Source organism: Strongylocentrotus purpuratus, unplaced genomic scaffold (assembly GCF_000002235.5).
Source record: "Strongylocentrotus purpuratus isolate Spur 01 unplaced genomic scaffold, Spur_5.0 spur5_scaffold_16, whole genome shotgun sequence".
Taxonomy (NCBI): domain Eukaryota; kingdom Metazoa; phylum Echinodermata; class Echinoidea; order Camarodonta; family Strongylocentrotidae; genus Strongylocentrotus; species Strongylocentrotus purpuratus.
In genome coordinates, this window is record NW_022145601.1 from 18,463,918 (window position 1) to 18,608,096 (window position 144,179).

The 144,179-nt window shown below is 37.6% G+C and overlaps 2 protein-coding genes across 2 annotated transcripts in view; both read left to right on the forward strand.

Moving 5' to 3' along the window:
- The first annotated feature begins 8,895 nt into the window (after window positions 1–8,895).
- LOC115918705 (calsyntenin-1-like) lies at window positions 8,896–72,225 on the forward strand. Its single transcript, XM_030987441.1, has 3 exons — window positions 8,896–9,073; window positions 69,537–69,858; window positions 71,396–72,225. The coding sequence occupies exons 1-3, from the start codon at window positions 8,896–8,898 to the stop codon at window positions 71,679–71,681; spliced, it is 786 nt and encodes a 261-aa protein (XP_030843301.1). The 3' UTR covers window positions 71,682–72,225.
- Window positions 72,226–125,172: 52,947 nt separating this feature from the next.
- Window positions 125,173–144,179, forward strand: part of LOC756959 (calsyntenin-1) — a 25,398-nt gene continuing 6,391 nt past the window's right edge. The window contains exons 1-9 of the mRNA XM_030987442.1: window positions 125,173–125,224; window positions 126,570–126,911; window positions 127,420–127,677; window positions 136,144–136,310; window positions 136,979–137,090; window positions 137,422–137,612; window positions 139,034–139,143; window positions 141,538–141,737; window positions 142,956–143,135. Coding sequence (XP_030843302.1) covers window positions 125,173–125,224; window positions 126,570–126,911; window positions 127,420–127,677; window positions 136,144–136,310; window positions 136,979–137,090; window positions 137,422–137,612; window positions 139,034–139,143; window positions 141,538–141,737; window positions 142,956–143,135 — 1,612 coding nt within the window. The remainder of the gene's footprint in view (window positions 125,225–126,569; window positions 126,912–127,419; window positions 127,678–136,143; window positions 136,311–136,978; window positions 137,091–137,421; window positions 137,613–139,033; window positions 139,144–141,537; window positions 141,738–142,955; window positions 143,136–144,179) is intronic.

Sequence of the window (144,179 nt, forward strand, 5' to 3'; positions counted from 1 at the left end):
GAATCATTTAAAGCTTATCTGCCGTAGTTTACAGGAGGGATTAGACTGCCCTGCAAGGTCACTTGACGGGTAGTTATCTCATCAACTCAGCTCTCAGTTAACATAAGAAAAAGAGGATCATGGGGGACCAATGGTCACCGATTAGGCATTGTTTGTTATATAGAGGGCGCAAGTAGCTACAAGTAGTGCAGTGGGCCTTTAAGAACAAAAGAAGAGTACATCTTTGGAGGTGAGTGGACCTTACGAAACAGTGCATAGATATCGAGTTTATATACTTTTGGAGAAAAGGAGAATGACACTTTGGTAAGGGAATTCAGAGACGTTGATTCACAAAGAAAGTAACAGATACCTCGAGAGTGAAATTTAAACGTGACAAAAGGAATTTATGAGAATAAGAAATTCAAATTAAGAGGTGAAAATCCTGATGCCTAAGGGAAGATAAGTACACAAAAACAGTATCGTATCTTTACTTTTATCAAGAGAGATTGGGTTAATGATGGCATTGGTGTCCTTTTGGCAACACATTAATCTACATTTTCCACACTCAACCCAGGTGAGGTAAATGGGTACCTGGTAGGATTATTCCTTGAAATGCACTGTGCGTGATAGCGGCTGCCGGAGCTAAAGGTATAGGATAATAATTTGCAAAGCTCTTTGAAAGCGCATAGAGACGTTATTCCGTAATTTATTATGCGCTATATAATTATACAAGAACTGAATATTAATATTATTGTTAGATGATGCGATAGACAAGAGATAACGAATGTCAAAAAGAATAATGAAAGGGAAAATGTATAGAAAAAGCTGGGAAGATAAGATGGGACAGAGAGATGGTAAGAGGCCTAGCAAGAGGGAAAGAAAAAGAAGAGAGAACGACACAGAGAGAGGGTGATAATATAGTAACCAGGGGCCAGTTTCTCGAAACCGTCATCCTATTGGAAACGTGCTTATCTCAATACACGCGATTCATAGGAATGTCGGTTGACTTGTACTTCTGACGATTTCGTGAAACATCCCCCCCCCCCCCCCCCCCCGGTGGCTGAGAGAAATGTAGAAAGAAATGAAGAGGGGTTGCGAGAATGCACATGTAGCAGAGAGAAAGAGAGACGGAGGGGTAGAGAAGGAGAGAGAGAGAAAGAAAGAGAGAGCGGAGAGAGAACGGGGAAGAGTGGGAAAGAAAGAGAGAGAGAGAGAGAGAGTTTGAGGGTCAGACTGAGAGAGAGAGAGGGAAAGAGAGAGAGAGAAAGAGAAAAAAGAGAGAAAATGAAGTAAGATATGAATAGAGTGAAGAGGGGAAAAGGAAGTGTTAGAGGGAGAGAGAAAGAAGAAGCATGGGATTTGAGAATTAGATGGGAGGAGTACGTGAATTGATATGACATCCGACTTAAAGCATTGAAGTCGGAATAATCTCTCGGATTGGGAGCCAGACAATATAAGTATTCGAAATGAATCTCCCTCGTGGATAAGGTATTGTGAAACAGTCATATGATATTACATTCATGAGATTTAAAGAGAGAGAAATAAATCTACCGTGACTAATTTTGCTGCGGGCACAAAAATGATAAGAGTTTGAACAGAAGTAAAACCATATCAAAGAGTATTCCAAAAATCCTCGCGGATTGTCAAAATAAATATAGCAGCAATAAGCATTTGAGTATTTAAGGGGAGGTATGAACTATACGAATGCGAGGTTTTAATGAAACAGAGACCAACGTCAGTTGGAAGAGGGGGAAAGGACATCAGTTAGAAGAGGGGAAAAGGAGAATGATTAAAAAAAGTAGGGAATTCTCCCACTTGATATCAATGTCAAGTTTTAGTCAATAGGGGCTTTAGACATGTTATAGATTCTATAGAACGCCCAGCCGACCGCGCTGATTTTTTTCGACCGCGAACTGTCAGGGCGATATTGATTTTGGGGGCTATGTTCTGAATCGGAACCGCTGAAGCATACATCACCCCTCTTCTTTTTCTCGCGGCTACCTATCCAACCCTCTCTCTCTCCCTCTCCGTCCTCAAACCCTCTTCCCCCTCTCTTCCTCGCTCTCCATAAATAGCTAAGTCTTATCTTCTCTCTCTCTCTCTCTCTTTCACTTTCCCATTATCTATGCATCTATCTACCTTTGAGCCCCCCTCTCTCTCTCTATCTCTCTTTTCTTCTCCTTAATATCCAACTCATCATCTCCCTATCAATCTCTCAATTATATTTTTTCATTATCACCCATTATTGCGGCCAGCCATTCATGAATTCTCTCTAGCAATGCTCATTGTCTCACGATAATGCTCTCTCGTCCTCCATTTGACGTTTCCCCCTCTCTCACTCTCCCTCTCTCTCTTTTCTTCTCTTTCTCTGTCTCTCTCTTTCCAACCCTTTCTGTTTTTATCTTTAAGTTTGTGATACTGCTCTTTTAAAATGCGAATTAGTTTTCAAAATTACAGCTTCAATCCTCGGGACAAACTATTCCTCTGATGCATTCAACTATGTCTAGAAGAAAATCAATTACGAATTGTTCGTAAAAGCCTTTTTCTCCGTCTTGCAACCCATCTTATTCTCTTGGTTAATCATTAACTAAGTGCTCTTATCTTAAGGCTCAAACGTGAGTTATTCGGAGATGTAAGTTGACAGTGTTACTATGGAAACCTTTCATACGACATGCATTGTGGTGAATCAAGGATTTTAAATGGGGGGCTTCTTTTTCCTTTTTTCTTCTTATTTTTCCCTTCTTCTTCTTTTTTTTTTTATTTTTCTTCTTCTTTTTAATCCTTTTATATCAATTTGATTTTGATTTGATTTGATTTTCTTCTGCATTCATGTAAGTACACGGTTTTTCGATAACAATAATGATGTAAAGTACAATAAGTATTTTTCTGACAATGAATCATAAATAAACAAATACATATATAGCCTATATAAATTGTTATTTTCAAAAACGAAATGATAAACTGTCATAAATAATAAATTTCCTCAAACATTATAACAATGATTTGCGGAAGAAGGACTGTCATTGTAAGCAGATTGCTTGATAATACGACAGCCACAATTTCACTACTCAATGTCTCAATTTTGTGTTTGCCTTTTTTACATCTTACTATTTGCATTTTTATTTGTAAATTCAAGATTTATCAGCTTTGAGCTGGGACTTTGAATTTGTTTATAAATAAACTAAATCATTCATATACTCATACCAAGTTATATATAACTTGGTATAAGGGTATGAATAATTTAGTTGTTAACTGTAGGTGTCTAACACAACTCAAATATAAATCGGAAATATTTTCTTCAGAATAGTGATTCATCATTAAAGCTTGAAGAAGCCATACAGTAATTATAAATGAATCAGTACCTCATTAAGATGATGGCATATACAAAATTTTAAAAAGAAAGATAGCCTGTATATATTTGTTTAGATTAACCAAAGCCCTCACGAGGTTGTATCGGACAGCGCTGACGATTCCGAAAATAGCCATCAAATTAGTTTCATCTAGATTTTTACTTGATTTTTTTTATTTGGTATTATTCCGCCAAATGATATAAGAAGTATTTGTAAATGGGGCGCCATTTTGAAACATTTATGTTGTAAGGGCTGTAGGGTGGTTGCGTTCGGTAAAATGTATCGTAATTTCACTGAGTAATTCAATAAATTCCCAGTGTTTCAATTATTATGATTAGTGACGCCATTGTATTTGGAAGTTGTGTTCATTAAGTTCTATCTCCAAAACTTCCCCCTGGCAATTATTACTTTTCCCCCTTGAATCAATTCTCAGTGTTTCAATTATTATGATTAGTGACGCCATTGTATTTGGAATTTGTGCTCATTTAGTTATATCTCCTTAACTTCCTCCTGGCAATTATTACTTCTCCTCCTTGTCTTTCCCTTTCTCCCTCATCCTCTCCCTTCCTCCACCCGTCTTTCTTTCTTTTTCTCTCCATCTGTTTATCTCTCTCTCTCTCTCTCTGTCTCTCGATTGTTTTCTTTCTTTATTCCCCCCCCCCATATCCGATCTTCCTTTCTCCTTGCTCTCTCCCCAACTGTATCGTCCCCTTGCTCTCGTTCTCTCTCTCTCTCTCTCTCTCTCTCTCTCACTCACTCTGTCACTCACTCTAGCTCTATTATGTTATATATAGAAATATATTACTATTTTATCGAATGACCCCCTCCCTCTCATTCTATCTCCCTCTCTCTCTCTCTCTCTCTCTCTCTCTCTCTTCCTCCCTCCCTCCCTCCCTCCCTCTCTGCTTCCCTCTCATTCTTCTTATAACCAAGTTTTAACAAAAACTCGATTCAAAAGAACCAAATTACACACTTTGCCAATCAAGAAATTGATTACTTATAAGATTCCATCGCATCGCATGACCTACTTATGACAGCATTTGACAGCGCTCTTATACAAGAAGAAAGAGAAAGGGTGAGCTGCGTTCCGTGACCAAAGCGGACAAAAATAACAGTCTCGATGTTTTCCTACCCTAGATACGCCATGTTCACTTTAATGAAAAATTAATTCATTTTTAGATGAGTCTGCTATACCCCCTATTGAATTTTCGTGAGTAGGGACTTTATTATTGCTCGTCATTAATCCATAATCTTATGATTAGTACGCATGCGCAGTACTCCCACAATAGGGATGTATACACTGTGACGGTGTTAGAATTAAGGAGGGGGTAGCATTGCATTTCAAGGTTGACACATAGTGTTAGGTTTAGCCTTGGGTTTGGGCTAGGGTAAGGTATGGTGTTAGGGTTAGGTCCTTACATACACGATCAAAACTTTCTCTAAAACCGGCTGCTTTATTTCCCTCTAGCTCCGTGTTAGAGAGAAATTGAGAAAGAACGGGAGAGGGGGCTTGAGAGAGGGGAGGTTTTAGAGAGAGATACAAGGAGAACTAAAGAGAAAAGAAAAGGAAGGAGGAAGAAAGAGAGAAGGGGAAAGAGCGAAGGAAAGGGGGAGAGGGGGAGGGGGAATGCAGAAGGATATGGAAAAGATAGGGAGGGGAGAGGGAGAGAGAAAGAGAGAGAGAGGAGGGAAAGGGATGAGAAAGAGGGGGAGGGAGAGAGAGAGAGAGAGAGAGAGAGAGAGAGAGAGAGAGAGAGAGAGACGGAGAGAGTGAGAAAGATATGTCTCTGATTGATACGATCTATGTTGCGTAGTGCAAAAATCACCACCAAAAAAAAGGATTTTAAAAGTAGGGGCGTTCCAAAATATGAACATGATCAATGGATTTAGGGATATGCAAGCCTTGCAAGGAGTCGGAAAGTTTGATTTGATTTGGTTTGATTTGATTTATTTATTTCTGTTTGATTTTCTTTTTATTTTGCATTTTTACAAATATGTAACAAACAAATATTGCAAATTTACACATGACAAAAGAATATATGTAGAATAAAGTAAGGCTGGGTATAACTAATCTAGAACATCAAACAGGAGGGTTGACAAAATAAGCAAAGCTTGATAGTATGACTACCCTCAAAGGATACATAATGATACAAATATGGAGGAACAAAATATTGGTAAAAGCGGGAAAAGACAGAAAAAAGAAGAGAAAAGAAAGAGGGGATGCACATCAATATTCACAGACTTATGTGGTAGTTGGATTTCAAATTGATATATAAAGTTTCAACAGCTTTTTCAGTTCCTCCTCTTTGACCCCTTTATCTGCACTTCTCCAGCCATCATCATTTTCATTCACGTATTCCATTCTTTTATTGTTTTCTTGTGGGTTTTTGAAGAGGAAGAATAAAGAGTCCACGTCACTGATCACGCTAATCATCATGGATCGTGACGCCTACAGAGACGGCGGGAAATAAGCCATATTATTCCATGGGATTCGTCACCGACGCAGTGGCATATCCAGACCTTCTTTCCACCAGGAGGGGCGCAACTGTGGTCCAATATCTTTCATTAGGAGAGTCACTTTTTAAGGGCCCTGGGGGTGTTAACAAAGATCTTAAGTTGAACTTAACTCTAAGTTGCACTTAACAATAATATTGTGGACAGTGTCTAGAAAATATTTTAGAAAAGTTATTAAAAAGGCATAAAATGTTGATTCAAATCATTCATATTTTCTATCATCAAGGAGATTTCATATTCTTAATAATAAAAGTCTTAAATACTTGAATTTTCGCTTTTAAGGCTACTAATGGCTCTCCGTAATGTTTAAGTCTAACTTAGAGTTAAGTTCGACTTAGGATCTTTGTGAAACACCCCCCAGGTTTGTGATGCAGATGGGAGTATCTTGAGAAGAAAGTAGAACCTCAAGACTACATTTTGTGCGTTCCATTAGGCTTATTGATTGCCAGTGATTCTCTAACCTTCTAATTTCTAATTAAAACGTGGCTGCATTTCCTTTTCCTTGGTCGGAAGTCTGTCAGAAGGGGCAACAAAATTTCCCTCTTGCCCCTCCTTCAGATGTACCCCGGAGTTGTCTTCGCCATCGCGTCATTACCAAAACCTCAAATTTCCAAGGAGCCGATTCTTTCCCGTCAAATGATCCGATTTAACCTAATGTTTATCTAGACTGAATGTAAGCATTCGTGTCTCATCTTCAAGCATTCGTTTGTGGCTCGATGAACTAGTTGCTGTAATTGAAGAGACAAAATAAACTCAGAAGAATTATTTCCAAGGCACATCAGAGTATTGATAGCTCTCCATATGCACTGAGCACATGCAATGCTGTTGGGCAAGAACCAAATTGTATTCAACAAACAAAAAATGTTCTTGAGATTTTATAATAATTTGGCGACAAAAAAAAAATGATTAAAAAGGGGAGGTTCTAAAACAATTTCAATTTTTGTGTGTCTTTTTTTGATTTTTTTTTTCCCCATTTTTTTTTTTTTTTAATAATTTTTTTTCTCCATAAAAATAAATAAATCATTGGGATGTCAAGCATTTAGACAAACAAAGTCTATTGAACACTTTAATATGGTAAAAGACTAGTTTACTGTACATCCGTAGTTAAAGCCCCTCTAAACTGTTGGGAGCCCCACAAATTTGATAGGAAAAAATTCACTTAAGTTGTAACATAATATAAAATAGGATGTCATTTAAAATACAAAATTCATGATTACTACGAGAACCTAAATGTTGTATTCTTTTATTAATATTCGACTTTAAACACATTATTTGGGGGGAAATCTTTCCAGAAGTGTATCTTAAATGACGTCCTCTTTCACATTATGATACAATTTAAATGAAATTTTGCTGTCAAATTCGTTGGCGAATTTGGGGCAAAGCAACGAGATATAATTATATTAAAAACCAAAATTATCAATCTAGAATCACTGATTGTAGACTATATTGGGTTTCGCAATAACGAGATCCTAGTGTAACAGAATTATGTGAGAGAGTGAAGCGACTGAGTTTTAGCAAAAGATTTTATTGTAAACCCACACAACATCTAACGTATTGGGAGCGCATAATTATAATTCCTATTATCTTAATAATCTTGTCTTTCCTTTCTCCCCTTTCCTTTCGTTTTTTTTTCTTCGTGTTTTGCACCTGTAGTTTTTTGCGGATTTTGTTCATCTCCTCTAAGGGCCGCCCGGGGCACGTACCACCTCTGCCCCCTGCAGTCACTGCCGCCACTGTCTTTCATGCTTTTGGCAGTTTATGATGGACAAAACCTACACAATCATAATGTGAGGTCATCGCGTGCATTCACTTCAACCTATAGGAAAAGCCCTCTCACACATTTACGCGCATTGACCTACGTAATAATGTATACTCATCACCAATGCGTTCGAGAAGAAACTTTTGACCAATCAGGAACGCGTTACTAAAATCCTACTCCAAAAATCATACGTAACAATGGAATGCGCAAGTTTTGTGTTTACATTAGTAACGCATTACCTACAAGAGATTCATTCTTTATGAATTCCCCTTGCATTAAAGACGTTTGCTCTGCTCCTGTCTTTATATCTCAAAGAAAAATGGCTCGCCGATCTTCTCGTAAGCGACGATTTTTCGCCCGACTTCGAAAGAGAATGGGAAAGAGTATGAGGAGACTGTGTTGTCTCTTGTCAGGTAGGAATATTTTCCTAAAGCTCCCCCAATGGTCATATACCTTATTAAACACATAAACACATTATTCACATTTTAACAGTGTCTTAATGTAAATCAGATTTATTGTTTCTGTAGTTACCAAACTCCAAAGCTTCGTCGAGCACGACCCAAAAATAGGGTGGTACTCTTTTGACCACCATTCACTGTTCAGCTTTGTTCTATCATTATTTTCTATAGCAACTTTGAAAATTACGATTTTATTTTTTGGGTGGTATTTATTTAATTACAGCCACCGAGGATGACAGTACAGCCAACCGAAGTAATGTTTTGACAGCAGAAGCCCTCAAAATGGTAAGAATTCTATTAAAACCCAATTCTTCAATATTCGTAAAAGTTTTATTCAACCAAGACAATCATAGTTGGAATTAAATCATTCTTTTGCTCTCACGCGCCTTTCGTTCTCCTGCTTTAATTAGATTTTCATTTTAATCTTCTCTCTCCGAATATACAATATTCTCTCTCCGTATTGGTTTGTCCGCCTCTCTGTATGCAATTTTAAAGCTATTACACAATATTCAGCTCTCATCTCGTATAATTCTTTTTCTTCGTTCAAACACAGTTCCACTCTACTACATGTAATATCAACGATACATTCAGTGACTCGACATCATTGTGGAGTTCGGAAGAGGGCTTCCCAAGCATCACGTATTACCCAATCATCGCTTCAAAGCAAAACGACAGCGATAACAACGACGTCGACGATGATAACGATGACGAAACAAGTATCGCATCTGACTGCTGTCAGCTCCATAATGAAGTCTTGATCGAGATTCATCATGAAGATGATAACGATTCATTGTTTTCTGACACTACTTCTAGTTTGATCAGATTCATGGACGAAATGGACAATGACAGTTTCACAGACGTGTCCAGCATTACAACCGACAATGAAGACGATAACGACACGTTTACGACAGTCACCGATTTGACATACTACACCCATGATCTTTTCAATGACGACAGCAGTGACGTCATACTTGATATCTCCCTCACCAAAGATGAATACGAACTTATCAATGGTAGAGACCAAACAATCGAAAGTGATTTTATCATTGCAACAACTTTTCTAGATGAAATCATTTCTGAGGTCGCCTTCAAACTGGATTCTAACAATTGAACCTCCGATATATTTTGTTTAAAAAATTACAAATACTCAATTATATCCTTGTAAATAAATTTGGATATGCTATACTCAAATTTAAACTACCTTTGTGTTGATGTTGTGTGTGTGTATGAGTGAAAACTTGTGAAATAATAAGAGTAGAAAACCATTCAAACTCAACTAAAGTATACCGTGTGAGTCAAAAAAAGTTTACACCTAGAAAATTGCTTAGTATTTTTGAAATCATCTATGAACAGTAAATTATTATACATCTTATGAAAGAGAGTTTTATCCCAAATCATTTGGTATCATTTTTGTGTGGTATGTGTTCACGCTTGGAGGAACAGGAGGCATTGTTTGCGAGAGTGCAAAAATCGACTTGCGCCAAAGTGATGCCTACATATGGGATTAGCGGAGTGAGAGAATGAATTGAATGTATCAAATGAAATGCATTGCATATGCTTTTTGCAGAAGCAAAGTCACACACACACACGCGCGCACACAATGTTCGTTGATATTCGATATTTGATATGTGTGGCATGATCAATTTTGTTAGGGATGCTATTTGGATCTGCAAAGACCGAATTAATACCAAAATCCCAATTGTTTTATTCAAACATCACATAAGCAACTTTGGCGCAAGTCGATTTTTGCACTCTCACAAACAATGCCGCCTGTTCATCCAAGCGTGAACACATACCACACAATATGATGCCAAATGATTTGGGATAAAACACTCTTTCAAAAGAGGTATAATAATTTACCGTTCATAGATGATTTTAAAAATAATTAGCAATTTTCTAGGTGTAAACTTTTGTTTGATTCACACTGTAGTATTTAACCTTAGAAGTTCAAACATTTCCTTTTTCTTTCTTCTTTATTTCTTTTCCACATGTCCCACCTGCCCCAAATAGGGGATCTTAAGGGGAGGGTTATAGACACTTAATATTCTGTCGCCACATTTTTCGACACAGCTCGCATGTTCTACCCCCCCCCCCCCCCTCCACTTCCATAATTTAAGAACCCTAGCTACGCCAATTGGGAAAGTCTCTAGGCTCCAAGATTCAATCGCATGCGTCGCTCTATAATGACGTTAAGATTGCAGCACTCGATCGCCGTTTCTTTTCTCCTCATTCATTGCGGTCTTCATCAGGTTGTTATTACTCCGGTACCTTCGTAAATTGGACTAACTGGCCGCGTTTAGAGGCGACCGAGGTTGGAAAAACAGCAAATAATGAAGGGAACAACTTCTATGACAATAGACCGTCTTCTTTTTTTTAAACGTCAACTGCAAAGTGATTTGCGAAGGAAAACAAATCACTGGGTATTATTCTAATGACGTTGTCATATATTATGTGTGGGTGTGTTTCATTTATGAAGTTCAAGTTCAAATTATGAAGTTCAAGTTCATATCAAAATAATATCAAAACAGGTGACTTATTTTGGTCATAAACACTAATTGTGTGAATAAAAACACGTATACATTCCTTCTCCCTTCCTCATCACCTCTCTCTCTCTCTCTCTCTCTCTATCTTTCTCTCTCCCTCTCTCCCTCTTTCTCTCTACTCTCTCTATCTCTCTCTCTCTCCCTCTTTCTCTCTACTCTCTCTATCTCTCTCTCTCTTCCTTCATTTCCCATATTCTCTCTCTCTCTCTCTCTCTCCCCTCTCTCTCTCTCTCTCCTTCTCTCTCCTCCCCACCATTCCCTCTTCCGTCTAAACTTGTATACTATCCCAGTCTTTCATTTTAAATGAAGCAATCCGATTCCTTTATAATTATTATGTTCGTACATTTTAAACCAGGAACAAAAAGTCAAAGCTAAAAGAGCTTTCTAATATTCCGACAGATGAGAGGCAACGCAAAGAGGTCTTCAGACGTTTCTAGTTATAAATCGGTGCAGAATATACATTCAAAGCTCGTTTTAGTTGCAGTCCTTTCGTGATAACAGTAGTAAATATTTGATTGAGCATATCCCGAGACAACAATTCCTTTCCAGACACATTAAAAATCAATCACAGTTTACATGCATATAGTTTACTTTATTCATATCCCTTGTTGATGGTTGTCTCATATTTTTGTGTTAACATGCGATGTTTTCACCTCTCTATCTGCACAAAGAATTCTCATTTATTTCTTCTCCCATCTCTTTCTTTTCCCTTTGTGCCCCCCCCCCCTCCACTGCCCTCCATCTTCCCTTTACCCTTCTCTTCTTACTACCCGCGCCCCCTCCCCTTCCCCTCCCCCTCCCAAATCGGGCGTAAATTTTCGTGAGGTGAGGTAGACTGATGTTGCTTTCCCGAAAATCCACCCTCGCGTTTCATGCAAGAGAAGCGAAGAAAAAGACACATTCATGGTTAAAGGGGAAGTCCACCCTGAAATTAAGTTAGTTTTAATAGGAGTAGAAAAATGAGAGAAACAAGTCAGTGAAAGTTTGAGCAAATTCCGATTAAAAATAAGGAAGTTAGGATTTTTGAAGTTGTGATCAATCAAACACAAATTGGCAACTCTATGACGTATCATGCGAGCTCAACTTCCATTTGCTCAGTACTAAAAAAATCTAAAATTTTCATTTTCCCTCAAGAAAAATTTCAACCATACATGCACCCTAAATATAATAATTGCAAATATGTTTCTATACTCCCCCTGCAAGGAACAAGTATATATTCCGTCATCAATAACGAAGAAAACATGATTTTATGGAATATTATGCACAAAGCAAATGAAGGAGAGCTCGTATAATAAGTCACAGAATTGCCAATTTGTATTTGATTGATCACAACTTCAATAATTCATAACTTTCTTATTTTCATTCAGAATTTGCTCAAACTTTAACTCACCTGATTTTCTTATTATTCTGCCTCTATCGAAACAAACTTATTTTGGGGGTGGACTTTCCCTTTAAATATTATACACATAATATTTCGCCTTTTAACTACTCTAGCGTAGATAATGTGATTTAAGTTTCAGGCATCTCGCTGCTCGAACGTAACGATATTTGAGTATTCCATTGCACGTCATCATAAAGATTCAAATTTTACAAGCGAGCGAATATTGACAATGTTCGGGCGCCTCATCAATTTCGCTACCCGAAATATGAAGTTGTGGTTGTCCGGATATCGGAACTTTAGGGTACTCGGGAGCGGCAGCTCTCACCCCCCCCCCCCCCCCCCCCCCCCCCCTCCCTGCCTAATAATAATGATATTATATTCAGCTTTTATTATAGCGCTTAATACATCTCGGACGTATCTAAGCCCTATTTCTCCCCTCCCCCTCCCTATATTTTAAGAATTTCTTTGTATTAAAAAACACTTCCCAATCTTACCCAAGTCGGAATTCATTAAACTTTCATTTGAAAAATCCTGAATTATTGATCCTGCATAAATCAAGAAGACATCGTGCATGGTCTAGATATATGGAATGCTCTCCTAGACACAATAAAATCATGTGAAACCCTAAATTCAATGCGTAGGAAGCATTTCTGTCAGAGTACATAGTTTGATCTTTCCCCAGTGCTGAAATTTATATTCAATAGTATTTCCGAATTTCTATAAACATTCATCCCCATATTTCATAACTCCCGTATATTTATATAAGTTTTCTGTGCCAGACATATTTACATCATCATAATTATTTTCATTTTCATTATCATCCTTATCACCAACATTATTACCATCATCATCATCATCATCATCACCAGTTTGTGTGGGGGTATCACCCCCTCCCCCACCCCACCCTGGGCTATCACGCTATCAAGCAAGCGTTTATAGTGATAGCCCTTCTTCTGCTACATTTATTTAAAGCCCCTCTGCACTAGTTTGGCCAGGAGGGATTAGACCCCCCCCCCCCTGCATGGTCACTGCCAGGTGGCCTATCTCATCAAATCAGCTCTCAATAAACATAAGAAAAAGGGGACCATGGGGGACCAATGGTCACCGATTATGCATTATCTGCTATATAGAGGGTGCAAGTAGCTATAAGTAGTGCAGTGGGGCAGTAATAAGTAGTGCAGTGAATGATTATTGGCAGTGTGTTTAATTAATCATGCAGTTATATTTTGTGTTAATATCAACATTTCTATTATTACTATATCGTATACACGTTAAAACATTGGGTATATTTTGTATATGTTGTATCGCTAAAGAGAAAGTTGGTTTGCATGTTGCAGAAGAAATTAAAATCAATTCAATTCAATAAACCGCCTTCCAATCATTATACGCAAACAGAGGGCAACCCGCGGGCCAGCGCGAGTGCTTGAGATGTGACATGAGTGAGACTTATCGATTTGGCGCGAAGGCTTAAATTTATTCTACACTGTGTACATTTCATTTTCCATGTGCTCAGGCCCATGTTGTCATGGATACGGAAATCATGTTCTGAGGGGATGCATTAGTGTAACTGAATACCTGGGCATGTGACGCACGTATAGGAGAATGTTTCCCCGGGAATGTCTGATGATTATACATGCACTGATATTTATTTATTCACATTCAGAACTGAAGCCCAATACAGAAATGCCATGGATGATTATTTTCCCTTTCTTTCGTTTAAAGCCCCTCTGCACTACTTTTGTCAGGAGGGATTAGACCTCCCTGCATGGTCAATGAGAGGTGGTTATCTCATCAAATCAGCTCTCAATTAACATAAGAAAAAGGGGATCATGGGGGACCAATGGTCACCAATTAGGTATTGTTTGCTATATACAGGCCCAAGTAGCTATAAGTAGTTCAGAGGGGCTTTAAATAGGCTCTCATATAAGGCCTTTATTCTTTTTTATTATGTTAATTCTTGATTGTATCTTGTCATTTCGAATTCTTCTGATGTATTTGAAATGAAATGAAATGAAATGAAATGAAATGAAATGAAATGAAAATAAATAATGTATGAATAAATTAAATGATTTCCTATTTACCCAGGGTACCTACATCATTATTAATTTTTCTCTTCCTGCGGGCTCTGTAATTATCTCAGCATTGCTGGTTAACCATTTGCATCCAGGTGGATGGTGGCAAATGTGGATTACTGTTATGCCAAAGGATGTTAGTGCCGGGCTGTGATTCGAACCCTCAACCCTTGCATGGAAAGTCAAGTGAATGAACCCCTATACCACTACACCTCCATACCTCCGTTTCTTGTTTAAAATTAGCACGTTAATAATTCAAAGTTGTCACGAGTTCTCATGATAACGGAAAATAGATTCTCATTCATGATTATTATAAGAAACTTATACTGAAGATAAAGCTGCATATTTTGGTGATGAGAATTTTAATCTGGAAAAACTGACAAATTAATAAGCACCAAAAATACGGAGCACACAGTTTCATCGTGAGATAAACTTAAAACGAATCTCATTTCCATCAAAACATTGTCACTTTTATTTTATTTCTATTTTTTGTTTTTGTTTGGGGGTAGAAGCAACCCATCCAGTGAGTGACACATCAAGTGATTAATGTAAGCTGTTTCTCTCGACTTACGTTTGCCCTTAAAGCAGAGCTCAAGATTAGCTCTCTAGGACGAAACTAAGATGTGCAGCTGAGTAGAGGGATACTGAACACATCGTGGCCGACATTGAATTTGGCAGTCGTGGCAAATCTGGGGGTGTTTCACAAAGATCCTAAGTTGAATTTATAGCTTTAAGTTGGACTTAACAATTATGGAAAGCCGTTAGCATCTTCGAGAATATTTTGTAAACGTTATTTTAAAAGCCCAAAAGGCATAAAATGTTGATTCAAATCATTCATAATTTCTATTATCAAGGATATTTCATGTTCTTGATGTGGAATTTATAAAAAGTCTTAAATACTTTCACTTTTTAATATATTATATTTTAAGGCTACAAAATTAATGGCTCTCCATAATGTTTAAGTCCAACTTAGAATTAAGTTTGACTTCGGATCTTTGTGAAACACCCCTGGAGAACAAACATTCTGTTCAAAATTTAGACATGTCTGATATTCAGTTCGAATTGCGGAGTTGGTATTGTTGTAGTTGTTGTTTTTGTTGTTGTTGTTTTGCAAACTGTGTCTTTGATTGGCAGTGTTATTGTCAGATCCTTCACCCACCCAAGAGGGCGTCCAGAAACCGATACTTTGGGGGTGAAGCCCTACCTGACAAACCATTGAGCACTATAGCATCAAAATAGGGGCACCCGTCTGTAGTCGATGGAGAAACGCGATTTAACAAGAGTACTGATTTGGGATGGAAGGGGCCCTATTATCTTTATTTCATGTTCCTCTCTCTCTCTCTCTCTCTCTCTCTCTCTCTTCTTCTTCTTCTTCTTCTTCTTCCTTCTCCCTTTCTCTTTCTCTCTCTCCCCCTCTCCCTCTCTCCTTTTCTCTCTCTCTCTCTCTCTCTCTCTCTCTCCCCGCCCCCTCTCTCTCTTCTCTTCCTTCTCCCTCTCTCTTTCTCTCCCTCTCCCCCTCTCCTCTCTCTCTCCTTTCTTTCCCCCTCTCCTCTCTCTCCTCTCTCTCTCTCTCTCTCTCTCTCTCCCCCTCTCTCCTCCTTCTCTCTATTTCACATTGCCATCAACCAACAAAAGGGCACAGGGGCATGTGCCTCTATAATCTGAAATGTTCATCCATCCACAGGCCACCACATATCCACAAAAGGCGGATATAATGTTACAAGGCGATATATCAATTTCATCAAGTTTGTCGGCCCTATTGATTAACCAAACTCTGAAGGATGTTGATCAATGAAAGAGGTTTGAAAATAACTGTATCGTTCGAATGTTTAAACAAATACAAAAGACATATAAAGGAGGGTGTACATGGTGCAATAGTGTATGCAAAGGGCGTAGCTTGAATCCAGTATTTGGGAGGGACAATGGTGTTTGTATTTGGATGAAATTGATCCGGGATGCATAAGGGGTTTTCCCTTTTTCTTTATACGTTCTTAATTTTATCCCTACCCCCCCCCCCCCCTTCTCTCTCTCTCTCTCTCTCTCTCTCTCTCTCTATCTTTCTCTCTTTTTTTCTTTCTTTCTCTCTCTCTCTCTCTATCTATCTCTCTCTCTATCTCTCTCCCTCTCTCCCTCTCTCTCCCCCTCTCTTCGTCTCCCCCGAGTTCCTCTGCATCCCCCTTTCTCTCCCTCTTCATCTCACTGATGTTTGTAAGTGCCCCTTCCAGAGCCCTCCCCTACTCCGGGGCTACGCCATTGGGGTACACCCTACCAGGTAACCTAAACGGCCACATGATCAATACAATGTCCCTCTCCCGATGTTGGTGGTTTCTTTAATGAGAATGCCTCCCTTTTCTTCGGACTCAATTACCCCGTATTCGAGACATGAGCGGCCGGATGTAGCGCCAACGCATAAAAACCACGAATAATTAGCAAGGCAGACGCGTGTCAGATGATACAACCTAACCAGACAGGTGGTAATGTATCTATCACCTCTATAAACAGGCACACACACCCACACGCACACACACGTGAGGGTCCGGTAAAACCCTCACTCACCAATAAAATAAATAGTTACAGCCGCTCTATATGTTACACTTCACAGATATTGCGGACTTTCATGATTCTCTACAATTATTTTGCATCCCGCTCTCATGTACGGCCCCTTCTTTCTTTAAAAAAAACAAGGGTAGTAGAGTTGCAACAGAAATTTTATTCTGGAAATGTCATGCTCGTTGGGCAAATTTGAGCTTATCAATGCTGTTATATATCGGGGCACCCCGTTTACTCATACCCTCAATTAACGACTGGATTGGTATATTTGCACCGTATGTTATCCATTCGGTGTCTCATGTCGGCAAGTGAGAAATTTAGATTTTAAATTCCAGAAACTGATGAGCTCGCTCGGTTCCCATCTTCTTTAGATCACTGGACGTATTCTGGGTGCGACCGTATTGTTGAGCACGATTGAAGCTTATCTCTCCCTCATCTGGGTTTAATTTGTGCCTGGTGACTTGAGTTAGATCGAAATCTGACAATGTAGTCTCATTTCAGGCCCCCTTCTTCTTCTTCTTCTTTGGGTTAAGTCTATACCTCCTTCACAGTTGAAGATTCTTGCAGATTGATGAGTGTGTGCGTGCTTAATAATATGAGAGACAGGTGCATGGTGCAATGCTATTAACATGGTGAAAGTAAAAAGTTCCCTTTCCTATTTTCAATGCGACTTTTACACGCTATTAAATCATTCATTTTTTTTTATCGATTTTCATCCATTTATATTATATACAAGGTAAAAAGTACAAATGGAAACAAGAGTGGTCTAATTTAGAGTCGTGTCAATCATTTGCAAATTCATTCATAGATATAGCAAGTCTGATAACAAGCATGTAAGATAAAAACGGTACATCAATTTACGTATTTAAATTGAAAAGAAATTAAATAGTAATAGCATAATTATACAATTGCATTTAATATACAAATCTATTGCAGTGCTCTCTGTAGATAAGGGAATAGACAGGACTATGTATATTCTTATATCGAAAAGGTTAAAACAATTATTTGTTTAATGAATAAAACAAATCAAATCAAATCAAACCAAACTAAACCAAACCAAATCAAATCATGCCATTTTTCGTACTTATATTTCTCAATCTTTTCTGTAAGGCGCTTTGATCAGTTTTAAATTAAATATAGTGCTATAGAAAAATTATTATTATTATTATTATTATTATTATTATTACTCCCCCTTTGCTCAAGTCTATAACTATCACCTTGCCAATCAGCTAATTAAAAAGTATGTTGTGCTGGAGTAGAGACTACGGCTATTTTCTCCCATAAGTCAACTCGTTTGATATCATGTGCGCTGCGAAGGAGATGTGAATCTGAACCTGATATTTAAAGGTAGAAGATAGAACTGATTTGCGACATCAAAATATAAAGCTTCCAAAGGCTTGCTATATCGCTCAACATCAAACCATGTCAATTGACATTTGAATGTCATTTTTATTCGTTAATTGATCCGACAGCTTGTACACGTCATCAAGATGTTTTTTTTCCTAGAAATGATGTACCACTCATTAACATATCATCACGTGATTGATTTCGGATTGCTTGATAGATGAATATTCACTTTGAAAAAATTAGAATACCGCCCACATGTTCCAAAGGCTTGCTATATCGCTTAGCATCACACCAAGCCAAGAACGATAGAATGTCATTCATTCATATTCGTTAATTGATTGTACACGTCATCAAGATGGTCTTTTCCAGGAAGGTGTGCTGCGCATGAGCAAAGGATGTGATGGTTGCCAACCAAATGGCATGTCATCAAATATCGATAGCATCTTGATATGTTTTTAATGGTTTAAAGGAGCATGTTCCCTGTATTCCAGAGGGCGTGCAATAGCTGCCTATTGACACCAACAGAATACGGCTCTTACGCAGATGGCATGTTCCGATAAATACACTGGCGGGAATGTGCCCCTTTAAAGACGAGACTGAGTTCGGATGAAGATGAAAAATAATATGTGAGCTTTCTGATTCTCTTTATGTTAGTTTGGAAGAATATCATAAATAAAAATGTAATGTTTCCTAAGAGGGATAGCTCTTAGAAATCCCTCATATTCGAAATATCATGAATATGGAGAGAAATACCCGAACAGTTTGGACAAATTTATGTGCAGTCCCATATACTCACTTCTCTGTGCAGTGCGTCACTATCAGTAAGATGATGGAGTCAATATCTGTTAATTTCAAACATTCCCAAACCTTACAATATACATTGATTCCTGTGTATACTCAATAATCAATCTTTCCCGAAGGCTTCCAAACATGCAGTTTCTGATACACAATTATTTAGCTCGACCAGAACCCAACTTATCTTCTCTTACACTCTATTTTTAATAATGCTCTCACATGGCGTGTTTCATTCATGTTTGTTGTGTGCTTGTATAGACCTACAGCATATATTTGACCAATCAATTTCATTTTGTTCAATCAGTCTATCACTGTCATCTCGTAGTCATTGGGGACTTTTAGATTGTGGATTGCTACGCCGACGTCCTTTTAATGCACTGCCTTGTATGGACGTCACACGTATCAGTCCATGTAAATCTAAAAGTCCCTATTATGTCCGATACACGAACATGCTGCTTGCACGTAATCATTTTAAATAAATATAGAACGACAGCTAATAGCCAGGGTTGGCGCCCTTTTCCCCCTTTTTTAAAATCTTCTTATTCTACTTCTTCTTCTTCTTTTTCTTCTTTTTCTTCTTGTTCTTTTCTTCTTCTTCTTCTTCTTCTTCTTCTTCTTCTTCTTCTTCTTCTTCTTTTTCTTCTTCTTCTTCTTCTTCTTCTTATCCTTCTTCTTCTTCTTCTTCTTCTTCTTCTTCTTCTTCTTCTTCTTCTTCTTCTTCTTCTTCTCTTCTTCTTGTTCTTCTTCTCCTTCTACTTCTTCTTCTGCTTCTTCTTCTTCTTCTTCTTCTCCCTCTCCTTCTTTTTTTCCTTTTCTTCTTCTTCTTTGGAATTTGGAATTTTGCAACTCCCCCATTTCCATTTTTATCTTCAAACATCTCTCAGTAAAACATGAATATTAATAAACCATGATATATATAGTGAAATATGCCTTGACTTCAATGCAGAAAATTATTCATTAATCCTCAACCTTGTGATATAGAGATAAGATATGAATTGTCTTATGGTGACATTGATTCCAATCACAAAATGCGTTTCAGAGGTGACTACTGAACCTTGCACCAATAAAAGTTACCTTGTACATTTACGTGTTTTACAGTTCGATATCCATCTAATTTACTATCAGGTTCAACCATGCATAATTTGCCAGATTTATTTAGTGCTAAAAGTTCGTAAATTGTCAACAAAATTGATATGATATGAATTACAATTAACCGTCTTCTGAACATTTAAATATCATTCGAAAACAATGCACATTTGCATACTTTTCGATGACTGATATTGTTTCAATGTATTCCTCACGTTATTATTGTCGCATTCGTTATTACAATTACGTTTTATAAAACAAAATATTTCTTTATCATGTGAATAAAGTTTCCTCATGAATACAAGATACAAAGGAAAGGAATGACTTCGTAAGGGTTGAACGACACTATACACAAAGCTAACGACTTGAGTCAGTTATGCATTATACGTGCTGGAATTCATCGGGGAAATCGTGTATGCAGGGGCAGACGGCTTTGTGATTAGAATTGAGCGAGGGGCGTTTTTACTTTCCCGCGCCGAGCGATTCGTAATCGGTTTTTCGTCGACGCGGGACGATAATGCACCTCAGTTAGTTATAGTCTTTTTTTGCGATGCGATTCTGGAGATATTCATTTCAGTGGTTTAAAGGTACCAATAGATGTTTAGATGTGTTGTTAAAAAAGAGAAGATAACAACAAACGTTCTTGTGGGGCTGAAATAAACATTCTCTAAGCGCTTAACCTCCCATTTTTTGAAAGTCGTTCCAACGATGTGCGCTTGCTGGATATACATCCATTGCTCTATTCTCACCTTCTCTCTCTCTCTCTCTCTCTCTCTCTCTGTCCCTCTCTTTCTCTCTCTTTCTATCTCTCTCTTTATCTATCTTTCTCTCTCTTTATCTCTCTCAGCTCTTCCTCTTGCTCTCCTTATCTCACTCACATCTTCCCTCTCTCTCTCTCTCTCTCTCTCTCTCTCTGTCGTTTTCTTTGTTTTTTCTTCTCTTCCTTTCGTTCTCCCTCCCCCTTCCACTCTCTCTCTCTCTCTCTCTCTCTCTCTCTCTCTCTCTCTCTCTCTCTCTCTCTCTCTCACGCACACAGCCAACATACTTCTTCTTTTCCCCCCTTTCTCACCCTCTCTCTCTTTCGCAATCTACTCTTCATGTTTTTTCAGTTAAACAAACAAAACATGAATGATATAGTCCAGGATCTTCAACGCCGCTTCAAACTGAAGAAAAATGTGATAATGCTCTTCCTTCTTCACGAACATAAGAATGCAGAATCACAATCCCGAGACAACGCCCTCTGTCCCTCTTCAAGGAAAAAAAATGAGGCTTTTTTCACCTGTAATTGAGGCTCTTTCACCTGTAATTGGAAACCGCAAATATGCATCCACTTCTAAAGGCAAGTCACCAGCGGGTTTCGATGAATATTTTCATGTGGTTCAAATTCGGAGAAGAGGAAATAAAACCTCTTTTTTTGTATTCCTCGGGCACCCGTTCAGACTACCATAATAATTCATTGTGTCGCTATATCGTCGTTCATACTACTAATAATATGTTGGGTTTATATGGCGCTTAAAGGTATAGACTAGTTCTGGTCATGCGATTGCATTGTGAAAAAAACGTTGTCGAATCGATCAGAAAAGGTTGATCATCTAGCATATAAGTATTGGTGTGTATATACTGCAAGGTTCTGGAATCATCAAAATGATGAGAAATTTTGCCCAGTCTTGGTAAAGTTACAAGCACTGTACACAGAAAGATGTATATGGGACTACGCGATATCTATCCAGTCCGGATAGATATGATAGTTTACCAAATATATCGATTTGTTGGCGGTTTCCTGGCAAAATTTGTATCATAACGTATTAGTCAAAATATAATTCTTTCACATGATTGGTAATAAGCGCTTCCATTTATTTTTTGAGAGGGGGCGTTTCCAAAACTGGTCTATACCTTTAATGCATCGTCGATGTCTCTAAGCGCTTGACAGATATTAATATATTATTACCCCGGTCATCGGATTCAGGCTTACCGGCACACAATGTATGCACATTCTCCACTCCCTGGGAAGCATTCAGGCCATGCCCCAATTTACAGATGCTCACAATGCTGAGCATAATACAATGAATTTCGTATCTCACCTGGTCCCCGTTTGACACCTGGGTGGAGAGTGGCAAATGTGTATCAATGTCTTATACCAAAGGACGTTAGAGCCGGACTGGGATTCGAACCCTCAACCCTTGGATTGAGAGTCAAGTGAATGAACCACTATACCACGTCACCTCCGTAACCATGTTTGTAAGTTAATACAATTTTTCTAGTCAAGACGTCGTATACAGAAACATCGTATACGAAACGTCGTATAGCGACACTCATGTATGAGCATCGTTTACAACGAAAATCGATGGAGAACCAGGGTCCCGCTTTTGTATGAAAGTCGTATCGTATAACTGGGAGGGATGTATGATTGGCAAGCTGTCATAGCAACTGACATAACTAATTTCTTTACACGACGTTTCTTTCTAAGAGTTTCGTATAAATTCATTCTAGTCTGAACGGCCTGTGAGTGGTTTTGATCAGGTTGATTAGGTTCTGGGGTGCAAATTCGAGGTATAGATGGGAAAACGGAAACGTTGCTCGGTCACTAATATAACTCACTGCACATGGCTCCATAAAGGTCAAAGTTATGCTATATATCTGTCTTTCAAATGCGGTTTTCTTATCATGTCCTTCTTCTTTGCTCGGTTCGTTTTTTACTTAGTCGTTACTTCTTGCTTTGAGTCTTCTTTCTTATTCTTCTTCTTCTGCTTCTTCTATTTCTTCTTTTTTGGTTTCTTTCTTTCTTTCATTCAGTTTCTCCCTATTTTCTATATTTCTTTCATTTTATTATTCTTCTTCGTTTCCCTCTTCTCCTTCTTCTTCTTCTTCTTCTTCTTCTTCTCCTTCTTCTTCTTCTTCTTCTTCTTGTCCTTCTCCTCTTTTTGTTTTTTGTTTTGTTTCTTTCATTCAGTCTTTCTTTTTTTTTCTTCTTTACTTCTTTCTTTTTCTCCTTCTCCTTTATTTTTCTTCGTATTTTTCTTCTTCTTCCTTTTGTTTTTCTTCTACTTCGCGTAATTATTCCTTATTTTCTTCTTCTCCTCCTCCTCCTCCTCCTTTTTTCTCCTTCTTCTCAATAGCATATTCAAAATAACACGAAATAACGTTTTCTCCATTACTCTCTTTGAAATCCATAACAATGTCAACGAGATGCAATAATAAATGACACTTGACTGTACTCAGAATGTACAACGGCTTTAATCCTTTCCTTCTAGACAGAGAGGGGGAGGGGGGTTGGAGGCAATCATATTAGCAAACACTCCATGGATTAGCAGTTGCCTCTGTCTACCACTTCCCGAATGTTTGTTATAACGCATCGATCTTCGGGAGATGTAGACTTACTCATTCTTCTATTGGAGGCGCTATAGCCTAGTGTGACACGATCGCAAAAAAACACACTAAAAACTCATCTTGAAATATGCGAACAGTATACACTGACCTTTTAAATGATCTGAACATGAATAATAATAAGGTACTGAAATTGCCCTTTGGGCCCTACTTGCTTTCTCGATCTTGTTTTGTATTCCTCATTTTCGTCAGCTATTTCAAGGTAATTTATTTCTTTTGTTTGGTGGCTAAGCATGGTGACTGGATTGCGAATATTATGAATTTCATCTCACCGTGTATTTTTTACTGAATGTACATATTGCTATTGTTTAGGGGATGGATTAAAGACGAAATTGAGTTTAGGATTACCTTTTTTTGTTAAACTGACTGGAAGCAAAGAGGAAAAGGTTGTCACATAAAAATGTGTGTATGCTGTGAGGTTTTGGAATCATTAAAATGATGAGAAATTGAATTAAATTTTGCTGAAAGTCTCAGGCACTGCTGTCGATTTCTTTGATATTTATTATGGAATCGATGTGCATGTGCTGCTCCAGTTTTAAATCAAACTGACATTTTTAACGGCATGAGAAAGCTCAAAATTTATCTTTGACTTTCACCAGAACATTAACTTTTCTTTTTACAGACAATATGTCCCAAAGTGGTAAAAAAAAAAATTGCAAATCTAGAAATTCATGCCTTCCAACTTGTACTGATTCATTTACTTTTGCCACCCTCCACCCAGGTGAGGAAAACGGGTACAGGATAGGATGAAGATTCCTTAAATGCTTTAGCGCCTTATAGCTCAGCTGGGGTATTAATGTGATACTTTGTACTAAGCGCAGTCAAGTATATACATATAGTAACTGTGCTATGTAAATGGACCTTTTATTATCATTCTTATAATTGAACTTTATTTTGAACAGTTACATTGGGCAATAGCAACTTTGACCAATTTATGGGTTTCACCTTTTCAGAGAAAAGAGGGCGCTATGCTTGATTCCTGACCAGAGCCATCTATACACATCTATCCTAATCAATGGCATTGTTCCTGACTAGTGTCCCTTTATTCTATTCCTGACTAGTGTACAGGGACACTATTCCTGACAAGCTTGCAAATCTACAATGATTTTTTTCGATACGTCAGTCGACTGAGAAAACATTTAAGCATGTTAGCATTTTTGTAGTAAATGAAAAATCACTATGATTCTTATTATAAGTGATAAGACTATGATACCGCATTCCCTAAACCACGAAATCACATTTATGATTTCGTTCAAACACTTCATCATAGTCGTTGTCGAGACATTCTTGGTGAAACGGAACATGTGTGACACTGAGAATTACATTGGCGTTTATACATTTGCACTAGAACTCAACATGACGGCTTTTTAAATATCTGTCTAGCGCCATCTTTTGTTCAACCAACAGCGATGATCCTGAAAAGAAATATGTGTTAAGCGAGTTTTCTGTGAGTTCCCGACCCTATGTAAAACAATATGGAGCTGATAAACCAATATCATGTTTAAACCAATATCATGTTTAATCCAATATCATGTTTAAACCAATATCATGTTTAAACCAATATCATGTTTAAACCAATATCATGTTTAAGCCTTTAAAATAAAAAGTAATGTATATAGAGTGAACATGGAGAAAAGAGTTTCCCTATCTCAAATGTGCTAAATTTCATGTTGTAACGCTCGAATATGATTGTAGTGGTCAAAAATGATATAGTAAATCGTCAAAAGCTGGCGCTATATACATTGCTACTCCTCTTCTCCTTTTTATTCCTTGTTTGTTTGTTTATTTTATTTTAGCACGGTGGCATACTTCAGCCAATGGCTGTTCTTCAGCATGGCCGTGCATATAAAAAGCAATCACAATTTTACAAAGAAACATACATATAGATTAACATGGTTTACATACTAAGCTTTAAAAAAAACACACACACATATATATATATATACACACAAATAGGTTAGAAGGCGAGCAATCCAAACAAGCCTCTTCTTCTTCTTCCTCCTGACATAATTTTTTTTAAAACTTCCTTTTTCGAACGGATAGCATCTTTTTGCCTTCGATAGAATAGTGTCTTTTTTCTTTCAATTAGCAAGTCATATTCTGTTCTCTCCTTATTCGAGCCACGGGACAGCGACCTGTAGAGGCTGACTTGAATCTTCCAGTATAAACTTAACTGTCTACTTATTTGCATAGGGAATAATTTCATGATAACGATTTCTGTTACACCTCTTTGATTCGGTCAATCAAATGTAGCAGGAATGTTTGTATGTATTAATCGATTTTGAATTACAGGTTACAAGTTACTGAATTCTAATCCAACTGATTTCTCTAAAAAATACTACTACTACAAAATGATTTCTTCCCTTGTCTTAACTAAAACAGTCTTGATTATCTTTTGTGATTTGATCTTACATTATAATAGTCTTTTCTGCGTAATTGTGTGCCCTTTTGCTGATATTTAAACATTACATTAAAGGTGATTTGAAATGAAATTATATACGAAAAACGACACCATATATTATGGACATTCATTTCCTTAAAACCTTTAGAAAAAATCATTTCGTACCAAAATGTTCAAATTGGATAAATTTCCAGATTGAATAAAACAATTTTGCTCAAAATGTTTTTTTGAAATCACCGCGAGCTTTATATTTTCTACGTCCGATTAAGCATACCATTATATTACATGCTTATCAACTTGGGAAATTCTGATCCCCCCCTTTTTTTTTTCCTTTTAACTTCAAGTCTAAAGAATAGTGGCGTGTGCACATTTCTAAAAATAAATGAAGAATAACAAAATAATGTTTGTCATCGTAGTTAGCATTAATGCAACAACATTCCCTTTGTATTCTTTATTGATCCGGTGAACATAATTGAATTTTACTTTTACCGCATATTGTTCTGTTAAAAATTTTCATTACGGAATAGCCCAGTTCATGTTTATAATAAACGACTTATGAAAATAAATTTAGTCATGCAAAATAAAATCGTTATGCGACATCTTTTTTATGAAATGAAAAAAAGGGAAAAGAAAATTCAATAGGCTATTTCCATGTTGCGTTCAATAAATATAATCGGGTATGATTGTTGGGAATTCAAATTAAAATGAGAACAGATGTGAAATTTCATTCAAAATCGTTTGAGCGTATTCCAGAATTGTTCGCTTTCATAATTCCTCGAACGGCGTTAATTGCATTGGGCAATATACCAGAAATCGATAACTAGTCCGAAAGCTGCTGATATATCCTAAACCTCGTCAGTTGCAGGGAATTCCCGTAAACGCTGAGCTCAAATCGCAGAATAGTCCCGGAATTGCATAAGCTGGTAGAACGTTATGAACACAGCGACGGGAAATAAATTCATGCGTTTCATTTTGCTGTGTAATCTTCATTAATGCTAATTAGTCCTTAGCAACATACTCTCGAAGATAGTGACTAACGTAATTGCGATTGCTCTCTGTCTCTCCCCTGCATCATCACAGGATCTACGTAAGGAGCAAAAAGGGATCACTTAGGAGGAAGACTCGTTCATTATTTTAAGGGGTAAAATTCACCCGATGGTGGACATTTATTTTATCAAATTCTTATGAAAATTATATATTGTTATTTTGGAGGATAAGAATATAATTTTTGTATAGTATTTTTTTAATTATAACGGTGGATTGTTAACAATAGTTTAAATTAGATGCCATCGGAAGATCAGCGATGATTCTGTGACCCCTATTAGAAAGTGGACGCGCCCCTTAGTGTCCTCAGCATCTATTCTTGGATAGCGGATCGGAGTGCGAAATCAGCTTGTCAAGTTAGCTATTCAGCAATCTCGCATAGTAATACATACATGGACTATATCGGCCATATTGGCCTTACAACGTGAAATTCTCTTGGATAATTGTGGAAAACAACACCGAAATCATCAGAAAGGGATCTATTCAAGACTGTCAAGATGTTGCTTAGGATAGGAAGTTCGTGGGCAGGAGTTTTACTGGTTTATATCGTCTGTTTAGGGAGTATTTATTGTCAAGGTAAGTCGTAGTGAGCAGAAATCACGGACACTGACTGTTGTGTGCCCTTATTGTGTGTGTTTTGAATCGGCGATCGATTTGTTAATGTGTGCATGTGTTGAGATGGGGCTTGGCTTTCTCTCCGTGATTTTATGTCAGAAAGCCGTCTAAATCACAACGTTTGACTTTAGAAACAGAGACAGGTTACTGTTATTACTATATAGAGTTGGTTTAGGAAGATAAATTGGCCTGTGAGATGACCATTTGCATTTCCATCTCCCCTCCCAAATACACACTTGCACCTGTGTACTTGCAATGCAGTTGCAACTGCATACATGTATTACAAAAACAAGTCAGTGCATCAAATAGAGTGTCGTCTACATACATGTACACGCATGTCATAATCGTTCAGTGCATTTGGACATAATAATTCATTATGTTTCCCCATAAATAATCATCCATGGATGACGTAAATGTATCTTTGATCGGGTATGAATGCTCAATGTTCATGTACGTTGTGTATGGATGATCAACAGAGCAGTTCATCTCGTCTGCTAATGCAAGGCCATGATGGAAGGTCGTATGGTGAACATTAATCACTTTTGGTTATTTACGTCTGGGACAGTCATTTTGCATAGTCTGATACATATTCATAATATAGTTGGTGGTGCTCTGTAGAATGAAATGTATTGAGTTGACAAGCCTTTTCAGTTTGCTACAGCATTTGTGTCATGGGTTCATTTCTTATCATTCTTAACTACCAGTGCAGTAATGACTTCGAATGGGGATTATTCAGACTGACAATTTGAAACTTATGTTTTTTCCTCCAATAATAATATCGCTTTGATATCATGTACACCTACGGAGTTCCTGTTTCCCATGCGAGACAGACAAAGCACATGCTGTTCCCGGACGTGAGGGGAAATGACTTCACAAGTTGTCAATATCCATGGCAATTAAAGGTGTCATTTCACAACTCTTAACCCTTCAAGTTCAAAGACTGTTTCTCTTGGGGGCCTTGCAAAGAATAAAACAATACATTTAGAATGTGTAATTCCGCAAATCCACAGTACTCTGTGTTTGGTTGTACATGTTTAAAGAATGAAGAAAAGTGAACAGAAAAAAAAGAATGTTGCAGGTGTCATTTGGTCTGCTGAACAGGGAAAAAATGCTTTAATTTTTTTTTTTTTTTTTTTTTGGGGGGGGGGGGGGGGCTACTTTTCAAGCTTGCTTGCTTGAAAATAACACTCTTTATTTTGTTTTGCATTGAACTCTATGCAATTTTGGGGGGCTCTTTTATGACTTTTTATGACTAATTCGCCCCGAGCCCCCGTGTATTTTTTTGCCTGCTGCTGAAAGTGGGACTACACCTTGATCAACTCAATGAAATTATTGGATACATACTATTACTAAAGACTGTAAAAAAATATTTGAGAGAAAGTACCTTGGGTTTCCCCACTTAATTTACATGTAGGCTAAACCTACTGTACCAGTACCGGTATGTAAAGAAATTTCCCTATTTTATTGTATTTTACAAAGAAGGTGTCCAGTTATGTTTGTCATAGCTACATTTTGATGGATTTCTGATTAAATCATGTTGTCATGATCCGGTCTTTGTTTTAATGACCACATGACGCTCTGAACTTGAAGAGAGGAAACGGTGTATCATTATCCTGCGAGTTGTGTTACTGGTTAGAAAGAGAGAGAGAGAGAAGGTCTGTATCTAAAATGAGGGGGTATGAGGTTTCTATGACACTGCGTTGTGGTTGGGGGATTAGAAGGGGCTTAGTGTTAAGTCAATGAAAATAGATTCATACTTGGGGAAAGGAAATTATCCATTGAAATTTAATATAATAATAGAAACGTGGTCTAATAAATTACGTTCCTGACAAATTTTGTGTGAAAAGCTGTAGGCCCTACTATACTTAAGGTGATTAAAAACAGAGGGATGCCTTTTTCTTATCTTTAAAAAAGCACTTGATAATTAGTCTATCTATATTTTTACACTTTTATGTTTCGCCTGTTTTTATGAGTGAAGTAAAATTGAAATTGATATTGAAATGAATAATAAACTGCATTTATATCAGTTCAAATAATTGTCCCCTATAATTTAAATTGTGCTCATTTTCATGAATGTGGGACCGTCAACTTATCTTAATTACAAAAAGTATGTACAGTACAGTGTACATGTTGTATCATCATTTACTGAGCCAGTTAGCCAGGTGTGGAACTCAGAAGTAAAATGTCGCATTTCATTAGATTGTTTAAATCAAGTCTCTCCACCCCCCCCCCCCTCCGTTTTATTTTAACACCAAAACAATGATTCTACATATCTTTCCACAACTTGAGACGAAATGATGAGTATTCCTGTTTTTCTCTGTGTCTGTGAAGGTCACGACAGAAAAGGTGATTCCTCCTTATCAATATTTTGATTACTGCTTGTGTGTGATCTTGAGTGCTATTCAGTGGTCTTTCATTGTGCCCAATGAGAACTCCAAGAGAATCCAAATATTGACTTGATCACTTTGAATACAATGCTGACCTGATGTGAACTGGTGTGTGTGTGTTTTCTTTCGGGTCACCTTGTCCTGTTTTGTTGACGGTCTTCCTTTTGTTTTCAAAGAATTATTTATCATTCTAGTGTCCTTATAGGGACAAGGATCATGTGATGGAATTGGTCTACAAATAGGGAATCCTTATAAATGCAGTATACCACCCATATACTTTTTTTTAGTATTGTCTGGGCTTGTCTTGATTTTTTTTGTTTTCAAAGAATTATCATTCTTGTGTCCTTATAGGGACAAAGATCATGTGATAGGATTGGTCTAAATACATGTAGGGAATCCTTATGAACAAAATACCATCCATTTTGTAGACAAACATATGAAATAATATTAAGTAGGGAAGCCTTATAGTTTTATGAGAAGTGCAGTTTAAAATCTCTTTTTTATAGTATTGTCTGGGCTTATCTTTATTCTTTTGTTTTCATGAAATGGTAATTATGGTGTTGTCATACATGAAGGGACAAAGATTATAAAGATGTTACACATTGTATGAAATTGTTTGAATGCCGAATCCTTATCAGAGAATTAGAGTTTAAACCCCTTTTTAATATTAAATTGAAATAGCATTGTCTGGACTGTGCTTACTTTTGATTATATAAAGTGGTGATTCTGGTTTCCTTTTAGATATACATTGTAAAGTGCCGATGATGAAATAATGTAGAGAGAATCCTTAATAAAGAAGTACCGTAAAATTTCAGTTTCATTCATCGCTTTATCTTATTAATACAGTACCATTGTACCACTTCTACAGTGACATTGTTGTAGACTATAGGGAATCATAATTACAGTTCAAAATTAAAGGTAACATTTTGTGATGTACAATGTCTGGGCTCGTTTTCATAATCTCATATAAAAGGAAAACAACTTTTCTGAAATAACTTTTTACCAATAAAAAACAACACCATTGAACTCGTAAAACATCGCCATTGTACTCGTAAAACATTTTTTAAATCATAAGATTGTGTAATCATGACCGATATTATTCCAAGTTGATGCACTTTGGTCTGAGCTTCTGAAGAGACGAGCGTCATCATTACACAAGTAAACATGAGACATTACAAAGTCACTTTGTGATCTGTCTTGAAGGAAGACTACCTTACTTAGATTGGAGGACCTGATTCTGCTTGGGGTATGGCATGACTCATAATGTTAATACCTTGCTACGCAATGTACATGGGGAAGAAAAATCAGGAAATTATGATCCACATGCAGCTCGAAATAGAGAAGAAAAAAAATAATGGTCAGAATTGGGAAGAAATTGATTGCTTTGTGCAGTTGTTGTGACAGGCACTTTTATGCCTTTTGTGTTCGCAGAGCCCTGCCTTATGAGTTAAATGCCCAGATTGTAGTAAAGTTGAATGAAATGGCTCAACCATTAAAGTAGATCGCTGTGATTCATACTATTGATTGGATAATAATGAATTTTTATTTTAGCGACGTTATCAATGAATTTCTAAAAGTCATGTTCTTGAGATTATTTGTATTTTTGTATTTATTGGGAACATCATTTAATTGGAAGGCCAACATGTACATGAATGTCTTATTTTGCAATACAATTAATTAAGAACAAATCATGTGAGAATTACGTCAGAACAGAAAATGCGTAGAAAGTCACTTTGTAGAAGAAGGCTTGTTGTTCCTATATTTGCACCTGTACAACATATTTATTTGAGAAGCACTGATCAATGTCTATTACTCTATTGCATATAATACATGAAGATTTCAGGATGGCATGTCAACAAACCATTGTTTCTGTATGAGTTTAGGCTATGTCATAATACCAAGGAGCACGACCTTTATGTTGTTTACATTTGATTGGCACTTTTTTGGCAGTCCATATAAATGTACAGAAAGTCACTTTGTACATTTATAGGAGAAGACTTGATTTTTTATTTGTTTTTCCTCTTCATGTATTTGCACCTGTACAAAAGAAATTTCTTTATGATGTAGCCTATAAATAGAACCAACAATGATCAATCATTCTCACTATGAGCATGACGGACAAAGAAAGAGGACAAAATATACAGTTCCTCATTCTACCCTCAACAATTGCTGTGGTAGACAAAGGAACATCCCTTCACTGATATTATGTAAAAATGTGTAGAACAGGAATATTCACCTGTTCTACACTTGTTTACATAATATCAGTGATGGTATGTGTACATTATCAGAAATGTTGTAATATTTTTTTTTATCAAGACAAATTGACGATATGTACATATTAATGGATTCTAGTTGATTGCGCAATGTGCATACATCGGATGTGTTATGTACCGGTATTGCGTTTCTATTTATAGTTGCTTACATCATTCCAATTAGATCGATAAGAATGGCAAAGTGTATTCACCACTTGATTGATAACTATTTTCAGAGCTCGTTTTTATCTCAGAATTCTATGCGACACCATGCATTTTTCATTTATCAATTTACAAAAGTGGAACATCAAAATGATTGAATGGGCAAAATGGACATTACTTTTTATTACCAGCTATAAATTTGTAATGGAATATGGCACCTTTTGGTCCATGAATAAACCCACAACCATTATCCAGCCATTTTGTTTCGCTTATTGCTTTCGCCCGATGAGATGCGTCACAGCAGGCCTGTCCTCACTATCTCGAGATTGCCAAATATCCAGCTATTTGAACTATCCCGATTGCAAACTATTTAGCTAATTTGCGTCTTCATCAGACCGAAGTAGCAATTAGAAGGATATTTGGTCAGGATTGTCATCCCGAGATATCTTGGGATAGTTTGCAAAATATCCCTCTATTTGGCAAAATGTCCAGCTATTTGTCCCGTGCGTCTTCGCGAGACCGAAGATTCGCAATACGCACTAACGCTGAGCAAAATATCTCGAGCTAATTTGTCGAGGTCGAGTTTCAAGTTTCGAGGTCGAATCTCGAGATAGTGAAGACGCGATTTGTTACTTCGGGATTATTTCCCAAATCAAAAATAGCAGGCTATTTGGCAATCTTGAGATGATGAAGACGCGCCTAGAAGGCCTGTCTCATCAGACCGAAGTTTCAAAATAAACTGCTATTTTCAGACTCTGGATATTTTCCCGAAGCTCGAAATTGCGCCTTTACAAGACCGATACGCTCATCACAAACTAGATCGGGTGGGTGCAAAATAGCCCGCTATTTCCTAAACAGCAGGCTATTTTAGAAACAACAAGACCAAGATTTATCAGGATATTTTCTAGACCAAATAGCCTGCTAATTGCAACTTCGGTCTGATGAGGACAGGCCTTTTATATTTTCCTTCATCTGAACATTGGTTGTTGGCACAAAATTGAAAGTAAATTGGACTGCAGCTCAGCTCCGTCTGACTGATTAATATTCATAGAGCAATGATAATTCATAATGACTTTCTTGGGCTGATGAATGATAGCAGTGGCTGAATTTGCATCACAATAATTGTTCTCTAGAGTTGCAATTACGTAGATGTTGCGAGAGATACAGCAAAGTATGTTTCAAAGTGGATAATCAATGGTACCGTTTACATGTAGTTTATGAGTTGTTAACTGGAACAATCATCAGGTTTTGCAAATGAAAATGCATATTTATGGATAATGTAGTCCAGATCTGAGATATGGTTGAAATACATGCCTGGTTTTTGATGAAATTTTTGAAACTTTGCTTAAAAGTTAACCCTGAGAAATCAGCTTGTATTTTCACAGGCAACCAACCTAGTGGTATTGGTTACAACCCTCAAACATGCCGAACACACTTCCACCTCCTTAACCACCAAAAACAAGAAATTAATTAGTCATTCCATGCAGCGAATGGGCACCATATGGCTGCGAGGCCGGGTCCCCCGATTTGATTAGTCCCATGATGAAACCGGCTTCCAACCGACTGACTCGAGCATCGCCCCAAGGTCAAATGCACGGCGTGAACCAACAAAAAACAGATTTTTATTTTTGTCTTCGCCCTTGCGATGGAGTGCTCGTTGGTCACATCGCAACATGTGGGAGTCATATGGGTAAACGAGGGGAATGGAGAAACAATTAAGAGGCGCGGAACGGTCAGTTTCCTTAAGAGGAAATAGCAACTTTCGACCTTCAACTTCAGTCTTTATCGGATTGTGGAAATAGAGATGTTACATGGCCGAGCCTCCTGCATGCTGTTAATCAATTACACTTGATTTTGTGAGGGAATGTGCTCTATATTCAGGTTGCTTAATCCTTATAAGTCAAATGTGGTGTGGTTGATAAGGAATTTAAGTTTCTAATGGGACTTTGATTGAGGACTTTTGATTCATCAACAGTTTCTAAAATGTTGAATCATGAATAAATTTATGCATGATATCAAGGATTGACGTTAACACTACAGGAGTGTATGCATGTATGGTGCCACATGGTCCCCCCCCCCCCCCCTCCCCCCCCCCCCCCCCCCCCAAAAAAAAATAAATTATTTGTTTAACTCTAGAGACCCCAAAGTTAATATTATCAATAAGCCCATGTATACACATCTTAAACATTATTTCAGCCCCCCCCCCCCCCTGTGGAAGAAAAAAAAGTGAAACTGGAGCCTTGAAGTCCTGAATCTACTTGTGAAAAAAGTAAAGTTGTTACAAACATTTGAGCAAAGTTTCCAAGCTTAGAATTAAAACAGCACCATGATCTTTGTATTAATCTTTATTTTTTGGAGTAGGGTGTCTGGCTGTCTGAGCTGCAAATTCATTCTTTTATATATTTACTTATTTTTGCAAGGGTGCAAAACACCTGCTTTTCTTGTCCAGACATCTACCGTTGATTGATGATAATCCCCAATGTCTTTAGTAGAATTCTGGCTGGCTTTAGACAGGAAATCAGGTAAAAATCCCTGAACTTCCAATTGGCTCAACGTCCCGTCAAGTTTGATAAGTCTTCGTCCCTGGACATGTCTGAAGCGTGTCATTGTCCGCTGATTTTTATTTAATTATTTAAGAAAATCCTTATTTTGTAATTTGTTAAGTTATTGAGTACTGCCAAATGTCATGCCATGATAGACAGACAGAAAAGTTTGTAACTTGTGAAGTTATTGAGTACTGCCAAATGCCATGCCATGACAGACAGAAAAGTTTATCAACCTTCCATTTTTCTGTAATTACTTTGTGAAGCTCTTCAGTAAGTTCTGCCAAATGCTGTGTCGGGTCAGTATGAAAAATGAAAAAAAAATGGACTTCTTATTTTTGTTGTGACATGTGAAATTGTTTAGTACTGCCAAATGTGTCAGGTCAGTGTAAAATAGTAAATGATGTAGAAGGAAAAATAACACTTCTAATTTTTGGAACTTGTGAAGTTACATACATGTACATGTATTGATTGCTGCCAAATCCCATTCAGGTCAGTGTAAATTATGAAGGAGAAGAAGAAAAAACTAGAAATGCAATCGTGTCAGAACGATGTGCGTGCAATGACGCCGTGTGTCTACGTGTCAAACGAAAGAGCTTCTCTCGGACTATCCAGAGCAATTTGCATGAAGTCTGTAGCTTCTGTGATATTGGAGATAGGTAGGGCGAAAGAAAGGCATCAACAGTGACCTTGATGGGATGGTACTATGCCTACGAAGTTTGAAAGAAATTGGGATAGGGGAAAGAACCTAGAAAGGGCTCGCAAGCACTGCGTGCACAAACCAATGGGATTTGGTGCATGTTTGACATTGCGATCAAGTTCGTTGTGGGGGCCAAAAGCGTGAACCCGATATGCCCCATAGACAATGCGTGTAATGAATGGGCGGAAAACGTGCAGGATCTGTATTATGGCCGGAGTTAAATTGTTTTTTCTCTCTCTCTTTACGTCTCTTTATGGGCCGTATTTGGTATCATTAGAAAGAGAATTTCATGGTTGTTATTGTAAACCACTCTTTTTTTTTCTATGATAATCCTATCGAAACACGTGATGTAAAATAGATGTATAGGACAAAATGGCGTCTTGAATGGCCCCCTTGACCAATTTCAAAAATCCGGCCAAGAGGTGCCCTGCGTATTGGAACTCGGCATGTCACTGCAAATTTTCAAGGAAAAAAAAGGACGTTTAGGGGGCGAAAAGCAGTCTGAAAAAATGACGTCATAGCCGAAACGTGTTAGGTTCGGGCGGAAACTCGGCGGAATTCGTGTAGTGATCTTTGTTCAAATGCGATTTACTCACAATTTTCTGTGTGAACATATATAATACTTGGTATCATCCGAAAGGGCTCTTCATTGCGGTCAGTTTGACACCATTGTTAACTGCGCGCAATGTATTGCGCGCATTGAACGCGCTATTACGTAATCCATAGTAAATACATCATTTTTGGCGATAACTTTGCGCTGACATATTTGAATTTTACCAAACTTGATAAACACCTGTTACGTATATGGATACATATATCTGCCAAGTTTCATTGATGTAGGTATAAAGATCGCCATTTTAAAGCAAGTTGAAGTTATTTTGGAATTTTTCTCGAAAATGGCAAATTTGGAGGGCATTTTTCTCAAATTTGGTCAGTGTAAGGGTATATAATTTTGTATAAGGCTGGAAAGGGCATATCTTCAAGTATCTAAATCCAAAAAAGGGTACGGGTTTGCCAAGCCATTATGGAGATACGGCCACAGAAAGAAAGCCAATTCCCAGAACTTTAGAGGGCGCTATTTATGTTTTGCATAGTCATTGGAGCATGAAATTTGGCATGGCTATGTGCAATTATAAGATAAGGATAATGTGAGATTTAAACACAAAACAGAATTTATATGAGAAAGTTATGGCAGTTTTAGATTTTTAGGGGTCCATTTTTCAAGAATTTGAGAGATTTTTGACGGAGTCAGTTTCAGATTTGAATTTTGAGTACGAAGATGGCATTTTGAAGGTCAGGTCATACGTCGCAGATGAAAGAACATCTATTAGACTATCTAGAGGAATTTGTTAGAAGTTTGTAGAATCTAGGATAGTGGAGATAGGAAGGAAGACAGAAAGGCCTTAAAATGGACCAAAAACGGACAAAATGGCGCCTGGACGGTTATGCATGAGTGATTTCGAAAATCAAAGAATGTAGTGACCTTGATGAGATGTTAGAGACCATGCCTATGAAATTTGAAAGGAAAAGGACATGATGAAAGCACCGAACCAGGAATAACAAACACTACGTGCAAAACGAATGCGATTTCCTGACGATAAGGATAAGGAACAGGAAAAGGAGGAAAAGGAGAATATTAATGGGGCAGAATGTGAACGAAAACAAGGCAATGACGAAGGTTCGTCATTGCAACTAGAAATGCAATCGTGTCACAACGATGTGCGTGCAATGACGCCATGTTTCTACGTGTCAAACGAAAGAGCTTCTCTCGGACTATCCAGAGCGATTTGTACGAAGTCTGTAGCTTCTGTGATGTTAGAGATAGGTAGGGCGAGAGAAAGGCCTCAACAGTGATCTTGATGGGATGGTAGTGACTATATGCCTACGAAGTTTGAAAGAAATTGGGATAGGGGAAAGGACGTAGAAAGGGCTCGCAAGCACTGCGTGCAAAAACCAAGGGGATTTGGTGCATGTTCGTCATTGCAATACAGATCATTCTGGGGGTCAAAAGCGTGAACCCGATATGCCCCATAGACAATGCGTGTAATGCATGAGCGGAAAACGTACAGGATCTGTATTATGACCGGAGTTAAATTGTTTTTTCTCTCTCTCTTTATGTCTTCTTATGGGCCGTATTTGGTATCATTAGAAAGAGAATTTCATGATTGTTATTGTAAACCACTCACTTTTTTTCTATGATAATCCTATCGAAACACGTGATGTAAAATAGATTTATAAGACAAAATGGCGTCTTAAATGGCCCCATTGACCAATTTTAAAAATCCGGCCAAGAGGTGCCCTGCGTATTGGAACTCGGCATGTCACTGCAAATTTTCAAGGAAAAAAAAGGACGTTTAAGGGGCGAAAAGCAGTCCGAAAAAATGACGTCATAGCCGATACGTGTTAGATTCGGGCGGAAACTCGGCGGAATTCGTGTAGTCACCTTTGTTCAAATGCGATTTATTCACAATTTTCTGTGTGAACATATACTATACTTGGTATCATTCAAAAGGGCACTTCATTGCGGTCAGTTTGACATCATTGTTATCTTCGCGCAATGTATTGCACGGATTAAACGCGCTATTACGTAATGCATAGCAAATTCATCATTTTTGGCGATAACTTTGCGCTGACATTTTAGAATTTTACAAAACTTGGTGGACAGTTGTCACGTATATGGATACATATGTCTGCCAAGTTTCATTGATGTAGGTATAAAGATCGCTAATTTAGAGCAAGTTGAAGTTATTTCTCAATTTTCTTGAAAATGGCGAATTTGGAGGGCAATTTTCTCAAATTTGGTCAGTGATAGGGTATATAATTTTGTATATGGCTGGAATGGGCATATCTTCAAGTATCTAAATCCAAAAAAGGGTACGGGTTTGCCAAGCCATAATGGAGATACGGCCACAGAAAGAAAGCCAATTCCCAGAACTTTAGAGGGCACTATTTATGTTTTGCATAGCCATTTGAGCGTAAAATTTGGCATGGCTATGTGCAATTATGAGATAAAGATACTGCGAGAAGATGAGACCTAACGGAATTGGTAAAAGAAAGTTATTGCAATTTTTAGATTTTTAGGGGTCCATTTTTCAAGAATTTGAGAGATTGTTGACGGAGTCAGTTTCAGATTTGAATTTTGAGTACGAAGATGGCATTTTGAAGGTCAGGTTATATGTCGCAGATGAAAGAACATCTCTTAGACTATCTAGAGGAATTTGTTAGAAGTTTGTAGGATCTAGGATATTGGAGATAGGAAGGAATAAAATAAGGCCTTAAAATGGACCAGAAACGGACATAATGGCGCCTGGACGGTTATGCATGAGTGATTTCGAAAATCGAAGAATGTAGTGACCTTGTTGAGATGTTAGAGACAATGCCTACAAAATTTGAAAGGAAAAGGACATGAGGAAAGCACCTTACTAGGAATCACAAGCACTACGTGCAAAACGAATGCGATTTCCGGACGATAAGGATAAGGAAAAGGAGAATATTAATTGGGCAGAATGTGAACGAAAACAAGGCAATGACGAAGGTTCGTCATTGCAAAAAGTCAAATTTTATGGTGAATTAGTTGAGTAGGGGCCTACTGCCAAATGCCATGCTGGGTCAGTTTGAGTGATGGTTGAAATTATGAATGGATGGAAATGAAATTGTTATGAAATCAACATCGCTCGCCTTGGATGCAGGATGTTTCTGACAGGAGTTTCTGGACAATAGATGAGTTGGCCTCTAGTGTCCCGCCAAGTTAGTGATATGACTGTTTGACATTGTGACATAGATTTTTACAGGAAAATTCTGATTAGGTATCATGTAATTTGGTACATTTAAATGTACATGTACCGGTATGTAACCAGGCTATGTATGTGTACATGTACATGCAGTAACGTAGTACACAAATAAATTTATGAGTTTAATCTAGAACAGTATTCTTGTAAAGGTCAACATGAATGAAAAAAGGTCATTATTAGCTTTCTGTCACTATGTTGCAAAATTTATACTTTTCAGACTAAACTGTACGTGGATAAAGAATGGTTTTAAATCTGGTTTGCTCCGTAATCATGGGGTTTTTAATTATGTTTTCAGAGTAAATAATTACATTAAAGTCCAGCCATGTTTCACAAAAGTGGGATTGAGGTATCGTTAAAGCCCTGAATGACACATGTATATATATATTCAAAATACCTTTCTAGAACATGTTGACATTGGATTGTATGAAAAAAAAACATGAAACATGTTTGATAAAGGGCCATATATTCAGGGAAAAGTACAGATAACATAAACACCTCTTTAGCCTTAAATCCTGTTTTGCAGTGTTTTTTGAGTCGTTGCCAAATCAGTGAAAATGGTCACTTAACACATTACCCTAGTTAATGTGCATGGAACCCGGCTGGCAATGCTGTACAGTATACCTGTACATGTATACCTGCCATTTCATCCTGTAGCCAATGCAGAAACCAACATATCAAGTTGTCAAATGCCGTGGACATTGTGTCAATCATTTCTCGGAAACGCATAATCTGTTGGCCATATGTTTCTATGACGATGTGGTCACCTTGTCACCTTGTTTCCAGCTACATGTAGTACATGTAGCTGTCGCTCGACCTGCCTACCTCCCACGTGCACTTTTATGTCGTTCTCTAGCCTTCCTCGAATTGTTTTTCTTCTATCCATGGGATATCATATGAAAGATATAATTTTTATAAGCATAAACCTTTTGTTTTATAATCTCGCTTTTTCAACTTACATGTAAGTGTTTCTCAGACCATTTATGATGCATGTTCTTGCATCTCGACCAATGAGAATAAGACTCCATTGCACCTTTTTTTTGCCACTGTTTATATTAGACTTCTAGCAATGAATAATTGGCCTTATTTGGAGACAAATATTCCAAAGATATGGTTTTATTGAGTCTTTAACTAAATCATTGCAACATTACGCGGCTAAATGTATGGAAATTGACCGTAATGCAGGGGCAGTAGCGGACTAATTTGCTCGCTAGCCTGCGAGTAATTTCCCCTTATTTTCCTTCATTTCCACTTTGCTAGCCACCGACTTATTTCGTGTCTATTCTTCAAGGTTCATACAGCAACCATGTCACTTCCTATTCTGTTTGAGTCTGTCAAAAGTTTGGCAGACTGTATTTTCTTCTTTTGCTTTCTGTTGATGGGTTATACTGCCAGCCATCATATTTTGTATATTTTCTTGTCTGTCTACGTGTCTGTAATTACTACATGATGAATTCCTGGCTTAATTCCTGTCTCGTCTTCCTGTTGCTTTCAGTATTTGATTGTTTTTTATTCATTTTCCTTTTTTCGCTTGTCATACTGTATAAACGGGTACATATTCATTCTCTCTCTCTCTCTCTCTCTCTCTCTCTCTCTTTCTTCCCCTCTTTATCACTATCCCTACCCCATCTTTTCTTTCACTTTTTACATTTACTTTCAAACTTTGTCTTTTACTAATGGAAGTTTCTCTCTTTTTCTAAACCTTGTTTCTGTCAGCACTACTTGCTAATATATCTCTCTTCCCCTTTCTTTTTTCATAAGTTTTGTCTTCTATCTCTCCTGCTGCTACAATGTAGATTGTAATTTCCAAGTCTGCAATTTTTCGGCTTTCTTTGTCTTCTCTTTATTCATTCTTTAATTCTCAGATGTTTCTACTATTTCTTTTATGTTTGAAATGTGCAGATGATCATACTACCTGTACAAAAAAATACATGTAGATTACAATAGAACGGGAACAACAGCAAAATATGTGTGAGTCACATATACAGGGCCCAGGGGGTCTCTTGTATGTTAACAAAATAAAGAAATAGATAATTAAAGCACTACAGGACATTGGCCCTTTACATTCAAAGAGTGTCTGACTCTATTCCAAGTACCATGATGTTATTCTATTATCAGTGTTTCGTACAAAGCAAGTACTGTTACCCCATCAGCATCAAACCAGATTAGCACCCTTAATCCACCCCTCTTTTGATCCCCTCCAACCTCAAGTGGCAACAGTTATACCCTCTCTCTAATCCCCCTTTTCTTGTCTGCTTACTTATCCCGTCTGGAATTGGACACAAAAGTCTATACATGGGATTACATTTGGATATTAATGTGACCAAAGTCCAGGAGACCTGTAAAGTACAGCTATACAGGTTCTTGCATACCTAGACGTAGAATGTAATTACATAGATACCTGCACATATGTACATTGTAGGCCTATAAATTATGTTCAAGGAATGTCTTTGTTGAAATATTCTTTGTGCAGGGAAGAATCCATGTCAACATTTCGCCCCTGAAGGGTTTTTCTTGGAGAATATGAAAGCACAAGGTATTATTATATTTCAGAATTACATGTAGCTCTTCCCTCGTATGTACATGTATTTTAGGCATATAGCCTCTAGACCTGTGCTCTGTAGGAAAACTCATTTATGGCTTTCTACAATAAAATGAGCTCTATGAGAAGACAGGTTTTTTAAGTGAACGCACCAACATTAACTCCTGTATGGAAGCAAATATTAAATACAATGGCTTAACATTTACATAACCATGCACATGCCTTCGGGAAGAGGCTCTTCAATTGATTGAATTATTTTTCTGGATGAATATCCGATCTAGAAATCTTCCTAAGAAAGGCTTACTAAGAAATGTATCAAAATAGCTCAGATACAAACGTAAATCCATTAACATCTTCGCATACCATCAACATCCCTCAGTGATATTATTTTGATAAACGAAAGCAAATAATACAAGCATGGGAATCTCCAGAATAATTAGGGGAATCCGCATTTCTAAGGATCGCACCCAAACTGATTTCTTCCATTGTCCTGGAACTTCCGAACCCTGAAGCTGCGGTGGCAAGCTTTGTTGGTCCTGTGCCTCAGAGATTCTCCTTGATTCTTTTGAATCGGTAACAGCATGGAAGGCTTTTGTTCCCTTTCTTCACCTGCTGTTTACCAGGCCCATTACGATGTATCAGAGCGTACCTCAAACATTGTAATCATTGTAAATTGTGATCTAAAACCTCAGTCACCTACTATACCCTAAACTAAATTGAATTTGGGATCGGTTGGAAGAAGCAGAGAAGTTCAAGTCTATAGGCCTGTCTTCATCAGCTCGAGATTGCCTAGCCCGCTATTTCTGATTTGGGCAATAATCCCGAAGTTACAAATGCAGTCCTCATCAGCTCGAGACTTGACCTCGAAACTTGAAACTCGAGCTCAGTGAAGACGCACCGGACAAATAGCGGGATATTTTGCAAACTAGTCCAAGATATCTTGGGATGATTATCTCGACCAAATACACTAATTGCATTAACTGGATAATTTGCGATCAGGATAGTTGAAATAGCGAGATATTTGGCAATCTCGAGCTGATGAGGACAGGCCTTATAAGTGTAGAGAACACAACGGGGTGTCTAGGGAAATCTAGACAGTGGTTCTTGCAATCTGTCTGATTTCTGTGGGATAGGAGACAGATACTTGGAAGTACGAGTGTAAATAGAATTTATTTTTCCTGAGGTTTATCTTGAGGTTTCCACATCTGGGTGTGGTTTTTTAGACAATGTAGTAGATTTGTTTTGGTTTTTAAATAGGAACTTCAAGCATAAGTTTAACGGGATGTTCTTTGTGCCTGTAGTTTACATGTATGTCATTCACTCTGAGTGCTGTCACAGGATAAGATTTTAGATTTTATATAGACCTACAAATACATGTACGGTACCGAGTTGAGATGAATAAAATATTTTTGGTAGAGCGTAGTGTACTTGTATTTTACAGTTTCTTGCTGAATCAAATGAAGAAGCAATAAAGAAGTAGATAGTTTCATTACAAAATTGCATTTCATAAGTTTATACATTTGTATAGGAAAGGAAAAGGCTATTGGGATTGCCTTAAGTTGATTTTTCAAAAGTACACATCCTTGCTATCCTACTCTACGATGTTCCACTTCTGTATTGCCTTTTGATCAAGGGCTACATGTACCGGTATTGAAATCTATTAGAAAGATTACTTTCAAACCAAGATGACAGACAAATTTGAGTGTTGTAGTTTCCGAGTGGTGAGTCAACACACTGATTACTGAGCTGGGAGACATTGCGAGGCATAGCGCCATAAATCAAAACTAAAAAACTATTAAATTTTTTTTTTTAAAAACCTGTGTATAAGGCGCACCCCCGACTTTCAAATTTTTTCGGCGGCAAAAAAGTGCGCCTTATACACAGAGATTTACAGTACCTGAAAGACCTTTTTCTCCCAGTGATACTTGGATACTGATACTCTAGCTGTTTAGACTCCCTTCCTCTCCAGAGCCCCCTTTCATTGAACATGTTATCAATCACAAGTCACAATTACTGTTATAAGCTACTGAAATCGTGGCATTTGATTGGCTGATCACAAATTTGTCATAGAAATTCAGCCTTTGTAATTGATAGCAAGTTTTATCAGACAAGGGCCCAGGTGGCTGTGTTACATTTTAAGGGAATGAAGTTCTAGAAATATTTCTTTCAAAGTATTCCTTTTAAAGAAATTTTTGACTGAATTAATCATGCTTAATTCACGAGCTGAAGGTTGCCCTTCAGCCGAGATGAGTGTGCACGCTCTGAGCGGCTTATCGACTGTATGGGATACGAGAGAAAGGTGTCATAGCATCAGAATCAGTCTTACTACAAATGTCAGAGGTGACAAACATGCTCTAGTAGTCTCGGGTGTACAGACCTAACTGAATATTCGCATATGGACTGTACATGTTTGTGTGTAGATTTTCATTGAGTCACATTCAATGTATGGCTGTTAATTGATAGTCTGTAGGCACAGGCTCTAATTTGACACTTTACCACGATTCCCCAAGCCTTGAGCAGAGACTGCACGTACAATACATGTATATTGTAGTTCTGTCAGTCGTTGGCTGCATGTGTCGCTAAAGTACAGAGCCTTTATGCAGTGTCCTGTCGGCATAGTCTCACAACTCAGGCACAGTTACGCACAACGACGTACTGACACATTTAATCAGAAGATATTTAATTTTGATTTCATTTCATTGGATATTATCTTTTCACCATACTATTCACTACATACACTGAAGTAAAACAATATTTCAACAAAAATCTTAACAGAGAGATGCAAATTGATATTGATTGTTTTTAAAAGTACCCCGTTTACCAGCATCATCACAAAAATAACAGCCTTGAGAAGTAAACAAATCCTGTTCATTTCATGAAACAATATCAATATTTCCAGAGTAACAAATACCCCTACTTCCGATCCCAGATCACTTCACGGCATGCAGCGTATCTTATGAGATTATTGACTGCGGAATAATTTCTTTTGCCCCGAAGGCGATTTCATTTTTTGTCTCACGACACAGGCTCCAAGATGGAGTTCGTGTTTGGCATGAGCATCAACGACGCTCGTTTTAATTGTCGTTGTAGCCACATCAGCGCCGCGCTCGTCATAACCGTTCTGAAAATGGAATTGGTTATTGCAATTTAGATAGCAATGTTTATGGTATTGTAATTTAGATAGGACTATGTGGTATTGCATTGGATGAATAATGGAAAACTGATCACAAACCACACCTATTTGCATTCAGATGATATCCATCGGACGTTGGTGATCAATGGTGTTTCAATTTCACGGTTAGCTGTTTTCGCTTCTCACCATGTCAAGACTATCATGTTAATAACAGTAGCATGGTTGTATTGTATCCATGTATGGAATATTTATTCATTGCTTTGGCACAATCCCAAATAACTCTTTGGTGTGATAGGCAAATACGACTAAAAATGATGATGAACATTAATCTGCATTTCAATAAGGAAAGCTTTAAAAGCAGATACATTTTAAAAGTTTACTCAGTAGTTAGTGACGTTCGAAGTTCAATACATAGTCTTCTTTTTGGATTATAAATGTAAATTCTTGTTAACATTCTGTCCAAACTATCAGTTATTCATAGTGTGTTTTTAGAATCAATTCGAGTCTGAGGGGGACGTGTACAGGTTGTTTTATGTTCTTTTTCCCTTTTTCTTCAATCAATGTACCGGTACTTGTACTGTAGCAACATAAAATAGGAAGACGGTCTACAAATTCTATAGCTATATGGGGTACCCTCAGGCATGTAAACTTCTTCAACTTTGATACTGAACTCTACCCTACTTCCCAACTCTTCAGCTTGTTCTTCTCCTTCTCGATCTGTAACTCCTGCCCGTATATCAAATGTTTTTATCAATCTAAGCGGGCTGCAAGAATTATGTTCAAGCACAGAAATTCATTAGCGTTCACGAGTAGGAAATATCCAATGACAACGCCGGGAGTCGATTCCGAGACAAGTCGAGTTGAAACCCCACCCTCCCAAGACACAAGCAACACTCCTTGCATTCCAAAACATAAATAGGACAGAAGTCCCATTTCTAATTTTCAAAATTGGTAATCCGAGAGGCCCTCTCTGGCAAGGTTACGCGCAGGAATCATGAAATCTGCAATCGAGACGGGGCAGGGCTGGTATTTGTTACGTGAAATCAAAGTCTCTGAAGGGGTATTGGGAGGGAAAATGACACAGAGGACATGTAGAAGTAAAGGTTAAGACCAAGTAGTCATATTAAACAGAAGAAAAAAATAAGAATGCAGTGAAGATAATGTTACTGGAATAAGTGTTTTCCATATTTTCTTAAACCACAGGCTCTATAATGGCACTAAACATGCCCCGCCGGCCTAAAGAGAAAACACAAGAAACTGCACGGACGCATGTTGAAATAATCCATACAACTGAAATATGACTTCATAGATATTTTAGGTTAAGCATGGATGTTCCATGGGTGAAAAAACAAGAAAAAAAGATTGGCTTGATAATTGATATTGTTCAAAGACAAATAAATCTATAGATTGATATTGTACCTTGGGTCTTATGCAAATGTCAAATTTGAATGAAAATAAAAGTTGCACAAATAACACCAGAACGTCTAAATATTGTTCACAGATTTTAGTAGAAGTACCGGTAGTGTAAACATTTGTTTCCAAGTTGACAGAAGTTCATGTACTCAGAACATTTCCCCTGTTTTCTCACTATTGTTCAGCAATCAATTCTTATGGTCATTCAATTTCCAAATTACAAGTCTAATTTTCTCGTCCTGCAAATTGAAATTATTTGTCGTGAAACGATGACATGCCAATGTACTATAACCTGATTACCAGACCGAGTAATGAAAGTGCATTTTTATTGTCCGGCAAACGGCAAATCACTTGCGGTTCTACCCCTTGAATAGTAAACAACTCATTGGCGGGTAATAGTAAGCGACTCTGTCATTAATCTCGTAATGATTGCTTTTCCGTCGTGGATATGGCATACTTGAAGGGACCATTCCCCTTTCTCCTATTAACTTTTCAATGAGCGCAGACCTGAATATAGTATAAAGGAGCTTGATTTACAGGACATTCAGACGAAAGGAGATTTATACAAAACTTTAGTTAAATTTTTGTGTGTGAATTGGTCATTGTTCAGTGAAAGAAGCATACATATCGTCCTTGTTTTCACGAAGTGACGGTAGTGAGGAAAATCGTAACGCAAAGTGAATGCAATTTTTTTTCACTACCGTCACTTCGTGAAAACAGCGACGATATGTGGATATGGCATACTTGAAGGGGCCATTCCCCGTTCTCCTATTAACTTTTCAATGAGCGCTGCGTAGACCTGGCTATACAAGATGGTGATGTACTGATGTACAGGACATTCACACGAGAGGAGATTTATACGAGACTTTGTGAAATAGTCATTGTTCAGTGATAGAAGTATACATGTACACTCAGGATAAGAATATCAATTATGTCATGTAAAAGAATGTCTTAAATTTTTCAGGAGGTGAGCTTATACCAAGCCCCCCCCCCCCCAGCCCCCCCCCCCCCCCTCCACTCAGAGTTATTTAGGGTATGCATACATGTACATGTATGCGAGTTCCCTCCTTTTGAAAACACCCTCTAAGTCCGGTGCGTAAAGTCAATTTTGTGTATGTACGAGCCGGACTTTTTGGTAACATGCATGCGGTTATTCCGACCCCGGATTGGGGGGGGGGGGGGGGGCCAGGTACCAAGCCTGCTTCACCTGATGATTTTTCAGCCTGCAAAAAGATCACTTATCTAACAGTTGTATTGTTCCTACACTTATACAATAAATTTTGTAAGTCTAAATGGGGGGTCAGATTGCCATTTTAAGGCTCTCATATATCTTTTCATGACATGAATCCATTGAAATTGTTGATGTGAAAGTCATGTGATCTACAGTTTGGTACCAGCGACGGCGAACGTATCAAATATTTACAAACATGGATGCTCTCCAGCTGGTGATATTGAACCAAACGAAAAGTCATCAATCATTTTATAAAATGGTTTCTTGACTTCTCGCGAACAAGCGGAAATTTCAAGTGCACAATGCTCTGTAGTAAATTGCAGTTTTGCACACGAGTTCAGAGGCATTGTTTTACGTTGATAGAAATGCATCATCTTTTTGTGGTTTCGGCAAGTTGCGTTTTGGGTAGCTAGAGGAAGAAAGGGGCTTATATACTGCATGCCCCACCCTAAATACTATCATCCCTCAAAAAATTGAAATAATTGGTGGGATCGAGACTGGAGAGGCAAAAAAAGGTTTGTTTCACAGGTGCCCCACTACTCTCCCAATAGACCAGTCTACTCAAATGTTATGCATACTTTGTAAACAAAGGTTGTTCTTGACAGTCTGAGCCTGAGGTTTGCCCGAAATAGCAACAAACAATGTATGCAGAATGGATTCCATGTATTGTGGTTCATTCATTAATAAAAGTTTAATGGAATAGCCTGTCACTGGGCCCCAGGAAAGAAACATCCATAAATTTGAGTGTGTTAGTGAACCGGTCTCTTCCAATCTTTGCCGAATTAGTTATGGGTTTGCTATCTTTGTGAATGCATGGAGGCCCCTAGCTCGGAACATTAATATATTCTGTCTCGCTAGCTCATGCTCAAGTAGGCAGTGCATTTTAAAACTCCTTGTGAATGCGATGATAAATCAAACTGTACATTTCGTGACATTTCTCTCCGTTATGATTGATGGCTATGTTAGGCGCATATATGTTTGTCTTTCTCTCTGTATATCTCTTTCTCTTGCCCTTGCTTTCTCTCTCTCTCTCTCTCTCTATTTCTCTCCCTCCCCCTCCTTTCCCCACTCTTCTCTCTCTCCCCACCCTCCTCTCTCTCCCCATCCCTCCTCTCTCTGCCCCACCCTCCTCTCTCTCCCCAACCCTCCTCTCTCTATGTAATTTCATTTTCTTTTGTTCCTCCTGCTTTCTCTGTTTCTCTCTCTCTCTCTCTCTCCTCTCTCCCTCCTTTCTTTCTCTCTCTCCTTTCTTTCTCTCTCTCTCTCTCTCTCTCTATCTCTCTCTCTCTCTTTCTCTCTCATTCTGTTGCTTTGTTCTCCTCCCTGTCTGTCTCTTCCCCCTTCTCCCCCATTTCTCTCTCTCTCTCTCTCTCTCTCTCTCTCTCTCTTTCTTTCTCTCTCTCCTCCCTTTCACTTTCACTTTCACTGATTCTGTCTCTCGGTGGTCTCTCTTTCTCTCTTGCTCCTGTTCTTTCTCTTTCTCTCTTGCTCCTGTTCTTTCTGGCTCCACTGTCTTCCTCTCCATCCATCTGTCTCCCTCTCCTTCCATCTGTCTCTCTCACCCTCCATATTTTTCTCTCTATCACCAATACATCACAAAAACAGGTTTCTAGCCAAAGTAGCTATTTTAAAGAAAGTGCTAAGAAAACATAAGCTTTGTTTCGAAAACAAGTCCATACATCATTTATCCTGCCATTTACAGGGTGGCAAAACTTTAGGAACAGTGCCTCTAATATTTCACTTCATCTTAGTCAGTTTGTCAGCAGATTTATCTCTTGATGAAATGACGTCAAGCTCATTCTTCCTGAATCACTAAAATCTTGTTTTCCTTGAGAAAGCGATGTTAAAATCTGTTGTTGGCATGGGAAACCTAAATTCCTCCTTGCAGACTCCCACTGTATTCCCCGAAGTAACCTGGTTTTTCGTTAGGAGGGGAAAGGAGATAAAATCCCGGAGTTGGGGAGCCTACGTATTGCATGCACGTAAGCGTTGTTTATCTTGTGTCTTGATTGGATATTGGCTCTCCAATAAAACGTTGATGGCATTAATAATGCAGATAATGCATCCTGCTTGAGTCTTTAGCTCAGCATCCCAATCTCTCTCTCTCCTTCTCCTTCTCCTTCTCCTTCTCTTTCTTTCCCTTTCTATTTCTCTTTCTCTCTTTCTCTCTCTTTCTTTCTCTTTCTTTCTCCTCTCCTTCTCTCTCTCTCTGTTTTACTCTCTCTCTGTCTCCCTCTGTCTCCCTCTGTCTCCCTCTGTCTCTCTCTGCTATCTCTGCTCTTCTCTCCTCTCTATATCTATCTGCCCCCTTCCTTCCCCGCCCCCTCCTATCTCTCTCTGTCATTGCTCTCCTCCCCCTCTCTCTTTCACTCTCTCCCTCTCTCCATTTCGTTCCTTACCTTGCCCCTTTGCTGTTTCCAAACAGCCCCAATACAGAGTTCATTGGCACATATGCCATGTAAATCTATCGAGACTGATGCATGCACTAGCCATTGTGAAGTGGGTCTTGACAAGATGTGTCCCCTTACCCCCCCCCCCCAAAAAAAGGGACTATCAGCATTGACATCCCTTCTTATTTCACAGTAGTATTTATAAAATAAAGAATATATGATTTATATGATTTAACACATAGGTAATGCTTTAATATTCCGCCCCCTCCCCTCGTTTCTTTGTCTGTTTTTTTTTCTTTCTGAGAGCCAAATGGTGGTGAATCTGTGTGAAATGATTGAAGTCAATACCTTGCTAAGTTCTAGTTCCCTGCAGTCTAATTTATTTCATTAAAATGGATGAGAAGCTGAATATGTTATTGCATTTTACATTGAAATGTACCTTCTCTCACAATATGATCTTGGATTAAAAAGTATTATACAGGTACAGAGAAGGCACTTGATGTTCAAACCTGCACCAATTTAAGTGCCCTTAGATTGTACCTCAAGTATCAATAAATCCATGCTAAAGTGAGGGTAGCACTTAGCTGTCACCACAGACTTTGGGTCTCAATAACAAAAAATTCAAATGCATTAATACTTGAATGCATTTACTTGACTGCCTTTTATCAAATTTCCATCATAAAACTAGATAGGTTATATCTTTGAGCTTGGTTGTGCTGTAGACAGGAATGTAGTTTATGTGATTTTAAATTTTCTAAAATATAAAAGGCCTAAAGGCTTTTTAAGAACCATGTTTGCTTTGAAATTATGCACATAACTTCTCCTTTCATGATCGCTTGCATTGTAGTACTAGTCATACTTGTACAGTATACAAAAGAAACGTGTAAATGTATTTTCCCTGCATGCACTGTGAGACTACATCCCTTACTGGATTTTTTCGAGAGAATTGAAGGGAAAATATTCTTTTCTGTTTTCTTGTTTCAAATAAACACTTTGCATTTAACCCATCGCTGATGATATGAACATTGAATTCTTAGATTCAACTTATTGGAAATTTGTGTTAAATGAAAAACTCAAACAGTAAAGAAAACAAGGCATGTTCCACCTCAATCTCCTCATGCCCCAAACACAAAAGTACAGACCAAGCCATCTAGATATTACACAAACACCAACCAATCCAAGCAAGCCCTATATCTTCACACAGCTAACGAAGTGAGTGCATTCAAGCATCACTTATGAATCTTCTTTCATGCAAAGATATCTATCTGGTGTATGCACTAAACACAGCAGGAGCGGCAGTAGGGGCCGGATGGCGGGAATGTTTGGGGGAATATTATCTATGACAGTTTCATTTTGTCATACTACAGGAACTGCAAACAAGAATATAGCTGGCATGCTAATGACTTGATAGTTATTCATACAATACAACTTATGTATCCATCTGTTGGTGAGAAATTAGGGATTCAGAATTTCACATTCTGTTTAGGCGACTTGAATTTCAAAACATATGACTTATCACATATTTGTATGGCATAACAAAATATCATCTTGCATTCCTATAAGCATTGGAACTTAAAGAGTTGTATTGTAACAAATCTGAATCTAATACGAAACATGCACCATTACATCATAAAAACATTGCTTGAACAGAGGATTCATATTTTGTAAAAGTGTTCTAATGAACTCCACATTATTGTTTGGTCTTTAATGTATATGAACATGCCTGTGGCTTACGTAGTAAATAATCAACATATGTAGGCCTTCATATATACATACACATCACATGGTATGCCGGCATTTAAGAGGCGATCAGGAGCATGTGTTTTAACAGTACATCAACTCGGATGGTGGTGGGACGATGGAGACTGCAAGAGATCTTCTGGCGTTGTCATCGCTAGGATGACATCATCACCCTCCGTCTACTGATCGATAGGTCAGATGAATAAAATGCAGTAGAGATCCGCTACATCCAAGCTTGGGTTTCTATTACATTCGCTGGGTACATATAATTAAGTGCATCTTTGCATACTACAGTACAGGGTGTACAAGAATAAATTTCTACATTTCTACAATTTCTAAATTGACTTTATCTACCTATGTACATGTATTATGATTAAGAGTTAAAACTGAAGATGATTTTTAAGAGATGCAATATAGATCCGCTACATCCAAGCTTGGGTTTCTATTACATTTGCTGGGTACATATAATTAAGTGCATCTATGCATACTACAGTACAGGGTGTACGAGAACAAAAATCTGCATTTAGGGATACCCGCTACTTTGTTTTTGGTACCACTGCACTGAAAGCAATTTTGTGTGATTTTTATAATATTTACTTCCTGATTTGTTCCTTCTTGTTCATGGCTTGAAGGGTGAATATTGAAAAAGAAAGGTGGTTTTAAATCCTGTGTGCACTAGTTTGGTGAGGGGGGAATTAGACCTCCCTGCAAGGTCACTGACAGATGGTTATCTTATCAAATCAGCTCTCAATTAACCTAAGAAAAAAGGGGATCATGGGGGACCAACGGGCACCAATTAGGTATTGTTTGCTATGTAGAGTGCGCAAGTAGCTATAAGTCGTGCAGTGGGGCTTTAACTTTTACATACATGTAGATATATTTACATATGGACAGTTAACAACTAAATTATCATACCCTCACCAAGTTTTGACATTTTAAAGTTTGGGAAAAACTGACATGTCTTGATTTATGCATCTTGAGAGTGAGACATATCAAAACGGAAAAAACAAAGATAAAGTCAGGAAGAGGTTGTGTATTTGTAGAAAAAGAAGACCTTTGGACATCGTTTGAGGCTTTGACATTATCACCTTAAACTTCCTGTACGGAATAGGTCACATGACAGTACATAGATGAAAGAGGTCATGTAACATGCACATAGACAATGATATACTGAGGCCATGAGAAGGACAGCTCAGTCGCTTGCTGTCTATTTAGGAAAACGTCATGTCAAATTTTGATTTATGAATTGGAGTTGATATTTGTTTATAAATTGACTTGATGTACATGTACAGTATTTAGATTAATAGTTAAAACTGAAGAAGAATATGAAAGTTGTGTACATCTTCATTTATAGGGAGATTATTTTTTTACTTCTCCTACACAATTAAGGCTTATAATGCCTGTCACATTTCAAATATAATCTTGAGCATTGGACAAGTAATCTTTTGTTCCAAATTCTCAATCAAGTAATGAACATTTTTGAAAAATATTGATCAATGGCATTAATAGATAGTGCCTTTTGATAGGCATTCACCTTTCCCTGTTACATTTCATGTCATGTATTGTACATGTATGTATGTACATTGTTTGTAGCTCATGAACACATGAATGCCAACACTGCAGACATAATGGATACTGAATGGGGTACCTATAAAGGTGTATATTTACATGTACTTGTATACATGTGTAGTTGCCATTACTCAACAAAGGCTTAAATATAAGCCGATTAAACCGAACATTAGTATATTTTGTTTCTCCAACGGTTGTTTCATTATTTCTTGAACACTTGTCTTTTTTCGTCAACAGCTGCAGAGCTTTATTTATTCTCACTTCTATAAGTACATGTAGGTCTATATTTTGACTAACCAAATTATAATGCATCTTGTAACATTTTAATTGACTTACATGTAAATGTGCATGTAGTTAACATGTTCACATCATATAACATGGACGATATAAAGGGTGTTTTGGCTTCTTGAATTATTTTCCTTTGCGTATTTGGCAAAATGACAAAGGATGTTTTATTTTTAGTGTATTTGCTGACTTTCTTGCACTTGCAGCATGTTTTTTCATTAAGAAACTTATTTTTTGTTTAAAATTATAGACAACCTTCATTCAGTGTTTTTATATCTGTTAAGTATTTTTAGACTTACAGGTAGTGCTATGAATCATGAATATTTTTTGATTAATCAATATCTCACATAATTTTAGTCACTTTGGGAGAGGAGTATGCTTGGTTAATTAATTTTGTGTCTTGAGATTAGGTTTAATTAGTGAAAAAGTAATATTACTCTGCCATGTTTTTTTTAATCATTACATAATCACTTCTCCAGATTTTCAGGCTTAGTGCAATGCATGTAACACAGATCCCCTTATGTACATGATACTGATTATTGAACCATATCTCTTTTTAACATGGCACAAAAATAGATTTACTTGGGGTGCCTTAAATAAGATCCGACTGCTTCAACAGTAGCATAAGAAGGCCATGCCATAGTAACTGCTAATTAACACTTTCCTCTAATAAGCTCTCTGACGATGAACTGTATGCAATCACTTCCTAAGGAGCCTCATTGGGTATGTCTTCATCAGCTCGAGATTGCTAAATAGCCCGCTATTTCTGATTTGGGAAATAAGCCTGAAGTTACAAATAGCGTCTTCATCAGCTCGAGACTCGACCTTGAAACTCAAAACTCGAGCTCAACATATTTCGCTCAGCGTTCGCGCATAGTGCGAGTCTTCAGGCTGCACTGGACAAATAGCGGGATATTTTGCAAACTAGCCCGAGATATCTTGGGATGATTATCTCGACCTAATATCCCGCTCATTGCAACTGCGGGCTGATGAAGACGCAAATTAGCTGGACAATTTGCGATTGGGATAGTTATAATAGCGGGTTATTTGCGACCGGGATAGTCAAAATAGCGGGTTATTTGGCAATCTAGAGCTGATGAAGACAGGCCTTTTGTCTTCCTCATTTATCTCACCCATCATTGTGCATTAATCTCTTCTTTCACATCCCTTTGTCGTCACGGCAATCATTAGCGCCTCACAGGAAGCGGGGTAAACAAAATTTTAATTTTGACGACGCAGTGAGGGAATGATTAACGGTCTTGCAATGCCGTGCTGCGCCGCAGTTCGAAACGGGGAAAAAATTAATATTTATTTTTCGGGGGCTACTTTTCAAGCTTGCCTGCATAAAAATAACACTCTAAAGTTTGTTTTGCATTGAACTCTATGCAAATTTACGGGGGCTCTTTTTGATTTTCGGGGGCAAATTTACCCTGAGCCCCCATGTATTTTTTTCACTGGTTCAAAAGGGAAATCAACACAAATGTATATGAACATGCAGGAATGGTGATAAGGCATTTTGTTAATGCCAACTTAATTTTAATAGGGTGGGACTGTTCAAAGTATTTGCATTTGTCAACACTGCTTGGCAAATTGACAATATTCCTATTGCATTAATTTTGGAGATTAAAATTGGATTTAGGGGCTGGAATATGTCAATACCACAACATTTGGACCTTCAATTAATCATTTACATTATTGGCCTATTTTCTATTTTGAAAATCTGGAAATTTTACTGGCATTTGATTGAAACTTTTTTGCACCACCCACTTTTCATATGCTCAATGTACATGTAACTTAGCCCCATCAATCACTTTTTTCACTAATATCATGCCAGAAAAATAAAATAATAAAATGGCTGAAGCATAATATACCCCTTTGACTCTTAGAAAAATCTCCTTAAATGAACTTAGAAACTGAAATGTCCCCTTGAAAAAAATTGAATATACTGGGGGCTCTTTTCAACAATTTTAAATAAGATCCTTTGTGCTATAGAGTGAAAATTATGTCTTAAAGACTACATGAACATACAGTTGTGTACATGTAGGTTTTTTTTTCTTCTTTAGTATCTCTTTGGGCAAATCCACCCTTAGTGAGGTCTTGTGTGCAGTGTATTTTGAATTCTGCTGGCAGCTTGCTACCTCTAATGAAACCCCATTTCCCAAAGCTACTTTTGGGCCAACATGTACCTCTTGGGCGTAACCATTCTCCATGACTTTTCCTTCCATGACGGTTGGTCAGTTGGGCGGGGGACACACGACCTGTCACTTCAGAGTGGGTGGGGTCATTCTAAGCGCCAGGGAAGTATTAGATGCTGAGGTCAGTCCATGATTTAATTCTAGAGATTACCCCGGCTAATGAAGATGAATTTGACTTTTGTTGTGAGTTGATTGTTCGTCACTTAAATGTGATTATCGCATAGCATTTATGGTTCAACCTATATATACAAATGTAGTTGTTTTTAGGATTCTATCAACTCTAATTATTGTTACCTCAGATATGAACCTACATGCTTAATAATTTCCCTTATTCTTCTTTCCCAGGGTTCTTGCAGGGTTGTGAAGGTGTGAGGGTGATTTCCAAAAGTGAAATTATTCTAAGGTTTAGGTTTAGTTTAGAATATAATATCTCTTGATTATGTGGTTATGAATTCTGATGCTTCATGTTGTACAATTAAATATGAAGTGTCATTTGTAAGTCCTCAGCATATTTTGTGGTATCATATTTGAAGGAAAAAACACTTTTATTTTAATGATAATTTTTTACTCACAAAGAAAAAAAATAGGTACAAATTAACCAGAGATGGTGCACTAGCATTATTACCAATATGAAAGAGAGTCTAAAATACTTAATGAACCTTGAAATATTGATGAATCCACCCCCAAATCGGAAGGGGATTTAACAATGCCACCATCAATTGCGGAGTATGCCATCATACTAAGGGCTCTCTATGAAACGATGAAGCACCAATTGGAATATTCATGTGCCTTTCAGCAGCTAGGGATGTACAGTACTTGAGTAATGCTTTCATTATTGTTGCCATAGTTACGACTTAGAGCGCATTTCGAATGAATAGTAATCAATTCATTCATTTTGAAGGGCCAAATTACAGGTACATGTATCTAAAGCTGAGCGTGATGTGTTTGATAAATTTTCCTATGGGTAGTGCCATCGATGCGAAAGCATTAAAAAATATTAAGCTTTGCTCATATCCAAAGGAAACATTTAGAAGTAAGATGAGTCTTTTTAATTATATGATTTACATGTACATACTTGTACCTGTGTATTGTTTAACATTGTTCCTAGAAGAATTTTGCACTGATTTCTGTTGATCACGTATTGAATCTTAATTTAAATGTTCCTAACCCTATAAAGTGACCGTCCTTCTTTGTCTCTGATTTTGATTGACATTTTAGAAAGTGACAGTTTCAAGAAAACTGTCCATTCAGAGGGGTTTTGTTTACATACTCTGCAGTGCGCACTTGATATTAATTGACATCATTTTGAAATCTTATAAAAATCAGTAAGATGCAGAGAAAAATAGAAACTCTGTGAACCCTTAGAAAATCCTCTTTAAATGAGGGGGAAAAAAGAGATTCAGCTACATGTAATAATGCATACATTTTTGAACGAAATACCTGTACATCATATAGTTTGACTAGAAGGTAATTTTTTTACCTTGGTAAGATGATTTATTCCTTTAAGATGGTTTGCATTGAGACCTGAAGGGATGGGACATCAAAAGTGAGTCACCTCATCGTCTGCTAGAAACGCCACTGGATTGCAAATCCTTCGTTTTTCATTTTGAAAATAAAACTTGATTAAAAGCATTCTGTCAATGTGATATTTTGACTCCAGAGAATTTTAAGGCTTACCCCTTTAAGCTGGTATGCATTGGGACCTGTAAGGATGGGAAATCAAACAAAAGTGATTCCCCACATCGTCGGTGGCATCTTGGGTATTCCATCTTGATGACTAAACCTCTCCTTCTCCTCTCCTCCATCTCTTACTCACCGAGTTCCTCATCATCATCATCGTTTGAGGGAGAGGTCCTCCATGCAAATGTCCATCTATATCTTACACTTGGGTGTGCTACACACGCAAGCTACGTATATTTCAATATATGGTTACACACGTTTCGCTTTCCACATACGTACTATAATACTAAAATACTTAGGGATGGGGCACAATGCAAGTTCCCTTGAAGAAAAACAGAACAGAAATATTATGTATGGATCTCCAAATTGCCCCAGAGTATCCCTCTTATAGTAATTGTCTTTATATAATTGAAAAGTTTTTTACAAATGCATAGAAACTTTTGATAATTGAATTATGTTGTCTTAGTCGGTGTTGAGGGGTACAGAGTGTCAGACATGCTGTAGGCCTATGATGGTGATTCGATATTTGAAAATGATGTGATGGGGATTCTGCGATGAGATCACCTATACTCTTGGTCACTGCTGTTTGATCGGCACCTGTTTTTTTCTCTCTCTCGAAATCGTGCAATAAGGATACTGACAAAAACAGAAGCTATACTTGTAACGATATGCTTGGTACCAGTTTGCGACTACATGAACATGCTTGTGATTCACAACTCTTTGTACGCGATATAATCAAAGTGTACATGGAAGTTTCGCTCTGGAGGTGCGATGGCTCAGTGGTAGAGCAGTTGTCTTGTGACTGGGAGGTCCTGGGTTCAAAACCAATTTGATGCGGTAATGCCCTTTGGTAAGGCATTAATCCTCATTACCAAGTCCCTTGGAGAGGACTTGAGGCCGCCGGTCCTCTGGTTGGTTTCTTACAAGCATACCCATGCTTTCTTAGCAGTCAGGTTAAACAAACAAACCAACAGTAGCAGTTTTGAGCAAGAAACAAAATATTTTTAAAAAATGGGGGGCTACTTTTCGAGCTTGCTTGCATGAAAATATCAATCTTGATTTGTTTTGCATTGAACTCTATGCATTTTTTTTTTTTTTTTTTTTTTTTTTTTTTTGGGGGGGGGGGGGGGGGGGCTATTTTATGACTTTCGGGGGCTCTTTTTGGCATTTCTGAGGCTAATTTGCCCAAGCCCCTGTGTATTTTTCCCCTCGTTTCGAGTTGGAGATGTAATGAGAAGTGGGTCTGAGAGTGGGAGACTAATGCTTTGGGGGCAAGTTAATGAGTGTTGGACTGTGATTTGGATCTGGCCCCCTAAACTTGACAGTGCTAAGTGAATGATGAGTTTGACAGTGATGGCTGAAACATGGATGGTAATTATCATAAGTAAGGTGGGAGAAATTCCAGGATTTTCTGGGTAACATGACACTTTTGGCAATTAATGACCCTCCTTTGTCAATCTCTGCACATGCAGTGAGTAATGAGAGTGACGGTGATGATGATGATAACATGGGTCGTGTTTAGGATAATTAAAAGAGATGGGAATCCTGGATTTTGTGGCCCCATAATATGTCCCTTTTCACAGATATTCCTCCTACTCTCATCATGTGTGTATTATCAATCACACAGAGCTACATTTAAAGCCCCACTGCACTAATTCTAGCTACTTGCGCCCTCTATATAGCAAAAAATGCCTAATTGGTGCCTGTTGGTCCCCAATTATCCCTTTTTCTTATGTTAATTGAGAGCTGATTTGATGAGATAATCATGTGTCTGTGACCTTGCAGGGAGGTCTAATCCCCCGGCCAAACTAGTGCAGACTGGCTTTAAGTTTGTTTTGGGGACATTTATGATCAAGGGGTTATCTTATTCTGATATGAAAGCACTGAGCGTTCAATTCTTTTTTTGAATTGATTGACAATTGACCAAACTGGGAATCGTAGAAGCAATGGAGATGTGAACAACTGTACATTATTTATGGTTTACACTCTAATGCTGGAGTTTGCCATCTGAAGTAAACTTTTAAATGAGTTTGTACAGCTCATGTTTGGTATCGACAACCCACTTGCTGGCCTACAAGTGTACATGTACAATGTACTTTGTAAACTGCATGCCTTTAAACTCAAAGGATCACTGAGAATTTACTCCATTGTATGACTTTCACACTTAAGGATCCGATAAAATGAAATACTATTAAGGGCTTATTAACACCATACAACTACTAATTACCCTCAGCTACATGCTACTTTACACCTTCAGAATATGTGTCATTCTCAAGTTTAGTCACACTGAGACAGCAGATAATAGCTTTGCTAATCTCATCAAATCTCATCTAATCCTCTTATTGTGTCTTCATTCATAAGAGTTTTATTGTGCCATCCAGCATAATTTACTTACAATAGAAAGTGGTCAATAACACACTTCATTTAAGTGGTCCATGCACTCAGTAAAGAGATTTTAAGTGGTGCATTTTTGTCGTGCTATTGTTTCTAAATGCAGGTACAGGCAACAAAAGAGAAATTATCTGGGCCATTAACCAACAACAGAAAGAAGTACAATTCATAAGGTAGTTAAGTTTTTGAGGGTTGGCTGTACAAGTAGTGGGATTTGCTAGTATCTGTGCAATGTATGAAGTAGGTGGAGCTATTCCAAGAAAAGCTGTTATTTTATGACAATATTTTGCCACAATTATTTATGGGTAGGGTTGTAAAAGGAGCTGCAGGTAAAGATAGTGGAAATAAATATACTTTCTGCAGGGTACCTTCATGAAAAATCTGGAGTCCAATATGCAAGTATACAGTAAGCACCCAATTCTTATTGCATTATTTCAGTTCAAGACAATGGCTTAGGATATTGGAATATCAATTTATGGGCACTCTTGAAATATTTTCTGTATTCCTTGCACTCTCATGGGGCTCAAAAGGATTTGAACGAAATGATATTTATATGAAATATGGGCGAATGTGACTCCCTGAAACAATTTCCAAATTCTCATTTTAGTTTGGGAGCTTAGGCAAGAAATATCTAGATGAGATGAGGATAGTAGGGGTGGGCTAATTTGGCTAACAATCTTTATTTTGTGAGGATGCAAATCTTCACTCTTGAGCCACATGCTTGGAAATAGGGCCATCATCAGCTCATTGTCTGCCAGATGATTAAAAGGAATTTCCGCCATGGATTTCACTGCGAATGATGATCATAATTCAATTTACTGTCTGTGAAGAGAGGAAGAGAGAGGCGAGATGGATAAGGCTGAGAAGGGAAAGAGAGAGAGGGAGAGAGAAATTATTAATATTATAGCGCCATCTATCTAGAAATTCTATTCTGAGGCGCACTAATTGTTACCCCGGCTGTAGCCTATAGCTGTTTTTACAGCGCTCTAGCATTTCAAGGAATTAATTCCTACCAGGTACCCATTTACCTCACCTGGGTCGAGTGTGGCAAATGAAGATTAATGCCTTGTCGAAGGACATTAGTGCCGTATCAAGAATTGAACCAAGACCTTTGAATTTCAAGTCGAGTGCCTAACCCACTCAACTAAGATACTTCAGAAAGAGAGAGAGAGAGAGGAAAGCGAGGGAGAGAGAGAAAGAGGAGGTAGTAGCCCCCCCTGACTTGTAGTACGCAGTTCAGTAATGAGTTCTAGGCACCTCATTTGAATTTGCTGAGGGTTTTTTTTTAACAGTTTGCTGGCCTCATTCTAGGAAAACCTTTGATTAAACTGAGAAAATGCTTTATCTTAAATCTTCAGAGGTTGTGCCATGTACACACATGATAAAAATACATGCCAAATGCCTTTGAATTTGATTATGATCTCTGTTTTGGGAAAAGACAGGAAATAAACAAAAATCTGCATTAATTTGGAGACCTGCACCATATTTTTGAACCACATGTAATTAACTGTACTTGCGCCTGCAACTGAAAGATTTGAGATCTTAATTATTTTATCCTTTGAACAACCCACAAAGATTCAATTGAACACCTTGCCAAGTTTTATTAGTTTTGGGGGGCAAGATAACACCTGGTTTGTTTTAACCCACTGCCTTCTTAAACAAGACCTGCGTGAGGGAACTTGATGTTGGGTCTTGTGTTGAAGTAAGGCGCTTGGTTAGTGTAAGAAATCAACCACGGAGCACTTGTCATCTCAGCATTTAATAATAATGATAATAATAAATTGCCGTTCTTGTATAGCGCATATATCTCATTATGGTGTAACATTTCTAAGCGCCTCCAAAGATGATAATTCCCTGGCTTTAGCTTTGGCAAATGTATCACTCGGTGCATTCAAGGAATGAATCCTACCAGGTACCAACTCCCTATACCTGGGTCGAATTTGGCAAATGTAGATTAATGTCAAAGGACATTAGTGCCTCGGCAGGATTTGAAGCTCATACCTTGTGGTTCACAGTCCTGAGTCTTATCCACTAGACCACAGCACCTCTACATTTATTTATGTCGTAGAACCTCCATGTACATGTACTTAGTAATTTTGGGGAGTATAGAAGGTAAGGGTTAAAGGCGGCAAACTCTTGGCATGTGGCTGTATGTTTCTGCTGATCCTAGTGGGACGCCTGCATAATTAAACTTTGGAGGGGTTATAGCGTGACAGATTCAAGGTGTTCTGTCGTGTAGAGAGCAAACAAGAGTATAATTTGCTCATGTCCAATTATTCAAAAGGAAGTCAGCCCCCACCAAGTGGGTTAATAAAGGCTTCACACCTGGTCAGGTATAAATGGGGTTTTTTAGCAAAATTTCCCCTCCCTCTGTTTGTATGTAGGGGGTCACCAGATGTTCCATTTGCCAAATTTGTCATTGGCATTTATTAGATGACAGTCAAACTTGGTTTTTGTGACCACCTGTACAGAAAGACCACTGGTCGCTGAGAATCACATTTTCTTGTTTCTTTTCAAGCAATGCACCTAATTGAAGCATGAATCCCGTATTGAAACAAACCTGCCCATAAAAACCACATGTACAGGAATAGTTGATCTTCATTTCAGAGTCACTGAATCCTGTATATAAAGACCGTTCAAGGAAAACAAGAAATGTGGTCTTTATAGACAGGTGGTCTCAACGTGCAGGTTCCTTTAGCATGTGTGTATCAATTTGAAACCAGTTTCAAGGGAAACAAAAAAGATTGGTCTTTATTGACATGCAGTGTTTCTATACTGGTGGTAACTAAATTCACTGTTTTCTTTTTACTTCTCCTTTCCTTTTTCTTCTGCATTTTAGCCAGCTTAAGTTAAACCTTATGAATAGGATGACTGAAATGTCAGATTTCGACATCAAATTTGCATGTTGGCACCAGTAATACTGTTTTTATACACTGGCAATATTTTGCTTAACCCCATACTATAGGTGGGGTTAAGGGGGGGGGGGTCTTAGCCCCACCTATAGTACGGGGTTAAGCCTATTCCACTTTCTGTTCAGACTGGTTTTTACCAAAGTGGGCTAAAGTTGGCTAACCCCACCTATAGTACGGGGTTAACTAACCCTGCAAAATAGCGGGGCTAACTTCGCAATTGTGGTGCTAACTCCTGCTAACCCCGCAATTGCGGTGCTAAGCAAATGAATGAGAACAGAAACGAAAAATAGTCCGGTACTACGCAATGGAGCGTATCGCAGCTGGCCAGATGCGAAGTATGTCCAATCATAACATACACGATATCCGGGGTTAACGAAATGCAGTGAGAACAGCGGGAATTTACTTATTCCGGAATAGGCGCTAGTACGGGACTAAAACAGCGAGTGTGAAAAGCCAAAAAAATAGTCCGGGGTTAAGGATAGTACGGGGCGAAGCAAAGTACGGGGTTAAGCAAAACCAGTGTGAAAAGAGTATTAATATCATGTTGTGTACCATGGCAAGAAACTTGCCCGCAGCTATGCTTAAAAGCCTTTTGTAGAAAGTCACAGGCAGAGGAGTTTGCGTTGTTTGTCATCTTAATGGCAGTATCAATTGACTTTAAATTGGACATTACGTTTGAAGCACCACTGGCATTGTGTTGAAGATACCTGCATTATCTTTGATAATTATGGGTCAGTGGTGAACCTCGTTAGCAATGATATCGAGTATCGTCATGGTGATAATTCAATTAGTTGGGTGGCCTACGTGCAGCTGGCCGTGCTGTGAATATATTGATCAAAGGGTTTGTAGTCGCTGTTGTGTGTTCTGTGCCAAAGGTATTGATCCTCTGCAATTAAAAAATATTGGATTGTTGCGAAGAAGTCATTTTGCTGTACTATTTTGTTACATACATGTACGTCAAAGACCACATTCAAACGTTCAGGATACTTGAACATCTGATGACTGTATCAAGACAAAACAACAAAACAATAAATGATGTTGTTTTTGTTAAATTAAAGCGTATCCTCACTAGTTTGGCCAGCAGGGATTAGACCTCTGTGCATAGTCACTGACAGGGGGTTATCTCATCAACTCAGCTCTCAATTAACATTTAAAAAAGGGAATCATGGGGAACCAATGGTCACTGATTAGGCATTGTTTGCTATATAGAGGGCACAAGTAGCTATAAGTAGTGCAGTGGGGCTTTGATATAATTTGATAATAATTGATAAAATGTTGACATGTACATGGACCTCACACTTGCCCCTTTACAGGAAACATAGTCTGTAGCTACATGTTAGCTTTATAATGGCAGGAGCCAAGCGCTCCTCGACTTTCTCATGCTTGAGATTTCCGTATCTTGGCAGGTTGTTCAAACCGTTTTCTAGGTGTGGCTTGTATACCTTGTCTGCATGTGGTTAGGGATTCTGGCATACATGCATGAAATATAACCGGTGGATAATTCATGGTGGTTATGTTTTTTTTTTCTTCCCTGATATGAAAACTGTACTGTAATGTTGTGCAAGTATTGGGAGATGGATGACACAGACAGGTAGAGAATTGTATATGAAGTGAACCTGTCAGAGCTGTGGTCGGTAAAAAAAAACCTCACAAATCACTGACAAATCATTGATAAGCCTCCCCAAATTACAATGAATAAAGTAGAAAATGAACAAACAAAATTGTTAATTACTATACTATTGGCTTTAGCATTTTCATGAACAATGAATCAGTGCAGGAATATATAAATGGATTCGTCAGTTTATAATAACGCCAACGAAATGAAAATGAGTTGTGTCACATTTTCTGGTACCCTTTCTTTGTCTAAAATTGATTGCCTTTTCACTTTGTTATTATATCTCCATTCACATCGTTATCAATTACGGTGTGTATGTCGAATTATGGAGTCGACACTTATCCATCATATAATGCTTAACAATTTTAGCTAACATTGCGAATTATCAATGGTAGATGTAGACATACCCTTATGGTTTTTTAAGATTGCCCTGTTATCCATATTTCAAACACCTTTTTTTTTCAAATTAAGAAGCTGATAAAAAAATTGTCTGTGGTAGAATTGTAGACACAATTTGATGGCATTTGTAACATTTCCTTGTTGAATGGTTTAGAAAACTATCTATAGTAGATGTAGACGTTCCATTGCAAAATATGCAACTATTCACGTTATTAACAACAATTATTTTCAAATCTCAAAACAGACAGCCTTATTCATCTCTGGTAGAACTATGATACTTAACTTTGTTTATAATATGATAAGAAGGTGATCTATGGTAGATGTAGACATACAGATACAGCGCTCAAATTATCCTCCTGTTCACATTGTAATAATTATAATCAGGGGATGAATATAGCTATAGTCAAACCTGCTTTAGTGACCACCTGTCTACAAAGGCCACATTATTTGTTCCCCTTGAAAAATGGTTTCTCATTGAAACATGTACGAAAGGAACCTGTCTACAAAGACCACTTTTGTGTTTACCCTTTGGCAGTCGCTATAGACAGGTTAGACTGTATTAAGGTTGAAAATATTTCCACATGTTCTGTATACTTTTATCATCCACCCTCTTATACAAATCTGCACACATCACATCGCATCACTGATGCATGGGAGCTGGAGACAGAACTATAGGAATCTGTGTAGTATAAGGACACCAATGTACACCATGTAGAGAGAGCTGTGTAGGTGAAATTGATGAGGTCATACTTGGATAATGTATGTGGGGGAGGCATGCAAGGTTGTGGATATCCATCAGTGGTTAGAAAGGGGAAAGAGTGGGGGAATACTGCTGGTGGCTCCCACATGTTGGATCTATGTGTATGGGATGTGAGGTAGAAGAGGGAGGGATAGAGGCTTAAAGAGATGGAGAGAGAGAAGGGTTGGGAGAGAGAGGGGAGGGGCTGAAGAAGGAAGGGGAGATGGAGAAAGAGAGGGAGAGGAGAGAGAAGGGGAAGGAAGACTGGAGGGAGGGGGAATGAGAGAGAGAGGGAGTGTGGAATAAGAGAGAAGGCCTAGCAACACAGAGAGAGGGGAGAAGAAAGGAAGAGAAAGAGGGAAAGGAAGGTGTTATTTATTGAGATGGATAAAAACAAAAAAAGAGCAAGATGGATATAGGAAGTGTTTTAAAGAGACAGCTAAAAACAGTAGCGAGAGGCAAAGAGGGAGAGAGAGAGAGAGAGAGAGAGAGAGAGAAAGGGGGGGGGGAGAGAGAAAGAGATAGAAAGATGGATGGATGGGATTGATGGAAGAAGAGAAAAATACAAAAGAGCAATACATGAAGGATGTGTTTGGAAGAGACAGTAGCAAGAGGCTGAGAGAGAGAGAGAGAGAGAGAGAGAGAGAGATAAAGAGATGAAATTACATACAAAGGAAGAAATGAATTGATGGAGAGTAGAGACAGGAGAAAGTAATATTGTTGGATGGCTAGAGGATGAAGCGAGTGACTAGAGAGAGAACGGCCTCCATGGAGATAATATGAGATGACTCATCTCAAACAAAGATGGAGGCCGGTTCACTAGTCTTTGCTCAGACTGTAGATTTATACTGCCGAGAAGCATAGAAACCATTCGTCACTATAGTTCCAAAATTAGTTATTAATGTTTTGTTAATCCCTATTTATCCCTTCTTTAATCATGGAAAAATATAATTGCATTTGTAGATATACTTGAAATAATTTCACATTTCGGTCTTTTTTTGTTTAACACATATTTGACTGTATTTTAATCATTGAATGATAACAGATAATGCTTCAGTGAAAAGGTAGAAGGATAAACACTGTTTAAATCACTACAAAATTACCCAGACATCCAGTAGGTATTTTACAAATAGGATTAATTACTGTTGACGGAATCGATTACATGAGAGCTACATAAATGCAATGCCTCCCTTACACGCATACACTAGATAATGAAGTACAGAAGATTAGCATACCATTGCATAGGTGTATACACTGATGTAAGCATAACATGAGATGAGCGCACTAATAAATACCTGTGTATGCGTATGTGAGCCGCACTAAATTCTCATTATGCATGCAAATGACGATGCAGAGCCCCTTGCGCCAGTGTGCGAAATGCATATAATGCCTTTGTGTATCAGAGCAATCACAATACTGATACTGCGTGGATGGTGAGAGAGAGAGAGAGAGCGAGAGAGAGAGAAAATGAGATGAAGACGTGCAGAGATCGTATTATGATTGTGTGATGATGGTGGTGGTGCTGGAGGGGAGGGGAGGAGGGAGGGGATAGATCGGGAGAGCATATTATGTGTGTGTGATGATGGGAGGAGGGGGGGGGGGGCAGATGATGATGGTCATGGAGGGGGGGGGGGGGTTGTAGTGGTATTAGGGGTAATGATGATGAGAGAAGTGATGTTGGTAGGAAAAGAGTGTTTGTAGATGGGGAGGGGGGCAGATGATGATGGTCATGTTGGTGTAGGGGGAGGGGTGATGATGATGATGGTCATGGAGGGGGGGGGGATGATGAGAAAAGTGGTGTTGGTAGGAGAAGAGGGTGTGTGGATGGGGAGAGGGGGGGGGGTAGATGATGATGGTGGTGCTAGTGATGATGGTGGTGGTGAGTGTGTGTGGGGGAGAAGAGGGGGCAGATTACGATGGTCATGGTGGGGGGAGGGATGATGATGGTGGTGATTAGAGTGTGAGTGTGTGTGTGTGTGGGGGGGGGGAGGGTGATGATGATGGTCATGGAGGGGGGGTGATGATGATGATGGTGGTGGTGAGTGTGTGTGTGGGGGAGGGTGATGATGAGAGAAGTGGTGTCGCTAGGAGCAGAGGATGAAAAGATGATTCATACACCGTGATTAATCCATCGGTGTTGCTCTTCTCACAGTTAAAATCAATATTCTCATTTGATGAAGAGGTCGCTTATTGCAAGGCCCTCTCGATGATGAAACAAGTTGTTGACTTATCGTGCGGTATCAAATCCAATTCATCATCGTACCAGGAAAAACAAATGAGGTATCCATAATAATGAAACAACGTATCGACTTTTATTCAGTTCTCTATTCCTTCCCAGAAGAAAAAAAAAAAAGTATTAAAAATAGAGATCAATTACATCTCCTGAAGTGGTGTTGTCTGTCATGTTTTTCTCTTGCGTGTCTTTACTGAAATGGCAGGGAGATATTAGCTGGACAAACCTGTTTTTAATTACATTGTAGAGTATTAAATGTCATCCCTCAAATATAAATATGGTTAATTGATGTACAGTACATTTCACCTTTTGCTATTATTGCAGTTTGGTGTCTTTAGTAAAATTAAGATTTGAAGACATGTAGGATATGTTTTTATTTTTATTTTTAAGATATATACTTGAGTGTTTGATGCAAAATTACCAAACCCAGTGATTTGTACCTGTTTATACCTTTACACAGGTTCACTATTAGTTGTAATGACTTTTTAAAAACAAATGTACGCTTTGTATTCTATGAATGCCGTAAACTATAATTTTATATCTTCCGTTCAAAACGAAAATATGCAATGAATCCATCAAATCGTCGTGTAAAATGATCAGCAGGATTGTATTTCACACAATGATTCACTTGAAATTTTTTTCATTTTTTCTTCTTTCAACGATACCTGTTTACACAACAAGTGGAGAACAAATCTGGAATGTATACCTATGTATTAAATATGATACCTCTCATAGGAACTTAGAAAGATAAGATCTTATTTATAGGTTTATTGTCCATCATACATTCTTTGTTGTCTCTGTTTTGGTTTGATATTTAAACTGATGGTCTGAAATCTGAACCTGAATAGATTTAAATGTTTATATTTTGGCCATTTGAAAGATTTTGTATCTATTAGTGTTAAAAAACAAGAGTCGCAAAAACAAGTTGTATTGTATTAAATTACTTATCGTATAGCCATAAAATGAATTTGGTAGTGTGAATGGAGCGCCAATCATGCCTTGAATTGAATGTCTCCCTTCATGAGACTCGTGATAGGTTTACTGACAGTAATTCGATTACCAACGAGACCCACCTTCTTTAATAAGAAGTCACATTGAGCAGAGAACATGATGATGTTTGAAATGTCTGTGCTGTAGGTAGCATTTATTAAAAAATTTACAGTTAGCGTGATTTCTAGAAAACATTCTTGAATATCAGGTTATAGAAATAGTACTGTTCTAGGGTGTCAAGTGCTGAAATATACCTTGCAGTTGCACCCATCTTAAATTATATAAATAACATTTTTGGGAGTTGAGAAGTCCACAGGTCCATAGTGTTATGTTTCATGGATCTGTTCATGAAATGTATGACAAAATTAAAAAGGATTTGAAGTGATTTTGTTTGTCCTGATGTGTAGTTATTCTCTAGTGTTTCTGGCTTCTGCAGTAGGTTTTGTTGTTATTGTTTTTTTTGTGTGTGAAGTGAATTCAACCTGGACGTAACTTGTCTGAACATATTTTGAATGCGTTAACTTGAGAAGTTTAATAATATTTTTTTTTATCTGCAGACATGAATGAATTCCTTAAAATCAAGCACATTTCCAAATATAAAAATACTTTCATACTTCTGCATTACAACAACCTATGCATGTTTGTGAATTTTGTATATTTCTCTTCTTCCATCCATGCCATCCATCCGTCTTCCTTTCCCTCTTTCTCTTTCTATCTCCCTCTTCCCTCTGTGTGTATGTATGTGTCTATCCCTTCTCTCTTCTTCCACTCTCTCTCTCTCTCTCATTCTCATTCCCCCTCCCTCCCCACTCCCTTCGTCCCTCACCCTTCGTCCCTCACCCTTCGTCCCTTTCTCTCTCTCGCTCTCTCTCCCCATCCCCCTTCTCCTATTTTTCTTTGATCATAAAATCATGTACATAGCGAATAATGAATTAATTTCCATTTTACCTATTGTTCTCCTCTTTACAGACACATCAAATCATGCACCATACTGGGAGGACGAGATCTTCAGAGGCGAGATCAACGAGCACGGGAGGCTGGAGATGCTTCCCCCAGCCCTGGTCGCACACGACCACGACGAGGGCGCAAACGGAAAAATCTGTCATTTTAACATCTTAGAAAGCGTACCGTTTACCGCCAGCGTGCAGACCGGGGCGACGGGCGGGGCAGGGACCATCGAGGCGGTCAGCGGCGCCATCAACGCGGCGGTCAAAGACTGCGACGAAAATAGGGAGTGGAAATTTCATATTCAGGCGTCCGACTGCGGCACGCCCTCTCTCCCCTCCCCAACGTAAGTCTAAAATTTTCATGTTTATAATAATAATATTCCGCTTTTATATAGCGCCCAATACATTGATACAGTGATGTGTTTATTAAAGCACTCTACAGATATATTATTACCTCGATCATCGGATTCAGGCTTACCCGCACACAATGAATGCACATTCTCCACTCCCTGGGGAGCATTCCGGCCAGTGGCCATTTTACGGGCACTTCTTTTTTGTATCACTTTTCAAACCCAACAGTCCTTTTCAGGTTGCCCACATAAAACGGCAAATTTATGACTTTATACAAATGGTATTTCCGAAATTTAAAAAAGGCTTCAAAGTCAAAGAATTATGAGAGATAGAGTATCATATCAATGTTGTTTAGATGTAAAGTTAAACGGAAAGAAAATATTCCCTTAAGTGCTTCTTTGTTTCTGATCTCACGTCATAGCTTGTTCTTAAGTAGCGGATATTATCGTCTAGATAGTCACTGACGTTATGTCGTTTTTAACTGTAAACACTTAAATCCTTTAAGTGCATCATCTGTCCTTGCTCCGTTCGTCAGCATTTCGTTCAGAACAATTGATAAATCTGCTGTTCAAATGAATTGTTATCGTTTGTCTTCCAGCTTGACGTAGAAAGAAAAGTTATGATGGCGCAAACCTGTTAATTCAAGGAAAAGGAAAGCATGAAATAAAACTGTTTAACAACCCCGAAGAAATTAGAATGATACTTCAAAGATCTGCTACTAGACTATTATGAATCGATGCTGAGGTCATGTTTTCCAGGACGTCTAATTCATGCATTTTGCGAAGGCCCATCAATATTATCCCCTTTTGTCCTTTGCCACTCGGCATGCATAGATGAGATAAACAAAGGGATTCCAAATAGCAATGGTAATCTCAGATTTCATTTTGAAGTTTATGACTAGAATCAAAGGTTGGGCAACAAGAGAAATCAGAAAAGTGCTGATTTGAATTCAGTGATTGAAATTGCTCCTTTATGAAGTCAGTGAATTTAGAACATTCTGTTGATCAATTTAATTTGAATATCTTATTTTATTCACAATTTTGTCTTAAATATAAAACATTACCAACCCTGGTACAAAGAGGAAAGAGAGTGAGAAATGACAGTGACTAGAAAACGCTACATTCCTTTAATATCATAGACCCTCTACCTAATTAATGATCTTTTAAATTTAGCATCTTATCCACTATGTCCTCCACAGACTTATGATATGTGTTTACTTTATGAAATTAGCATCTTTAATATTTCTTACCTTTTCTTAGACTTCTGAAGTAAATAATTGAAAGGGACCAAGTCGTTAGAAAACTAACAAAGGTTTAACAAAATAAAGGTGCAGCTATCAAGAATTCTTTACAAGCTAATGAGATAACAATCATAAAAGAGGAAAGGAAAATAATGTGTTAAAAAATCACCCGCATGAAACTTTGCTGATACTGGTCAACTTGCGGGGAAGTATGATGCTGCATAATGTTCAGCCTATATTGAATTTTAATAATTAAAATGTAACTTTTTCTTTGCATTCATTTTCCACAGAGCGCAAGTTCATATCGTCATGCGCGACCCAAATAATAACAAGCCACGCTTCTTACAAAATTCGTACGAAGCAACGGTAGAAGAAGGCACGGTGCCTCATAAATTTCTCCAGATTCAAGCGGTCGATGACGACTGCTCGCCTGGATTTTCCACGATCTGCAGCTACGACATTATGACCCCGGGGATGCCCTTTAAAATTGACATCAAAGGTAAGAGGACCCTCTTTTCATTTCCAGAAAGAAGTCTTAGATTCGATTTCAAATTACAGGATATCTTTTCAAAATGAACAAATCTTTGTTCATTATTTTGGTAAAAAAGTGTCTGTTCACGTCTGTTGGGCATTATTTTCATTTGCAAAACAGTCGAGATGAAATTCAAAGATTTGTTCATTTTGAAAAGATTATTATTATTTTGTGTTTTGGATGGTTGTCTGTTCGATGTGGAATATGTCTTTCATTTTCCATTTGTGTTGTTTGTGATTGTCTTGTTGATTGATTGTTGTTATTGAATGTGTCAATGGAATTGGGAATTGATAAAAATATGAGCTGATCCTGATATGTTATCCCTTTTCCTTTTTCTCCATTTAGGGGGTCATGGTGCCAATTGAAATTTAATATCGACATCAAAATAAAAATTGTAGGTATTCAAATGTTTCTCTCAGATAGGACATTACAGTCACAGATACTGTATCTCTAATTGCGTATCTACAATTATACTTACTTTTACTTAAAAGTCAAGTAATATAGCTCATCAATAAATTACACTGAAAGTTTCATGAGATTTTAGCACCTCTATTGTACTTGAAATAACCAGAAAAAATATTTAAAAGTTAACAATTTAGGATAAAAGTCAAAAGAAATCATCGTTCAAGGTGTATCAAACACTTGCAGTTTTCACCTATTTGATTATGCCAGCATTGAAATTGTTAAGTGTGTTTGAGTCTACAGTGCATTCACTTTATTTGTAGGGGCACTTTGAAATCAAAATGTACATTTCAACCATTGTGCTAGTATTTATTGAGTAAAGTACTGGGCTTCAACCGGGTCAGGTTTCATCCACAAAAAGATTAAATCTTTCCCCCACATAGCAATAACAATAAACGTCTTTTGCCCTGCTTTTGTCAAAGTAAAGATTTGCAAGAAAGATCTGAACTTCTGAAGCTTTGAAAAACACTCCCTTTTCTTTTGAATTCATGAGAAGAATCAAGAGAGAAAATGTTTCAGTTCAGTGATGAATCACCAAACTTGGTTAGTTTTTCCGATAAAAAAAGGACAGTATAGAAATTCTATTTGTAATTCGCTGAAACGATAAAAACGTCTGGAATTGTTAAGGAAGTCTGCAACAGTTTAAAGCGTGCATAATTTTACAGGAACATGCAGCTTTGTGGGCGGGCATATAGGGGGCAAAGCTAATGTTGATTGTCGGGTATGGGCGTAGAACGAAAGAATCTGTATTTTGTAAATTTGTGCAATTGTTGGATGCCTGAACTAAAGCTGAATGGAGTGTTGAAAATTGGCTGCTACATTCACAGTCTAGTTGTACATAAACAAGTAGGCATGTGGCGCTGGAATTAAGGACCATTATCAGAATGAAATGTTGATAACGCACTTTTGTAAAGAAGAAATGCTCTTTCATGGTTTAGAGCATATTGATATACTGAATATGACTGGATCTCTAGAATTTTTTTTTAAAAACTCTCAATTTGGCATGATGGTACATGTATGTGCGTGTGGAGATATGAGATTAGTGAATTGAGAATCAATTACATAAGCCTAATCTAGAATTGATTATTGCAAATCAAAGATTTTCTGCAGGAAATGAGTGCTGCGTTCCTTTTATTTGATATCCACATTTAGTCTCTGAGTGACCAAGATTGAAAGCAAGTTGCTCTGGTTCTATGGGGATAAAAGAGCATTAAAACAAGTCACATGCATTTCAATATGTCCTCAAGAAAAGTGTATTTCTGACAGATTTGGTGGATACTAAATTTGGCTGAGGTTTTTTTTCGGCGAAAAGACTAGTTTAGCCGTGGTTTTCCTCTTAGAATTACCCCCAATTACACCCTAAATGCTTGACAGAATTCTGTACACGGTTATCTCTAGCCTACAGCATCCATCCACTTGCAGAGCTCTTCGAATCATGTTGTAACGAACACCGGGGCAAATCTAATATCGCTCATGTTGCCTCTCGTGGGGGCTTCCATTACAGTGCTGACTTAGCATGAATGTCAAGATTTAGAGCTCAAAATTGAAGAGAGAGGAAGAGAGAGATGGAGTTAGCCCCTATTTAGACTACCAGAATGTATCGTATAAAGAAACATCGTTTAGCGAAACGCTTATTTGATGAGCATCATTTCAAACAAAGACTCGCTAAAGAATCATGGCCATGTTGTGGTCTTATCGTCATATTGTACCATAATCGTATAACTGGGCGGGGCTAACTCTGAGCGCTCTCTGATGATTAGCCATCTACAATATATCAATTGACCTCTTTGTATGAAGTTAGTTACTTTATACAACATTTCTTTATCCGGTATTGTTTTCTACTCTGAATGCTCCTTTTTGATTTCTGATGTTTCTCTATTACGTTTCTTTCTACGATTTCGGGTATAAATTTCCTATAGTCTGAACGCGGGGTTAGAGTTTTAGTTGAATACGGAAGGGAAAGGAAGAGAGAGAGATACGGTGTCAGAGGAAATTTGGAGCACGAGTAGTGGTTAGATGTGATTGGATAGTCTGTAGTCTGCACATGTAGATACTGTAGCAAGTTGTTGACCTCTTTATTCCTCTTCGCCCATCCAGAAGAAAAATCATCAACAGCTCCACGTATCTCCCCCCCCCCCCTTCCCCCTCAAAGCAGCTACAAGTATGGAAACCTTCAACTGAATAAACTTGCATGTAGGGTGTCTGCAATAAGAGGCGATGTAAAGTTGAAATTGAGAGGGAATTAAGGCGGGTGCTATATATATTTGTTTGTTGATGTACTTTGCTATTTATATATTGTATCGTGTTGCCTACATTAAAATTTATATAGCACTCAACAAATGTCTCTAAGTTATAAGCACTTCACAGATATACTATTACCCAGGCCATTGGATTCAATACTTGCCAACACACACTGTGTGCACAATCTCCACCTACACTCTTCTTTTTTTTGAAATTGTAAATAAAAATCAAGTGTCATCTCAGACATAAAACCTTGAACTACATTTGGTAAGGATAATTTTAGAATTATTTTTGTAATTATAGATCTAACAAAGACTGACATATAACTATTTATATTAGCAGATAGGATATTGGCAAGATGATTTCCCCAAACTGATACTGATGGCTCTTGCAGTGGACCTGCATCTCATTTCTACCAAATATTCATGTGCAATCCCTTTGCCAGTATCCTATGTGCTGCTCTATACCCAGTTTGAACAAGGATGTTTCTAAAGGTGCCATTCACACACAAGAAAAGAAGTTAAATTGAGCATTCATGCACACACAAGAAGAGTAACAGTAGTTAAATTGAGCATTCACACATGAGAAAAGAAGTTAAATTGAGCATTCACACACAAGAAAAGATAAATTGAGCATTCACACATGAGAAAAGAAGTTAAATTGAGCATTCACACACAAGAAAAGATAAATTGAGCATTCACACATGAGAAAAGAAGTTAAATTTAGCAATTATTCAAATATGATCTTTTTTGTACCAGTTAAAGAACATTTCCTTATCTCTTTTCTGCTGACTTTGCATGGTTATAACCAAGGGCCCTCTTCTGCCTGCTGTTTTAAATCGTTTTTAAAAACAAATCATGCAGCAAGTAATCTTAACCATTCACCAAAATTGAATCGTGATTAGAACCTCATAAATTAGTGACATTTTAGTTCTGTTCAGACACTCACACCCACTAGTGAGATTCTTAAATCGTTTCAAAATCTCCTACATTCACGTGTGAACGAGCCCCTGGTAACGTCAGGTCTCTTGACGTAGATTCAACCTGATAGGGTGGCAGTTAAAACTGAGACCTTCCCCTACGACTGCTGTCCTGCTCCAGTCCGATAAATCTTCCCCCGTGAATCCCATCTCGACTCGAATAGATTATCGCACTCACGTACTGATTAAGACCCCCGCATTTTCACGGGTGCTCGTCTCTCATCTTGAATGAATGGAACGTCGAATAACCATGGTTACGTCAACTCTCGGCATCGGTCCTGATGGATGCTGTCGTATCGATTCAGGGATTCGACCCAGAGGACTTCTGAAATATTCATGTCATGTCAATATCAATTTTCAAAAAAATGTCCACACATTTCCTCATTCTTGTGATATTGCAAGATTAATTTAAGACATAGGCGTAAATATGGAAAAGAGAATGTATGTACTCTGTAAAAACTTCAGAGAAGTGGGCAAGTTGATCTGTAGCTTCCTTCATGAAAACAGTTGGTTATTGTTTGCGCCATGGTCAATTTATAACTATAACCAATTTCTAAACTTCAACTCATGACCTATTACCCTATAGTAGTATATCCCTAACCTAAAACCTCAAACCTCAAACTCAATCCGTAGCTGCCAACCATTCCTATTTCGGAGGAATTAATGATTCCTACTTTTTGGCCCTCAAACTCCTGCTATGAACCCCTTAGATTCCTTTCCTTTTCTGAAAACTTCTGTGCAAAAAGTATACAAAATTAATGTATTCCTAATTTTCCCATGAGGGATTCCTAATTTTTGCTTGGAAGGGTTGGCAGGTATGTCAAATTGTCAATCCTATCTTTGAAGTAAATACCTGGAGCATATTGGATCAACCGGTGTGAAAGTTTGGTCATGGCCTTTGAAAATGCAAATCACGCAGAAACGTTCCGCAACAATACCATGCAGGAGTAAGAACCACATGGGGTCAATCAGTCGAGCAGAAAGCTTTAATTTCTCAGAGGAAAGCCCCTGAGGCTTTGCTAATTAGCCCCAATTCCACCGTTTTAATAAAAGGAAATGAGAAAACCTCGTTACTTACAGACCGGAGAGTTGCGATTGAGCCCGACCTGAGAATAGCCGAGCTCCTCGACTTGAAACTTGGGGTTTTCTTTTAGGATTGGTCATGCAGGGTTGGTCCGGTGTAATATCTTGGAAAAACTTAAAATCTCTGAACTTGTTAATTTGATGACAGCACTCTACTTGATCCCTTCCTGCCCTAAATTAATTTAATTGTCACTGTTAAGCATGACTTCCACTGACAGAGGCAGTCGTTATTGGCATAAGGAAGCAAGTATACTTCAGCAACTTTTTGAAGTTACGTGCAAGTGCGATGAAAGTTCAGCATCTTCTCTATATGCTTCCAACATAGTTCAGGAAACACAATCACAAATATTTTCGAAAATCAGTACCCTATTGTTATAATGCCCGAATCAGCAGCCCGATAGATATCATGTTCCGATTGCATAATATGTCTTTGTTAAGTTTGCACATTTCAATAGGTGACTCACAAGGCTATGATTCTTTTAAATTAGTCGCTACCGAAGGCATCAAGACATCCTTTTGCGTTTGTCCAGTTTTCTGCAGCCTAATTGCTCGTAATTTTAATTGACCCCCAAACCAACGGAAATGATTGCAATGGTTGTAACGATGTGTGTCATATGGTGTTGAAAGAGTGATAAGCTTCATAGTTTCCTTTGAAGAATTAACAGTGTCATGAAATTTAGGTCTTCCAACATTTGCTCTGGTGACATCTAGGCTTTATTTCATCAAAAATGTACACTAATGTCTTTCTAGTTCTGAACGGACATCTTCCCAAAATTTCCAAAGAAGCAACGAGCTCCAATATAGCGGCCTAATAAATCTATAAAGTTTTAATGAGGTATGTTCATTGTTTAACTTTCTTTGACCTTTTCGGTCTTCACTGTCCCATTCTTCTAAACCATAATGCAAAGACAAAAGAACCAGTCATTTTTTCTTAACTTCTCCACATTTTCACATAGTACGTTTAGCTACTGCTGAACACAGGACACGTTTGTTTGAACGCATTCATGAAACATTAATTTTAACGACCTAGATATCCCTGGGCGTTCTCTGGCTCACCTGGTGGTTGGGAGACCTAGTTCTGTTATTATTTCATTATTTAGGACAACATGTCAAGGATGTAGACTTGACATGGAACACTTATTTGATTAGGGGTACCTAGACAGGGTGTAGAGGAACTTTGGTATGGCCATATGTGGAAGGCCCCTGATTGGGCTTAGCTGTAAGCCTATCTTTATAGTTGTCATAATTGTTTCAAAACTTTATTCATTTGTTATTATTTCATTATTCAGGACAACATGTCAAGGATGTAAAATTGACATGGAACACTTATTTGATTAGGGGTACATTTGTACCTAGACAGGGTGTAGAACTTTAGTGAGCCATATGTGGAAGGCCACTGATTGGGATTACACGTAAGCCTATCTTCACGAAAAGCATCCAGTTGTCATAATTGTTTCAAATTTGATTTCATTCGTGATTATTAACTTGTTATTATTTCATTATCCAGCACATCATGTCAATGATATTTAGAAAGGTTCTAGAGGACTACATGCACTCTGGAACTTAAGTATACCATATGTAGAAGGTCCCTAAAGGTGCTTACATTTATGAAAATAAACCAGATGTCATTAGTTATCGCGTTTTTTTTTTTGGGGGGGGGATTTCCCTTGTCAAGAAACTGTTTTGGATGGGGTTGCTGTATCCGGCAATCCTTCTGCAAAGTCCTGACCAAGTTACATAAGCAACAGAACTTTGGGTGATTTCATTTCATATGTGAACACTCCTTTGTAGAAACAACTCTACATGGTGCCCATAACCCTTCACCCTGCCCGAATGAAAATACGTTTTTCATCTTCACAATCACAGTGGCACTAAAAAAAAAAGTAAAATGAAATTGTGATCTTAAGACTGCCTGTGGCATCTGCCTGTTACTTATTATTATTGATATTATTTGATGTAGTCTATTGCAAACAACCTTTTAGGATAGAAAATTACCTCATTCATATACACCACTATACACTGTAGGTATACACTACACACCATGTAAATATTCTATATCAATATCAAGGCAAATTAACAAGACACATGAATAATAATATCTGAGGATATATATTTTTTTTTTTCTTCACATTTTCCATCTTTCCTGAGGACAACTATAAAATCAAATGAATCTCTGTGGTTTCCAACACAAGAGTTCGAATCAAGTCTGTTTTTTTACCAATGACTATTTTCCAAAATGTCAATAAAATCGAGGGGGAGAAAACTGAAAAAGTTGCACCCCTGGAATCAAGTGTGTCCCACCTCCCTCGTTATAGACCCTCAAGCGGGACTCGGACAGGGTGAAACTTTGGGGTAGATTTCCAGTCTGGGGTAGATTTTTAGTCTGGCGCAGCAGGACACGCACTCTGGGAGAGCCCAGGGCACACAATAATTTGTGTATTTTTAATATTTACTAGGAATAACAAAAAATATAGAAATAATTGTATTCTTTAGGAATCAAAGCAAATGCAGCATCATTTTGTAGGGGTGTCGTGTAGTCGAATTTTTTAAGCACTTGATTTGAGATTCAAAGGTTTTGGGTTTAATCCCTGACACTGCACTAATGTCCTTTGGCAAGGTATTAATCTACATTTGCCACTCCATACCCAGGAGAGAAATGGGGACCTGGTAGAATGACGAAAGGCTTTGTACACTGTAGTAGTAATTGCCATATCGTCCTTGTTTTCACGAAGTGACGGTAGTGAGGAAAATCGTAACGCAAAGTAAATGCAATTTTTTTCTCACTACTGTCACTTCGTGAAAACAGCGATGATATATGCCCTCACTGTGACCATAAATAGTAGGTATAGTCTTCTGGGAGTGGAGATGGTGCACATTCTGCATGAATTATTCCAATGAACGGGTTAATAATATCTGTAAATTTCTTAGAGCCGGTATTATATATAAGCACTATATAAATCCAGATTATTGTTATTTTTTGTATTAATATTTCTCTGTGAATTTCAATAACAAAACTAACGCAACACAGGAAGGCCTGTCAGTTAGATAACAGTTGATAAGTCTATTCCGCAAGCTAAACCAAGTATCAGTACGAAATACAGTGCATGTAGATCTTTTAAGCAGCCTCTAAAAAATGCATGTCTTATTATTATCAGCGGCATCTCTCTCACTCTGTCTCTGCAAGTAAACAACAGCTACGATAACAAAAAGACAAGACTGGATGAACAAACTAGTAAACAAATAAATCAGGATGCGTGCATCTTGCAGATCTTTGATCAAGCTCTGCTCGATAACAAGATATATCTTGCATTGGATATATATATGAGGGAGATGAAACAAATTCATATTTCTTGTTTTCATTGAGCATGAAATGATGTCATTCAGCGCAGAGACAGCTGGCAGTATGTCATATGTCAAAAATGGTATCATATCATCGTAAATCCTGAGCCATATGTATGTTCCTACTGCTGGAGGTATGGCCAAAGCAATCAACTTGATATCAGTTGTCTGCAGAGGTGCACTGTACCCTTTCATTTTTTTGTGGTTTTATTAATGGTTTTAATTGAATCTGATTTGTTTTCTACTGCAGGGGGAGTGTCAGGATGAGAGTTGAAAATTGAAAAAATATGTTAGTGCCAATTTTCATACAGAAATGGAAACAAATATGTACATTCCTTATGTGTGTGTGCATTTCAGTACAGCTTTCATGTCAACAACACAGAACATAAAATAATGAAATATAAATGATGAACTTCTGAAGGATGTGTACATCTATGTGATAGAACCTTACCAGCAGTTGTTCTTGCTTTTCACAAATTTTTCCTATTTCTCTGCATTCGTCAAAGTTTCATGCCGCAAATTGATGGTAATAGAACAATGACAATTTACAATCTGCGATAGGTTTATGCCACAAAAATGGCAACTAGCTGTTCACAATTCTCAAAGGTACTGTATATAGTTTTACAGTAGTTTCCAAGGACCTCCGGTTCCTTGTTGTTCTACGCATTGTCATACTTGTATAAATACATAATAAATTCAATAACTTCAATAGCAACTAGCATCATGTCAAGAATCATTTCTACCAACTCAGAGACTCCTATTTTCCCCCCTCTTTCTTGAAATACATCAGATGTTTTTTGCCAAGTATTGCTTGTTATAGCATGAGTTGCACTTCCAATACAAGAGGTCAGAGATATTGAGTATTGATTGAATTCATATTTTATGAGGATAGTTGTTGGTCTAGCGCAATTGAATTACTTCGAAAATGTCAAGCTAAATTACATTTGCTAGCCTTTCAGTAATACTTGGTTTTCTGTATTGTACAAGAGACTGCTCTCTATCTCTCACTCTCCAATATTCCAAGAAAAATAGTGCATCCGTAGCCAAAAATATATTGTGTGTCGAATAACAAGTGGTTCGAGGCAGCTCACGTTGCCCACTACTGAAGATATTTCAATCCATACTTTCGATTTGATTTGATTTGATTTATTTATTTCTCTTCATTGTCTTTTTTTCCAAAGTTACAACTTATTTACCACGCAATCATGATGATAAACAAATCATATAATTCATACATCATCAATGTAAATTACTTACATTATAATACTAACATAAATTAATCATTAAGAAGGCTTGCCACATAAGTTAAGATTGAAGACATGGCAATCCTTTATGATACTGATAAATCATTGTGTTTTTGTGGTACCATGTCTTAATAAAGAAATGATTTATTGATAAAATAAATAAATTTATTTGCATTTCAATGGTATCTTAATAAATGAAAGTGAATTCATAAAATAGTAGCTGATGGAGGGTAGCATAGGAGTGTACATTTTGTATTTTGTTTTATAAATCTGACAGAAGATGTTAATTTCATCTTTGTACTTTCTCTTGTTTTTCAGCAAATAATGTTTTAACAAACTCAGGCCTATATATTATAAAAAATGAGCCCGACGAGAAGAAAAAATGCTCCATTTAGCTACAGCTAACAATTTCACGAACCTTTGTTTTTGTGGGAACAATAACACTGTGTGAAAGCAAGCACAACAGTTTCTTGTTTCTGTATATTTACGGATGGAAAACCACATGCATTAGCTCCCAAGCATAACACATTAAAAGAGATTTCCCTCGCTCAGACCGTGTAAACTCAAAGATAGAAAAGTTTTTTTTTTATGCGTGCCTACCGTAGCATAATGGAAGCACTTCTTGTAAACCTTTGATCAGGAAATGTGGTGGAAAGTCACACACACAGATGACTAAATCATCCGTCTCTTGTCTTTTATTGGATTGAAGCGTTGCGTTTGCAATTGACGCGGAAAACACCTGCTACAGTCGACGGTTTCGGGAGGCGGGGGATAGACGAGTGGGAGGAAAGGGCGCAGGAACATTTTTGATTTTGAGATGAAACATCAAAAGTTTTTGTTTTTTTCGTCTTCAGCTTGAGGGAATATTGTGCATTAGGATTGTGAAAGTGAATGTAGTGACATTTGTTTTCTTTCCGACTCTTTGTGGGCTAAGAATGAATTTGAGTTTTGGATACGCACATGTAGATTTCCATGAGTATTATAGGAAGGGAGGTGGAAGGGATTTCTTACTCGCACATACTTGCATCCAATATTTGCTGCCTCTTTTTCTTACAACAGTATACATCATTTATTTTCAATCAGTTTAAGACATTATCATCTGAATGGCTAAACGTGTTGTGAATCATGATATACTTACATATCATTACATGCTACACATCTTTATTTTTATTATGTGGAATATGTTTGTGTCTCAATTTAGCTGGCAGATTTCTCTAATGTAGGCTAGTGTAATTCTAGGGCATTGACCGTTTAGTCAAACAAAAACTATGTCTTTGCCCATTTATCCAGTAACCTCAACTTGTTAGACCTAGAATAAAATCTTACAGTTAGTGCCAAGAATGATTATGTCACCCCAGGTAGTTGGGGGACAAGCAAATTAATGCTCTTTCCCTATCATGTCACATTTTAATATTCAGAAAGACATTCAGTCCCAGCAAGTTGGGAGACAAACAAACCACCATCGCTCTTTCCCTATCATGTCACATTTTAAGATTCAGAAAGACATTCAGTCCCAGGTAGTTGGGGGACAAACAAATAATTGCTCTTTCCCTATCATGTCACATTTTAAGATTCAGAAAGACTTTCAGTCCCAGGTAGTTGGGGAACAAACAAATAATTGCTCTTTCCCTATCATGTCACATTTTAAGATTCAGAAAGACTTTCAGTCCCAGGTAGTTGGGGGACAAACAAACCACCATTGCTCTTTCCCTATCATGTCACATTTTAAGATTCAGAAAGACTTTCAGTCCCAGCAAGTTAGGGGACAAACAAATAATTGCTCTTTTCCTATCATGTCTTATTTTAAGATCTAGAAGGACATTATAAGTCACATGATTTTACATAGGAGATAACGCCCTTCTGCCTCTCCTCAAACCATGTGTTTATTATCAGGGTTTTTTTTTTCTTTTTGAGGCCAGAACACGTGCACAGGCATTTCATGTAGGAGGATGTATCAAATTTTGATGAGCTATAAATATGATTTCTTCTTGGCATGGAGAAGTAAATGAGCTAGTTAAAATCCACCCATAAATACATGTAACATTATATAATGTTTATCACATCATCTATATGTAGTTAATAAGACCTTGCAACAAGTAGATCAGACTTGAAAAGTTAATGCTAAATGCTTGTCTTTCATCTTTTGTGATTTACTAACTCTGGCCTAGTCTGCCACATTTCAAATGTGTTTAAATTGATTTTTTTTTTTTTTTTTTTTTTTGGGGGGGGGGGGGTGTGATCACTGAAAAGATTTTTTTTTGAATATGTGTAGGCATATAATCATCATGCTAGTTGATTTTTTTCCTTTTATACAGATGACAGAACTCGGTGTTGTGAGTTGTTTTTTTGAAAAAAATAAATGATTTCTATTTATAATTATGATATTCATATTTTAAGGGGCTAGAGTAACAGCTGCATAAGGTCACAAGCTTTCATAAGCAGTCAACTTTTAGGAAATTTGACTGTTCAAAACAAATACATGTGTTTAAAGATAAACTCCAGTACTGGTAAAAAGATAAAAATTAATTCTCACAGAATCAAACGAAACTTACACTGAATGTTCAAGATTACAAATAAATGACATGTGCCAAACAATTTTGGAAGAAAATGTATACTGGCTGAGTAATGAGCATAGAAAGACAAGGAAATCAAGGTAGTACTAACCCGACACCATGTGTGTTGTCCCATATATAGCTTTCTATGTGAGTGCTTGTTACTTTACCAAGACTCAGTCAAATTTATTATGATTTTGATGACTCCAGAACCTTGCAGTGCACACCAATACTTACATGCTCCATGATCAACTGTTTCTGATCCTTTCACACCTTTTCTTTCACAATGCAATCGCATTACCAGTACTAAAGTTTATCTTTAATGAGGTCAAAAAGTTGTCCTCAAAATCGATCCCTCCTGAGGCTAGTGCTATATTGGGCTATCAAATCAGTTAAATGCTAAAAGGGAGAGGGGAATAGTTGGCGATAGTGCGTATGGTGGGCTGAGGGGGGGGGGGGGGCGTAGTTGAGCATCATTTTCTTTTTCATTTTCATGTATTTATATATAGGTCAAGGGGAAGTTAGAGGGGAAAATTTCTTCTATGAAAACACTCAAAAACTTGCCATCGAACTATCTGCCTTCCTAGATGCCCCAGCTTGAAATAAATAGGATCAAAATATCTTTTTGATGATTTCCTGACTTGAAAAACCTTGTATTCAAGGAGAGCCAAAAACTACACAAACAGGTGAAAATGTGAATGTATGAAAAGCTAGCATCAAACTTATGCTTATCTCAATATGCTCTCGCTCTTGCTCCTGTACGGCCTCGTAAAGGATGTAGGTCTAAAGGAAATCATAAAATGCATGTTTATCCTAGAAAAGCAGCCAGATATTGGTTGCCATGGTTGCGATGTCAGGGAAATATGAGCGCAGGTGATGAATTTTATGACAGCAGGGGCTTGGTAAAGTTGTCAGTGGCAACCCAGAAGGGTCACTGGGGTCACCCGAAGAGAAAACAAAGGCTGCATCTTGGGAAGCAGCAGGAATTATGGGAAAATTGTAAGCCACTGTTTAGTCTTGATATCAGATTTATTATATCTCAATAATTTATCCAGACGTAAGCTATGAGTCACCGGTGTTTTCATAATCAAATCACTTTTGATGCAGAAGTTTAGACATACATCAGACTGTGAGACAGGCAGTATGTTTTAGTTGAATATTGTCATACTTTAAGTGTAAATATTTTCAGTTCATTTTTTTAGGATTGTCTCTGATATTCAAAGAATATTTTGAACAAATATTCTACTTGCTCATCGAAATTTCAGATATTATGTTTTTAAGATGTCATGTCAACTTAAAAGGTTTGATGATAATTAAACAGATTTAATTTTGAGAAATAAGATTTTATTTGATTTGGTTTTAGAATTCAGTGTATATCACATTGAGGCATGATAAGCTCTTTTGTAAATTAAGGGAAAGACAACCATTTTTTGATTTTCAAGAAGAGATAAATGAAAGACATTATGATAAAATACAGCAGTAGTGGTTATTACACTGTAAAACAACCACTTTATACACTGTAAGTTCTGCTTTTCAGGGAGTAAAAAAGAGACAAACTTGATTTTGTCATCAGGTGAATCGTGTTGCGCATCGTTTCTTTATCAGTAGACAAATCTCTATCTCCTCGAAAGACGTTTGTCTCGACCTCGTGAGAAGGGAAATAAAGAAACTAGGGAGGAAATGAGACAGTCGTCAAAACCGAGGACTGAAACTCAGTGAACTTGAGATGTTTGTCATATGATGTCATCCCTGTCTATGTAGGAAGTCCACAAGGGATTTATACCTGAGTTTAAACTTAAAGGTGTATTTATGTCTCGTTTAGTTTCGGGGAGCATGGTCAGCAGATAAATTACATTGATCTTTTCAGAATTGCATTGTATTATTGTATTAGATGGATATTTTTAATGTTTAAAAAAAAAGAATAAAATGATTGTATTTAAATGAGAACAGAAACACATAGACCTACATGTATTGGAAATGTTGAGGATTCCTTTGACAAACCTCAAGTATTTACTTCTTTGTTCAGCTATGATTTCCTCTCATTCTTTTTTCCTTATTTTAGTTCGGAATTTATGTATTTTTGTTATACCCTTTGTGTCTTTTGTGGCTAGAGATTAATCAAAATATGAATGTTTACAATTGCAAGAATTTTTATCACTGAAAATCCCAAATTAATTATTATTTAGTTGAATAAGTCTCAATTTTGATCAGTTATGATTAATTTTGATCCATTGTCCTGAATAGGCCTAAAATTAAATCGTCAACAGCAATTAGTGATAGAAGTATTCACCTAATTATTGAAAGATTAAATTATCGAAAACAATATGAGGTGACAAAGTTCATTTCATAAAAATGAACGTGAAGTGACATTAATCAACTACACATTATAAGTGGAAATTGTTTGGAATTAAAATGTGAATGTTTCCAAAAAAATTGTATGGGCAATTTCCTTTTTATTAGCAATATTGGCATCGTAGGTAAATGGCTAATAAATTGACGTGAAGGGTGAGCCCATTGGTTATCTCTTGGATACAATGGATGCCAGCTTATGCCAAGTGTCAAAGTGCAATGAATGTTGATTTATGAGCCGTGGTGTCATGGAGGGGGGGGGGGGGGGTGAGGGGCAGGGGCAAAACTATACAGGGGCTGAGTGTCACTTGCCTTTCCGGGTTTTTTAGTCACTGTCATGGGAGGGGACTTAAAATAATTTCCATCAATGAATCAAATAAGTTGATTTTGGCATGAAAGAGCCCTCATGAATGAAATTCTGCCTTTACTTGGGGGGGGGTGAACACTTAGGACTGGTGGTGAACACTTAGGACTGGTGGGTGAAAATGACAGTGATGCAGCACCTCGGCTATTAAGCAAACTATTCCAAGCCATCAATAAAACTTGTCATTGATAGTTCTTTCATTTTTATTTTTTTGAGTGGCGGACTCTGTACATCGGTGACAAATGTATCTTGAATTTTTTTGGGGGGGGTAAAATTATTAGGACGGTATTATTTTTTGACAGATAAGTGTAGGCCTTTAGTGAAAAGAACATGAGAAATTGTTTGAACACTAGTTATACCAATACACCCATGTATTACTCTATAAAAATATCAAGAATAATAACTCTAATATAATTTTGAAAGAGCTATTTGTAGGGGCTTTAACTTAATAGGAGCTAACATCTTTATGGCTTATATTAGCCGACAATATTTGAATTGTATCTTTGAATTTCTTTCCATTGATTTCCATTGATTAGAAACGGCAGGTGGCATTTGTGTGTACAGCACAATGAAAATTGTTTGTTTTAAATTGTGATTAATCAACCATTGCTGCGTGCAAACACCTTATAGGAGATAATAAAAGGCGATAAAAAGCTAACGGGCCTTTGCATATAGCAATTATAAATACTTACACAAGTAGGCAATGCATGCAATTATCACTTGTTTGTTTAATAACAGGTATCTGAGGTTTGTTTTCATTGATTTATGCATTGTGTTATTCTTGCCGTATATTGCGTTATTCTTGCCGCACATTGCGTTATTCTTGCCGCACTTTGCGTTATTCTTTCCACATATTGTGGTAATATTGTGTACCAATCAATGTCAAATGTGCCATATATTAGTGTGAATATTGATTGATAAAGTATTCTGATGTAGGCACAGTACCAGTTTTCTAATCTGAATAGTATTTGAACTTCTTGGCAAAGGGCTTGTGACTTCTTCTCAATATTAATTGCAATTTTCATAGAATATAAAGGAAAAATCCTACTTAGACTGGGAAAATGTACGGGGTCACATGACCAACCTAATTTAGTTGTTAAATCGTTCATTTCCTTCTAGATATGAAAAAATGATGTCATGTTCTAGCAAATTTGCAGAAGACAAGTACAGAACATTTCCACCAATAGTGTTCAAAACTAGGTCATACTTACAGCTAATTTGAATTCCTTTTATAACATTTTGAGTGATAAACTAAAATTTGTAAGTATTTAAAAAAAATTAAGTGTCACAGTTTCTGTTACCAGGAAGTGTGCACAATATCATCTGAATTACACTTTTTCATGTAGACAATGCAAATTATTTAAATTGTATTTTTTATTTTGGTGGTGCCATTCTTCTGTAATGGAAGTCATGTAAATTTTAAATGAATCGAGGCCTCAAATGGATTTTAACAAACCTTTTGAAGTAAAAAATAGCTTTTAGCAGGAGACTTTTGTCTACATATTGAGTAGTGTTTAACGGACGCTCGTCTACTACCAAAACACCACACATTCAACTTCAGATTTACAACTACAAAAAGAGCTTTTTTTATTTGAAAGCAGATGAATTCATCTCCCTCTTCTCTCTGCCTGCATCTCCCTCTCTCTCTCTCTCTCTCTCTCTCTCTCTCTCTCTCTCTCTCTCTCACCTATCAATTTTACAGACTCCTTGCCATTCTCTCTCTATCCCCCTCTCTCTTATCCTCCCTCTCACTTATCCTCCCTCTCTCTTTGTTTGCTGTCACTTTTCCTACCTGTAATGCTCTCATTTTGTACCATCATCATCTCTCTCTCTCTCTCTCTCTCTCTCTCTCTCTCTTTCTCTCATTTACTATCTGTCTCTTTTCATTTCTCTCTCTCTCTCTCTCTCTCTCTCTCTCTCTCTCTCTCTCCCCCACTCCTAAAACTAGAGCTCAGTGCATTAAACCCCTCATCCCACTCGCTGCACCGCGCAGTGCGTGCGTCAGAGTCGCGTACTAGCTCGGCTCTCCCCGCTAAACTATCATGGACAACCTCAAGAGGGAGAAAATGGCGCACTCGACAAGAAATTATTCAACGAGACCGAGCAAGATAGGCAACTGCTGGATGCATTGCGGAGCCCTCATCTTAGAGGGATGGGTCGCCATGGCGACGAGCGGTCAGCTACGGTGTCATCACCTGCTGTCGCTGGAGATTCTTCACTGAAATGATATCTTACCGAATCTCTAGTACTTGTTTATTGATGCACAGATTACATGTACATCGTTCTGCTTTAATGTTCAGGGTGGTGTTTTGCTTAATAGATTCGCACTTACAAGAAAGAAGAACTTTGATGTTCAGATAACAGTTTTGGAATAATTTATTTGAGATCTTTAGATTAGAAGCAAGTTCTGGAATAACATACTTGAGATTAGATCAGATACATTTGGAACTGGCTGTCAGATAGAAATCAAATATTTTGTATTTTGTTCAAGCATAGTACACAGCTTTGGAACTTTAGTTTCATTGAAAACAAGTTGAAAATATGTGTAATTTTTTTTCAAAATGAGAAGTTTTTATTGTGAACTACAATATATACAGATTCCTGGTTAACGATAGAATGATAACAAAATTTTACTCTGACATTTTTTGGATTTTCAGGGTCATATCATCCTCAGTCCTTGCCATAACTTTTCTCACTGCTAGACAAAGTGTTCTCCAGTAAGAGTATGCAAATAATTTTTGTTAAAGGAATATTTCAGGGGCTCCTCAATCATTTTACCAGGGCACTTCTTTAGATTTTCGGATCATATCCTCCTCGATCGATCAGCCCCCTTTTATTCTTTTTCTCACTACCAGACAAAAGTGTTCTTCAGTATTGAAGGGTACACGCATGCCGATAAAAGTCTGTACGGGAAATCATTACAAGCTATTCAGGGAGGGTCGCTGTACATATATTGATCGGTGTCACAATATGGAGGACTCGCATTTAGGGCATGAAAGAGCGCTGGCAGAGAGGAAAACAAGAATGGAGAAGCTGGAGAAGATGATGATGAAAAGATTCCGTCTTGAGATGGCATCGAAATTCAGCCTCTGGATGTCCCTTTGTTCTTGTATTTGACTTTGTGGAGAGGACTAGAGATGAGAGTCATTCTTTTGCTTTATTTGAAGTTGCAAAACATGGACCTATTTCTTATTTTTATAGGTATATTTCAGTAATGCACATTTTAGGTTTAACAAAATGGTGATTAAGGGACTACTGATGGTCTGATTGTGACCTACACCTAATACATCTGTCTGCCCCCCCCCCCTTCTCTCTACATCCCTCCATACATCTCTCCCTTTCTATCTCTGTCGCTTTTGCTCTCCATTCCTCCCTCTCTCTATCCCTCCATCTCCCTCCATCCCTCCCTCCCCCCTCCATTTCCATCTCTCTCCTCCATCTCCTTCTCTCTCCATCCATTTCCATCTCTTTCCATTCGCTTTACACAAAGGATTATCAAACCAATGTGGATATATATTCTTTTCAAATCCAAAGCCAGCCGGCCCACAAACCAGCCCATATTTTGAGAAGCAGTCAAACGTTCTAAATGTTACGTTTGCCAGCTAGCTTTTTACTCCGCCTGTTTTTCCACCGATGTAAAATCCCTTACCACGGGGGAAGTACATTTCATCCTTTGTCAGCCTGCCCTCTTGCACTTTTTTCGATGTGTATCGAATGACCGTCTTCAAAATCCTCAAAAATTCATGCCATGGTATGTGCGTCGGGTGCATGAAGAAGAGGTTCACATCGGGTAAAGAATTCACTGAATGCGTAGCAGAGGCGATCTTAAATCATACTCGATGTGAACACAACTGATATATATATATAATAACCCTTCACAAGAAGAAATCTGTGTTCAGACTGGGGAGCGAAAAAATATAATGTGTAATAATTTTCTTGTAAATCCCACTTACACAGGGAGTATATTAAGATTATTGCCATATGTAGATAGTTCTGCTGTCTTCACGTGAAGTAATTTGGGTTCCAACTGGGCACCAAAAATATAGATCATTGATATGTAATTATTCCCCTTTGAAATACTTTTACACAAGGAGTACATCAAGGTTATCAAGATATGTAAATAGTTTTGCTTATAATTCAGGACTTAAACAAAAGTTTTCATATCTTTATGTTTTTAAGGAGACATAATATTGTTCCTTATCTCTAGCCAGGATTCCTAGTGTAGTTTTCTTAAACTTTTTGATTATTTTAAAGAGATGATGTTGTAGCATGGTTTGTATCAATCTGGAAGAAGTTAAACTGGTTAGATGAAGCCTAGCTTTGGGCAATAACTACTCTGTAGCTCGCCAGTCAACACAGACAATACAGACAATACAGTTAGCAACTAAGTTATTTATAACCTTACCAATTTTTGTAATTTTTAAAGTACTGGTATGTGAAAAATTGATTTGTCCCATTTTATGTTTCTTGAGAATAAAACATATGTAAGCTCACATCTAAAAGGATTAAACAAAGGCCCTAATTCAACCAGTCCATTTTTCATTCTTGAAAAACACCAGATGTATAAGGTGTATGAATAATTTAGTTGTTAACTATACATCCATAGTTGAACAGATACTTGTTTAGCTTGGTGATAGAAGTATCTGTAAGTGTGAATGGGGCCTGTAGCCCTTGTTAGCCGAACGGAATGGCCCTCTGAGGTTTCTAAAAGGGATTTTCTGGCATGAAAATACAGATTTGGGAAACGTAAGACGTGACGAAAGATGGGAGAGTTAGATGGTCAGTTCGGGGGATCGCCTCGCCTTGTAGAAAGCTGAAAAGGATACCTGAAAAGGATACCTTAAACAAGGAAGGGGTGCTTAAGTGACTAAAGTATAATTCTTAGAAAAATAATATGAGAATTTGTCGCATGAGATGATAAGTGACGTTTGTCAGAAGAAACAAAGTCGTGTAGAAAGATGAAAAGGATACCTGAAAAGGATACCTTAAACAAGGAAGGGGTGCTTAAGTGACTCAAGTATAATTCTTAGAAAAATAATATGAGAATTTGTTGCATGAGATGATAAGTGACGTTTGTCAGAAGAAACAAAGTCGTGTATAAATGATGGAAAGATTATTTCTTCTTTGTTTAAACTTTTGAACTTTGTAAACAAAACCCTTCGATTGTATCAAGAGTAGAATATGATATTTTGACATCGTGTAATATTGTAATAGAATTACGTTTTCCACTTAGAAATTTCCCTTATGATAAACCATGAGGTTTCAACAAGAAACTAAGGAGAAACTATTACAAGAAACTATTACATGTAGTTTCTAGATGCACATTGTACAATACGATCATTTCAGTCATATTTCAAGCTGTTTGTGAAAATATGTTTTATTTCTTAGCATTGTTAGACCAACACTTTTTTCATTCAGGTACCCTTAAATCTTATCAAATGCAATTGTACATTTGCAGGTTTGGATATGGGAATCTGGATCATTTTGATATCAAAATAAAAATAAAAAGCTCTTATGTTAAATTGTCAAGGTGCAGACTACTTCAAGTAGTTGAAACCTTCCATTGTCCCAAATGGTAGTATAGACATTTGTTTCATATTACAAACATCTATCTCATACATTTATGGTTATTGGAAAGTGGAAATATATCTCTTTTTCTTTGCCTCCTCGATCTCTTATTTCTACTTCTGCCATCACAAAAACATGATGCTGGAAAGGAAAATGAAATTCTCATTTTGCTTTGCAGATGATGAGTACACATATAGACAGTATTCTGAGAAGAAAGAACAATAACAGATTTCTCCCCTTTCACGGTTTGTGTCAAAACAAAAGCATCTCAAGCAAACATTCGGAATTGCAGTGGAAATTCTGTCTTTATATTGTATCAATGATTTATATATCGCAGCCTTCATCATCAAACCCACCCCCCAAAGTGAGTCTCTTAATTTAAGAAGAAAAAATGAAATAAAAAGTCTCACATGAAGAACTACTACATGTACAAGTATGTATCCCTATTTAACATGACAGTGTCGATTCTTAATTCCATTTTATTCACAAATATCGATTTGCAGGTGTTTCTTTCTATCGCTCCTGCCCTTAGGATTCCAAATTTTCATAACGTGTTTGTGGTCAGTAGACTAACCAGTTTGATCAATAGTTATCCAATTTATACTGCGGCCCGAGGATATTCGCATCCGAAGATCAAGTATGTTATGAGATATTAAAGAAGCATGTGTTTCTCTTCTTCCCCTTCTTTTCCTCTCTTGTAACATCCTCTCTATTCCCTGTGGTGTAACCGGAACTTTCGTGAATTTTGTTAACCGACAGCTGTTTTCATAGCAAAGGGAACATTCGTGAGGTGCAGAAATCTGATGTTGTTGTTCATGTATAAACTTGCAAGTCTGGACAACTCATGGGATCACTTGAAATCTGGGCATCGTTTCACAAAACCATCGTAAGTGCAAGTTCGCTGACATCACATTATTAAAATTCAATCATTCACACAATGGGATGTCGGTGAACTTGTACTTATGACTGTTTTGTGAAATAATGCCCAGGTTTTAAAGTTAGCGCCTTGAAAAATATCAAAGTGCATTATTTCTTCCTAAAGAAACACCCCCATCAAGACTTTGCTGATTTAAAATTAAGGTTTGACAATTGATAGAAGTATTTAAAATATGAATATGATATTAAATTACAACACCACTTTTCACTTGTATAAATGTTTTAAACATTATTCTTGATGTAAAGGCCTACATGATACAGTAGAAACAATGAAAGGAGTAGGTTACCCAGTCCACACAATATACATGCATGTACATATACATGTACCTTTAGAAATGGCTTTTAGAAAGGGCATTTAAACAGGTTATCTATCGCGATATCGATCAAATGCCTTCTGCTTGGCAAAATTGAGGTAGATGAGCAGGAAATTAAGGATGGATAGGAGAAAGGATCGTATAGATAATAAGCCGGTACTCTGGTGGTTTGACGGTACAGAGAGTTGCGCTTCGCAGCGAATCTTCATCGAAACTGCAACAAAGCATGACTGTTTATCGACCCTATCCTGTGCACCCCCCCCTGCAGTGCCCCTCCCCCTCAACTGCTTGGTCTCAGCCATGAGTAAGAATCATATATGATAGCTTGAATCATGCTGAAACAATTAAGTATATATATTTAATTCAGATGATACGACTTGAAACAAGATATACTGTGGGGTATATATAACATATATGCTGTTAATCATTGGACATAGATATCAGTATTAATTTTTGATATATTGAGAGTAGTAATTGTTAAACCTGATACTTCTACAAGATGTCAATCATTTTTAATTTAATCTATCCCCTGTCAGTTTCCCCAACTTTCTTGTAAATTAGGCACATGTACTTTGCCTCAGTCGTTTAATCTAGTCAAATTTGATTTTTCGGCCCGATGCCTTGCCAACTCCAATTAGAATGTTGCCGACAACAAGGTTATTTTTCTCATCACTTTTAAAGCGAATGCAGCCAACGCTGAAAGTTACGGCTAGCTAGATGTTCTCCTGGCAAGAACATGGGACTATTGGGTGTGATGAGAGAAAAGTGAGATCCTATCTTATCCAATTTGAGTTGAATTAGATTAGAAATTGAGCCTGACAGTACCATCCATAGATTTGTGCGTCGGTCGTGAGTCACGGTCCCCCTGTACGACCTTCACCATCGAGGGCTTTGTTTGAACCTGCGAGTAGTTGAGAGAAAGACAACTTCATTGAACATGGAAGGTATAAGCCACCTTAATCCAAATTGGATTTGAAATATTTGCTGATGTTTGACTTCTGTAATCTCTATACTTATTAATCAGATATATATTGAGAGGGGGTGCGTTGAAAACTTGACATATTTCACTTAAAGCCCCACAATACTCCTTGTAGCTACTTGCACCCTCTATATAGCAAACAATGCCTAAAGGGTGACCATTTGGCCCCCTGTGATCCCCTTTTTCTTATGTTAATTGAGAGCTGATTTGATAAGATAACCACATGTCAGTGACCATGCAGGGAGGTCTAATCCCTCTTGGCCAAACTAGTGCAGAGGGGCTTTAATGTAGATGTTCTCTAATTATAGTATGCATGTAGAAACATCTGCTGAAGTTTATCTCTGAATGTGTGTGTAGGATCGATGATATAAGGCAAATAAGTTTGCTGAATTCCTTAGGTGAGCATTTCTGTGAATCATTAATTATAAGTGAGATGATATGTTAGATCCATGGATGGGATTCAAGCAAGAAAAATATTCACAATCTCAGGTCTTGATCTACATGTATAAGAAAAAATTCTAAATAACCAATAACATAAAAACAGAACTAAACCTGATGTAGCTCTGCATTGAATACCACAATCTCCCTTCTGAAATATGGAAAACAATTCTTGCGGGAGGGAAGCGAGAAATATGTCCCCGCCGGCAAGACGCAGGTGAATAATGATTTCAAAACCCTTGTTTGCAAAGTTCTATTTGTTGGGTCCTCAGGCTGTGGTTCTTGTGAAGATCAAATAAGAAACTCTACTCCTTTAAATTGTGGAGTGACTCAGATACTTGCGGATGCGGAATTATGACGGTTGTCATCGAAAAATAGGTCAAACGTTCAAATTATATTTTGTCTTTGATAGTACTTTTATCACATCTAAATAGTTGTGTATGTTTGTTCAAATAAACTCCTATTTTTAGATTATAAACTCCTAGATAGGTGAGTATCGACATGAAGAGATGCTACCATGTACGATCCAGCAACAATGCTCTAGCATTTATTTCTTTAAAGATATAGGGTTACGGTTTCAGTTGGATTTAATTAGGAAGTTTTAGGGTTAGGATTAAGCTGAAGCTAGGAATTCTGTTAATCTCAGATATTGACGATGGGGTTATTGGCGAAGTGTCGAACTACCAAGTTTACCTGCTGAATTCAAACATTTATTTGAATAGACAATCACATTGATGAATGTTTCAACGTGCATGTAAGGGTCGAGTGTGTTCTCCAGCTGTGATCTTTAAATTGGCAACATGTATAACAGGTAGAATGAATATCTATCATATACGTCTGAGGTACAATTTGTGATAGGGCATCGTCATCCCGGCCGTATTCACTGCACCGAAATTAACCCAGCACTGCTGTGATACAGGGCTGTAATTGATCTGCGCTGCGCTAATATGTATGCAAATTCATCCACCAACAGCACTTGGAAAAACCGACATCTATCTTACCTGTTTCTAGTCTCTCTTTGACCTTTTGGGATGTTTCTTTTGGTTTATTTGGTTTGCGCTTTTTACAAAAGGCTGGTTATGTTAGTCACTTCTGGCTTTATTGGGTTTTCCATCAACTTCAGAGTTGTATTTGCACTGCCTTTGACAGAAATGCCATGCAGGTATTAAGTGATGAATTTTTTTTTTTTTTTGGGGGGGGGGATTTACAAGGAATTGACCCATCTGCATGATAGTCAAAAATACCAAGTAAAAAAGTATGGCATGCCAACATTGAGGCATTAAAAGTCAGGTAATTCTATTTTGTGATAAAATCTTCTTTCTTAACGATTTTAGGGAGATATATGTAGACAGGGACAAAAATGAGGTAGCCATTGTTTTGTAAATGGTAAAATGATGCTGCTCATTGCAGTTACAATTCAAATGGTTATACGCTGTTGTTGAAGGTTTTCCTTTTTTCATCTTCATTTTAATCATAATGATTCAGCCGTAGTACAAATTAAAAGATTTACCTGATCGAAGCCCACCTTTTAGACAAAAATGCCACATAGTTGATGGCATTTGATTATTTTCCATCTCTGTCATCAAAATAGTCCGTAATAAGCTCATTTTTTTCCTCTTTTTTTGCTCTATCTGTCTGTCTCCCTCCCTCCCTCCCTCCCTCCCTCTTCCTGTTTTGTTATTTCATTATTGTAGAGCTCTCTAAACTTAGCACTGTCCATATATTATGATGTAGATGATTGTCTCTGTTATGATGGCACTGAATGATTATTAGCTCTAGACTCGAATGTGGTTTCAGCCATCGTTCATGTCTCTGTTTTTTGTTGTTGATGGATCTCTCCCCCAAGTGAAATCGAATGTGCGTGACTGACATACTCAAGCCATGTTACCAAATTAAAATCGAAAGTAACAGCGTAGATGTACTGATTTTGAATTCATGTATGCATGCGCAAAGCCAGTTTGAAAACAAGTACCGGTAGTCTTCGAATTCTGGTTTTGACGAAAATGCAAAACCATTAAAATAATACCACAAGATTTATGGTGAATGTAAGAAACTTGAGATTAGCAAATCAGATAGAAAGTTAAGCCAGGATAATTTATCCAAAGGACTTGATAATAATAATCGTCATCATCATCACATCATCATTATTGTTGTTGTGGTCGTTATTAATAATGATAATAATAATAATTAATTGATTTGTTGCTTAGTAATAGCTGGAATACAAGAAGATTTTCCTGATCTCAATGCAGATGTGTAATGAAATCATCTCTCACTCAGTATATCATTCTATACTCTACAATTTCCGATATTGCTGCAAGATTGCGATCTCCTTCCTTCTCTTACAAGTAAAACGCTTCGTTGCCTGCAACTCAGCTGAGATGCTTATCAATTAATTCTCAGTGCAATAATTCATGAATACAATGAAAGTCGTTGCACGCGAATATGCCCATTAATCATGTGTGCAAGTTTGTTTCTGGTGTGAAAATTTTCTATATTAACATTTGTATTCAATCTTTGACGGTTATTATTCATGATTCTAATCTATAAGCATCTGCTCATTGTAACCTTCTCTTATCTCGATTTGATATTTATCGGTCCACATTTTCTTGATTTCGGATACAATAACAGTACCAGGATTCAAGGCCAATGTGTTCTTGTTACTGCATATGGCTGATTTATTGATCTAATCGTTTTCTTAATACATGTCTTTATTTCTTTACCAAATTGGGATTTTGAATTAAAAATTTGATGTACCCTGACAGAATACCCTTTGGTACTATAGTACATGTCCAGTCACAGATACATTTCAGACAAACCCATGGTCAAGCTTCAAGACCAACCAGGCTTATATCGTTCTGCATGTTTGTCCAAGATCTACTGCAGCCTGTTGTGGAAGACTACATTTGCTCTTGTTGATATCCCTTGCATATGATTAACCTGTATGAGTTCAGGTGTCCAGGTGTGTGGTGCTACCTACCACAGATCAATTTTTTGGTCTGGTTTACATAGCCCCTCTTAATTCTCTCAGGACCCCAAAATTGAGGTGTATAATTAGAGACCACTGCACCTAAACCTTTTAGAGCCCCAGTGTCCTACTTGTAGCTACTTGCGCCCTTTATACAGGGCGTATCATAATAAAGGATATTGAAGTTTAATGACGATCTATATGAAAACTACTGATTTCATAATCAAGCATTTTATGTCTGTTGTAAAGGACAGAATGTCCTCTTGTTAATGACACCCCGATCATACTACTACTGTCACAGTTGACTGAATAACAAAGCATTGCTGTCCACCATGTGAAAGGTGCACTGTGCCAAGTTTGATAACATTTCCTTCTTTGACACATAATCCACTCATTGTTCAGCATTTCAATATGTCTGGGCTGACACAAGCACTAATCTTTAGAATTTATCTGTGAATGCTAACTTGTCACAGTGCACCTTTCACATGGTGGACAGCAATGCTTTGTTATTCAGTCAACTGTGACAGTAGTAGTATGATCGGGGTGTCATTAAAAAGAGGACATTCTGTCCTTTACAACAGACATAAAATGCTTGATTATGAAATCAGTAGTTTTCATATAAATCGTCATTAAACTTCAATATCCTTTATTATGATACGCCCTGTATAGCAAACAATGCCTAATCGGTGACCATTGGTCCCCCATGATCCTCTTTTTCTTATGTTAATTGAGAGCTGATTTGATGAGAAAACCACCGGTCAGTGACCTTGCAGGGAGGTCTAATGATCCTCCTGACCAAACTAGTGTGGTGGAGCTTTAAGATTCCGACCCAGACTCAAACTGGTACTAAATGTTGGGGTTATATCTTGCCAGAAGTAAGCTTTATGGAACAAACATATACATGTAGATCAACCAGACTTCATTTCCTGTGTTGGTTGTTGTATGTCCCAAGATCTACTGCAGCCTGCTGTAGAAGACTACATTTGCTCTTGCTGATATCCCTTGCATCTGATTAACCTGCATGAGTTCAGGTGTCCAGGTGTGTGGTGCGTACCTACCACAGATCAGATTACCTCATAAGTAGCTATGGCATCTAGGTCAAATACATTTGCTGCATCCAGCGGGTATATATCGTCTCTTCGGATGACACTTGATGTTCATAATTCCATAATCTTTGGTAAGGTGCATCAAATGACCGAATACAATTATTTTGTTTGCTTCAGTGACAGTGTCAAGAGTTCAAGCGGGAATCATCCTGCCCCCTCTGCTCCCCCCCCCCCCCCCTGAACTCTGCTTCATCCCCTTCCTGATCAACCTCCAGCGTGTCAGGTGCTAGTTTATGAGCGCCATACTTAGCAATAGCGATCAAATTTCGTTTTTATTGTGCCATGGTGCCAAACGCCATCTTGTACGCCCGACGACACGCAATCAGCCTCTCCACGTTCGTTTCAGATGTCCGTCCTCATTAGCCCTTCTGATTCCGAGTGCTGCATGCATTGGAAATGATCAGGATTGGCTCAAGCTAAATTTGAAGATGCAAATAGTGAACTATTATCTGAAGCAAACGAGAGCTTGTTCATGTCTATTGGGCTATGGTTTTAGTGCATCGTTTTAACCAATTAGCAGGCAAACTTGCCATGTGACACACTCTTGGACCATGACACTTTTTTGGGGAGATAGTACACAAAAGCATCAACTCCAGATGATAACGTATACGATGTTCTTGTGGCTCCAAACAAACAGCATGCTCTGAAACTCGAGGCAATATTCCTCAAGTGAGTGGGATGTGCTTGACTTGGGCTAGTGGAAACGAGGAACTACAAACTCACATGCACCTTTCTCTTGAAGCACTTCTCTGGCTGATATCCCAAGCCTAAGATTGCTCGGTCTAATGGAGATCCACCTCTAGCGATGTTCAATTGACGATTGGAGAATGGGTATTGCTTATGCACACGCATAAAGATATCCCAAGCCTAAGATCATTCGGTCTAATGGAGATCCACCTCTCGCGATGTTCAATCGACAATCGGAGAATGGGTATTGCTTATGCACACACATAAAGACATTACGATTCTTGTGGCACAGCACTCTATGATCCAATTTGGAGACCCCATTTCAAGGCCGAGACCGATTCGTTTTGATTGACCCTCTCGTCAGTCGACCGACCGTGGAGAGATATTGGATGCTGCATGGGTACATGTACATGAATGCTAGTAATATTTGAAGGTTGGCTTTTTTATCATTCTGCATTAAGTGGGACACACTTGGTTGCAACTTGATACATAAAGTTGACAAACACTTTGTCACTATAGTAGCGGAAAATACAATTTTGTGCTGGAAAGGATACACTAACTGACTCTTTGTTAGTGGATAAACCAGCTTAAAATGGCAATACAAATGTCTTCATTTGAAGACATTTAATCATAGTATCCCTATAATTTTTTTGCTAAAGTGTTCTAGATAATAATGCAATACTTTTGTCCACAATATCAAAATAATTAGAAAGGTTAATTTGGGTTTAATTTTTTTTCTAAAGTGCATTATTTGATTCTATGTAAAAGTGACTTTCAAGTTATGCAGAACACATGATTATCAGCTGCCTTATCCTTTTCCATCTTTAGTGAAGAAATCTGTTTGTTGTTTGTTTGTTTCATTTTGGTGATCTCTGTCCCTTCTTTAATTGTTTCAGTATCTCTCTCATCTTAATAACAATCGGGGGTGCTTGTCAACAACAAAAAATTGACAGACACTTGTCTCCACCCCCCCTCCCCCCACAAAAATATATCTTAATTTGCCACTTTGATATCATTCATCTCGTGGAAATGATTGACAGTCCATTGTTGAATACCATATCCTTCCTGGACATAAACATCCTCTCTACATTAGTCATTTCTATTCTCACATCATTTTATTTTCATCCTCTCTTCTTAGATGGAAAGCTTTGTGTCAATTTTCACCTGTCATCTTATTTTACTGCATTCATGGGAGGATAAAACCGAGAAAATCTCTCAAAATTTTGCTCTTAATCTAATTGTTTATAATGCCAGAACAGATCGATCTGTATGGAATATTTGTGATACCGATACACCTCCATATAGGGTAAATTGATTTATTTTTTGCGGAGTTGGTAAAAGCTTTGCTGAAGGAAGTTTATTGTTTGAATTCTTGATGGATTGTGGGGGGGGGGGGGGAGAGACCTTGATCTTGTTTTATTGATTCAATTTGGCAAGAAACAAGATCTGTGCATAGAAGATGGATGAATTGTGTAAGGCTATAATAGTGTATGCATTACAGAATCAATTAGATTAAAGAAGATGAAGAAAGAATAACTGTATGTATTACTGATTTATATTGGATGTTAATAGTATGGGAGATGTAACAGAAATCAGAACTAGTTGTTGCACTTGTATAGATTCCTGGTACCGGGTTATTTTTAAATAAAATTGAATTGGAACAAAAATACAGAAAAAAGAGTGAGGAGATGTAAAATTGTAAATTTAAATAACAAAAATATTTGTGCAAGAAATGGGGAAAAATGAAAATATTAATGGGAAGTCTTCAAGGGAGAATGAAAAGGAGAGAGAGGAAGAGAGACAGAGACAGACATACATACGTACACACATACATACGCACATACATACATAACATACACGCATACACAATCAGGGTGTTCATGTACATGTATAGGAAATAAGATAGGTAACAAAACATAAATAATAATGTTATGTGCAGGCCGTCAATCCAACATACATCTCAGGTCATACATTTCCGCAGAAATATATTAAAAAAATCCAAAGAACTGGATCTCACTTGGGAGGCGAAGCTTTGATTTGAGGGGTTGGTGATACTCTCCCTGATGGGACTTAATAGGATTAGAAGCATTTTACCAGTTTTACTGAGCCTGAAATCTGCTTGAGTACAGGATTAAGATTACAATCTGATATCTGTCTGAGATTTGATAGGGAGGGGACCCTGGGGGAATCCCCTTAGACAAGAAGGGTTTCATCTGACATCAATAGTAAATACCCTTGTTTTCCCGAGAAGAAGTCATGCTTTTTTTTTTTGTTCTTTCATGTCGTATACATGTATGTTGATTTGGTCGTTGGTTGTTTTTAATGGCGTTCAGTCAGATTTGACTATTTAGGTTGATATGTTGTTTGGTTATTTTATTGAAATATAATTAATTGCTGATTCCTCCTGAAGTTTGGAGATGGTGTCAAAGAATTTGAAGATAGGAAAATAACATGATTGAATGTTTGATTTGTTCACTTTGTGAAATAAAGTGACTTAGCCATATTTGGTCTTTCATCATTTTGTAGTTTTTAGGGGGAGAGGGGAGGGGCTTGTATAAGATTATAGATTAGGAATGGAGGTTCTGAGATATGAATAGAATATGAATAAAAATTCATTGCTATTAAGTGCAGAAAGTGGGTGTGAAAGTATTAAGCCCCACTGTACTACTTGTAGCTACTTGTGCCCTCTATATAGAAAACAATGCCTAAGCGGCGCCCGTTGGTCCCCCATGATCCTCTTTTTCTTATGTTAATTGAGAGCTGAGTTAATGAGATAGCCACCTGTCAGTGACCACGTTGGGTGGTCTAATCCCTCCTGGCCAAATTAGTACAGACAGGATTTAAAGGTTCTTTGCTGACTGTTCTGAAAGCTTATTCCACCTTGGTGCTCCTACAGCAGAGATCCTGTTGTGACTAGACGACCGATGATCTCGAGTGGAACATTCACACCCTCGTGTTGGCCTTCGTCCACAAAACCTAAAGATTCAGCAAGAAATCCCCAAAGCTGTCATCACTGCTGAATTTATTTGCAGAGATATTCAGTGAAGTTTGCAAATTTGTCTGAAGAAGATGGTGATATTTCTTTGTTTGTGCAAGAATTGATTAGAAGGAAATTCAGCAAGGAATCTCTCCACATTGTCATACACTCTAAGCTTCTTGGCCGATATACATCAGCAATTTTCCAGAAATTGTGATATCTAATCCTCCAGTAGACAAGGATTGATTTAAAGTCATCACTTTACATAGACTGAAATGTACACGTTGATGAATTATAGCAGATTTAGAGAGAGAAAGAGAGGGAGAGAGAGAGGGGGAGGGAGGGAGGGAGGGGAAGGGGAGGGAGGGGAAGGGGAGGGAGGGATGGGAAGGGGAAGGGGAGGGAGAGGAGGTACAAGTTGTTAAATTTATATGGTATACTTGCTTCAATATGCTATTTATACAGTTGACAAAATTGAAATATCTAAAGAAATTAAAAGTATGATGATGTGAGCAGAATCGAACCATACATAACAGCTTAGAAAATACATCATGGTATTTTTTTTTGTAATTCAACAAGTACTTGTAAACTTGGCTAAAATAGCTCATAAATCTTCTCCATGGGGATTTTCATGAAGTTAACTTTGAGATTGTCTGACGAAAACCCGGATTTCCCTAATGTGTCAAATTAGTTTTTGTTTTGAACATCTGCTCTGGCTAAAACTTCCTGAAATACGAACTTTGATCATCAGAACTCTTCCTGTTTTATCTTGTCTTTGCCAGGGAAAACAAATATTAGTTTCAATTTGAATTGAGAGTAATAGTCTAGCTTTCTATGCGCCATCTGTAGTGGTAGTTCCCCATTGGTAATTGTCATAACGTCATCTCTTAAAAATATAGAAAGTGGAAGTAGTCGGGGAATGTTACAGAAGAGTTTGAACTTCCAACAGGAGAGGGAGTCAAAAACATTTCAAGAAGATCTACACTTTATTATTTGTAAATTGCGACCATTTTGAGCAGGGATCAAACTAAATTTCATTTTGTTAAGCTAGTGGAGGTAGCCCCCATGTAACTAAAACTGCCAACAATAATCCTGGAGCCCTTTTAATTTTTTACAACAAAGCTCTGAAATGCTAAAAAGGACACTACCTGTGAACGTGCCAAATATGAAAGTGCTGAACCTCTGATAACTTTGAAGAATGCCACAAAATGAAGTAAAACTGGATATACCTTAATCCTTATTATTATTATTATTATTATTTATTTGACCAATCGGAAAACATACAATGAGTATAACAATCAGATAATACATAGACATTTCATAATACATTCAAACAGCTTTATGAAAGTGGAGAGGAGATAGAGAGAAGGATACAATCTGCTGGTCAGGGGTGACAAAAGCAATTTAAATTGCTATTACTCGAAAGCATGTCACCCCCATGCATTTTAAACTGTGAATGCAAAGTATTTGGCATACATGTAATGTAATTTCATGGTAATTTGGCTCAAAGTATTTGAATAAATATACAAGTACTGATAAAATGCACTGGATAGACTAAATTAAATGAACTAGGGGCATCTATACACCTCTGGGTGAGTGAGGAATTCTTCCAGCTCTTGACCAGATTTTCCTTGCACAATTTATTAAAAAATGACATATTTAAGGGATTTAAATGTTTTCCATGCCCATCCATTAATAGAGCTTAATAGGGCTTCTGTAAGTGTATGAAGGCTATCGGTCGTTCCTACTTGTTTTAATTACTTAAAATTCACTTTGCTCATTTTGTTATAAAACTGAATTCAAATTGTGAACTGGTTCTAGGACAACCTGCATGCATTCGACCCTTTACACGGCAGATTTAAACCAAGTTTGGAGGTTCCACTGCGATACGCATGAAACTCGAAATCATGTCGGTGGAAAACCCTAAACAAGTCCACCATGAATGAAGTATAATGGCCCCAGCGGTGTGGAACATTGGTGGTGAAATTATCATTATGTCGCCAGTCGCAAATGAGTGATTTGATCACCAAGAGCGGTCATGGAGAAGTCAGCATTGTTCTCTCTGCGCCTTTGCAGGTTGTGCATGGGAATCAGAGGGTTATACTAAAAGTTTTTTTTCCCTTTGTCAAAAGTTTGCTGCCTCTCAAGCGGAATATTTCTTTTCAGAGATGAAGTGACAATTAAGCAGGTGTTCTGTCAGGACAGGACAATAGGATAAAGCAAGAATTATGTAAAATATTGTAGTGGGCATATATATATAGATATATTTATTACTTTTGTTTTGTTTTTAAGAGCTCATTGGAGCATACCGGTACTGATATTCGATAGGAATTGTTCAAATGTGAACATAATTGACTTTCTATTTTTGATGTGATGACAATTCGTCCTTGTTTTCACGAAGTGACGGTAGTGAGGAAAATCGTCACGCAAAGTGAATGCATATTTTTTGTTCACTACCGTCACTTCGTGAAAACAGCGACGAATTGTCTAAGGCTGTGATTGACATATCATAGATATTATAGAGAAGTAGTAGTAGAAAATGTGGTTACCGGTAGCTGTCCATCGATTCTCTCTCTCTCTCAATTATAATAAAAGAAATATGAAGCTGTATTTCTGATAGCCTACTCTTGATTACACTGCAGAAGAATGAAAATTCAAAACAAAGGAACTTTGATAATGTTAATATCATTTTCGTTTTATCATTTATGTTGACTGAGAACGAAAAAGTACATATTATCAATTGGAAAAGAAGTCAATGCAAGGATCTCTGTTTTAGAAGCTACCCCTATTTAAGGTTTTGAATACTCGCTGTCATATCCATATCACAGCGTGTAAATTAAATCAAGAGGTATGTGCAACTTGGGTATGTGAGTTTGTTTATCAAGTCAGACATTCATGTATGAACGAAGAGATCGAAGGTGCTAAACCACATTTTCTTTCCCGCCCGATTAGCGAATCGACGAGCCGACCATTTTCACACCACATTCTATTTGGTGATGGGCCAGGCATGGGGCGATGGGAAGATTGAAAACACTGATTTTACAGTTTAATTGGTTTGCCGAGAACTGCATTTCCGCCTGCAAATGTGATGTGTGCCCCGGTGGAGGCGTTTCGTGTGATATTGCATTTCATGATCAAGAAATATGCATTGCGCCGTCTCTCAGGAGAGCCTGTGATGTGGGATGTTGATTTCAACATTCAACCATGGTTGATGTAGATTTCAATATTTAACCATGGGTGGTGTTGATTTCAATATTCAACCATGATGATGTTGATTTCAATATTCAACCATGGATGATGTTGATTTCAATATTCAACCTGTGCTTGTTTTTCTCTGCTATTTCTCTATCTATAAGCCCAATGTAAATTATCTTGTTTATATTTTGAGAAGGAGACGGGCAAGATTTAAGAAGAATAAAAGGTTGGAAACATAATTTTTTCTTTAATACAGTTGTTTTTTATTTCTAATCGTTGAGAGGAGGTGGCAGCTGGGGAAAATAAAAATGTTAAAACACTCACAAAATATGATTGGTGTCATTTGCACGTTCTACATGTATGCTCTTTAAATAGAAAGTTCAGCAAGTCAAGGAGAGAGATAATATGTTTTTAATGTTATTGGAGTATGCTATATTAAAAAGAAGAGAGATAGAGATGAAAGAGAAATTCATATATGGGTTTGCATGCTACAAATGCAAACTTGGAAAGAGGAAAACATTATAGAAATATAAATTTTAAAATACATGATTAACGGACAAAATTAGATACAATCCAGAGTCCAGAAACGCATTCTTACGATTGATTTATAGGCAATGTGGATATATATTGTAGGTAAAAGAAAGACAGAGGTAAGAAAGGAATTGACAAAGGTTTTGAAATAAAGAAGTGTGTCTATTTAAACTTGTTTGAAATTCTCATCAATTTTCAAAAGAGCTTGACATTTAAATGGGGAAAGATAATCATCATGGAACAAAGCTTTTAGATGCAACAACATTATTAAGATTACCATCAAAACTATCACCAATATACTGCAAGTACATAGTCAGGAATCTAGTCTTTGAACAAACATGCTGTTAAGCCCTTTTATGCTGGAGAAAATCATCCGTTGTCTTGGAAACCACACGATAATGATGCCGTTTGCTCGAGGCAAAGAGATGATCTAGATACATGATGGTGGGTTTGGGATCGGTTTGTTTCATCTTGCATTACACAAAGTACATGTACTTCACTTTGTAGGTTATCAATATTGTCTGCTTGGAAAAGTTTAGTAGAAATGAAATCAGTCATGCTCTAATACTACTAATTTTCAGACCTAATTGCAGTCCACTGCATTTGTTTATTAAAGGGGAACCCCAAAGGTTGGTAGCAAACTACTCTGGAGAAAAGGAGAAAAATAGGAGAAGTATAGACTGGTAAAAGTTTGAACGAAATTGGACAAAAAAGGGAGAAAGTTATGAATTTGTGAAAGCTGTAATCACTATAGGTATTAGCTCTTCAAATTGGCTGAAACGGTAATGTCTCTGTGACGTAGTGGCGGACAACTTTCCCATTTGTTCCAACACTTAACATGTCTAAAATTCCATGTATTCAAAAGTGTATGACTCCGAGGTTCTTTTCTCTGCAGAGGACCTATTATAAAATATGCTAAGACACAGGAGAAAAAACAAAAATTAATGTTAATTTTGTACACAAAAAAACAGAGTTATCCACAACTACGTCACAATCCACCGACCAAAATGCCAATTTGAGATTCGCATAGACTTGATCTCATATTTCAAACATTCATTACTTTCTTGTCATTAGTCCGATTTATTTCAAACATTCTTCATTCTGTTTTTTTCCGCTTTCATACATATAAACCTATTACAAAGGGCTGGAATGCCCTTTCAAATTGTCCATTAGAAAAAGCTTTCTTGGTATGAGATATAGGTCGTGATCGCAGTTTGACAATTATTGTGATGATGATGATGGCTAGCGCTTTTCAGTTGCTCTCGTAATGTGTTTGCAATCCCCTAACGACACTTCTGGATGCGTACAGTTGGCCGTCGCTGAATAGCAGCGTTTTAGACGTGTGCGACCTTTTACCTTTGAAATTCAGACCTGTTTAGCGCTAGATGCATCAAACATGATTTTTGTCTGAAGAAAGGGATGCATATTTATGATCCATTCTTGTTGCTTGGATTATTAATCCATCAAGTTTTGACATTTTAGGATAGTATAATAATATAGTGTATACTTTCTGATGCCAAATGCAGCTGTACTGTAGCTGCCATGTTAGCTTCCCAAGTAGTTTGTCAAACATGAGTGCCCTCAGTGTTGGAGAAAGTAGTAAAAAGATAAATATCAAATTGATGCATCAAACAATGACATTGAACATTTCCCACTACGCTCCAAGGCTCAACACACCTATTGATTTTTCTCATACATCCTGAACCTTGGTGTCCATGAGCCGTATTTCATAATGCTCTGTTTATATCCATGCCAGCTTTTACATGTACTCGACCAATGTTTGCCCATTAATTTTTTAAGCCTTCTCATCCCCAACATGTATACTCATTCGCTCAGTATATCACTAAATCAATGTTGTGTCCTTGTCTTTAATGTGGTTCGTCAGTGAATTATCATGCCACATAGCCTCTGTTTGAATATCGCCTCTGTTCGAATATCGTCTGTTCTTGCAAAGTCAGAAGGGCGTTATTTCTGTACTAATTATATGAGTTAACGACCTTCTGGTTCCAAACTGACAATACATACAGTATGTATGTGGGAGAGTACTTCAGGACTCGAGGCCAATGCAAGTTAAAATGTCAGGGACAGCCGTGAAAAGCAATTATGGAAGGATGAATTTATGATCTTTTCTGTCCACATTTGTTTACTTACCTCGCAATACATTACATGTATTTTTATGTACCGTAATTAAGAGAGCATTAACGACGGTCCATTAAGGACACATAATAAAATACATAGAGTTAATGTGCATATACCTGTACCATGTATATAGCACTCTTACAAACTGAATATTTGTTCCACTGTGCTCATTATACATAGTTGATAATTACCCGATTTAAATAGGTTTCTCAATTTTTGTATAGTTTTTCCCAATTTTTCCCAATTTTTTTTAGTTTCTAGTGCTCACTATCACCCCTGATTATGATGTTTCCAAAACATCCTTGCAGGTTTACATTCGATGCAAAAGGATTTTTGTATGTTTCAAAGAGATACCACCTTAGCCCCTCATAAAGCCCCTCTCATACTTTTATGAATGATGAACCTTAAAATTGAATCATTTTTCTCTACTTGCTGGATGCATATTGAAAAAAAAAATCTAGGATCAGTGATAAATATAGGCCCCCCACCGTTCAACTACCAAAATATCTTTTCCTAGAGACGCATGTGTCCTCCTTGCTAATGTTTTCATAAAACAAGCTCGAGGGTTAACGAGCATCGATTCATCATGCCCTATGTTACAGAGCAAAGCATTGATTAGAAAACACATTTGAAATAAAGCAAGGGGCCATCACTTAATTATCTTGCAGCCCAATCACAACATTGTCTGCGCTGAAGTCTACGTGCAAATCAATACGTCTCGTTTGCATTGATTCGATATCGAGAAGTGCTGTAATAGCGTCTGGAAATTTAAGTCAAATAACGTTTTTAGTAACCTATGGATTTCACTGATGGTGTATTCGTAACCTTTTCGTTCCTCTTCGTTGAGTGTTTTTTGTTTGTTTTAATATTGAAACAAAACGGAAGATGGACACAAATAGGCCTTAGACCCTATGGTCGAAATGATGCTTATGGGAACAGTGTTCAAAAGTTGCAAGGGATAATTGAAAAAAGAGCCTTTTGAAATATTGCCTCCCATCTTACTACCCATTTGTAAGACAAAAACTTCAATACCGGTACATGAATGTGGGGTAATGGTAGCCTGTCCTTCAGGCATTTGATACATTTTCCCTTTGTCTTTACTTGATAGATGAAAGCCTACTTCCAGACTAAATAAATCCCGCTTAGCCAGGCGCTAGTGAGGTGGAAACTTGAGACATGTAGACCTGCATGTACCAAAATGGCTCTATGTTCCATAACATTTTGTTTTGAAGATTTAGCGTTGTCTATCCTCCGGGCAGTATATTTAACTCTTGTTTTGCTATATAGAGAGCTCTTCATTACCATATCTTTTCATTTTTGTGCTTGTCTATAGGCTTATCTGTTTTTTAGTTAAATCTACAGGGGGGAAAACAACATTGGCTGCCTGCAAAAAGGCCATTGCTGCCAATGAGAATACATAGCTCTAACAGCTTTCTTGCAGCCCAGGTGATAATAACTGTGCGACTCTTTGGCTGTATAATGGAAATTTGTATTATGCAATTAAGATACTCAGGTGTGCATACTGCTAAGCAATTAGAGATTGTTTCAAAGTACACGTACAGGTGCACTTCCAATGAGATTGTGCACGGATGTAATAAGTCCAGTCATCCATCTTTATTTCCAAGCCATCAATTTTGGTTCTTATGGTTTAAACTTTTGTATGAAATATCAAAATATGTAACCTTTGCTGAGAAGGATTTGGAACATGCTTGTGTTTCCTAGAATTAGCATGTACAATGTAGTATTTCCCCCCAAAATGCAAACTGAACAAATTCTATGGAAAGCTCAAAAATATCTTGGGTAATCTTAAAAAGAGCCTGTGTAGTAAGTATTCCCTAAAGGGGGTTTCCCTTTTTGATACAGCAAATCCAGAAAAAGCTCCCGTGAACAAAAAAGGAAGATTAACATTTTTTATATACAATATTGTCAGAAGATATGAGCAAGAAAAAATACATTTTCAGGGAGTTTCTAAAAGATAAAACCTCAAGAAATTTCTATAGAAAAAAGATGAGAGACAACAGCTTTCCTGATCCTGTTAGGATATAATTTAGTTTGGAACCAGAAGGGTGTTAACTCATATACTCTAACACAAACGTATGCCCTTCTGGCTCCAATAAGACGATATGAAGTTTGCTATTAAATATGAAGTATTCATGTCTACGCAACCTCAGGATTTGAACTCTCTCCTGTTTCTTGACAAGGGCCTAGAAAGTTTTAATCTGTAGGGCATCATTTAGCAAATGAACATTTACGTATCGCATTTCCCTTCAACTGGCGGCCTTTCAATTTCTGCCCAATACTCCCAGATATAGATATATATTATATAGCGTAAATGATAACTAATCATTGAAAATATCTGCATTCATTCTACACAACAAGGACTATCGGATGGGTAAAAGGTTCCTAGATATTTGTTTTCCATTGGTTTTGCGGCAAATCTTGCACGGCATTGTGGACAGGTATGTCTCGCTTAATTCTCAACCCGCGAAGAAGGTAGCCTCGATGATGGATTGTGGGTAAAAATGAAGGTTATTCCGCAAGTTTCTTCCTGTGACTACCTGCGGCTATACAGGCTAAAGGACGCTAGGGATTCATCAATCAATCGTTTGAATACCTGACTTGTTTTCTTTGTTTGTTTTCCTGCTATTCAGGTTATAACTGCTTCCGAAATTAATGTTAAATTTGCCCAGGGATTTCAATCATAAAATATCACAATATTTATGCTTTTGGGATAATTTGGAAAGTGAGATGCAGGCTTGAGAAAAGAGCGCAATCTGTGGATTGTCATTTTTCTTTTTATATATTTTCAGTTTCTTCTGATTCCTTTTTTGTTAATGATGAAACTCAGTAAAAAGAAACAAAGACAAAAACAAAAACTAAGAGCAGGTAGAATTCTACATTTATAACTGCTAATTCAATAGAACCTATTTATATATTTTTCTATTTAAATTATCTAAGGATGGAGTGAGGACAAAAACCGCCTGTAATTCAATTTGATTGGAAGAGCTGGGAAATGAAATGTAACTCTATCAGCGAAGAGACTTTTGAACCTTTGGAAATTGCGCTCAATATATTGATTTAAAAGTGCCAATAACAAGTGGTGATTGCATGCAAAGAGCAGATTTCAAATTGTAGTGATGATGGTTAAATTATGAGAAAAAACAGACGATTCGGTGTACTGTTCTCGACTCTTAAAGGTAAAGACCAGTATTGAAAACGCCCCAATTTCAAAAAATGAAATGGAAGCTCTCATTACCAATCATGTGAAAGAATATGTTTTGACTAATACATGATGATAAAAAATTTGCCGGGAAACCGCCTACTAATTCATATATTTGGTAAATTTGTTTCTCTCATGGTCTGTGAGAGATATAGGGTAGTCCCATATACATCTTTCTGTGTATAGTGCTTGTAACTTTACGAAGAATGGGTCAAATTTCTTATCATTTTGATGATTCCAGAACCTTGCAGATGCTAGATGCTAGATGACCAACCTTTTCTGATCGATTCCACAACGTTTCTTTCACAATGCAATCGCATGACCATAACTGGTCTTTACCTTTAAGACTCCGGCAGTAGGCATTGTGGTTTTACAAAGACTTCTGGATCATTTCTGCTAATGCATGTTATTTTGCCCTGTTTTTTTGCCGATCTATGTAATTAATCAGCTATGATTTCCCTGTGTTGTTCTTAAGGAAGAAATATAATGTGAAATATATATTTTGCCAGCAATAACTACCATAGGTTTAGTCCAATTGATTTATTCATTATTATGTTATTAGGGTTTTTTTTGGACAAAGTTTTCAACATCTTTTCATTTCAGCCAACGTTAAATCTGTGTTCCATTTTAGATTAACGGATACCCATGTCAATATGACATAATGGGAAATAGATAATAAGCAATTTGAAGAACATTATAATTCCCTTTTTTTCATCATTTTTATGCAGGCATATATTGTATGAGAAGCCAACATCTAATATAAGTATTGACATATGATTAAAAATAAGGGGGTGGATTGCTTTAAGGATGTTTATATGAAAGATATTGATTTACATGTCAATTAACATGGGGGTGGGGGAGTCCATGAGAAATACTGAATTTACATGTCGATTTTTAAACAGAAATCAGCAATTTCAAGGCAATTTCTTTAGATAAAGTTGCTTGTCAACGTTTGCTACTTCTACTGATCAAGTTTGGAAACTGTTATTATCGCTACAACCTTGAACTTAATGTGTGTTTGATCGATTAGGGGTCTGGGTACCAGAGGGAGAGGGAGAGAGAAGTGGTGGAAGATGATAAGTTGTATAGATAGTAATAGAACGGGGGAGTGGGATTGGGTAGAAATGGAAGGAGTTTTATAAGAAGTATTTTAGAATGTAGATACAAAGAGGTGAAAAGGAAATCCACAGAAAATATACTTGTAGTTTATGGAAAGAGAAGGGAAGGGGGGAAGAGAGGACTTGGTAGGAAAGAAAGACTTCCATTTTGGTTAATAAAGATTCATAGAGATAAAGATAGAGAGAGAAAGAGAGAGAGAGAAAGAAAGAAAGAGAGAGAGAAAGAGAGAGAGAGATGAGGAGAGAAGATGTGTAAGAAGAGGGGAAAGTGAGAGTGGAGGGGAGGATAGAAAATGAAGAGAAAGAAGGGCTAGGGAGAGGGGCAGAGGATTTTAGGTGAGAAGCCAAAAAGTTGATGATTGAAAATGAGTCACAGAGCAGTAAAGAAAGAAAACATGTAATAGGGATAAGAAACATCAACCCCATAATGCACAACAAAGAAAGAAGGAATGAAGAAAGAAATGATGCAAGAGGTGTGTGTGGGGGAGGGGGAGGGGTGCTTTATGGCAAACTGCTGAATTTGCTTCTACCATAACATTTGGAATAACAAAGAAGACCTTCTGACCCACAAATCAGTAGCAGCACATGATTTTCCGTTTAGTTTCAGTAGGAAAAAAAAGCATCAGCGGTTGCCAATAGATCAAGGATTCTCTGGAAGAAAGAAGCGGGAACAAGATAGATTGCAGAAAAGCATAAAGGGGAACTCTTAACATGATGGCATAGACTTTCAAGATAATCGACTCATGGGCAATTGAATACATTATTATTAGATCATCTGCTTGGACCCTGAGACTAATATTTACTCATAAATTCTAACACAGAAGGGCTGTAATCTGTGCCTGAGTAAACGCTCTTCTAAACAATTTACAACTTCTAAGTCTCACTTTCACTCTTGAAAGATCATATTGTCTGTTTGGAGCCATATATGGGCATTGATTCATATAATTTAACACAGAGTATATGTGCCATTTGTATGCTTAAAAGACAACATATCACAAAAAATACTATAATTGTGGTGGCCCTGCAGGCGTTTAGTTTGATCAGGAAGCAATTGGTCTGAATCGCCCTCAAGGAAATCCGAAGCTACCACTTACCTTTAAATCGTCACCCCTCTCCGTTGCCGATCACCCCTACCATTCTGCAGAGACCAAGATCTGACACCCCCAATTAGCATCTTCATTTGAGATAACGCATCTACCACTTCCATCCCTATTCCCTCATCATCCACCCCTTAGGACCAGTGGCGTATCCAGGGATTTGTAAAGAGGAAGGGGAGGGGGGAGGCACCATTTTGAAGATTTTCTAACAAGCAAAGTTGATCAGAATGTTGATTAGAATGTTTTCAGGTGCCTTTTGGGGTAAACAAAAAAAAGGGCACTCTTTTGGGCATTTAGGATACATGTAAAGCACATTGATTTTTTAAAAGGGGGCGTTGGCCGGGTGTGCCCCTCCCCCTCTCCCCAATCAATCCAACAGTGCCCTTAGGACCAGTGGATGGGAAAGGTGGTATCTACCGGTCTGGAATTCTTGGGGGTTATCTCCGTCCTCTCTGGTAGATACATTAGGAGTAGAAGAAGATCTTCTTAGCGGGGCTCGGGGAAGTAACAAATAGGGTACTTGGTTCTGGTCCAGTTCTTAAGTAGTGGTCTCAGATTACAGCATGATATTATAAGTGTCTCTTCTTTATGCATATCATGCCAGAACATGTACTTCACAGAGGTCTGTTCCACATGTATAGAGATAGCCCCATTTACATAATATGGCAGGCTATTTAAGTCTAGAACTACCTAGTAGATCACTGTAGCACCACTCATTGGAGTTTGGGCATGCTTTTTTCAAAGTTTGAAAGTTTCTAATTCTATAATGACATTAAAAAAATTGAAAACTTATCTAATGTCTGAATTCCTTAGTTAAGACGTAGTGTATTTCACAATCTGATGTAATTAAAGTTGTTGAATTATATTTAATTATGTTAAATTATTTTCGTTCAATGTACTTACCTTGTTATGCGCCTTGAGCATCTCTTTGGGTGGATATGTGTGAGCATTATAAATGTTGTTATTATTATTATTATTATTATTATTATTAAAGACTACAACTAATACCTTGATTAGGGCTTGGGTGTCATGATGCAATGCTCAAAGCAAACATGGACATTTTTATTAAGGAACGTCTTCTCTACAAGATAATTCTGGAATGCACCTGGCTTAAGAGAGTCTGTTTTCTTTAGGCATAAATAATGGCTTAAGATTAATTTGAACCCTCAACCTGGTGATTGAGAGCTAGAGCCTAGTGTGTAATTTGCTTTTCAAAGTGATTTCTTGATTGGTCTTCCTTGTCCTCTGTTGAGAACTTGAGAGCTGGAAGAAAGTTAAACTTGGTGTATAATAACCTGAGCAGACCATTCCTGAGAAGAGCAATAGTGTGTATAGAGGAGGATATCGAGTTAAATAACAAATAGAGAAATATCAAACTCCAATGTATATATTCCCTTTGCGGTGCAGATAGAATATTGAAATCAGAAAGCACATCCTAAATGCACGATAGCATTTGCAGTCGATGGTTAAAAGAAATGTAGAAAATACTAGATGTATTTGATACCGCGAACATATTTATTTCCAACTTCCATGTCATTTGATCTCTGTATATTCTTCAGTCCACATCTATCAAATACTATTTGACAAATATTGCTATCAAATTCAGTGTTATTTACTCAGGCCTTTCCATGTAACACTATCTGGCTACGAAGGTAACCCACATGTTTAAAGTACACCGTAGATGATTGTGTTTTCTTCAGACCGTTTAGAAAGCCGCATCCTGGCGTGTCTTCCGTGACAAGAGGAACCTTGTCCATCCGAGTCCTTCGAAATGATAAATGAAACGAGAAATGAAAACAGGCATATTGGTTACTCCCCCCTAGGTGTGCACTTCTCGTTATGACGATCGCAAACAACCTTTTCTTCCGTGATTCAACCGCTTTGCTTCGTGACGGGCATTGTGCGGTAATCTCGCCCGTGGCTGCCACGGCGACGTTGCATACCTCCTCATTTGCATACGATCAGATTTTTGTGGCGTGTGCTCTGGTGACAGTGCAGTCGTATTGTCAGGTGGTTTCAATGTACATCCATTGTGATGTTATCCTGTCATTACCCTGGGGCAGAATACCTCAGTTTTGCTGGGTCTCGCATAAACATGTTGATCATTACATGTTATAAACATGAAAGCAGTCCAGGGGAACCTCATTATAACAAACTCCTTTAGATCGCAAAAATAATTTTGTTAAATCTAAAAACAGAATATAAAGAAGTTGGACTTGCAGAATTCCTTTGTCACAATAAGAATATGTTAGAGATTTTCTTTGTTATCAGGTAATTTACTTGTTTGATAATATGGCGGCAATTACAAAAGTCTTTAATTGCAACACTATACTGAACACGCATTTTCATAAAAACCTTCCCTAAATGAAACACCAGTTCTTTCTTTGACAATATCATGATGAGAATGAATGTTGTGTCATAAGGAATTGCAATGCAGAGAAGAAGAGAAAAACATCTAGATATCCCTGGAATCATGTTTCATCCCCAAAGTAAACTTGCTACCCATCATAACACCACTTTGTGTTAAAGGTAGTCTTGTTGTAAAGCTAGCCTGTGGTGCCTGGCTTTTCGCTGACATCCTTTCTTGAACCACCACCTGAGGGGTGTTTCACGAAACCTTTTTACAATGACAAATGACAAAAACCAGTGACAAATCTGTTGATAACCAATCAGAAGCAAGGATTTCAGTAGCTTATAACAGCAACTGTCATTTGCCACTTAGGACAAGTTTTGTGAAACACGCCCCTGATGCTAATATCCCCACGCACGATTTGCTACATCTAGCGTCGTTGATGAACGTTAACAAAAGAGTAATGCAAGAGAGACGGAAGATTTAGGTCAAGTCTGTGAGGAGTTGTTATTTTTTTAGGGTATTTACACATCCTTCCTTGGCGATTTTATTACACCTGCAATAAGGAGAGAGATAACCCAGCTCTTGCGCAGAGAGGGAGAAAGCGCTTCGGGGGCAGTGCTCTGTATTGCAGCGAAGATCTGCGTTCCTACGGTGTTCCAAGTGTTTTTGGAGGATGCGTTTGAGTAATGAGTGCGGCGTGAGTTACACGGTCGTGATACGGTCGCCTTTGTTTAGCTGCGAAAGAGGATGAGGGAATATACAGGCTAGTTCGATATCTACCGAAGATTGGAAAAGGTTGGATGAATTTCTTCATCTGAAGACAGTGGTACTCATGTCGAGATGGAAATGATCTGCGTAGGTCGGGAAGAAGAAAGTTCAGAGGGATTCTGAGTCTTTGGGAAAGATGTAATAAGAGAGAAGTGTTTTTTTGTTTTAATATAATGTTTATTTAAGGCAAGAAGGGCATCAACCTTTAAACATAAATTGTACATGTACGCCTTACATGAATATATATTGGACATTTAGATCGAACTAACATGAAATACTGTACTATTTTCTTCTGATTAGGATCAGAGGGGCATTAAATTGTTTTAAATTACAAAATGTAACCCGTCTTACTATCAGCAGAAGATATAGATGTACCCCTCATTGATTCCTTGGCCCGTTGCACAAAACTTACCATTGATGGTAACTTTGTCATCAATGGTAACTACCATGGAAACCTTGATTTTGATTGGCTGTTGAGCCCTGTTACCATGGTAGTTGCCATTGATGGCAAAGTTATCATCGATGGTAAGTTTCATGCAACGGGCCCTGTTTGATTTCAGATTTCTGTTAATTAACATAATGACATATTGACGTTTCTAATGATTGAAAAGTATGCCCAACCAAATGTTTACAGTTTGAAAATATGCAGCAGAAAACAATTGGTCTTAATGTATCATGAACAAAATCAGACCATAATGTATAGTCATCTCCTTACCCTTAACTACCACGTACCCCACATTGCAATTACGACCCACAAGGAAACAAATAGGTGGCCCCCGAGCTCCGTACCGATTTGGATCACATTCATTCCTACATCTAGATTGCCATGCTATGTGGCCGTCGTCCTGTGGGAGTGTTCTCCTGGATGCGGGGATTGCATCGCCTGATGAGGGATGACACGGATAACATGTGATGAAATATTTAGTCATGGATTGCGTGTAGTCTTGCCTCCAAACACCGTTGATGGCTGTTATGTAGTCTTGCCTCCAAACTCTGTTGATGGCTGTTGTCCGTTTCAGTGTTATAGCGAGTGTCAAGAAATGAAGGGTAATGGTTGTGAAGGGGTAATTTAGTGGTGGTTATTTTACCTGACTGCTTAGAAAACATAAATGCTAGTTAGTAAGCAACCAGAGGACCGACGGCTTTAGGTCCTCTCCGAAGTTGACGTTTTAGGGTTGGATAAATCAGATATTTTACAGGTTTCAGTATTCTGTAACCATTTCTGTTTGCATGAAGAGGCATGTGGCTTGTGTTAAGAGCCAGAAGGACGTTAACTCCTATCATTTTACACCAACACCCTTCTCGCTCTCAACGGACGTTATTATTGTGTATGCATTTTTTTTTAAATAATTTTTTTACCATTTTCATTGAGGGTGAGGGTTGATGGTTGATTATTGTTTTACCTGACTGCTAAGAAAGCATGTATATGCTTGTAAGTAAGCAACCGTTGAATCAACGACTTTTTAGTCTTGGTAATGAGGATTAATGCCTTACCAGAGGGCACGAGGGCATTGGCTTGGTTTGGAACACGGGCCCTCTCGGTTATGAGACCAAGGCTCTACCACTGAGTCATCGTGCCTCCTTGCGCCTCCTTTGTTTCATATTTATTACATAGTCAAATGAAATTAATCTTCACCCAAGGATAATTTACATTTTTAACCCATATTCTGAACATAAGAGTCATTGCTTTCCCTCACACTCACCGCTTACAGCCCTTTCTGTAACTGATTAAAAAACAATAAAATAACACCTTGGGTGCAGACTAGCAGAGATGGGTCGTCGTCGTGTCAAGTGTCGGAGCCTAGGGGATGTTTCCATGTTCAACCTCTAGCGACTCCTTCCAAGATGATTTAGTATTGGGTGTGCAGATGAGATTCCATAAACAACGAAACAACCAGGCATACACTTAAGGATGTCTCCATCTGTAATTTTGTATTATGCTTTGAAAAAACAGAGAGGCTTTTAGACCCAAAGCTGTCGAATACTTATCACAGATTTCTTCTGTTTTGGCAGAAAATTGTTTACTCTTAAGGCTCTACATTTCATGTGTTATCAGAAACTTTCACGCTCTTGAAGATAAGGATAGGTCTGATGTGTAGATAAGAGAGGAGAGAAACAAGTGATTTAGAAAACAAATCTTTAAGCAATTTTGGAACAAATTCAGATTTATCTGTAATAATAGGAGAGACCAGTCCTGTAAATGTGTTATTTGTAATTTCTTTACTAGTACTGATAAAAGAATTGAAATGCTGGGTGATGGGAGAAACGGTCTTTTGATAGCCAGAGGGAAATTAACCCTGTGTAAAATTTAAGTTGCTGGTCAATAGAAGAAATAGCTGTTGCAGGTCGATAAGAAGAAATAACGGCTGCTGCTCGATAAAAAAAGTAACAGTTGCTGGTTAATAGAAAGAAATAACAGTTTACTAGTTGATAAAAGAAATAACAGTTACTGGTTGATAGAAGAAGTAACGGTGACTGGTTGATAGAAGAAATAACAGTTGCTCGTTGATAGAAAAAATGATGGTTACTGGTTGATAGAAGAAATGACGGTTACTGGTTGATAGAAGAAATGATGGTTACTGGTTGATAGAAGAAATAACAGTTATACTGGTTGATAGAAGAAATAACGGTTACTGGTTGATAGAAGAAATAACAGTTACTGGTTGAAAGAAGAAATAACGGTTACTGGTTGGCAGAAAAAATAACATTTACTGGTTGATAGAAGAAATTGTCTTTTTAGAGCCAGAAGGGTCCTTACTCTGTTTATAAAAATATATGAGTTAAAGCCTGTCTGCTCTCCTTCTAAACAAACAAAATTGTTGGTTGATACATGAAACAAATTGCTGGTGCAAAGAAGAAATTAAAAGAGCGCTGATTCGTAGAAGCGGTACCTCGTTGATGGATGAGTCGTCTATGGAATGATGGATGGGTAATCCCCCTCGTCAGACACCAAGGAATCCGACGCTGCCCACACAGCTTGACAGCTGAAAATATGAAATGTCTTTGCTTAGTTCTTTGAACTTTTCATTATTAAATACAATTTTCTTGAATTTTCCCCACAATGAGAAGAGTATGATAGCATAGTTTACCTGCCTTTCAAAGGGAAGTCCACCCAGATATTAAGTTGGTTTTAATAAAAGCAGGACAAAAAAGAGGAACAGGTAAGTGAAAGAAACTCTCATTTTCTTAATTATTGATGATGGATTGTTTTCCATTCAGGGGTTGTATAGAAACATATTTGCAATATTTATATCTAGGGTGTATGTATGATTGAAAATTTTCTGTAGGGAAAAAATAAATTTCTGATATTTTTTGTGTGTACAGAGTAAATGGGAAGGAACCTCGCATTATTCGTCACACAGAGTTGCCAATTTTTATTTGATTGATCGCAACTTCAAAAATGCATAACTTTCATTAATTTAAAACAATCATAGGAGCTGGACACGGATGTGGGTAAACAGGACTACGCGAACATCTAGCATCAAGAGTTATTACAAAATTTTGTATTATTACTGGTTACATCTACATTTAAGATATATGATCACATCAAGAGCCTTCCTTTTGATGGACTGTTTCTGCCGTGATATTCTTCCGCATCTGAATGATAGAGAACGAGATGGCTTACGAACCTTCATTTTAACGACCCCTTCCTTTTTTTCACCCTCAGTCCCACTACATCATACTGATTGAGGTGTTGAAGCCTCCAGCTCTCCCGATCAGCATTTTTGCTTCTTTTTCTTCTTTTTTTCCACTTTCTGTCTCATTTGGGGATAGAATAGCCAAAGTTTTTTCTAGAAATTCAAGCAGAAATGTGGCTTTTGATTCATCGGTGTCCAGTCAAACAAATTTGTTAATGGGTATTTTCCACTGGAAAAGCTGCAAAATTGACATTGATGTAAATGTTGAACTGCGCAGATTGGTCCAAATATCCTTGATGTGTAGTAACTTCCGTGAAAATATCCAATTAGTTCAAATATAGCCTTTTTATATTATCAATCTGCTAATTCTGTTTCTCTTGAAATGTTTAATTTGTTAAGATATGGTCCTTTGTATAAAATAGTCCACCTATTTCCAAGAAATGTATATGTCTATTTTTTTTTTTACAAAGTTCGAATAAAGATCTACTTTACTTTATAAAAGAAAAAGAAAAAGAAACTTCAATAAGAAACATGATTTATTAAAGTAACATTTTATAGGACTTTCACACAAAAAAACTGTATATATATATATATATATCTATATAGGCCATACACATGCTTGTATAAATGTCAGGTTACATATTATTTTCCTTTTCCATCTTCAATAATCTTGATATATTTTCTTTTGTACTTTTTTTTTTTTTTCATAAATGCTTCAGGCTCTAAACTTGACATCAGTTCTTTTTATACAGTGTTATGAAAAATAGCATTCATACTCATAATTTTCTTTCCTTTGCGCTTATCCATCTGTTGCCTATGTTTGGTATCTTTGTCTATTACTTTCACGTTTATATCCACATCTGTAAAAGTCTTGAGAACATCAATAAAAAGGGTTCATTACACTCTGCTATTTTTTTGTATAAAGAATTTTTTTCATCTTCCGGCCATTTGTGCCCAGCCTAAGAGCTTTTATGTAAACTCTACGAAATGCGATGCGATAACAAAAACTTTGCCATTAGCGAAATGCAATTTGTTCTTATTATTTTTGCAAGCCAGTTGACATAAATGTCAGGCAAAAAAGAAATAAAAAATGAGGCAAACAAATATTTTTGTAATGGGTAAACTTCATCTCTTTGTTTTAAAGTGTTTGTGCCATGCAATGTTAAATCTGCAATTATTCCCACTGCGATATTGATAGCTGTCCATTTCTGGTTAACTTTAACAAAGCAAATTTCTCAAAATCAAAAATCTGGAAGAAACCTCCTTATAGAAATTATGAGTGATTACACCTGCAGTATACTCAGCTGAGAACTAGAAGGGTGTTATTGTCATTTTCTTAAACAAATTGAAGTAAGGTTTTTAGCTAAGTTTTTTGTTTTGTGTTTAGGCAGAAAATATTGGGTGTTTTGTTTTAGATTCTACTTCTATATTGATAATTTAAACAATGGATAGATTAGCTATCTATTATTTTAATCTAATTTTGATCATTTCAAGATATTGGTTTTATCATTAATGTGGTAAAGCTTACTGTTTGCATTTTGCATGCTTGTAACCATCTGGATGTAGAATTCTTAAAAAAAATAATGCAGAACCGATGGAAATAGTTTTTTCATTTTTTCTTCATATAAAGTGGAATGGAATATCCCACTAGTACAGTGTTTTGTTATAAAACGTTACATGGCAGGATGCCGTCTTGATATTTTAGGTAACAGATGAGGGGGGGGGGGAGAATTATTAATAAAATCTGATTCAATCCTTGTAAATTGAGCGATAGTCATTCAAATAGATACAAATTTGAAAAAATGAGATATTGCCCCGACCCATGTGGAAATGCTGTACATTGATTTTAAAACTAATTCCGCCCTTAATGCAATTTATCAGAATTAAATTTATCAGAATGAAATCTGAAATAACTGAGGGAAGCAGAAGAGGAAGAAACATTTATGATGTATTGCTTGCAATTACATGTACAGTGGGAATTATTGTGTCCATGCTACATGTAGCTGTTTCGAAATTGCCAGGGAAATGCAAGATAAAAGAGGATTAAATATTTGATTTGCAGGAATATTGTTGGAAATCTAGACTTATTCCAGCGAATGTTTTGACAAAAGAAGCGTCATGACATTCTGCTTTAAGCCCGAGGGACGGGGCTTGATGATAGAAGATTTCACAGTGGATAAATTTGAGTTCACAGGAAATTTAGGATAATAGGGGATGGGAAAAAGATAAAAATATGGGAGAAAAGAGAAGAGGAAGGAGAGCTGGCAAACAGAGGGAGAGATTAAGAGGGGGAGAGATTAAGAGAGGGGGAGAGAAAGAGAATGATAGAGAGAGAGGGGGGAAGGGAGAGTAAAGGAGAGATGGGAGTGGAAAGAGCAAGAGAGGGAGAGAGAAAGGGTGAGAGGGGAGAGAGAGTGAGAAAGAACAAAATAAAGAGACAGAGAGAGAGAACACATGATCGAGAGAAGGGAATGAAAATACATTTGTCATTAGCCATATGTTCTACTGAAAGTCTTGAAAAATCATGTAAACATATCAGATATAAAATTTCATTTTTCAGAAAAGCTGTTTAAAAAAATACTTTCCAGACCTTTTACATTATCTCAAGGGACCGTTTTGGAAGCTGAAAGAGGAGAGAAAAGGGGAGTCCAAGATTTACAGAAGCCAATAAAGAAATAATATATTTTTACACAGTTTATTTGAAGTCATGTACAGATATCAGACATGGAAAGTGACTACCCAGTACACATTTCCGTATTTTTAGTACAGATAACAAACGCACAGATGCAACTTCAAACATTTTTTCCGCTTTCCTCTCGGGACCATTCTGAAGGCAGAACGAAATAGATTCCAAGATTTATGAGAGCCAATTAGTGCATACGAGTGAGGAGTACGTCTGCTTCATTAAGTAGAAGTTTGTTTGGATTCATGAAGGTCAAAACGACCCTAATGAGAGATCACAATCTTGCTGTCAAGAATGAGCAGTGCATTTTCTTAGAATGATATAGGTTTGCTAGACTAGATAGAGATTCAGTTCATGTAAATAACTAATTTCTTTCAGTCTCGATCATAAGTAGTCCTGGAGATGGTTACATTTTAATTTGATTTAATTTCCCCAGCCTCTATCATAGAAAATCATTCATAAAGATCATTAAATTTCAGCTTAATTTGGACTTTTTGCCAGTTAGGATCATGAATAAATATGTGAGTGATACAATTTGTATTAATGATGACAATTTTGGTCCTGATCATGAATAATCATGTAAATGACGGAATCGTAACGTAATTACGATACTTCCCGAGTCTTCCTTGTTGGTAATCATGAAAATGATTAAAGGTTATAAAGCTGTATTATGAATTTTCCAAGTACAAATAATTATAAATAATGAAGACGATCAGATCTTGGCTTTAAGGCTAATTAAAATGTTAGATTAGAAAACAATGCATACATGTAGAATTAGCCAAAATTAATTGAATTCATTACAGTATTACTAAACTGCATTGTGTGAAAAAAGGGAAAAATAATCCTCTTGCTCTTTTTGTTAAAATAGATTATATCGACTTTCATACAGGGCATTTCTTCATTTTTGAAGGGTTAATTTGAGAATGATATACAAATTATACATTTAAAACACATACAGAGGGAGGGGAAAATTGCAATATCAGAGAGAGAGAGAGAGAGAGAGAAGGGTTATCAAACATTCATGTACATATTGATTTTTCTCTCTGCCATTTGTTTTCCCTCTTGTCGAATTGTTCTTCATCAAATAGATTGTAGGTTAATCACACGGCTGTCAATCAAATTAATGAACCTAAATTACATTCGGATAAATTATATAAAGAAATGATGAATTACAGAAATAAATTGTCTAAATAAGAATTTGGAGTAAAAAAAGTGTGCCAATGTTTGATGACTTTCTCATACACGCACTGCTTCTTGTTTTAAGAATCTGGGATCGCAGGCAGCGCAGGAAAACGAAGAAAATTCTGTCACTCAAACTCCTTATAGGGCCTAATGTAATGACATTCTGCAGGGCACTGGGGATCGTAGTCTCTACCTCTCAGACTCTTGGTTATTTCATTCAAAATCGAGAAGAACATTAAACCGTTCCTAGATGTTTGTTCGAATATTGAATTAGACTTACTTCATCAATCACGTAGTCATAATTCTCATCTATGACCTACAAATGGATACGTCACTGTAGAGGAGTCGTATATACCGGCACTGAATTTTCTATAAAGTGAATACATGTCAACAGCATTGCCAATTCTTTAGAAGTGACCCTACATGTAGGACGACATAGCATGCAGTCTAGTTTACAAGACTAACTGTACTATGCTTTAGCAAGTTCAATTCTTGGGTTATATGTTGCAGGGCATACAGCGAAGGGGTAATTTCTTAATGACTCCTGTATCGAAGACAACAAACAAAAGAGGATGTGTGGTAGTAGTCTATGCAACCAAACTTGATTTTTTTCTTCTTTTTCTGTTGTGTTGAGATCTATAGTAGATGTTGAAATGGTGGAGATGCTGAAATGAGATTCCACCTGCCTTTAAAGACCACAATTTGTTTCCCTTGAAACGTTGCTTCTTATTGTAACATGTGTTGAAGAAAGCCTGTGTATTAAGACACACCTGCCTATAAAGACCACGATTTGTTTCCCTTGAAACATTGCTTCTAAAACCTGTGTATTAACATCCACCTGCCTATAAAGACCACGATTTGTTTCCCTTGAAACGTTGCTTATTGCAACATACATTGAAGAAAACCTGTGTATTAAGACCAACCTGTCTATAATGACCACCATTTGTACCGTATATGGGCTGTCTTTCTAAGCAGGTTTCACTGTACATTGAAATTCTTGTCAATGTTGTTCACAGTTCACAGACATTATGGCGTCACACATGAGCCTGCTGGCTTCAAACAATTGCCCCCTGGATCTCAGTGAGCAATTCATTCTAGCTGATCGATCACATCGATCTGTGTGCCGTCTACTAAAAGAACATGAGCTTTCCTTTCAGATTGATCACTGTGAATGTTCAAGAACAGTGCTGTTCTCTTAGCAAAAAGTTTATGTGCTTAAGTAAACATTTAAGCTAACCGTAGTGGAAACCAGCATTTTGCTCAATTCGTTTCATGCTCTTGATCGATTTAAATGTTTTATTCATATTTTTTTTACAAAGTGGCATTTTGAAACAATAGGAAGGATTTCAGACATGTAAATGGTGGTTTCAATGAGGAAAAGGAATGCTTCTACAAACACTGAGGAATTGTTCATGAATTAGTCCTATTATTCTTTAAGATTGTGAGAGGGTGGATTTAGTTGACTACTCCAAAATATATTAACCAAACTCCTGGTAACCAAGGCTAGCTGAGAGCAAACAGCATACGTCTTGAGTTAGTCTCCCACTGTGCGGAGGCTTGACCGCTAAACCGCGCTCAAATTAAATCCCAGTAAAGAAAGCGAGGAACTGTAATAATGCCCTCAGACGCATAATGCATGGGTTGATTGCCCGAGGAACTCTCCTATTTCTCACCTTATGAGTAAGAAATTAGGGCAGAAGTGTTTTATTATCAATTTAGGATGCAGGGTAGTATTGCTGAATTGCTGATACAATAATTGATTGGGGTACGCTAGACACTGTGATGTTTCTTTGGGGAATTCTTGGAGGAAAGTGACGATAAGTGACTTACTTAAAATGTCAAACTTGATGGATCTAATAGCACGCTGCAATGTTTGACACCATTTCTGTGTGCAGTCTGTGTTCTTGCATAAAGTACAGCCATTTTAGAAAATTTAGAATTTGTGTACCAGTATGATTACAACTACCACAGCCATTATGCCTTTATTATTGTTATTATTCAGAATCACACTTTCGTTTGATTCATGATGTTGATATGAAATAATTTCTTTAAGAACCTTAACCCCATGTAAGTACCTTTTCTCTTGGAGAGGTAGAAATTCAAGTAGACTGTAAAGTTTTCGATAGGCACGCACAGATTTTGACTCAAACAAATGCAAATAAATACAATTTTCCATTTTAGCGACCTGCCCACCCCCCCCCCCCCCCCCCCCCCCCCCACAAAAGGGCAATTTTGGATTTGTGTTTTGCTACAATTTCATTGTTTTTGTGATGTTGTTGTTATTTGTTGCTTTGTTAAAAGATGAGAATCATCAATAAAACTGACAGTAGTGTTGTGTCTAACATGTACACGATTCTATTGAGTATCTTACTAAAGATCAAATCATTAAATTTCTCTTCTTCTTCCTCTCTTCCACCATCTCCAGGTCGCATTTCTGCCGTCTCACCCCTCACATCAGACGGCGGACCCACCTACTCCCTCCAGATCAAGTCCTGCGACTGCAGCGGTCTCTGCAGCGAGACCATCCCCATCAACATCCACGTGTCGCAGCAGTGCCAGCCGGGATGGAAGGGCGTGCCCAAGCGCATCGAGTACCTGCCGGGTTCAAAGGCCACCGCGTTGGCACCCAAGGCCTTCCTGGATACCTGCGGACGTCTGGTGTGCAACTCGTCGTCGCTGACCACCACGGTGACCCTTCAGACCGATCATATCGGGTTCGGGTGCGACAGGGAGACCTATTCCACACAGTCACAGCGCACGCTTTGCAGTAAGTTTGAAGATTGTACCATTCTTTCTGTCCCAAATCTTGTTCAGACGTAATATAGTAAAACTACAAAGATCTGCCTCTGCAAAAATTGTCCATTAATGAATGGGAGGTGGCAATATGTTAGGGTTTTAACAAAAAACATACCTACAAACATTAAAGAGTCCCTACTGTATGCGCATTCAATGATTCATCTTTTATCCGATAAAGAAACATGAAGTGCTTTACATTTATATTTTGCTGCAGGTGTTGTCAAGTGATTAAGTGTGTAATGTCTGAATCTACCTTTATAATGCATGGAAAAGCAATTTCTTGAGAGGGATGGCAGGAGTTAGGTATCGGGGGGGGGGGGGGGGGGGGGGGGGTGGTCGGGGTTTTAGAGTTGTAGTTTTTATGAAGTTTGTGCTAAACTCTATTAAAGTATTTAAATAAATGTAATATCTAATAACAACCGCCCCTCTCCTGTCTCGCCTTTTCTGTCCCTCCCTCCCTCTCGCCTTCTTCTGTATAGATGCTGATGCAGGTACCTACGATCTCCTGCCCCGCCCCAACGCCGGCGAGCAGTGGACCAAGAAACTGACTTCGGACAATGGCAACGAGAGTGACCAGATCTACCAGTTTGATGGTGTTGAGGATGCGGTCATCGTTCCCGAGCAGTTTGCCCCGCCCAACAACCTGACCTCGACGTTCTCCATCTCCTTCTGGATGAAGCACCGGAACATCGTCGGTGGAGACCCGGAGTACATCGTCTGCAAGTCAGACAGCAAAGGTGAGGAGGGGTCTTGATCAAAAACTTTAAAGCCCCACTGTACTACTTGTAGCTACTTGCGCCCTCTAACAATGCCTAATCAGTACGCGTTGGTCCCCCATGATCCTCTTTTTCTTATGTCAGTTGAGAGCTGACTTGATGAGATAGCCACCTGTCAGTGACCTCGCAGGGTGGTCTAATCCCTCCTGGCCAAACTAGTGCAGAGGAACTTTTAAAAGAGTTTCCTCTAGGAAGAATGATTTGGTCTCTTGGTGACTCGACATTTGCTCCAGCAAGTTTTTCTCAGAGCTTTTCTTTTCATTAGGGTTAGATTAGCACTGGGTTTTAAGGGTAAAGGTTTAAGGTTTGGGTTATATCGTTAGACAAAGTGTTTTAGTTCAGAGTGAGGTTAGAGTAGGAAATCGACTGTGATTCAAATTTCACAACAGGAGTGGTCTAATGGTCATCTGGCAATGTCCATTTAGGCCCATCAAATTAAGACATTTTAAGCATCTCTTCCATTTATGAGAAATTGAGGATAATGTGTCAATGTACATGTAGATATTGTCTTGAGCATAGAATTATACTTGCATGGCGCATGCATAAAATTTGTAACAGACAATTGTGTTGAACAGTAAAGGAAAAAGCTAGCAATTTCAAAATGGCAAAGTATACTTCACAGTGCAGGAGTTAGGTCATGGAAACATTTTCTTGTAGATGCTACAAAAACACTTCTTACACTTTTAGATGTCAATATGATATCATAAACATATGCAAGATGAAATTGTCCTGTCGTCTTGTTGGTTTACCATCTGTTGAGCATGGACCCTGATGTAGAACAATTCCTGATTCTAGTTTCAGATAATACCCCCATGGCTGATAGCAGCACCGATACTAGCTTATGCTCAAGTAACAGGTGGCATAGGGCTACCTTACAAGACTCAGTCCTTGAATTATTATTATTTCGTGGAAATGAATGTTTGAGAAGTAATATCGTCTGTTTGGAGCCAGAAGGGCGTTAACTCATATACTCCCAACACAGCGGTAACATCCTTCTGGCTCTGAACAAACGATAAGTGCTCTTGTCATTCACGGGTGGCACATTCATGTCACGCGAAACTTTCTTCACCCGAAGGCATCGCGGAAGAAAAAATCTGACTCTTGTGTTATAGATGAGGGTGTCGTTGACACACTCCACCAGAAGCCGATATCTATCATTCCCGCTATATTTGGCAGGGTCTGTGGTGGGCGTTCACCTCCTAACGCATGGATCCCTCCCAACACAAGTCTGAGGAGGGGTAAAGGGGTTGCGTGAAGGGGGATCAATGGGGGTGCGAGGACGGATGCTTCCTATAAGCAGAAAACAAAAACCAGGTCACTTGCCATGGCCTTCGATTGCTGGCGAACCCCCACCGGCTGAGCAAAATCAAACGTTTTCGATACGCCGGGGGTGGAGGAATAGCAGATACATAAGTAAGCTGACCCATATTTCCTTTCACGGAGAGCAGACGTTGCTGGCTCTATGTAATTTCCTGCCAACTGTTTCGTTCTGTTTGTCATGCTCTTCTCTAAGAGTACAACCAAAAGAGTGTATGTTACAGGGTGATGTACACACGCAGGCAGTTCTTGAATGAGACAGCCCTTTCGATTGTAATGAAGACGTGGAATTTAGAGGTGACACCTGTTTTGTGAGACGCTCGGGAGATTTAAGGAATTAGCGTTTCTGGAGCACATAGTGATTGAGATTGTAGATGTTATACCTTGAGTTGTAGTATGGTTATTTGATAAGAATCTCACTGTAGGAAAGGGGGAAAACAGGAAAACACGCCTGTGTTCATGAAGAAGAAATGAATGGGAATCGAAGAAAGAACCTTTGTAAAAGAGCAGGGAAGTAACAAACTTTACCAAAAAAATTATTTGGCATAAACATTTGAAGAGTCTACTTGTAAATGGACTTATTTACATTGTAAAGAAAACAAAATCTAATTTACAAATACTGTGATAATATTTGAGAAAAATAAAGCTAAATTATATCTATAGAGTATAGAGAAGTTCCAATTATAACTAGATATCCAAATAAATTATGTTAGAAAATAGTAGAGTCTCTTGCAGTTACTACATGTAACACTAGTGTAAAGACAAAAAAGTTCATATGCGCATCTCCACATCATCATCATCTATTCTTTCATTCATATATTTCTTCATTCAATCCGTTCATCCATTGCATCACACGTTCAGTATGTTACATATCACTTTCAAACATGGCCTCCTGTCCCAGCACACAGTCAGCACATTTTCCAATTTGATCCAGTCCCAGGGCTATTGGCTCTCGACACTTCACAAGTTTGCAAACTCATGTCGCTACATTAGCCCCTCCGGGTGTTTGCTCCTCGAAGACACCCGTCTACAAGTGGTATGGTCAGGAAGGAATCGGTCTAGGGTGCGTTCAATCGACACTTTTTCACCCTAGAATCACAGTTTTTAAAGACGTTCAGTTTAAAGCACGGTTGCAAAAATAAACGTGTTTAAAAACACAAACATGAAATGCTGAAAAACATGCGTTTTTGTATCGTGATTCTGCAGAATCATAGTCGCTAAAATTTACTTGAACAAACGTAGATCTCAATCACGATTCTATGACGTCATAATCGTGGCCTGTTCTGGTATGACCGACAGTCGACTGTAAACATAGACAGAAAGCACGCGGCGAAGTTGACCTATACTTCCTGGGTCAAACTGCACAGTGTGATGAGCAGTGGCTGGGCTTAAAATGAGCGAGAATCAGCGTTGATGAAAAATGGCTTAAACGCTCTCCCGCAGTAACCGTGTTTTTAACGGCGTTTTGATTTGTGATTCATGTTTGTGATTGTAGCTTTTAAAAATAGCTTGAACGCACCCTACAAGTGGTGGAGTCAGGAAGGAATCGGGTTTAGTGGTGACCATGGGGGTGTTTACTCCACCTAAGATTACTTGCCTCATTTGGTATTACCCTTGTCAAGAATTATTAAAAAATAAGCTCATTGAGATCTGATATTCATGTTTGAGCTTCATGTACTTGTTTGTGAATATATGGAACAGAAACCTCAGGTCTTCCCAAAAGTCCCTCCTTGCTATCCCTCAAATAAACACAAAGTTCTACAGGTCACACTCTATCCTGAAACCTTGGGTCTTCCCAAAAGTTTCTCCTTATTATCCCTCAATTAAATACAAGGTTCTACCGGTCACGCTTTTTCCAGGTTGGATCAGCAGAGCTTGGAATGAACTAGAATATATGAAACATTTTGATACTGTTGAAAATCTCTCTTAAAACGTTTCTTTTTAGAAACAAATTCCAATGTTAACTAATGACTTAAAGGAGATAAACTGAGCATGTCTCAATCTTCTCTATTTGTTTCTTTCCTTCTCTCCATGTAGGGACATATTTGTGAAATGTGCTAAATATATATGGCATATTATTATTATTATTATTATTACTATTACTTTTATTATTATTATTATTACTTTTACCATTACCATTACCTTCACTATTATTGTACATTGTGCTGTGGAAAAGGTAGAGTCACTTATACCATACACTGAAAGCCAGATTGGCAAGAACTCATAACCTAAGTCTTTTTTTACATATAAATTGAACCATATAAAAGCAAAACATACAACAACAAAATAGAATACATCAAACATCAAAAACACAAAGCAAATATACATTACATCATGCTATAGCCTTCAGGCTCTTAAACAGGCAATATGTAGTTCACAGTTTTTCACTGCAGTATGAACTTGATCTTTTTTCTTCTTCAATCCTATTAATAAATCATCGAAAAACATATCCATTGAAACCTGACATTTCAGTTTGTCACCTCTGTGAAAATTCCACCTGCTCAGTTGCTTACAAAGGTCAGTGTGTTAAACACTGGAATTGTTAGGATAAGGTACATGTATATAAAACATATTTAGAATGACCACCTGTCTTTAAGCTAAATTTTGTGTTTATGCAATATGTACAGTTGACAACTGAATTATTCATGCTCCTTGTTAATTTGATGTTGTTTTTGTGTTTTATTTTCTTAACGCAAGAATGAAAGATGGACTAGGTGCATTAGGGCTTTGTTGAATACTTTTAGATGTAAGTTTTGATATGTCACATTCTCAAGAAACATAAATTGGGACACATCAATTTTTTCACGTGATTAAAAAATCACAAAACCTGGTAAGGGTATGTATAATTTAGTTGTTTAACTATATATCAAACCTTTTGGGCATGATCACTTGCCTGTATGCTTATTTTGTGTTTAACCAAATATAAATGGAAACTGTATCTACATATTTGATTGAGCTTAATTTTATCAGCCAAAGTTAAGTGCACAAAACTCAGTCAAAAAAGAATGTACATTGTATTAAATAAAGTATGTTTCCACATTCATCATTTATATTCTTTTATAAAAAGTTTATGTAGAACTTGACATGAAATTACTTCTCTAAACATCACTCCTCTTTATAGCATTACTTGTCAAAGTAAAAACTATTATAAGAATTGAAAGAGACAGCTTGATTAAATACAAATCATACAATTTAATTGCTATTGATTTCAGTTATCGACCCTCTAGCATACTTCCTGCACATCAGGAACCCAGCAACACCCCAATCACAATTTGACCCCTTATCCGTTCGCTTGCCCCCCTGACCGTAAATCCCCAGCAGGAAGGGGGCTTTCCGATCACCATGGAGATTGGAGAGGGGTAAAGAAAGTAAGAAACTTCCCCCCTCTCTCAAAAATCATCCTTGGTGATAGGTAGGAGCCCACAAAAAAAGGGTGAAATGGATTGCTTTTATTGCCTGGGACCATCAGTGATATTGATATCAGAACCCTATAAGTACTGTGACGAGAGAAGCGTGTTTTATATCAAGAGGAGCCTGATATTTGAATTTAAAGGAAATGGTTAGATTTTTACCAATTCAATTTTATTTTGCCAAAGTTAAAAGAAAATAACACACACAAATGGAATTGTTGGTACAAACGAGAATGAATTACATGTATAGACATCGATGAACAAAATATTTAAAGATGCTTGAAACTTTGAAGGTACGCCTGTTTTAGCCATTCAGTGTTAACTCAATATGTATGCCAACAAAAAATGCTTGTTTAATTTGTTTGAAGGGTGTACCCAAGTCTTACAAAATAGTTAGAAAATTATTAAAATTTATACAAGAGGAATGCTAATTGGGTACTTTATTTTATGTTGAAGAAAACATCAAAACGAAGGAAATGTTGTTTGGGTTTTTGATATGTGCAGTAAATTTTAGCTATCTGTGAATGATAGATTTATAACTACCGGTATTGATAACAGGTCTATTGATAGTAAAAGTCCTGTAGCCTTTGACTATGTAATCACTAATTACAAAAGGCAACAACAAAAAACATTGAACAGGCCTTTGTCGTTTAATTTATTGGCAGTGCACCAGGAAATTGAGTGATCTTGTTTTGCAGAGTTTTCAGATTCCACTGTTTGTGCTCTCAATATTTTTTGGTTTTTGAACTTTACTTACTGAGAAATATTTATATATATAGATTTATGAAGAGGGTTTTCTGTTTCTCCTTGTCATCATATTCCTTCCCTATTTCATGGTCATCTTTAATTTCCTCATGTTCCTATCTACCTCCTCTATCTACCAGTTTAATACAACCTGTTTTCTGCTTTTCCCTTGTACGTCTATCCTTCCCAGTAGTTTTCTGTACATCTGGGGGGTGTTTCACAAAACTTGTCATCAGTGACAAATGACAATTCTTGTTATAAGCTACTGAAACCCTTGCTTCTGATTGGTTATCAGCAGATTTGTCACTGAAAGAAGGCTTTGTGAAACGGGTCCCTGATAAGACCTTCTACATTACTGAAGTTTTGACAGAGGATATTAGTATGACAAGGAGGTCAAATTAATTTGATGACGTTGCATTTCTAAGATAACTAACAAGTTTGTATGATTTAATTAGGATTTGTTCTGCCTTATGTTTATGGCGATTACCGGTACTCTTTAATTGATTTAATGACTGCTGTCTTTATCAATGCCTTAACGACTTCTGTATTGTCATTATAAATAGCTGTAATACTCATGTGATGATAGATAACTTATCAATGATTGGGTGGTCATGGGATCACGTGGAGAAGATAGTATTAGATATATCACAACTTTGAACCACTGTCCACAGTAAAGATAACTACATAGATACAGTTATCAATAATCTAATTCGTTTGTGATAGCAATTAATATTCCAAACTAGTAATACTGATACAATTGTCCACATTGATGAACAATTAGAGATCAATTAAGATCATTAATTGTCTGAATTATTTCAAACTCTCAACCATGGCTACAAATTCCTTGAGAGAATCGAGATATCATATATTTTCCTGTCAAGGGCTGACAGCTGCTAGCAGAAACAAACCTTTCCCCTGACTTCCCCTACGATGTAAACTTCACAGTAGTTACAAAATCTATTGCAAAATCTCTATGGAATTAAAAGACCAGTAAGGCCAGAGAGCTCAACGATTTAATCGCTATCTATACTAGTGGTCATCCGCATAATCCAGCCAACTGCCCACGGACCGTGGCATCAATAATGTTCATCTTTACAGCGTTCCTTGTCTGTGGGGCTAGGGCCTTGAGCGCAATTTTAAAGTTCCCTTCCGCGGAAGGAAGTGTTGACAAGTTATGTTACTTGATTTGCACAACAGCAGCCCACGGTGTTAAATGAGTTATCCAAGACAGGCTTAGGTTTAAGATGGTTAAGGGGAAGGGGACCTCCGGTTTGTCCTATGTGGGGCTAGGCGATATGGAAAATTTAAAGGGAATATGTCGATTGGAATTTTTAAAAAAAACTTATGAACAGTTTATTTTTTAAATTAGTCTGGATAATTGATGTGCATATAAGTGTATGTATATACATTTTTTCTTAAGTTTCAAGATCACTACAGAGGGTGACCCATATGATTTCTTTAAAGCCCCACTGCACTAGTTATAGCAACTTGCGCCCTTAATAGCAAACAATGCCTAATCGGTGCCCATTGGTCCCCAGTGGTCCTTTTTCGTATGTTAATTGAGAGCTGAGTTATAACCACCTGTCAGTGACCTTGCAGGAGGTCTAATCCCCCTGGCCAAACTAGTGCAGACAGGCTTTAAGAGCATGTTCCAATTCAGCCAGAAGTTTGCTTTAAACATTTCATTGGAGAATATTGTTTTTAAAAAGTTTTTAAAATCTTCTGTACAAATGAAAATTGAGAAAACCACCTCACATTGGAAAGTAGCACTTGCCAGTTAGTTTAATGATCTCCATTTCAAGATTAGCGTACTTAAACTTTCTAAATATTTGCTCTCATATTTCTATATTTATTTATGTCATTGTGATATCATGGCTGACTTCGGATGTATAGTTCATATTATCAAAATAGTGAACCTAACCTAAATTTGACATGTCATACATTTTAATCTCAACAAGATGTTTTAGATTTCCAATTCTCAGCTGCAGAATATGAACTTGCTGTTCTGCTCTATCAAAAGCATTATTCTTATTCTGAAATTGAGGCAAGCAAATATCTGCAATTTAGTTATGGTACGAGTATTTTCAGATCATACCCTAGAGGAAAAGATGTTGGTGCAGAGGAAAACGGAACCACCAGTCTGTAAAATTGACCCTTAGGCCCAATTAGCCAATGTCATGGTTAAAGAGATTCATTTCATGGTTGATGAATGGTCTGTCTGTTTTAAACGCTGAGATCTTCATTACAATCCCGCGTTTACGATCAGGTGCGAGGCAAGAGAAAGTTGTGAAAAATGGAATTGGTGCTGAAAAAAGTGAAGAGAATGAAAGACACCAATTTGACAACCTGAGAAATAAAAGTTTTTTTCATCAGTTTTAGCTAGGTTCATGGAGATGTAGGTTAGACCATATATTTGGTAGAAGTGCTCCCCTTCCCCACCCACACACACAAAAAGGAAAACTTTGCCAACTAAAGGCATTTTAAGGGTTATAGGGAGGTATGTCCTCTTTTATATAGTGAAGCCTGTTTTAGAAGCCACCTGTGTTGAAAGACCACCTGTCTATAAAAAAAAAAAAAAAAGTTTTGTTTTGCCTGAACAGTCATACTCATTAAATCCTCATAAAAAAGACTATAGGAACATGTACATGGTTTGTTTTACCCGACTGCTAAGAAAGCATGTGTGTGCTTGTAAATAAGCAACCAGGAGACTCACAGCTTTAAGTCCTCTGCAATAGACTTAATAATGAGGATTAATACCTATATCTTTTGAAAAATACGATGTAAAGCTACTACTGGAGCTTTCCTTGAATAGCCTTCATAACCCAGTACCCAGTCACATGAATTACAAGACATCTAAAGATAAAAGAATTAGGTAGTTGAATTTTATGTCGAAGTAAAACGTTTACCCTTTGTTCATCAATGCGTTTTTTTTCTTCCACCCACCTTGACCATACAGAAATGAACCGCCATCACTACGGCCTGTACGTCCACAACTGCCGGCTGGTGTTCGTCTCGCGTCAGGAGACGGGTGATGGTTTCTACCCCTCCATGTACCGGTGGAAGCTGAGGCAGGTGTGCGACCAGGAGTGGCATCGCTACACCATCAACGTAGAGGAACTACAGGTGTGTAAAACGTTGGTTTGTTGTATGCTTTAGTCAAGGGTTAGGGGTTAGGGTGGATGATGTTTGTCTCGTGTCAGGGGTTAGGTTTCTCCCCCTCCATGTACCGATGGAAGCTGATGCTTTTGAAAATAGTGATGGTGGTGTTGATGATAATAATGATGAATGGTGATGATGGTGATGACGATGATGGTAATGATGGTAAGGATAATGATGTTGATGGTAATGATGATGATGATTATAGTGATGATGGTGATGATGAACGGGATGATGGTGAGTTGATGATGATGAAGAGGAGGAAGAATAGGGGTTGATTCAAGAATGAAGATTAATGATACTAGTGGTGATGTTGATACTAGTGATGATATACAGTAGGCTTGCGGGTGCAGCATGTGAGAGAGAGGGAAGATTGAGCAGTCCTGAAAATGTGATGATATGATAGGGATGATATGTTATGAATACTGTGATAGAAGTCACATTGTAAGTGACTCTCTATTATCACATTTTCACACTTCTTTAATTACCACCTCACTTTCATTCTGTGTAAAGTAAGCATGAAAAACAAGACAATGAAGATGGAGAATAGGTGAAAACAGATTTTAGTAAGGACTGTTTAAATACCCGTGTTACACATAAACTGTTTAACATTTTCTTCCTGTTTTACCATTCAGGCCTCCTTGTTCATTGACGGAGAAGCTCAGATCGGTCCGAGAGTCTCCGAGGATTGGCCTCTCCACCACACCACCACTCCTACATCTACAACTGTAGGAGCATGCTTTAAGGGTATGTATCAATAAGCATCCTTGAAGTTATTGTCTTGGTCAAAGTTAAGTTTTTGAGTGGTGTTTGATAATGTATCTGAGGATTTTCCCCTTCATCATACCTAGAGAGCTTTCAACCGACATGAACTTGACGTGAAACTGGCACTGAGATCTTCTGCGCGTGCGTCAAGTTGATGATGGCATCGTCAGCTGGATCCTGCGACTGCATTCGCGGTAAAACTACGTTGTGGTGAAAACAAGAACTTTAGCTGCATACTTGTAATCAAGTTGTAAATAATCTTAGGATTAAGAAGGTGTATGTCTAACCAGTACATTATCTTTTCTCCCTGCAGGAGCCCAGGACAAGTTTGCCAACTATTTCCAGGGCTACCTAGCCGGTCTTAGCGTCCTGCCCGGTCAGATCGAGACCCCAGAGGTGGTCAGCTGCATGGTCAGATGCAAGGAGGGTCTCTCCTTCAACGTCGGTAACCTGCCGGTCAGCGTGGCTCGCATCAACACTGCCCGCACCAACCTTACTCTTTCCGTAAGTCTCAATATGATCTTGTCAATGTCGGACAAAACAGTCATTGGTCAAAGTTTGTGAACATTCCATTAAAAAAAATGTCATTAAAAATTAAAGATTAAAGATGATCACATGTTTCAGTGGGATGTCCGCAAACTGAGGCTTATGATGGCTTTGTGAAACCCTCCCCTGAAAACTAGAATGTGATGGTTCATAAGAAAAACATGGAGGAGGAGATTGTCAATTGGGAATATCCAATTTGTAACAAAGCGATTAAATGCAACTCTACTGTCTCTGGAAGTTTGGATATGTCTGAATTTGGAACTAAACAAACTTAATTGAGAGGATAAATAGTTCAAGAATATCAAAACAAAACAAAACAAATAACGTGATTCTCATATTATGATATAGTGTATATTAGCAACGGACAAAAAATGCATACACTAATGAATCGTGTGAGATGATAATAGGAATACACGTAGCAGATTCTTATATTGAGAACAATGCATCCCAACTCATTCTATAGGGGCGATACAGTACCATTGAAAAAACACCAATTAATCAAGCAAGTTTGTTCCACTTGATTCTCCCTTTGTGAACAATAATACTGGGAAGATACTCTGTTGATTAGTTTGTTTGATTAAAGAGAGACTCCTTTGTCAAATGTTCATTGTGTCTTTGATTGAGATGCATAATTGGTTCATTTCAAGAATATTTTCACCATCTTCAGAAGATTCTCCATTTGTCAACAATATACTGGGAAGATACTTTGTTGATTAGTTTCTTTGATTAATGAGAGACTTTTTTGTCAGATATTCATTGAGATCATTTCAAGAACGACTTACTTTCACTGTCTTCAGAAGATAAAAAGAACTTCATTAATGACAAAAGTGGTTGTTTTAAAGCAATTCTGCCCGGAGAGGATTTTCTGTGAATATGGATTTTGTTTGCCCATTGTTATGAATGATTTATGCGGTTTGTTTGTATTGCATGAGAAAAGAGATCTTATGTCCCTTCTTGTAATAATCATAATAGTGGTAATACTAGTAATTATAATTATTATTGCCTTATAGTTCATTATATTATAGAATAACAATAAGGCCTAAAAACAAATGTTGTATTGCCCTTTAGGTGCCAAAACATGGGTTGGTCGGTCGGAAATCTTTTCTTGTCTTTTTTACTCCCTCTTTGGGCTGATATTTCTCATTTTTGAATGCTTTAATCCATTTTTTTTCCTAAAAACACAGTTTAAAAAAATAATAAAATTAAAAAGCCGACTGTAGATTTCAAGATTTTGGAGTCTGCAGCAAAGGGCAATACAATATCTTTTTTTTAACGCCTATTGGTCATACTAGTAATAATGATGATTATTGCCTTGTGGTACATTACATTATATTATAAAATAATAATAACTTTGTTTTTCTTTTTTTTCTCTCACCTAGGGTGAACTGACGGAGCAGTTTTCCAGCGTGCTACAGCAGGTCGGCTACATCAATGAAAGGACCTTCCCCACTCAGGGTCGACGCCCCCTTACCATCTCTACCAAAGCCAGGTAGGTTCAGTCATAAATGTATCTGTTCTGGATAGGGACAAGGGACATATAGTGAAGATGAATATATTCAGGTGGTATTTGTGATGATAGTGATGAATGTGGTAGTGGTAGTAGTTTATACTCTTACCATCTCTACAAAAGCTAGGTAGGTTCAGTCATGAAGCTATCTCTTTTTATGCCTCCGCCACCGAAGGTGGTGCCGGAGGCATCATGTTTTCGGGTTGTCCGTCCGTACGTCCGTACGTCCGTCCCGTTTGACCGTTATCACAATATCTCAAGAACCATTTAAGATTTAAACTTAAGACTCGGGAATAGTATTTATCACCATAGGAAGACGATCTGATTAGATTTTGGAGTACGTAGGTCAAAGGTCACAGGTCACAGAGGTCAACTTATGAAATTCCTTGTATTGAGTTTGTTAGCGCGATATCTCAAGAACCATTTGAGATTTAAACTTCAAACTTAAGGATAGTATGTATCACCATAGGAAGACGATCTGATTAGATTTTGGAGCACGTATGTCAAAGGTCAAGGGTCACAGAGGTCAACTTATGAAATTCCATACATTGAGATTGTTATCATGATATCTCAAGAACCACTGGAGATTTAAACTTCAAACTTAGTGATAGTGTGTATCACTATAGGAAAACAATCTGATTACATTTTGGAGCACGTAGGTCAAAGGTCAAGGGTCATAGAGGTCAACTTATGAAATTCCATACATTGAGATTGTTATCATGATATCTCAAGAACCACTGGAGATGTAAAAACTTCAAACTTAAGGATAGTATGTATCACCATAGGAAGACGATCTGATTAGATTTTGGAGCACGTTGGTCAAAGGTCAAGGGTCACAGAGGTCAACTTATGAAATTCCATACATTGAGATTGTTATCATAATATCTCAAGAACCACTGGAGATTTAAACTTCAAACTTAAGGATAGTATGTATCACCATAGGAAGACAATCTGATTAGATTTTGGAGCACGTTGGTCAAAGGTCAAGGGTCACAGAGGTCAACTTATGAAATTCCATACATTGAGATCGTTATCGCGATATCTCAAGAACCACTGGAGAATTTTCACTTCAAACTTAATGATAGTATGTATCACCATATCATAATATCTCAAGAACCACTGGAGATTTAAACTTCAAACTTAATGATAGTGTGTATCACCATAGGAAGACAATCTGATTAGATTTTGGAGCACGTAGGTCAAAGGTCAAGGGTCACAGAGGTCAACTTATGAAATTCCATACATTGAGATTGTTATCATGATATCTCAAGAACCACTGGAGATTTAAACTCCAAACTTGTTTAAATTGCTCTATGGCGGAGGCATCATTTTCGACTGCACGCAGTCAAAATTCCATCTAGTTTTTATAGGGACAAGGGACAGAAAGTGAGGATGATTATATTCAGGTGGTATTTGTGGTATGGTGATGAATGTGGTAGTTGTACAGTGAAACCTGCTTTTGCAACCACCTGTATAGATAGACCACCTGTGCATGAAGACCATGTGCCTATAAAGACCACTTTTTGTGTTTCCCTTGAGTGGTCGCTATAGACACGTTTGACTGTAGTAGTTGATGATAATGAAGATGGGGAAGTGTATTTGGAGTGATGTTTTTTGTAATGCTGATGGTCCAACATAGGAGTACTGGTGGTGATGATGCTGGTGCTGGTTTAGTAGTAACTATTGTGATGATGATGATGGAGATGGTGATGGTTTTGATGATGATGATGATGATAGCAATGATATTATTAGGTGTGATGGTGATGATGGTGATGATAAGTTTAAGGATAGTAAAATCTGTTTCATCTCCACCCATACGCTAAGCCAAGTATGACCATTCTTCACTGTGTGAACTATCAATGATAAGGAAAGAGGTGTTGTGGTCTAGTGGATAAGTCACCCGACTGCAGATCACAAGGTACAGAGTTTGAGTCCCGCCGCAGCATGTCCTTTGGCAAGACGTTAATCTACATTTGCCACTCTCCAACCAGGTGTTAAATGGGTACCCCATAGGATGCGAAAGTTAATTTGGTTGGATGAGCAAGTGTGTGCTCGTAAAATGGGGACTGGCTGGAATGGGAGTGGAGAATGTGTATACATCGTGTGCGGGTAAGCCTGCATCCTATGACAGTGGTAATAATATATCTGTAAAGTGCTTACACTGTTGTATCGATGTATTGGGCGCTATATACATGTAAAAGCAGAATATTGTGATTACATTGTGTGCGGGTAAGCCTGAATCCTATGACCGGGGTAATAATATATATATCTGTAAAGCGCTTTGAGAGGGCCTTCGGTCCTGAAAAGCGCTATATAAGAACTAGCTATTATTATTATTATTATTATCCTTCTCCATCCATCCCACCTCTCTTACAGCTGCAATGGAGTGGAGATCGTCATCCCGGACGTCTCTTCTTACGTGATGGTCCTCCACCCCCACGAACCTACCATCAGCATCACCGGCTCCCAGGCAACCTCTCAGACCGTAGCTAACCTAGTGGCAGGCATCGCGCCCTTCAAGACCATCACCATCGTCAGCATCATGACAGAGCAAGAAGAGGAGGAGCTTGGTGCAGGTCGGTCGAACATACATACCCTTCAACTTTTGTTTCCTTTAAAGCCCCACTGCACTACTTATAGCTACTTGTGCCCTCTATATAGCAAACAATGCCTATTTGGTGACCGCTGGTCCCCCATGATCCTCTTTTGCTCATGTTAATTGAGAACTACATTATAAGTTGATGAGAAAACCACCTGTCCAGTGACCTTGCAGGGTGGTCCAATCCCTCCTATACACTAGTACAGATGGCCTTTAAATCCCATCTGCACTAGTTTGGCCAGGGGGGATTAGACTTCCCTGGGTGGTCACTGACAGGTGGTTATCTCATCAAATCAGCTCTCAATTAAAATAAGAAAAAGGGGATCATGGGGGACCAACAGGTACTGCTCAGGCATTGTTTGCTATATAGAGGCCGAAAATAGCTACAAGTAGTGCAATCCCGCTTTAAAGGACATTATCATTTAAACAAAGAATTGAAAATAAAATTTCCTTATTCAGGCTCCACTAATGATATTTTAGACTCGGCTTCCTGTATAGTGTTTGTGTTTATACCGCTTTACTTTGCAACTACAACCCCAAAATGCATAAAAATTGCATAATACTCGCTTCATATGAGGTGCTTCATGATAAGGTGAAGTGAGTTCTGAGTGATCAAAATTAAAAGCGCAATTTGATCTAACCTACGAGGCAAAATAAAATATTAATGCATAAGGCAAAAGTTTGAACTATTCATGGAATTAGTTTTTCAGCAGAAGAAAGTTTGCATTTCTCGAAGAGGAATTGTTGGAATATATATCTTGTCAATTACTTTGGACAAGGCTTTTTCCTAATATCAATGTTCTATGTAGCAATATGTGCTCTATTGTGTATAGTGCACAGAATCATGATTTACTCTATATCTAGTTGTCCTTGGGGGTGTTTCACAAAGATCCTAAGTCGAACTTTACTCTAAGTTGAACTTAAACATTATGGAAAGCCATTTGTAGCCTTAAAATGTATTCAAAAGCAAAATTCAAATATTTAAGACTTTTTATAACTTCCACATCAAGAAAATGAAATCTCCTTGACAATAGAAAATATGAATGATTTGAATCAACATTTTATGCCTTTTGAAATAACTTTTACAAAATATTTTCATAGATGCCAACGGTTTTTCATTTCCCTTGTCTTCAAAGGAAAAAACTTTGGTATGATTTGTCAAGATGTGTAATTTATTTTTCTTTCCTCTCTCCAGATCAACAAGAAGTGACCGGTGGTGATACCCCAGCCCTCATCACCCACAATCTGGACTCCTGCAGTGCACTGGTCAAGCAGGGCAGGCTTGTGGACGGAGAGACACTGACCATTGCCGAGGATATCCTGACACAGCACGGCCTGACCGTGGTCAACTCTGAGAATGGAATTGTCATCAAAGGTAAGAAGAAAAAAAAACTTCCAGAGCTAATGATAATGTTCTTATCTTGCTTCTCTCCAAACAAAAAAAAACATAAAAAGTACATGCAACACTTGTCTTTCAAGCCACTTATTCTCTAGACCATAAACACCCTGCCTTGTTGGAACTCTCGCGTCCACGCTGCAAGGGCGAGAGGAAACAGGAACGTCTGCGTGGGCAGGAGGCACCTTGGAGGGGTATTTTTGGGAGGGGAGAGGTCGGAGACAAATTGCTTCCTGTGTCAAAAAAAAAATGCCATAGTCACTGTCAAGGTCAATACAAATCATTCTGACCAAGGCCTCTGTTAGGTGTAGACGTGGAGCAAAGTGCTTGCCACCTAAGATATTTTGAAGTGATTAGTTGATAGTCATGGATAGGATTTTGCTCAACTTTAATTGCATTTCATGTAAAACTTATATTCAACATTTGAATATGGTGTTAAAACTACTTTGATTCTTGACATGGCTTGGAATAGCAGAAGAAAAAATAAAGCTATGATTGTTTAATAATGGACACTGGGTTATAAGAACTCTTTGCGTACGAGTCTAGAAGTACATAAATAATTAGATGTATGATTTATGGACTAAATTAACAGGGTTAAACTGGGATAAGCCACTGGATGTGTTGAGACATCCAGAAGTCGACTGGAAGGAAAGAGGCCTCACCAGGAACTTGTACTCAGGACAGACAAGATTTTTAGATGAACAAAAATTGTGGTCTTTATAGACAGGTAGTCTTTCTGTACAGGTGGTTGCTATAGCAATGTGGTTTCATACTTCAGAATAGGCTTAATTAAAATGTCGAGGGGTCAGTGACACAAAGATGTAACTCTCTATTTTGGCCATTTTGAGAAAAAGTGGTTTAAAGATAGAGGTCCACTTGGGCCTGAAGGAGTTAGGTCTATGTTTCACTAGTCATTGACTTCAATGGGGTCTTGGGTGGAGTTAAGTCTTTGTGTTTCCTGGAAAGCCCACATTTTTCTGAACATTTTTATATCAAATACTCATTTTGCAAAATATGGAGTTA

Bases quoted from the DNA above. Each gene is read 5' to 3' on its own strand.
- LOC115918705 (XM_030987441.1), top strand. From the start codon at position 8,896: ATGGACAATGACAGTTTCACAGACGTGTCCAGCATTACAACCGACAAT. The intron at 9,074-69,536 runs GTAGAGACCAAA...TCCTCTTTACAG, and splicing joins TGAATACGAACTTATCAATG to ACACATCAAATCATGCACCA. The intron at 69,859-71,395 runs GTAAGTCTAAAA...CATTTTCCACAG, and splicing joins CCCTCTCTCCCCTCCCCAAC to AGCGCAAGTTCATATCGTCA.